The sequence below is a fragment of the Pelophylax lessonae genome (genome assembly GCF_965119305.1).
Source record: "Pelophylax lessonae genome assembly, chromosome: 3".
In the NCBI taxonomy this organism is placed as follows: Eukaryota; Metazoa; Chordata; class Amphibia; order Anura; family Ranidae; genus Pelophylax; species Pelophylax lessonae.
The window spans coordinates 241,844,470-241,988,648 of NC_138770.1; the positions used below are offsets into that span (position 1 = coordinate 241,844,470).

The following is a 144,179-nucleotide window of genomic DNA, read 5'->3' on the forward strand; positions in this document are numbered from 1 at the left end:
AACACATAAGTCCTTACATAGAGAGTGTCCCCAGCCGCCGGTGGGTCATTGCTATCATGACCAGGAGAATGGTGGGTGAAGGATTTACAGCCTGCCATTCATGCACATGCAGTGTGTTCTCCATGGGCTGTGGACTGTATATGTATATAGTACATTTAGTTAGAAAGTGGCTAAAGGGGCTGGAGGAGATCAGCAAAAATTGAAAAATATTTGCAATTGTATATGATAAACAGTGCTTTAGAAATTTAAAGAGTTTAGATCAATTTTTAGGAGACCTTGTCCCACCAAACCTCATTTTCTAGTTTAAATTCCTGTAGCATTACATCCTTTTCAATATTTACATATTTCCCCACTAGTTCATTTTTCTTACTTTTCTTATTCATGCTCTCATTACAAAAAGTTTTCACAAGTAGGAAACTGACACTTTACTGTTTCTGCTTCCTCCCTCCTACAGACAACACATCATTGTTGTTTATGTGCGCAACTCCCACATCAGTCTAGCTGGGCTAGGAGTAGCAGTGGGAGCATGCTCACGTGGCAGCCAACATTACCCAAAAGACCTGGAAAATGCTCATGTTTCTGTACCAGTGATGAAATCTTTGCTTACTTACTTTGTTGCACTTATATGACTATTAAAGGGGAAGAGAGGGCAAAAGATTTAAACCTAAGAATAAAAACTGAATATTTTGCCACTTGACAGTTCTTAAATATGGTGGGTGCATTACTTAAACTTTTTTAAAAAGTATAGAAAATACCTGTTGATGTTCCCAGAATTGCCTTTGTCACTTCCTGTGAGCCGAACGAAAAGAACAATTGTATCTTCTTGACTAGTGTGGCCACCCTGCCATAAGCAGAGGAAACTAGTAGATTTAGTTCACTAAGTGGTAATCTGCCTGGGCTAATATGTAGTATCTCGCTTGGCTTTCCCCTAAGTTCATTGTTGCTCCCACTAGGTGTCACTGGCACATTTGGCAATAGACAGGGAAGTTTCAGAAATGCTGATGTAGCCAAGCCAGGACTACTATCTATGTATATATGTATTCGAGTTATCGTTATAATGCATCTAGAGTGCTCCTTTAAGAGTTTTACATAAGGATCGACTTTCCCTAGAAATGGACAAATTGGATTGTGGGAGATATAGTTTGGTGTGGACGGCAGATTGTTACATAGATAGCAGAAGGGACTATACTCCCAGGGAGCCATGGGAGAGTGGAGGATCATGGGAGAGCTGATATGCCTCTCTGTGGGGCTGAGCACGCGCTCTCTTGCTTCTGGGACTAGTGGAGGACGGATCGGTCTGAGAGGTGCTAGAGGGCACAGTTGGTGACGGAGGCCTGAGTGTGCGGCCTAGAGAGAGCGGAGCCCATCCTCAGCAGTGCAGATGCTGGTAGTCACAGGGAGGTGACAGATTGAGTACAGAGCGGGTGAAGCTGAACTGACTGACCGGAACAGCGAGAGCCGAACATTCCCAGTGATGTCGTATTGTGAGGAGAAATTTTGCTTAGGTGACTGGATAGTTACACGTGGACACTGCGGTGTGAAAGAGTCCCTGGTGACATCTGAAATCGCAAGTATAAACCTGCATCCAACATACGCTGACTGCAGATAGGATTATATATACACCACTACATTGGGATTACAAATATCACACTGAAGAGTGATAAAGAGCTTCAACTGCCGGCGAAGATTCTGCAAGGCCTTGCTAGAGCAGGAACTTCATTGCTCACAATCCTTAAAGGAGACCCATTAAAATAGTGCTAGATTCTTATTAGTTGAACATGAGGGAGTGCTAGTTCTGATCTTAGAAGAGGTTAAGCAGTGTTCGTGGTTAATATATTTGGCAATAGTCCTGACAGTTAAAGCTGATAGTTCTTACAGTCACTCATATTCATTGAATATAACACTCTGTTGATTAAGCATTTATTTCCACAGTGTCTGTCTTTTGAGCTCCCTTGTAATAAGTGGGGTTTTAATGGACTGATACCGCAATATCTGTTATTACAGAACCTTACTTGTACTTGTTAAGTTGTTTAATTTACCTTTTGTCTCAGTAAACAGTCAGACTGGTATCTATTGTTTCAGCGTATTTTTAGAGATCATCTCTGAAATGTCTGAACCTAAAGTGTTGAATAATTCTCAGGGTCAGGTGAGTGCAGAGGAATTTTCATTAACCAGCAGCCCTCAAGGGGGTCGTGCTACACTGAGTTATAAATATTTTTGTTTCCCCCTCTTGCCAACCATTTTCCCATGCTGAGAAAAGATTTAAATATTTGGGGAGTGGTCCTGTGAGAGGTTTTTCTACCTGAACTGCAACTTGGGAAGATGTGTGCAGTAGTTCTGGCTTGTTAAGTCAGAAGCCTGTTTGGGCCTAGCATAGAATTCTCAAGCTGCCCTGCCTGGTCTTGGATGGTACAGCAATCCAAGGAGAAGAGCTAGGGGAAGAAGTCCTGCTGAAGGGGGAATGAGTCTGACCCTCAGATGATGCTGGTACTCCCTTGGAGGGGATGCATGGAGGTACCCACTGCCTTACTGTGGCACTCTGAAGGCAGTGATGCTGCTATTTGCCTGACGGTCCTTGTTTTTGCAATACACCCTGGTACATGATCTTTTTATGAACAGGAGAATGGTTGGAGTCTGGAAAACATGTTGCCAGAGGTTACCAGAGGTTACCATAGTTGACAGATATTGTGCCGCTCAAGGCCTCCTGCATACCAACCCACTGGCTCTCTCTCCACTCAAGGTGCTGATTTATCAAGAAGCCCATACTACTCTGTCCATCCACAATAATACAAAGCCCCAGGCCCTGATGTGATTCACTCAGATTGGGCCCTATTATAGAGCTTTACAATTATGCCCAATCAGGGTGAAGTGCATCACGGGTGTGGCCAACAGGTGGGGACTGAAGCTTGTATTTTCACTTTGAGACATGGTTGTTTCTCATACAGAGTGCCATCTAAGGCTTTGTATTCATGTTGCTAGAAGTATCTGAAGCGCTAACCCTATCTCCCTGTGAGCCTGGGGCAAAATAGAATATCTGGAAAAGACAAAAAGGGACTGGCACCTGGAATTATTTCAATCCTCTACTACAGCCATGGATTCATGATGAAGTAATGTCAGACCCCCTCGGTGCTTGGGGTTTTCTTTCCCGCTGTCATTTGTAAAATACATATTTTCCTCCCCAATTTAATGAAGATACACAGAGGTAGACCTGTTCGTAGTCCAAATAATGAGAGCAGCTTAGGGTGACAACCGTTACACCTTCCATCATTACAGTGGATATTGAACCAGGGACAGGAAGCATGCTAGTTGCAGGATTACCAGGTGAAAATAATGGAGATAAAAGCTTGGGAAAAAAAAAATGCAGCCAATAGTTATACTGTAAGAACTGGTAAACTGCAATATACAGTATATCATTTTCTATATATTGTTATATATTTTTGTAATATATAGTATACCACTTTAAGATTTCTTAAGGTTCAAGCAGATAAGAGAACAAAAAAGGGATATAAAGGAAGGAAAATGTTGCTTTATTCTGCACACAATGTGACGTGAGAATAACAAAGGGAGATATGAAGGGATAGCACTCACTTTTGCACCAGTCATGCCTAATGTACTTTTTGTAGTTATAGCCTGGAAATGCATGCTAAAATAGAGCTCACCTAGTATTTATTAGGATTTTCAGTAATTGTTGGCATAGTTAGTACGCAGCAGGCACTTGAACAGAAAAGTCATGCTTTAGAGATTACGTTTTAATCTTTAGCACACTAATTAACTTTTTATTGGATCTTTCAGGTCATTTTTCCCACTTGATTGGATAATTGGCTTTATAGGATATTTCTTCAAAGCAGATTTAATTTTAAGCTGCTTATACATGTAATATTGCACATTCCATGTTTTTGTTATTAGTTTATTATGAACATATATTTAATCAGGTTATGAGCTGTGCAAGCAATGAATAGATATTAATATATTCTATGGTATAGTGTTATTATGCTTAAGGTGTTTAGCGCCATTTTATACATCAGTGCCGGAGTGCTTATAAACCCGTTCCTCATTCCTCTGAGACATTGGATAAAATGTATGTTTTCTTATTAATTAGTAGCTAGGTAGAGATGAGCAAAGTTAATTGGATTTAATCATGTTCTCTGTGTTGTTTTGGGTGTTTATACATACTCCTGTATTATTTTCCCAATGACGTTGGTCAGGTTCCCCTATGCTGCTCTGACCCCCTTGTGTCAATGTGCCCATTACCAGTCCACAACCAAGTTAGGCAAATCAAGCAAAATTATGCCATAGTGAATTTCTTAGTGCTAACTTTTTGTTGATATACTGAACAAAATTATAAACGCAACACTTTTGTTTTTGCCCCCATTTGTCATGAGCTGAACTCAAAGATCTAAGACTTTTTCTATGAACACAAAAGGCCTATTTCTCTCAAATATTGTTCACAAATATGTCTAAACCTGTGTTAGTGAGCACTTCTCCTTTGCCAAGATAATCCATCCACCTCACAGGTGTGGCATATCAAGATGCTGATTAGACAGCATGATTATTGCACAGGTGTTCCTTAGGCTGGCCACAATGAAAGCCCACTCTAAAATGTGCAGTTTTATCACACAGCACAATGCCACAGATGTTGCAAGATTTTAGGGAGTGTGCAATTGGCATGCTGACTGCAGGAATGTCCCCCAGAGCTGTTGCCCATGCACTGAATGTTCATTTCTCTACCATAAGCCGTCTTCAAAAGGTGTTTCAGTGAATTTGGCAGTACATCCAGCCGGCCTCACAACCGCAGACGTAACCACACCAGCCCAGGACCTCCACATACAGCATCTTCAACTCCAAGATCGTCTGGAACCAGCCACCCGGACAGCTGCGGCAAAAATCAGTTTGCATAACCAAAGAGTTTCTGCACAAACCGTCAGAATGAAACAATCTCAGGGAAGCTCATCTGCATGCTCGTCGTCCTCATCGGGGTCTTGACCTGACTGCAGTTCATCGCCGTAACTGACTTGATTGGGCAAATGCTAACATTCAATGGCGTCTGGCACTTTGTAGAGGTGTTCTCTTCACGGATGAATCCTGGTTTTCTTACATCTTTGAGCTCAGCTTATGAAAAATGGGGGCAAAATCAAGTGTTGCATTTATAATTTTGTTCAGCATATATTCATGCTCAATGCTAAAAATGCCCCTTATACCAAAATTACAGTGCATTTTTTATTGGTCACTTGCTGTCAGTGTTTGCTTTGAGTCCAGTATTTGTTTGTTTCTTTAACAGTAAGAGCATTGTCACTTGTTATCAGACACAGCTGCAGACATTGCAGGGAGCAGTGTGATGGAAAGTGAGGGGCTGTCGGGGAGAGAAAAGTGGACAAATATTAGGGAGAGTTTGCTGCTTGTTCTTTTAATACTGTATGTACCACTATGCAGTGTCCAAAAAGTGAAACCAAAAGGATGTATTTTACAAAGAAGCACTAAGTGCATAAGCTGCAGCAGAAAGGAAGTGCAACACTCACAAAGTATACAAAGAGGCTTTGTATTTGTTATCAACTTTACAGATGAACTCCATGGATTATATTTTTGGCATACTTACATTGGGCAAACTTGGCTCAATGTAAGTATCCATAGCTGATATCAATAGGGCTGTAATTGACTGTAGTTCCCCAAGCTAAATGCAGTGGGAGCCAGGATCGTTCCTGGTTCTTTGCACACTGAACACAGGGGGTCACTTGCTTGGTACTGCCACTATAGAATGCCTTGTATTTTTCTCAATGAATGTTCTCTAAATGGATGAAGTGGAGCGCAGGGGCAGTGACATCACCTTGTCCAATCAGAGAATTGAAAAATATATTCGGCATTCTATAAATAGTGGAGGTGTCTAGAGAGTGACCCCCTGTGGTCAGTGTGCAGAGGTATGTAGTGTGGGCTTATATTGAGAGTACAGCTGTCCACCAGCTATCAGATGTGAATACTTACATCAAGCCTAGTTGGCCCAATGGAAGCATGCAAAAAAATATAAATCCTACAGTAATGTTTTAATCTCTGTTGAATACTTCTTGATGTTCTGTAAACTCCTACATATGTGACAAAGTTTTACACTTGGATGAGGGGTGATATAAGCAGAGACCTATAAGTAGAACCCGTGTTGTTAATGTTGGTGGTCATGGAACTGACACCTTTGGCTAGTCCAAGATAGGCAAAGGAATAGGAACACTTGGTGCCATGGTTTCTTTGTTATATCTCTAGTAATGCTTGAAGTGCAAAATAATTTTTGTATTGCAAACATGAAGCCAAGAGTGGGTAGGCATAAAGTTGGAAACATGATATTGAACAAGAGATACCATACCTTGCTGTCACAGAAGTATACTTGCCAACAACAGCAGGCCTATCATCCTCCTTCTTCTTATTAGTGCAGTACCTACTTAATCTGTCCATAGAATCTCATCATATACCTATTAAATACAATTGCAATTTGTTTTGCACATCACAATAACAATGATTTAAAAAAAAAAAAAAACAACACTGGGGCACACTTAGAAAGCACTGCATGTGACATTCACCAACAATCCTCTGCATGTGAATCTTCTTGGTTGAAGAATGCTTAGTAAATGTTGTATTCTATGCTTTATAAATGGTGCTATATTGGTACGGAAAATAAACTGTGCAATTATTATTTATTTTTTTCAAAGTAGCATGGTATCTTTCTATAACCAAATGTATTCTGCTTATGCCTTCCCAAACTTCTCATTTTCTCCTTCTTCAATACCCTAATGAAAATAAAACTTTCCATTTTCATTACATTCATTATTTTAGACCCATTTATGCCATCGCTGGCTGTCTGTGCTTCTCCACGCAATACAAGCAGACCATGGCTGGTGGGAGGTTCCAGGAGGGCGCTGTACACGTCTTCCTGAAAATATCACAGCACCCTCAGCCCTGAGACTCAGTTTGGGAAAGTGGAGGAGTGGACATTCCTAGGGAGACTTTTTTTGCATGCATGTGTAGTGATCTTCGGCCCTCTACTCTTTGTATATGTAAATAGCTGTACACATATCACAGAACTATGTATAACTTTTCCTGTCTATGGTTGCTGGATTGGAAACCCCCAGAAGGAGGACATGAGGAGAGAGGGAAAGTCTGAGACACATGCTGAGACACCTTGCTGCATGTTAGTAGTTGAACCTGTTTATTGCAATAGAGTTTATATGCAGCTCTTGTTATTTTAGTTAACCCCGTCTCTTCCGATTTGGGCTCAATAAGCAGCATAGGCTAGAACCAGGTTAGGCATTTGATATCCACTTGATAGTTAGAGGTCCGAACACAAAACACAGTAGAAGCTTCTAGAGACTAAGATGCAGAGTATAATGGCTGGAAGGTCTGCCCATCATTGCAGAACTTGTTTTCAGATCTCTGACACCACGACAGATGCTGCTTCGCAATCCTCAGGGCCTCCTGCAACTGGACTTTGCTGCAACATTCATCTGTTATTAACTACCGTATATACTCGTGTATAAGCCGACCCCCCTACTTTTACCACAAAAAGATGGGAAAAATCATTGACTCGAGTATAAGCCTAGGGTGAGAATGCAGGGTGGCGGGCATGGTACAGGAGAATGCAGGGTGACTGGCATGGTACAGGAGAATGCAGGGTGACTGGCATGGTACAGGAGAATGCAGGATGACTGGCATGGTGCAGGAGAATGCAGGGTACTGGCATGGTGCAGGAGAATGCAGGGTACTGGCATGGTGCAGGAGAATGCAGGGTACTGGCATGGTACAGGAGAATGCAGGGTACTGGCATGGTACAGGAGAATGCAGGGTACTGGCATGGTACAGGAGAATGCAGGGTACTGGCATGGTGCAGGAGAATGCAGGGTACTGGCATGGTGCAGGAGAATGCAGGGTACTGGCATGGTGCAGGAGAATGCAGGGTACTGGCATGGTACAGGAGAATGCAGGGTACTGGCATGGTGCAGGAGAATGCAGGGTACTGGCATGGTACAGGAGAATGCAGAGTACTGGCATGGTACAAGAGGATCCGGGGTTGTGGGCATACTACAGGAGATGCAGTGCTGTGGGCATGGTACAGGTGGACCATGCCCGCAGCACTGTATCCCTTGTAGTATGCCCGCAGCCCTGCATAATGGCAGGTAGTGCAGCTGTTTCACTTACTTGTTCCAGAGGCGCCTTAATTTTAAAAATGGCGCCGCCCGGCGCCGACACGTCATTGCGCACGCGCCGCCGCTGCTCATATACTTTTGGCTATTGCCGGCCTCTCCCGAGCGGTGGCGGCGCGTGCGCGGTGACATGTGTGCGCCGGGCGGCACCATTTTTAAAGCTTAAGCACGTCGGAGCGGCCAGGGACTTTTTTTTTTTGTGATCTATAAACTGTACAACTCAGTTGAACAACAAACTGAACTCTTTTAGGTGGAGGGAAGTAAACTTAAAAAACTAAAATAATATGGTTTCATGAGTATGCACACCCTTAAACTAATACTTTGTTGAAGCACCTTTTGATTTTAATACAGCACTCAGTCTTTTTAGGTATGAGTCTATAAGCATGGAACATCTTGAATTGAAGTTCCTCTTCATGTTCAGCTTTCTAGCAGAAGCCTGAAGGTTTTGTGGCAATATTGACTGGTATTTGAAACTCTGCATAATTCCCTCTACCAAGACTAATGGGCCATACACACTATACAATTTGCTTTAGATTTTTCCTTTAGATTTACCAAAACCATATAATATGAGGTCAAATCTAAACACTTTCAATATGTATGCAATCAGGCAGGCCCTTGCACTACATGTTTAAGGTAAATCTAAAGGAAATCTAACAACAAAAGTACTATAGTGTGTATCCAGCTTAAGGCCCCCTGTTCCAGCTAAAGAAAAACAGCCCCAAAGCATGATGCTTCCACCACCATGCTTTACTGTGGGCATGGTGTTCTTTTGGTTATGTGCAGTGTTTTTGTTTTGCACCAAACTTATCTTTTGTAATTATGGCCAAAAAGTTCAACCTTGGTTTCATCAGACCCTAACACATTTTCCCACATGCTTTTGGGAGACTTCAGATGTGTTTTTGCAAAATTTAGCTGGGCTTGGATGTTTTTCTTCATAAGAATAGGCTTTCGTCTTGCCTCTACCCCATAGCCCAGACATGTAAAGAATACGGGGGATTGTTGTCACATGTACAATACACCTAAGTACTTGCCAGATATTCCTGCAGATCCTTTAATGTTGCTGTAAGCCTCCTGGCAGCCTCCCTGACCAGTTTTCTTCTTGGTCTTCATGGTGATGCAGCTGTTGTGCCATATTTTCTCCACTTGATGATGACTACCTTAACCAGGGCTGGCCCAAGACATTGTGCTGCCTGGGTCCGAGAATGAAATGCTGCCCCCCCCCCCCCAAAAAGAAAAAAAATTCACGCCCTCCAAGAGGCCCCCACATTCTATAGGACTATGAAAACATTTAGCTAAGTGTGAGTATGTACGGAGTGACAGCAGGACAGAGCAGTAGACACTGGGCAGATGAGCGCACCAGGCTTTCTACTGTCTATAGTGCCACAGTGCCCTGCCGTGCAGAGGCTGCGGGCATGGTACAGGAGAATGCAGGGTGGCGGGCATGGCACAGGAGAATGCAGGGCTGCGGGCATGGTACAGGAGAATGTGGGGCTGCTGGCATGGCACAGGAGAATGCAGGGCTGCGGACATGGTACAGGAGAATGCGGGGCTGTGGACATGATACAGGAGAATGCGGGGCTGCAGGCAGGGTACAGGAGAATGCGGGGCTGTGGGCATGGTACAGGAGAATGTGGGGCTCAGGGCATGGTACAGGAGAATGCAGGGCTGCGGGCATGGTATTGGAGAATGCAGGGCTGCGGGCACGGTACAGGAGAATGCGGGGCTGCGGGCATGGTACAGGAGAATACAGTGCTGCAGGCATGGTACAGGAGAATGCGGGGCTGCGGGCATGGTACAGGAGAATGCGGGGCTGTGGGCATGGTACAGGGGAATGCAAGGTGTAGGCATGGTGCATGGGAATCCAGGGCTGTGGGCATGGTGCAAGAGAATGCAGTACTGCGGGCATGGTAGAGGAGAATGCGGGTCTGCGGGCATACTACAGGAGATGCAGTGTTGTGGGCATGTACCATGCCCGCAGCACTGCATCTTCTGTAGTATGCCTGCAGCCCTGCATAATGGCAGGTACTGTGGCTGTGTGTGGAGCAGTCTCACTTACCTGTACCAAAAGGGCGCCTTAGGATTTAAAAATGGCGCCGCCCGGCACAAAAAAAAAAAGGACCGCAGCCGGCCTGACATGCACACTGTTCATGCGCCGCCACAGCTCGGAAAAGCCCGTAAACGTGCGGCTATTCCCGGAATTAGCCAAACGTTTACGGGCTTTTCCCAGTGGCGGCGGTGCATGCACAGTGTGCATGTCAGGCCGGCCCCGGACCTTTTTTTTTTTTGGAAAAGCCAAAGAAGAGAAGAGGCGGCTGGGGGCCGCCCCTCTCTAAGTGCCGCCTAGGTCCCATGGTCCCACCGGGACCCATGGTAGGGCCGGCCCTGGGGGGAAGATGGATGGGAGTAGTAGTGTATGAGGAGATGTGAGTAGTGGGAGGGGGGAGACAAAGTGAGTAGTAGTGTGTGAGGGGGGGTGGAGAGATGAGGGGAGTAGTAATTGAGGGGGGCACGATGGGACTAGTAGTGGAACATGGGGGGCACAATGGGACTAGTAGTGGAACATGGGGGGCATGATGGGACTAGTAGTGGAATATGGGGGGGCACGATGGGACTAGTAGAGGGGGGTATGATGGGAGTAGTAGTGGGGGGTATGATGGGAGTAGTAGTGGGGGGTATGATGGGAGTAGTAGTGGGGGGTAGGATGGGAGTAGTAGTGGGGGGTATGATGGGAGTAGTGGTGGGGAGGTATGATGGGAGTAGTTGTGGGGGGTATGATGGGACTCGTGGTCGGTACCTCCTCCTCGCCCCCCGGTAGGCGGAGCCTCTTCCTCTTCCTGGCACTCCGGTCGTGTCGGGGGATCTCCGGGCGGCTCCTATTCTTCCCACTCGGTCCCCGGGGTGATGGGGGGAGGGGGTTCCAGTCTCGGTGGGTCTCTCCGGGGTCCTCAGCAGCTCTTCCAGCTTGTGGCTCCGGGTGACGGTTCGGACCTTCCCCCGCTTCCCCTCCAGGGGCGCCGCCCGCTGCCACTGCCCGAAGAACTGAGTGACCCGAGTCGGCTATTCCTGGAAATAGCCGAACGTTTGCTTTTCCGAGCGGCGGCGGCGGCAGGGCATGCGCACTTGCGCAATGTGCCTGTCATGCCGGCCACGGACCTTTTTTTTTTTTTGGGGAAAAGCCGAAGAAGAGAAGAGGCGGCCGGGGGCCGCCCCTCTCTAAGTGCCGCCTGGGTCCCATGGTCCCACCGGGACCCATGGTAGGGCCGGCCCTGACCTTAACTGTGTTCCATAGTATATCCAATGCCTTGGAAATTCTTTGGTACCCTCCTCCTGACTTATACCTTTTAACAGTGAGATCCCACTGATGCTTTGGAAGCTCTCTGCGGACCATGGCTTTTTCTGCAGGATGCGACTAAGAAAATGTCAGGCAAGACCTACTAGAACAACTGAACTTTATTTGGGATTAATCAGGGATGCTTGAAATGATGGCGGGTGAGTACTGACTCCTTTTTAACCTCCCTGGCGGTATTCCTGAGTGTGGCTTGGGGTGGAATTTTAGAGCCATCAGTGGTAACCCCCGAGCCACACTCGGGGTACCGCCAGGGAGCATCGCTGGATCCTGGTAGAGGTGGCAAATCTGAAAAGTGAAACACACAAACACACTGATATATTGTAATCCTATTGGAAAAATAAAAATAAAATAAATTGACATTAGTTTGCCCCCCAGTGCCCTTTCCTGCAGTTTTACTGTACTTATATATATATATATATATATATATATGTGTGTGTGTGTATATATATATATATATATATATATATATATATATATATATATATATATATATATATGTGTATATATATATGTATGTATAAACACATACATATATATAATATACATATATATATATATATATATATATATATATATATATGTGTGTGTGTGTGTGTATACATACACATATATATATATATATATATATATATATATATATATATATATATACATATATATGTATATACATATATATACACATATATATATATATATATATATATATATATATATATATATATATATATATATATATATATATATATATATACATGTATATATATATATACACACACATATGTATGTATATATATATATATATACATATATATATTTATATATTATATATATATATATACTTTAACTTATTTATAGTTATTTATTATATTATAATTTATGATTTTGTGTTTCAAACTTTATCATACCGGAGATGTTATAAAGAAGACCGCACAGTAAAAAAAAATCATATGTAAATATTCGGTTTGGGCTGCTTGTCCTTAAGAATTACTAGCAAAATAATGGTACCGCTTTCAGCACCTAAAATTGGAAACAATCATACCGCCAGGGAGGTTAACATGCATTTGAATGTGATTGCTTAATTCTGAACACAGCTACATCCCCAGTTATAAGAGGGTGTGCATACTTATGCAACCACATTATTTTTTGTTTTTTATTTTTTCTTCCCCCCTCTAAAATATTTTAGTTTGTTTTTCAATTGAGTTGTACAGTTTATAGGACACATTAAAGGTGGAAAAAGTTCTGAAATTATTTATCTTTGTCTCATTTTTTTACATCACAGAAACCTGACATTTTAACAGGTGTGTGTAGACTTTTTATATCCACTGTATATGTGAACAATTCCACCAGGACCCTTATTGGGCCCTTTGCCGATAATACCTGTTTGTATAACGAATGTATGTAGTATTAATAATCTTTTATAATCGTTTTCTATATACGTAGCTTGTATTATTTCCATACTGGTGTGCATCTATATATTTATGGTTAATGTTAAATGCTAATTGCAGTAATATCTTTGCTCCCCCGTATCAAATTTGATTTAATTACTGGTTAATTTCCAAGAAGGGAACCTGTCTGTTCACGGAGGTCCTGTCCTGGGTGGAGGCACTGCCAACTTTATTTTGAAACCCATTGTTCCACTTAGCGAAAGTTCTGGTTCTGTTATTTACCTACAGGTTTAGGGCAATATCCTGTTTGGGGAGGATCATTTCTCATAATCCCCCAAGAGAGGCCTACACATCTTTGCTGCCATTCCCTGACCCAACAGTAAATTTCGCACACACGCTTCTGCAGTCAGCTCTGATGAAGGATACTGGATCCTAGCAATATTTTATAACAAATATGTCTGTGAACTTCACATTAATATTACTGCTACTACAGATTGGTCTCAGGCTGGGCAGTTTGTGCAGTCAGATCCAAAATACAGCCAACAGGTGAGGTAAGGGCACTGAGCTATGTAATGTAGAACAACAGTAACATAAGGGAAATTGGGATCCATGCCTGGAGTCGCTGTGATGAGGATGATGATAATTTGCAGTGGTGGAGGGTCAGACAATCAACTGTATTTTTTCACCCAACAGTCAATTCATTAAAAACAGATTGCCAATACATTTCAAAGTAGTGCTGCTTGAAAAAAATACTTTTAGTTAGCTTTTGGTATTAAAGAAGTTCTATTAACACAGCGTGGATACATATTCGCCAGCACACCAAGGATCTTGCAAAAGCAGTCCAAGAACTTTATTCCAGAGAAGATCACATCAAAAATAAATAGTGCAACGTTTCAGAGCCACGCAGGACCCCTTTGTCAGGCATGTGATGACATCACATTGCGCTATTTATTTTTGATGTGATCTTCTCTGGAATAAAGTTCTTGGACTGCTTTTGCAAGATCCTTGGTGTGCTGGCGAATATGTATCTACTTGTAACTGATCCAGATGCAGCTGGTGATCGCTTCAGCACCCAGTATACAAGTGCCTACAAACCAGGAAGGTGTGCGATAGGAATAAGAACTGTACTACTGGCACGGCGTTCACTTTCATTTTAGAACATCTGCATTGTAATAACAATACAAACAAAAATTATTTTTGACATTCCAGCATAAGCTTACTTGAAAAATGTATTTTCTTGTTGTGAGTTCTACCTGTCTGCTGGTCGTCTCTTTCCACAACTTCCTGAATTCCATGCATGCTTTGCAGTTTCTCCTCTGTTGTTTACGTTCAATTTCTAAGGACTATATATCCCATGGTACCTTGCTGCCTGCAAGCAGTGATTCCTGTACTGACTCCACCTCCTGAAACACCTCATGGCAGCACCCCTGTAGCTCAGAAGGCAGGCTATGTGAAGTGTGTTACACAGCAGTGCCTACTCACAGGGCATAGTGAATATGTGGCCCAGAATTCAAGGAAGTAAATGTGTGGGGATCTTCACAAAGTAAGTTAACAAACTTCAACAATGTTCAGATTATTAGGAGTTCTGTGTGTTAATAAACATATGATTGTCCTTTATTTATAAATGTGACCATTACTTTATACTGAAGAAATAAAAGCTTACTAAAAGCTTTTGTGGGGGCTTGCGGAACAGCAAATTCTATAGCTTTCCACAACCACTAGTTACCAAGACTAAAGTTATGTGAAGAATGAAACTTTAATTTTTTATTTACAATAAACACCAGCATAAAAAAGGCATAAAAAATGCTACTTTAACAAAAGAAATACTGCCAATACTCAAATCTAAAAGCACAAACAACATACCACAGGTTTTACCAGGATATTTAATAAAAAAAAAAAAAAAAATGACATATAATCCAAACATTAATCAGAAACAGCAATAAAACATAGTAATGCAGTTCACACATAAAAAATAGATATTTAATTTGTCAATAAAAATTTGGTTACATTTATGTGATTTGCGCAATACTCCTATTTTGAAATCTTGGCAAAGTAAAAGTTATTGCACACACAGGTCCATGTTGGCCTATAATCAAAACATTTTAATGATCAAATTAAAAAGTAAAAACAATAGATCATAAGAAAATGATAGTCAGTATTCTCCACTTCCATTTTTCTGAGTACCTACTACAAAATCACAGATTACAGGATCAACAATAGCCAACAGCATAATTTGGGCTTTGAGCTGTACAAAATATACAATCTTTGCCCCCTTATAAACCAGGTTTAACTATTCTGCAGTGCAATTGTTGATAAATGAAACCTGTACTAAGCTAAATATATCATCTGCCACTTATATTTATTTTCTTATTCTGAAAATACAAGTTGCCTGCCTTTCATGCTCATCATTTGGATGCATACTTTGAACCCAGATTAGGTACTCTTGACTACAGTTAGGCCTAACTCACTTCATAGCAATGATACACCCAGGTCTCTCTACCTTTCATTCCACCAGACCAAAATGCCAGTCCACTACCCAATTTATCCTTTTATATGAATTCAGAATAACAGAATTGGGGGCTGCACGCTAGGCTCCAATCCCTTAGCTAAGGATCAATACAAAGCCTGCTTAGACTTCTCCTTCTAATGCTTTGCACTCTGCTGTACAGTTTAGACATGCTTCAAAATACTAAAGCCAGAAACAGCCAGGAAACTTACATTTTCAGAAGAAGGTGAGCAATTGCATTTAACCTTTACAAGCTGATGCCTAAGAATTGGTATTTTCTAGTGTCAGTTTGTTAGCTACTATATTATAATCTTGCGCTGGGTTACAGTGCTAGCAACAACTTTACCTTATGCTTTTTTCTTATGATTTAGTATTTAGTTTAGTGCAAACTGTAGTTTTTGTATAAATCTCAGTTATAATCAATTTGGATTTCTGCCCAGAATATATTGCCAGTAGGTACAACTGTTCATTCTTTCTCGTACCCTAAATATAAATCCGCAATCCCACTTAAAGACAAACAATATTAGGTGCCATTCACCTTCTGAAATAAGAATCCAACTTTTGTCTAGAGGTTCTGTTCTACTGTAAAGTGATTGAAGTCAAAACTAACAATACCATCAACTTGAAGACACCAGCCTGGGAATGGCAACAACTGAATAATGCAAATGGCTGTCTACAGGTTGCTTTGATTTTTATATTAGACAGAATTGTCAGCTTTAGTTACAAATAAGTGCCCCATCCACAGTTGAGGTGATCTGTTTATAGATTAGGAACAATTCTTCAAGCCATAGTGATCTCTCCATTTCTAGCAAAATTAAACTACTGTACTTCCTTATGAACACTGCCCCATACGAACTACAGCCTATGCAGGAGATCGGCCTTGTTAGGCTTTAAACAATTTTGATATTTTTCTGTGTTGGGGTGGTTAACCCCAAGCATCAACCTCCAGCCTAAAGAACAAGGGTACCCTTTCTTGTCTGCCTCATTTCTGGAGATCTTCCCAGCATAGCTGAACATAGTGATAGTTAAGCTAACTAGTATGGGTCTCAGGATCATTTTGACCGCAAATACCACACCACTACATCAAAGTAGGATTACCCTTTTAGCAAGAAATTTATAGCGGTTCTGAGCTGCCATATGGTGCTAGGAAATACAACATTTTATGTAAATACAGAAATATATTTAAGAATGTAGGTACAACTATACATAAACTCATGACTGCCCTAAACCATTATTAAAAACAAGAAGTGATTGTATACAGCTACATTAAACAATATTTACAGTAAGATATATAGGCATGCAATTCTATATATATATATATTTATATCAGTTATAAGTCTCACCATCTATGGTATTGACTGAAAGCATATAACAGTTATAGGTCTCACCATCTTTGGTATTGACTGAAAACATATAACTGTTATAGGTCTCACCATCTATGGTATTGGCTCAAAGCTTGCACATCTAAGTCAGAAGTCTGTCTGTTCAACAGGTATCCAGTAATATTTTGATAAGCCATTATAAAATAACCAAATTACTCAGCTAGTATGCTAAACACAAATTTGTTGGCAGGTGTTTATATAGTCAACATATTTATGTATGTTTTAAGGCCCGGTATCAGTGGGGTAGTTGGATGAGGTGGTGCATATGCTGAAGGGGAGGTCACTGCCCATTATGAAGGTATATAGGGAAGTGTTCTATGGGAAAGGAGGGAAGGCTACACTTCCTGCTATGTGATTGTTATTGGAGGAGGGAGTTCACCCATGAAAGGACCTGGAGTTGGGTAGTGTAAAGTTACCAGTCATATGTATGAGAAGTGATTGAGCCAAAGGTATGCACACCATTGTACAACCTGCACCATTGTACAGCCTAAAACAATGCTTAGTCTAAGCTACCTAAGTCAACTATGGTTATCAGTAATGCCTATACTACAGCGAAGTTGTGTGACCTACTGTATGTTCAACTAATGGGTTTGTTATTAACAAGTCAGTTGTATTGGGAATGACTGTAGACGGCATGTTTGATTGGGAGCAATGTAACAATCATGTGCTAATATTGTGAATTACACCTCAGTATACAAGTTAATTTATTCTGCAAAGTCTGGTCTGGTCACCTAATGAAGATAAGCTCATATGTGCTCTAACAGTATATGCAAAAAGGGGAATGAAGAGTGATTACGAGTTCTTTTGTAACATTGATGGGGGTGGTAGTGGCCTGTGGCAAAAGCTTCAGGTCAGAGGGGTTAGTCTAAATATGCGCTTCTCAGCTCTGGGTCCCTACCTTAAGACTGCTACAGTATGGAACTTTCCTAGGGACAGGGCCTGAAACACAAAAGAAGCAAAGCCCTACAAGTGAACGCTGTCCCCTTCAACACCTACGAGTTGGAGCAAGACAAGTGTACTGTGCTGAAGAAATGGTGGATAATAGTTAATGTTCTGTACTGTTAACCTGAAAGGACTCTGTAGTCTAGTGGCGGCACAGATATAAACAGACCAATGTCATAGAAAAGATGCTGTCCTGATGTGAGGCCTGGTGGGGAGGTCTAACAAATTGCTGTCAGAAGGTGTCAACTCACATTTATTATTTTTAATGTAGTGGGGCAGATGGCATAGTTACCCCTTGTCGCCGGGCAGTGGTGCTTATTCAGTATCTCCCTCCAACATGCCGATGAGTTAGCTAAATACTAATAGACATACAAATCTATTGTGAGCAACTTGTGTAATGTTAGTGAGCTTGACTTGCATCACCAAACGTGTTAAGTAAATACATTAGGCAGGAAAGAGAAATAGATACCCACCCAAACTTACCAATCATAGCAAAGCATTACTAGACTATTTACCAGTCTTCAATGCCTTGCTAAATTCGACTGAAATTTGGGAAATAACTATTAGCATAGCATGTCATGTAATTGACTGCTTGAAAGTCTTCTTCAGTATGGATATGTTTGCCATTTTTTGTTATTTTCCGACTTCCAAGTCTTCACCTGAATATGTGTGGTTTATGTGAATGTATTGAGTTTAGTCTTATCTATGACTGTAGAAAAAAGGATGACCCTCTAGATGAAAAGTACTTCTATAGGCTTAGAGTCTAGGCACCAAGTGATAAAATAGATTTTTTTTTCTTTTTTTTACTGCTGTTAATTAGTTTCCTATCTGAATAGTCTTTATATCCCTGTCAACAATACAAAGTATGAACATTTTGAATACAGGTAACAAAAGAAATAAAATATGTAAAAATATGCAGGAATCTAATAGGCTACTGACCCTTGTGGTATAGTAAGCCATGGTTACTGACTTGGGGATATGATGTTATCTCCGAACAAATACTTTTGCAAATGATCAGCGTGTGAAAAACATGCAGGAAAAATCACATAAAAATCAAATATTGTTTTGCTTATTTGCAGTGTTTTCCCCTTCAACAAATGTGTTTTGACTCACTGGCCTTTAAGCTTCCTAGAAAATTGACTAGTCAAGGAAGAGTCTATTCCCTAGCACAGCCCCTTCCCTCCTTGCATGTCCCAGCCCTTTCCTCTTCTGTAGGTGTCTATTTACTCTCTGTGCTGACTCAGCTCTTATGCCCCTTCTTTCATCTCCCTACACTATCTTTATGTAGCTGCTGGAGAAGGAGTAAAGTGGGCAGCTCTGAGTCTGCTGGGCTTTTAAATGTCTACAGGAATGTTTTACTTACAGGAATATTTTTGTTGAAATGAATGGTCTTGCAATAGGGTGCCTATACTTGCTAGTTATTATGCTAGCCTACATGTTAATGTATTGGCAGTATACAAATGCAGCCTTATCTGTTAATGTGACATATTCATCACTATTAAGTCAAAATCAGGTGCATCAGGTGACAATAATCTTATGTCTATGAATACTTAAAGCTTTTTATTGATTTTTTGTTCCCATACTGCACTAGGATGGAATGACATGGGAAAAAGGACATTTATCTCAATAATGTGTGTATAGTCTCACTCATGATATGTAGGAATAGTCTTGACTGGGTTCCCTGTGGCAACTGCCCTAGATGTAAATATATCACTTGCAATACAGAAATGCATGATAGCTAGATATACTATAATATTTTATGCATATTTAAACAACTGGCGAACTGGTAATGCTAATCAGATCATATTTTTTCAATATAACATGTGCCCACTAACCAACCAACCTATTGCCACTGTCACCATTAGTAGATAACTGTCTCAAGCCTGGAAAAAAATATAAATTTTAGATATGCCTACAAATGTAACCTTTTTTTTACTTTGTGGGCTCATTTGCACTGTGCTTTCATTCAATAGTAATCCATTAAATGGCATGTATGTTGTAGAGCTACAGCATATGTGGGTGGGGATAGCATTTCAATAAAAAAAAAATTAAAAATGAAGTGGTTTTGGAACCTTTGCTTGTCTTAGAATCTAGATTATCTTTTAGTAACCACATCAATAAATGAAGAGATCAACTTATAGGTTTCAAGTTTTAGCAACAACATGAATTGCTCATAACAAAAACGATTAAGGTAATCCTAAATTTGATGGCCATTAGGAAAGATATCTAAGCACTAAAAGATCATTTTCACCAGATGCACACATATTCCTATATGATTTTCAAAGCAGGCATGACCTGTATATGGCTACTATACAGATTTATCATCCATAGTGGTGTCACGGGGTTATATTTGTTTTTTTTTTAACATTCCTTACTGATAACCCATGTTGAAAAATTCCTAAATAATGACCATCTTATGTTTATAAGAAGAAGAACAAAGCACAGCACAGCAGTATGCATGTATAGGGTTCTCATATTTTAGACTCTGCTTGAAAAGATAGAACAACAAATCCCTGTTCTAATTGTCACACTTCTGGAGATGCATAAAAATGATAGTACATTTTTTTACTTTCCTGGTTTTGTATGCTTTTCACAGATTTTTATCAAGCCAGCCTAAGTATTTCGCTATTATGTGGTGGGCTATATCAAATTCAAAGGGAAATGACGTTAATAAAAGAATGCCATGGAAGGTACTATCATAGTGGTGGTGTATTACTTGAACCCCAGCTTGCCGTAGTCTTGATACATACATAAAGCCATCGTCCCTTAAGACATCATACATGCATGTTATGACATATGTTAATGGCAGACCTTTTAATTTGTCATCTTCTGATAACAATGGAGATGTTCTTGTGTTCAAAATTGCTGGGTATTTTTTAACAAAACTTGAGTCTCCATATTGAGGCTTGTGGTAAATGTGGTTGTTTTTCAGACTATCGGGCAATAAAGTACTCCAGTTTACAAACTTAAATAAATGAGCTTCTTGAGATGGTATATGCCTGTTAGAGAACATGGCTTCAAATAATTTTTGATCAGTGGTAAAATATTCACTCCAAAAACGCACCATGAGTGTCCTAGACAGTATAGGCATGTTGCCATTTTCTCGGTAAGATGGCGTGTTTAGATCAAGGCTCTGCATAACTGGGTAGATTAATGCCTGAATCTTCAGTTTCACTTTGACTTCAGGGTCACGCAACAGCTGTAAAAATCAAATCAATGTTATATTAAACAATTAAACCAGAGCTTGAATGTTTGCCCCTATTACACATAGTATGCTTATTTTTGTTGCCAGCATGAGGTGCATTTCATTTTAATGGGATACTACAAACTTCTTACTTAATCAACTAGTAGAAGAATTAAAGTGAAACTGTGTGTGGCAGAAATACTGTATGGGAGCTGCATTGACTGCTTTTATAAATAGCTTCCATCCTAACCTGACTTTATTATCTATTGTGTCACTGATGTATCCCCTTGATATGGTGCTATTTTTTGTGTACAGGACTCCAGTATATGCATGTCACACAATCATCACTTAAGGAAAAAAATCAGTTCAAGTGGACCTATCAGTAATCTGTACCAGTATCAGTACCTGTCATGATATGAAATAAATGATTCAAAAAAGATCTACATTTTATTGTTCAAATAGTGTTAGACTTAAATATTCTTACCTTACTTCTTATGATTTCTTAAATCACATTTTATGCTAACCTGCCCAATTTGTATTTTCTGAAATATCTTAAAGCTGAATTCCAAGATTTAAAAGACACAAATTATTGCAGCTATGCAGTTTATCATGAAATGTATTTTATTTAAATGCAAGCGATGTAAGTACCTGCATTTGACTTGGTATCAATCTCTTGGGGTCTACTTTACAGTCTTTACTGCAGCACTAAAAGGCATAGGTGAAAGGAGGAGAGTATACAGTAATCCAGATAAGAGGTCATTAACCTCCCTGGCGGTAAGATTATGTCAGGAATTACATACCAAAAGCGGTACAATTGTTTTCATGGAAATTTGGCGTTATGTATTATAGGCCTACAATTCTTAGTAATTACTGACTTAAACCTGACCAAAACAAGACTCTAGTAGACATCCCAGATGTGATAAATTTGAAACACAAACACGTGAATTATAATCGAATCAATAATATTATTTTATTATTTAATATATAATATATATAATAAAATTATATTATTGATTAGATTATAATTCATGCATTATATATTATAGATATATGTGTGTATATATATATATATATATATATATATATATATATATATAACGCATGAATTATAATTGAATCATATATATATATATATACACCGGTATATATATATATATATATATATATATATATATATATATATGCGCATATATATATATATATATATATGCATATATATATATATATATATATATATATATATATATATATATATATATATATATATATGCATATATATATATATATATATATATATATAATACAAAATGTGTTTTGTGTTTTGTGCAACGTTTTTTTTTTTTAATTTCCCTCCCTAGTTCCGCTCCCATGCAGCATTGCTGCTGCAGGGAACGGAACTAGGAAGTGATCAGACCGACGGAGGATGGAGGAGCGGCGGGACTCTCGGCTGGCGGTCACAGCAATGAGAGATCATCGCTGGATCGCCAGGATAAGGTAAGAGAACACCGCTGCGCTCTCTGCAATCCACCCAGAGCGTGACTCGGGGTTACCACTCCTGATATGAAAAACCAACCCCGAGTCACGCTCGGGATTACCGCCTAGGAGGTTAAAGTGTTGCCTTTATTTTCACTGTCCAGTCGCAAGGTGGAGGACCTGTAAATGAAACTGCCGCACATAAACAGCAGATCTCCACCTATGATAGACAGGGCTGTACTGTGTGTCAGAGATGCTTCAATTTCAGGATTTGATAGGCACAAGTACAAATTCTATGGCAGGTAAAATAGCTCCTTTAAATATATTTCATCTGTATACTTAGCTGTTTGCCTGGAGATCAACTTTAAATTTGAAGTTTAAATAAAAAAACACTTCTCTTCATCTTTGGTTACATTACTTGGCTTTAATGATGTATATTCCACAGTGTGCAGACTGCTGGACTCTGTAGAAATCTTCACTACAAGGCTGCCCTGTCCTCTTCCTGCTGCTGAAATTCCAGTGCAGCGTCTGTTAACATATTTGGTTCTCTGGACTCAGTTGCATTAAAGATAATCCAACTGGGACGCCCCCACCCTCTCCTCCATTGCAAAAAGTTATCTGACTGATTACACTACATGTACCATGACTAATGTCATGTTAATGAGGGAGAGAATCCTGTGACTGATCAGACTCTCCCCCATTTACAGATAGTTTCATGGAGATGACAAAGAGAGCTGTGAGCTTCAGATGTCATCCATCTATTCAGTGCTTCAGATTGGTGTCTTTCACCCATCTACACACTGGTGTTGATTTACCAAAACCAGAGAGTGCAAAATATGGTGCAGCTGTGCATGGTAGCCAGTCAGCATCTAACTTCAGCTTGTTCAATTATGCTTTGAAAAAAAAAAGACCTGGGAGCTGGTTGGTTTCTATGCACAGCTGCACCAAATTTTGCACTCTTCAGTTTTAGTAAATAAACCCCAGCATGGCATGGTGTGCGAATCAGAAGTGTGGCTGAACATAAGCACAATTATTCAGGAAAGTGAAACACAGTAATATATACATTTTACTTTTCATATGTCTGAAGGTGGGGTTTGGACCCAGGTTGACCTAGACTGGCCATTTGTTTAATTTATTATCTCCCACAGACATACAGTATATAGTAAAAAAAAGTATAAAAAAAAAGTAATTCTGTACTTTTACAGTATTTGTTTTCAATTCTAACAATGACATACAAAGGAAAAGGTTATCATTTGAAGATTAGATATTAGTGATCGATCAATATCGGATTTTAAATGACGATACCGATATTCTGGCCATTGAAAATCGGTATCGGCCGATATTTTTCTACATTTAAATTTTTTTTTATTATTTTATTTTTATACTTGACAGGTACTGTTGTGGAGGCATCTGGGGGTCTAAAAGACCCCAAACCCCTCCTCTGCACGTAAAAGCATTCAAAATAGCCAAGTTTGGCTGTTTAGAATGCTGTCATTTTTTTTAATCTGGTGCAGAATACTGGGAAGTAATGTCAAGATATCCCTTCCAGGTTTTTACATGGAGACCCAATCAGAGCCAAATGTGGTTTTGATCAGGTCTTCTCTTCAGCGGCCGTGCAGGTAGGATGCTCGGGTCTCCCAGTGGGATGGGAGACCTGGGTGAGCCACGGAAGGCGGCGGGAGGGGGGACGTCCCCTCCCGCTCCTTGTAATGACAGTCGAGCTGCTTCTTAGCCGCATCGGTTGTCATTACAAGACAGCCGACCGTCGGCTATGGACGCCGGTACCGGGGTGATGCCTCTAGCTGCAGGCATCACTCTGGTTCAGCACTTTACCGAAATATCGGCAATATCGGTAACCTCCGGGGCAGATCGGCCCTCGATATATTGGCTTTGCCGATAATCGGTCGATCCCTATTAGATATCTGTGCATCAGTGATAATAACACATATTTTGTAATCATTTTGAATGAATTCTTCCAGTAAGAATTGTTATTTTTTCCTTCATAAAAATGTAAATGATATAATTTATTAAACTAAAAGTCGTACCTCTTGTGTGACTGCGGTAGCTAAGTTTCCCCCCGCACTGTCACCAGACACAGCTATTCGATTTGCGTCAACTGAATATTTTTCAAGGATACTGTGCTGCAGAAAGAACTTCACTACAGTGTACACGTCATCAAACTGTGCTGGAAATTGGAATTTGGGAGCCAGCCGGTAGCTAAGAAAAAAAAATAAAGGAAATACAATGTGAGAAGCATTTTGAGGAAAAGACTGTAATATCTTGGAATACATGTTTTTTTTTTTTTTTTTTTTAAACAGAGAAGAAAGAAAGAGGACGCACCAGCCTAGCGCATTACCTCTATAAACTATTTTATTGTAGTGCTAAAAATAAGTATATTTACTAACAGCTGTATATCAAATATATACCTTCCAAATCAGTTGCACGTGTCTCAATCTCAGGAAGTAGCAATCTTGAGCTCAACAGCTTACGCATTTTAAGGGAAGAGCCTCCTCTTCATCAGAGCCAAAAAAGGCCGAAAAAAAAACATCTTTGTTTGGAGCGTGGATGAATGAAAGTCTATTGGAGCCTGAGCATCACATTTGAGTGCAGGTAGTTGTTTGTATCAGTCTAACTACATTTTTGTTTGTTTTTTTTGTATGACAGATTTGTGTACATAAAATTATCCAGAATGTGAAATTTGAACTAGTGCCAGAAGCAAAGCTGGTGTTCTCAGGGTACATACACACCAGATGCAGTAGGACTGTGTTGGCCAGCTATTTCAGCACAGCCCCACGGCAAGACAAGACAAATTGCAGTGCAATGTACCATGATTGGCACATCAGCACTGCTATTATCCCAATGCATTCCTCTGTACACCTGGGTGGATGCAACGTCACTCCGATGCATCTATTCCTCGCCAACTAGAAGACCAAGAAATGAGCGATCAAAGACCACTGATTACTCAGTTCTTGGTCTTCCGTGAGCAGAGAGCCTTGACTTTTAGACATGTGCTCTTTGCTCTGCCCCTTCCCAGCTCACTGGAGCACCCGGCTGCAGAGGGGATGGGAGCAGCTGGCTAAGTGTACCAGCAGTTTGCTGAGGGTCTAAGACAGCTGCCAGACCATTTTTTTGTTTTTAATGCTATGCAAATTGAGACATGTAATTTGATTGGTTTCCTTTTCCTTTATAAAAGTAAATGTTTGAAGATTAAGAGCTTTTTCCATTGTACTCAAATAGATTGTTGGACAGCCCATTCCCCAAGGCTTTACTATAGTTCCAAGCCTAGTTTTTATTTCTTTTGATGTTGATAGATGTTCAGTAAGAGTTTTTCTGAGAAGTAGTGATGAGAACATCAATTTGAAAGCCGGGAGAATCGCACAATCTGCATTTTTTTTACTCTTCCAAGTACATGCATGGAGATTTGTCCAATCTGTGTAGACTCATAGAACACATTAATCACAATTGCCTATTCCTGTGTAGCTCTTTGCAACTATTGCAAATGCAGATGTGCTCATAAGTTTACATACCCTGGCAGAATTTATGATCTCTTGGCTATTCTTCAGAGAATATGAATGATAACACAAAAACTTTTCTTTCACTCATGGTTAGTGTTTGGCTGAAGCCATTTATTATGAATCAACTGTGTTTACTCTTTTTAAATCATAATGACAACAGAAACTACCCAAATGACCCTGATCAAAAGTTTACATACCCTGGGGATTTTGGCCTGATTACATGCACACAAGTTGACACAAAGGGGTTTAAATGGCTATTAAAGGTAACCATCCTCACCTGTGATCTGTTTGCTTGTAATTAGTGTGTGTGTATAAAAGGTCGGTGAGTTTCTGGACTCCTGACAGACCCTTGCATCTTTCATCCAGTGCTGCACTGACATTTCTGGATTCTGAGTCATGGGGAAAGCAAAAGAATTGTCAAAGGATGTGTGGGAAAAGGTAGTTGAACTGTATAAAACAGGAAAGGGATATAAAAAGATATCCAAGGAATTTAGAATGCCAATCAGCAGTGTTCAAACTCTAATCAAGAAGTGGGAAATGAGGGGTTCTGTTGAAACCAAACCATGGTTAGGTAGACGAACTTAAATTTCAGCCACAACTGCCAGGAAAATTGTTTGGGATGCAAAGAAAAACCAACAAATAACTTCAAGTAAAATACAGGACTCTCTGAAAACATGTGGTGTGACTGTTTCAAGATGCACAATAAGGAGGCACTAGAAGAAAGATTGGCTGCATGGTCGAGTCGCCAGAAGAAAGCCATTACTATGCAAATGCCACAAAGTATCCCGCTTACAATACGCCAAACAGCATAGAGACAAGCCTCAAACCTTCTGACACAAAGTCATTTGGAGTGATGAGACCAAAATGTAGCTTTTTGGCCACAACCATAAACGCTACATTTGGAGAGGAGTCAACAAGGCCTATGATGAAAGGTACACCATTCCTACTGTGAAACACGGAGGTGGATCGCTGATGTTTTGGGGATGTGAGAGCTACAAAGACACAGGAAATTTGGTCAGAATTGATGGCAAGATGAATGCAGTATGTTATCAAAAAATACTGGAGGAAAGTTTGCATTACTCAGCCTGGAAGCTGCACAGGGAACGTTCTTGGACATTCCAATGTGACAATGATCCTAAACACAAGGCCAAGTCAACATGTCTTTGGCTACAGCAGAATAAAGTGAAAGTTCTGGAGTGGCCATCTCAGTCTCCTGACCTCAATATCATTGAGCCACTCTGGGGAGATCTCAAACGTGCAGTTCATGCAAGACAGCCCAAGAATTTACAGGAACTGAAGGCTTTTTGCCAGGAAGAATGAGCAGCTTTATCATCTGAGAAGATAAAGAGCATCATCCACAAATACCACAAAAGACTTCAAGCTGTCATTAATGTCAAAGGGGGCAATACACGGTATTAGGAACTGGGGTATGTAAACTTTTGATCACGGTCATTTGGGTAGTTTCTGTTGTCATTATGATTTTAAAAGAGTAAACACAGTTGACTGATAAAAAAAGGCTTCAGCCAAACACTAACCATGAGTGAAAGAAAAGGTTTTGTGTTATCATTCATATTCTTGAAAAGATTGGCCAAGAAATCATAAATTCTGCCAGGGTATGTAAACTTATGAGCACAACTGTAAAACAAGATGATTCAGTTTCTCCCTATTTGATTGTGTGGTCCATGACTGGTGAGTGGGGTAAGTGCTCTGTTGTAAGCAAACATTAGTGAAGACCAAATTTGGTACAATGCATCTTGCAATGTCACATAACCAGGTACCTGATTTTTTTTTATCTGTCATGCACTGATTGTCTTGAGAACTGTTTATATTACTGTACTTGTGAATATCACATAATATATAGTCAGCACTCTAGCTTTTATAATTAGAAATCTAAAAAGCAAAATCAAATTTACTTTAACTGGCTGCTAGGCTGGAATTAATTTCACACCTAGTGAAATCTTCATAGACCTGTAACAGTAGCACAGACTTCATGGAGTAGAAATAATAAAAGCTCGGAGGCCCAGAAATTGGTCTGTCTCTGAGGCATTATTGAGTTTTAATCCAGCTTCACCCTGCACAAATTGACACAGTGCTCCGACATTTAAATTGATGAAATTAGAAGCACAATAATTTTGTATTTTCCTATGGTTATCTTGATTGCGGTTATCATAGCCTTAGTTTAATTGCACATTTTTGACAATCTTGTTTATAATCTGCTCTAGGATTTAATTTAGTAAACAAGGTAATGCATAGCTGTTATGTGAAGAATAAACACAACCTACTTGATTGACACTACCAACGCGTTGACCTGCTGTGCTGTTTGCCTTGACAGATGATCATATGGCTTCATGGCTGTAATTAAAAGGATCAGACTGATATATGATATAAGTAATATTCTGCATTCCAATACATATGAAAGAAAAAATATGAATGGGCTCCTTGATTTTTTTGTTTTATGCAGGCACGCTAGCAAACATGCTCATATCCTGTGTAAATGTATTTCACAGCACATATACACTATAATACCAAATGTATTTGGGATGCCTGCCTTTAAGAGGAAGTAAACACTGCCTGTTTTTTTTTGGTCACCTGCAAAGTAAAGGCATAATGTGCTAGTATACATCCCATACTAGCACATTATGTGAAACTTACCTGAAAACGAAGCCCTCGTCATCCCCGCTGGAGGCTGCATCCATCTTCGCCCGTCTTCCTTCTGGGTCTGCGGACTCCGGCTGTGTGACTGGCCAAAGCCGCATGACGTCACTCCCGTGCATGCGCGTGGAAGCCGCCGGTAACAGCACAGGGCTCTGAAGAAATGGCACAGGCAGCCATTCCTTCAGAGCGCATGCGCTGATGACGTCATCGGCGCAGTATACAGTAAATATCTCCTAAACAGTGCACGTTTAGGAGATATTTACAATACCTATTGGTAAGCCTTATCTAAAGTTGAAGTTCAAGTTTTCAATTAAAGCTTTCCACAATCTGCAGGATCAAGTCACTTTCTGCCAAGCTACTAGACTGTAAGTTAAAGGGGAGTTCCGCCCCTCACCAAAAATGAAAAGTCAGCAGCTACAAATACTATAGCTGCTGACTTTTAATATTAGGGCTTACCTGTCCAGGGTTCCCGTGATGTCGGCACCCAAAGCCAATTATCAGGTCAGCTCTCGGGTGCTGCCGTCGCAATTCAAGGTAAGGGAAACTGGCAGTGAATCCTTTTGGCTTCACAGCCGGCTCCCTACTGTGCATGTGCAAAGTTTGCTGCGTTTGCTAATTGGCCCAGCAGTGGAGGAAGGAGGAGGGGGGCCAAACTGCCGATGGGATGGCGCCGTGGCACTGTCTCCCAGAAGTGGGAAAGGGTACCTGTCAAAAACAGGTACCCATTCCCCCTCCCCCCTGAAAGGTCCCAAATGAGGCACCTGGAGGGTTTTTGGGTGGAACTTAACTTTAAGCTATCTCACCACAACTGAATCAGTTATACAGATCATTCTTTCAGTGCTTGGATTAGTGAAGCAGACAGAGGGACCTGCCTCTTTTAGGACACAGAAGCAGAACAGTCAAAAAATCATATATAGCTCTGGAATATACTGTGAAATGTGATATCACCATGGATATACAGTAAAGCGGTTTAGGAAAGTGTAGCCATTGCCATACAAGCCTGTACATGCTTGCGAGCTCATCACAGCAGCCTACAGCCTTCAAGGGAGCAATAATCCAGTGTTTTTCTAATGGGCCTGGTATACAAGTGCATATGTGAATATACATGTCATTCTGATTTTTGCTTATAATACTTTCTGAAAAAAGTGAGACGGAAAGCAGTCTGTGGTCCACAAACACACAAAGAGCTAGGCAACTGATACATTTCTCAGAGACTGCCTGTTAACTACAGTATTTCATTGCCAACATATTGCCACAGCAGGAGGCTACAACACAGCAAGTTACATATGCATTACTGTTTGCCTTTAAATAATTGTGTCCTTTCCTCACTCCACAGCTAGACAAAGCTTGATGTAGTTAGTCCAACCCTTCTGTGGAGGCTGAAATATAGCAAGAGACAGAATTTTTTCCAGATCAGGAAGTAGGCAGACAAGGTAAATGCTTGGTTAAACAGAGCTGGAATGTTCAACAGAATTATGAAGCTAATAAAGAAGAACTGCTAGTTGATGTCAATCAGTCTAAAATGGTTGATTGCTCATCTTGCCTTTCTCAGTCTTTTTATGGGGTACTACAACAATTCATTGTTACCTATGAGAGTTAATAAAGTCTGTGTTTTAAATATATTATCCTCTTAAAGCAGTACAACACAGAAGAGTCACAAGAAGAATTAAAGGGATTTGATTAGCTTAATCTAGAGCAAATGTTCTCAACTCCTGTCCTCAGGACCCAGGCCAGGTTTGCAAGATAACTAAATTACATCACAGGTGATCTCATTTGCTGCTCAGTGATTGCAGTATTCTAGTCTGCATCTCCCCAAGGTAAAACGTAAAATCTGGCCTGTTAGTGGGTCCCGGGGACCCGAGTTGAGAACCACTGATCTAGAGAGAAACAGTTTAGGACTACAAACAGAGGCAGAGGTGGGAATCACACAACTTCATGAATCTAAATATAATCTATCTGCATCTATGAGACACTCCTCCAGATCCTCTAAAGCCTCGTAGATGTGATGAGATTATCAGACGACTAAACATCCTTTTTCATTGGATGCTAGTCTCCGTTTTCAAAGAGAATAGGTTGCTAAAGCATGAAAATTCTCATACGACAGAATAAAAATTCAGAAGTGATGTAATATATTTGTATTGTATTTTCAGACAAAAACTGTACTAATTAAACAAAAATCGTTCAATTTGGTATCGTACGAGAGAAATTTTCATGTTTATTCCCTCTGAAAATGTTGTATGTACTAACGATTAGAATATCATACAGTAGCTTTGAAAGTGGTATTTATTGTATGATATTCTGATCACGGGTACATGGTTTAAGTCTCTGCAATCAAAATCTTCCACTCCAACAACTAATTAAGCCTGTGCCAATGCTGAATCTTCTAAAATTCAGGCAGCCTTTGCATGAAAAAAAAAAATTAAGATGGAAGCAGAAGCCGCACACAAGAAAGAAGAGGTGGAAGCAGAAGCTGCACGCAAGAAAGCAGAGATGGAAGCTGAAGCAACAGAAACCACATGCCAGAAAGCACTGATGGAAGTAAAGGTGAAAGCAGAGGCAAAAGCTGTACCCAAAAAAAGCAGAGGCAGAAGGAGAAGCCTCATGCAAGAGAGCAGAGATAGAGGCTTTGGATTAACAATGTGAGCAAGCCACAGCTATGACAGGGTTAAAGGTTTTAGAGCAAGTTGCTTCAGAAAGCAGCAGACACTTGGTTGCATACTATTCCTCACATTCCTCAAATTCTCTCCCTAAACCTCAGCTACCAGCCACAGCAGCTGTATTCCTCAACCAGGGTCAGTACACCGTGCCTACCACCACTTAAGATAATCTGCCTACTCATCTCTCAATACACCAGGATAGATGTCAAAATTACAGAAGAACTAGATCTGCTTAGCAGGTGGCTAGGTCCTTAGTCTGCTGAAGGTATCAAATAACTCAAAGCTGTTCAAATTGATGACCCTACCACAGGTCTTACGGTGCTTAGGACAGACTTGAGTGTAGCTTTAGCAGCCCAGGAGTCATTGAGGATGCTTTTTTAAAAGGTTACAAACCTTCCCAAAAATATTTGGCAAAGACATTCTTACGTTTCAAGTGCTCAGTGGCCTTCTCTTTGGAGTTTCAACTCACCAAAGCTGATACCCACCCCAGTTACCTAGATACTGCCATGTGGTTAAGCCAATAGTCTCCAGGTTACCCTTTGGTATACAGAAAAATGTAACATCACTTGGTTTAAAATATAAATAAGAAAATCAATTTCCCTTTCCTCCCTTTTCATACTTTTGAGAGCTCATTAGGAGAATTACTAAGAATGATCCATGTTTCCCCTCTGGGCAGTCCAACCCTTTCTATCCACTTTCTCCAAGGACTGCAAGCTCACATATTTCACATAGAGTGGTCCAGTTTCTATGAAAAGGGCTACCTTAATCTAATCCAGTCCCTGAAAAAACTGATTAGAACAAGAAAATTGAGAACCCAAATTGCCAATGTCCAATGCATAACAAACCACACCCTCTTATGTATTGTATCGGCTTCATTAAGAAACCCTTGCAAGAATTGAAAGAGCTTTTAAAGAAATTCAGGGGTTGCTTCAAATGCTTTGCTTCCACAAAACACAATGCTAAAAACTGTAAGGCTACTATTAAGTGCATAGAATACAACAGTGATGATCATGTACAAGCTCTTCATCCATTTCAAGACAGTCAAGCTCAGTCTAAAGGTAATCCTCCCGAGGCAAAGCATGGTGTGGAGAGCACACACCAAACAGTGCCTCATACTACAGTTTTCTCCACATGCATGGATGTCTGTGGAGAAGGACTTTGTGACAAATCATGTGCCAAAATATTATTAGTTTATGTACACCCCCAAGGATCAGCCTGACAAAACTGTAAGGCTGTAAATTATTCTAGATGATCAGAGTACCGATCAAAGGTTTTTGACCAGTTAAACATAACAGAAGATGCCTCACCATATACCCTGGGTACCTGTGCTGGAATCACTGAAGTTTAAGACAGGAGAGACACTGCTCTTGAAGCAGTAGCTCTGAATGGCATCATAGAAATGAAAGGAAAAGGGGAACAGTAATAAGCCCCCTTTTCCTCATGGGAGAGTGGCTGGGGAAATAGGTAGAATAGTTCATAAGGTAATTTTCCCTCCTTTTTTCCTCAGGTAAAGAGGGAGGGACTCCTAAGGTATCCTGAGGGAATAGAAATAGTGGGCGTGGCGTTGCAGGGGTCAGAGCACCTATAGGAATAGGTATAGGGTAGAAGATTCTAGAGCCCTCTGAGCCCCTATATAAGGTAGAGCTCTCCTCAGAGGGGCTCATTCGCCTCAGAAGATTTAGCAGTGTGAATTCAGGAGCTGCCACTTTTGGAGTATAGGAGACTTCTGAGGCGAGAGGATGAGCCTATTGAGACAAATTATAGAAAGAGCAGGGGAGGACGGTGGGGAAGAGTGGTTAAGAATGTGCTTAAGCTTACCAAGGAATGCGAGGCAAGCAGCCGGTGGGAGTTCTGCTGCGGACGTGCGGGCTGAGGTGATTCCAACTTTGAATGCCCCGCCGACGGAAGAAGATATGGCTGAGATGGAAGAAGAAGCGGCGTCATTTCGGAGGGATGGACGAAGAGGAAGAGAACGCCTGCCAGACGGCACTCACAGTCACCAGCGAGACCTCCCGCGAGAAGGCCCGGGACCGGGACACAGCGCAGGCGCAGTGACCGGGAGATAGCGTCATCAAGCGGCGCCGGGAGCGGAAGAAATGAAGAAGGCTCTGGTCGTGGAAGACAAGCTCCGGTGCCGGAAGAGACTCCGAGGTAACGGCAAGAGACACAGGGCGGGAGCGGAAGGAGAGCTGAAGAGCCGGCGGTGGAAGGTCAAGCAATCCCGGTGGTCGGGGAGGAGCTAGAGGAGAGACTACAAACACAGCAGGATAATGAGAATGGTGAGTGGACAACGCTGCCAATTCTCTCCAATATATCCGAAATGTTATTTAAATTGTCTAGAGATGTTAGGGAGCTGCAGCAAAACAGTAGATTGGTTCAGAGTAGCCAGGTTGCAGAGCCAGCTTTGTCAGCAGCAGAAGTATGGGCGCCACCTTGTGGGGGCTTAGCTAAGGACAGGAGTATGCAGGAGAGTATAGTGGATTTAGTTGAACTAGATGGTAGACAGGTGGCAAGGTCACAAAATATTCCTGAAACATGTCTTAAGGAAGCTATACTTTGTGAGGTGTCACCGCTGGGCTTCCATCTATCACCAGGAATTAAAGAAAAGATTTGGAGAGGTGAGTTTATTGAGATACTATCTCTTCTTCCATCGGCTAGAGAATTTATTAATAAGAGTGACAAAAAAGATGATAAGTCAGAAGAGGATAGGAAAAGACCTGTTGCTAAGAATTTTAACAATTGGCTGCAATCCTTTTTTATTTTTGCTGCTGTTCTTTGTGAGAAGTCACCTGAAAAGAGTGTTGGACTTTTCCAACACTTGGATATTATTTTAGAAGCGTACAAGAGCTTCAGTGGTTTTGGATGGTATAGTTACGATGAGGCTTTTAGACAAAAACTGTCAGTTCACAGGAATTTAAGATGGGGGATTAAGGACGTAGGATTGTGGCTTAACCTTTTTCTACCCCAGAAATCAGGTTATGTCAAGAAAGCTGGTCCCTCCTCGCAGCAGTCCACCACTACATATAGAAAAGGGATCTGCTTTAACTATAATGATGGACAGTGTAAATGGCCCCATACATGCCGATATAGGCATGAATGTGCATTTTGCGGGGGAAGTCACCCGGTGTCAAAATGTTTTAAGAAGTTGTCCGCTAGCAACCAGCAGAACCTTCAAAAAGGCAACCTCCCCAGTGAAATTACAAAAAATGTTGCCCTACCTGTTAGTTTTCCCAGACAAGGTGAGGGCTCAACTACTGTTTGAGGGCTTTGAGGAAGGCTTCTTGTTGCCCTCCTTTTCAGGTTTAGGTTGTAGACAGTTTAATAATTTAAAATCAGTTGATCTCTTCCCTAGTGTGGTTCAAGATTAATTAGATAGAGAAATTTTAGAAGGAAGGATGGAAGGTCCTTTTGTTTCACCTCCTTTTAAAAATTTTAGAGTTTCCCCATTGGGCATTGTCCCAAAGAAGGAGAAAGGTTCTTTCAGATTAATTCACCACCTTTCATTTCCCAAAGGGGAATCCTTAAATGACCAGATAGACCCAAACTTAATATCAGTATCATATGCTTCATTTGAGGATGCTCTGGTAAAGCTAAGGGCTTTAGGTGTAGGGGCTTTAATGGCTAAAGCGGACATAAAATCCGCTTTCCGTCTACTCCCCATTAACCCGGTTTGTTTTAACTCTTTGGGAATTTACTTTAGGGACAAATTCTACTTCGACAAATGTCTTCCGATGGGGTGTTCAGTCTCATGTAAATATTTTGAAGATTTTGCTTGTTTTTTGGAATGGGTAGTGATGAAAGACGCATGTTCTAACTTTATGATTCACTACTTAGATGACTTTTTGTTCATGGGTAAAGCGGAATCGTTAGAATGTCTTCAATTATTAAATACTTTTTTCAGTATTTGTAGTAAGTTTGGAGTCCCATTGGCGGTTGAAAAGACGGTGTATCCCACCACATGTCTGGAGTTCCTAGGAATTACAATAGACACGGCGGCGCTGGAGTTCAGATTGCCGGAAGAAAAAATACAAAGGATTAAAGGTATGTTAATTAATCTGGTTAGGAGAAAGAAAGTGTGTTTGAAAGAGATTCAATCTCTTTTGGGCCTACTGGCTTTCGCCTCAAGAATCATGCCGGTAGGAAAGGCATTCTCCAGGAGAATGTACTTGGCAATCTCTGGGCTAAAATCCCCTTTTTCTCATATTAGGGTGACCAGCGATATTAGGGAAGACGTGTTGGTTTGGCTTCAGTTTTTAGAACATTTTAATGGGAGGAGTTTATGGCAGAAGGAATTCATTATTGATGAAGAATTTTTATTATTTACTGACTCTGCTGGTTCGGTAGGTTTTGCAGCGATCTGGCGAAACCATTGGTGCGCAGATCGCTGGAGCCAAAGCTGGAAAGTAAAAGGTCTATTGAAAAATATAGTTCTTCTGGAGCTTTTATCCCATAATAGTCGCTCTAGAAGTATGGGGAAAAGAGTTTAGTAATAGGAGGATATTGCTTAGTACGGATAACAAAGGAGTAATGTACGCTATCAATTGTTTAACATCCAAGTCTCCACCAGTCATTGCTCTTTTGAGATATATGATTTATTTATGTCTGAAATACAATATATGGCTTGAGGCTAGACATGTGGCTGGTAAGAGCAATGACATGGCAGATGCGCTATCTCGCCAACAGATGAGCAGATTTTTCCAACTATTACCAGAAGCGGATCCAGTGGGCACCAAATTCCCAAGGAAGTTATGGGAGTTGATATAAGTCTGGTTACAGAGAATATCAAACACTCCATAGCCCCTTCGACCATGGCAGGTTACCAGTCAGCTTGGCTGATGTGGATTTCTTTTCTTAAGGATCTAAAAGAAGATGAACATACTTTTTCTGAAGGACTTGTAATGTTGTTCTTAAATAGTTTATTCAAGAAAAATTACTCCTGGGCACACGTGAATAAAATCTTGGCCGGAGTTTCGTTTTTTCAAAAAATGAGAAATTTACCATCTTGTGTGTCGTTTTTTACAGTTAAGCAGGCGCTTAAAGAATATAGGAGGAGGAGTTATAGCAGTGATAAGCGCAGTCCAATTACACCAAAAATTCTTTTGGACCTATGTTTGGCCACAGGTGAGGTTTGTTTTTCTGTTCTCGAAGCTGCCCTGTTTAAAGCAGCCTTTTCTCTAGCATTTTTTGGAGCTTTGCGGATTTCAGAGTTATTAAATATTTTAAAAAAGGAGGTAAGTCTGGAGGGTAACTTAGTGAGGATTAAGATAAGAAGGTCAAAAACAGACCAGGTAGGTAAAGGATGTGTTATTTGTTTACATGCGCTCAGTGGTTCTCTCATATGCCCAGTTAAGTCATTGCAACAGTATCTTGAGTTAAGACCAAGTTTTGGTGAAAAGGCTCTTTTTATTCATGCCTCAGGTGCAAACTTATCTAAATATCAGTTTAATAGCGTTTTCAAGAAATGTGTGGTCAAGTTAAATTTACCAGGAATGCATTTGACATCACACTCTTTTCGGATAGGGGCAGCCACTGAGGCATCTAGATTAGGATTGGAAGATTCCATAATAAAAAAGGTTGGAAGGTGGAAGTCAGATTGCTATTAATCATACATCCAACCTAATTCATTTGTTTGATTCTTTTCAGATGGAAAAAGGATCATTTGGATTGTCGGGCATTCGTATATCTTTTGGGCGTTCAAGAGGGCAAGACAGAGGGTTTACTCTGAAAATTTGGGACTGGATCCGGAGAAATTCAAAGTGTACTGGTATGGTAGGAGGGGCATGGTTTGGGCTGATCTATTATTTGAGTTAAACAGGTTACAATCATTGTTTCCTCCTCCGGATGCACTTATCGTGCATTTAGGAGGAAACGATATTGGTCAAGAAAAAACTTTGGAATTGATCTTCAGAATCAGGGATGATCTTTTTAGTTTTGGGTTGTCGTCGCCAAATACTGTTATTATCTTTTCTGAAATCGTTCAAAGGCTGAGGTGGTTATTTTCACCTTATTTGAAGAGTTTGGAAAGGATTAGAAGAAGGATTAACAGGTCATTGGCTAAACTTTTGCCTAGGATAGGTGTTATGTCTTTCAGACATAGGGAATTGGAAGGGGGTATGGAAGGATTGTACAGGGATGATGGGGTACATCTTTCCGAGATAGGATTGGATGTTTTTAACGCAGACCTGTCGGATTGTGTTGATATGGCCGCGGTGCGGGGTCGTTGGTGACAGAAGGGGTTAGTTTTCCCCCTTCTGTCTTTTGGAAGTTGATGCTTGAAATGTGATGTTATTTATCCGGCCTGAGCTGTGGTGGCTAGGCTGTTGAGTGTGTTTAAATTTTTAATTATATATTTATTTATTGAAGTTATTTTAAAATCAATAATGAACGGCCGCGGCCTATATATTTTCCAAATAATACAGGTGTCTGCTTCTTAATTTATTTACTTAAGTAAAAGTGCTAAGTTGTTATTGAATCCTGCCTACTGTCCCATGAAAGGAAAAGGGGAACAGTAATAAGCCCCCTTTTCCTCATGGGAGAGTGGCTGGGGAAATAGGTAGAATAGTTCATAAGGTAATTTTCCCTCCTTTTTTCCTCAGGTAAAGAGGGAGGGACTCCTAAGGTATCCTGAGGGAATAGAAATAGTGGGCGTGGCGTTGCAGGGGTCAGAGCACCTATAGGAATAGGTATAGGGTAGAAGATTCTAGAGCCCTCTGAGCCCCTATATAAGGTAGAGCTCTCCTCAGAGGGGCTCATTCGCCTCAGAAGATTTAGCAGTGTGAATTCCCCATCCCCCCCCCCCTTTTTGTCGCGGCTGTTTAAAAAAAAAAAATATATATATATATATATATATATAATTGGTGGTGGTGTCGTTTTTGCTATAGCAAAAGGGCAATTTTATATGTTTATGAGTGGAAGTTGATGCTTGAAATGTGATGTTATTTATCCAGCCTGAGCTGTGGTGGCTAGGCTGTTGAGTGTGTTTAAATTTTTAATTATATATTTATTTATTGAAGTTATTTTAAAATCAATAATAAACGGCCGCGGCCTATATATTTTCCAAATAATACAGGTGTCTGCTTCTTAATTTATTTACTTAAGTAAAAGTGCTAAGTTGTTATTGAATCCTGCCTACTGTCCCATACAAATGCTCACTGTCATAAAGTGCAACCAGATTTTAACCAACAAAGAGGAGATTCAGCTGCCTCCCACCACTTTTACTTGAGGGGCACAGCTGACCACATACCAGCTTTTGACAGAAATGCCAATATTCTCCTGCTTCTCACCAGATACATCCCAAGGGTACACAAGGCTCGCCAACAAATTAACAGGCCACATGATGCACCATATGCCCAACACCTGGCCCTAAGCTGGGTCAGCATAGGCAACATCTGTCAGGGTAATGTCTGAAGATCTTCCACAGTTTATTATTTTAAGACTGGTGTCTTGACAACTGATCGCGTTATCTATTTTGAACAGTACCCACATGACTGTGCAGTAAAGGCATGCAACAGTTCTTCACACAAGGCGATAACAAGTTTCTTTATTTCTGGGATGATAATGTCGACACCACAGTATTTGATGTAATGGCTAAAGATAATGGGTTGGCAGCTACAATGGAAGACACGGAGTTCTATTAGGACAGTTCCAACAGCTATGTGACATCACTAGTACCATTTTGTGCCTCAGGAGAGAAACTACCAAATAATGTTCAGCAAGCAGAGGCTCGATTTACTTCTTTACAATACACCCTGAACAGAAAACCTGAGATGAAGAAGCACTTTGTTGACTTTATGCAGAAGGTTTTGACAAAAGATCATGCTGAGCCTGTACCACCTCCCAAGGAAGGAGAGGAATCTTGGTACCTCTAATACTTTGGCATGTACCATGCTCATAATCCAGATCTGATCAGAGTGGTCTCTGACTTAAATATGAAGGTGTTTCCCTCAATGATTTCCTTCTCACCAGGCCGAATCTTAACAACAAGCTTATAGGAGTTTTGGGCTGCTTCAGACAAGAATCGTTTGCTGTTATGGCCGACATTAAGCAAATGTTCTACTGTTTTATTGTTCGAGAAGACAACAGAAATGTCCTTAAGTTTCGATGGTGTTGCAACAACAATGTCAGCGATTAAGTCATAGACATCCAAATGAAATTACATGTTTTCAGTAACAACAGCCCTTTTCTTGCTGTAACAATTTATGGGCTGGGAAGAACAGCTCTACACGAACAAGAATTCAGATCTGATGCACGTGAATCATTTCTACGTAAACAAAAGACTCAATCTCTGCCTACAGAGGAAGAAAATTCATTTTCTTAATAGAACTCAGGATATGCTTGCGATTGCCAACCCCGGTCTTCACAACATTGTTTCTAACAGTGACAAGGTATTGAAAGCCTTTCCTTCTGATAAACATGCATTTATTGTAATAGGATTTAGGCTAGGAACAGATCTTTCCCTTATGCAACATGGCCTTGGATTGCTTTGGGATGTCAAACAAGACATATTTCAAGTATCAACTTGTAACAAACCCTGTACCAAACAAGAAGTTTTTTCTGCTGTGAACAGCATCTACTATCCTGTGGGTTTAATAGCACCCTTTACCGTTCAGGGTAAGAGACTTCTAAGACTACTGATATTACTCAGAGATTCTAGTGATAATGTGTGGGGTCACTCTATATGTAGTGATACCGATAATATTTTGTTCTGCTTTTACAATCTTGTTTACTTGCATTGATGTATACACCATAGATATTGGTTGGGAATCTACATGTTTTGTGTGACTGCATGTGAGAGTTATTGAATTCTCAATACAAACTATATGGAAAAAAGATACTTCGAAGACAGCTTACTTCTGAAAACAGATTGTGATACCCCATTACCAATAGGAAAACAAAAACGATGGGAACCACAGAAACAGTCCCTGAAAGCACAAGAATAATTTCAGATAAATGCGGATACATTTTTGCATCCCTAATAAATGCCTCCAGAAGAGAAGTCCATGTTTTCTCTGATACTTCCTTTAAAACAATAGCTGGGTTAGCCTACCTCAAAGTTATAGATCTAAGAAACAAAATAAGTGTGGGTTTTGTCCTCAATAAGGCCAAGCTAAACCCCAAAATCAGCACATACCATTCCAAGGCTTGAACTCTTTGCAGCCAATTAAATTGCTGAGCTTCTAAAATGTCAAATAGACATTAAATAAGACTCTTTCACTTTTACACAGAAAGCAGAGATACATACACAACCAATCAGAACAGTTTTATGTGTATGTCAGCAACAGAGTAAAACACATCAGAAGGTTTTCTAATCCCAATCAATGGCATATGTGCCTATGGACCTCAACCCAGCTGATCGTGAAACCTGTGCAGAACCAGCCGCTGCATTTCTTAAAATATTATGGTCATCCCCAATTGACTTCTTGAATGATGACCCTATCACAATTCACACAGATTCTACATTTGAACTAGTACTTATTTTGCCTAAGGAAGGGGATTCATCTTCTAAACCAATGACTTGATCAAAGGAAAGTAAGGAGGACTGGTGCATGTTGCTGCCTTCCCCTCTGAAGATACACTTACAAACTGTCTTATGTGCCATCTAACAAATGCCAGTAGTGACCTTCAAGTTTTACAGTATGTTATTGTTTGCATTATTCTTCTGTTATTCTTCCCTTTCTTCTTTTTCAGTTGTTCCTGAAATAGTCTTCACCTAATGTGTGAACTTGTTTTTAAACTGTTTAATATTTAAAATCATAGATTTTGACGGTGATTCTATGCATTGTTGTTCGTTTGCCTTTAAATAATTTTGCCCTTTTCTCACTCCGTAGCTAGGGGATGTAGTTAGTCCCTCCCCTCTTTCCAGCTTTAGTTTCCATTCATCACATGTGCTGTATTCTACTAGAGCTAGACATCTGATGTTCAATTGTGAAGAGTTGCACAAATTTAAAGCTTTCTACGATCTGCAGGATATCATTCGGATTAAGTCACTTTCTGCCAAGCTACTAGACTGTAATTTAAGCTATCTCACCACAACTGAATCAGTTATAGAGATCACACATTCAGTGCTTGGATTGCTTAAGCAGACCTGTCAAAAAATAATTTGGCTCCAGTCAAAAAATGATCTTTAGCTCTGGAATATTCTGTGAAATGTGATATTACCCTGGATATACAGCAGCTTATGGCAGTGCAGCCATTGTCATACAGGCCTGTACATGCCTACAACAAGCTCATCACAGCAGTCAAGTCAATATGTGCATTATACATGTATTTAGTAGAAGCTGTCTGCATTGCCACATGCCATTCTGATTTCTGCTTATAAGTCCCGGTTCACACTTGTGCGATGCGGGAAGGCTGCGAATTCGCAGCCTGTTCCCGCATCACAAACGCACATCTGGCAGTTCACACTGCCATATGTGATATGCAGGGGGTGTCAATTAAATGTTAACGACACCCCCAGTTTGATCGCATATCGCAGTGCGATCTGACAGTTCGCACAGGATCGGATCGCACAAGTGTGAACCACTGTGAAATCCGATCCTGATGCATCTGGAAAAAAGGGTCCTGTGCGTCTTTTGTGCGGGTGCAGTGCGAATTTCAGCCATACAAAGTGTATGGCTGAATTCGCATCCGCACATCCGATCGCATGTAATGAAGGAGCAGTGCGCTCCGAATTACATGCGATCGCCGCACTCGCAATAGTGTGAACCGGCCCTAATACCTTCTGAAACAATGCAGAAAGCAGTCTGTGGTCCACCAGCACACAAAGAGATAAGCAACTGATACATTTCTCAGAGACTGCCTGTTAACTCTTTCATTGTCAACATAATGTCACAGCAAAACATTATATATTCTGTGAAGGCTAAAACACAGCAAGTTACATATGTATTGCTGTTTGTTTGACTTTAAAAAATGTTGTCCTTTCCCCACTACGTAGCTAGGGGATGCTCTATGTAATTAGTCCAAACCTTCTTCTTATTTACAGTATGCTTTAGTCCACATTCATCGCATGTGCTTCTGCTGTGTGCTTTGACGTGTCTGATGTTCATCTGTGAAGATCTGCACAAGTATTTGATTAAAGCTTTCTACGATCTGCAGAATGACATTTGGATCGAGTCACTGTTTGCCAAGCTACTAGACTCTAAATTAAGCTATCTCACCACAACTGGATTAGTTATAGACAGGGCCGCTGATAGGGGGGGCCACCAGCCCTCTTGTAGGGGGCCCGAGCACACAGGGGGGCCCACACAGAGAGGGGGATTAGTGATGGACAACAAATACAGAAATCTTCCTCCAGCACCTGAATCTGATCTGTCTCTCTCCCTGCTATCAGCTTTTATCTGTTGAGAAAGAGACAGTTGTCCCTCACTAATCCTCCTCCCTTGTGTGGGCCCCCTCCCAGCACTTATCTCTGCTCAGGAGTTTATTTGTAAATTGTAACTTTGTTTCTCTCTCTCTCTGTCTCTCTGATCACTGAGCTCCAACGGCCAGCCTGTATATTTTTCTCATCTCATCTTTTTTATTTAACATAGTTTTTTTTTTAGATTTAGCAGAAATTATGCGAGTTATGTTATATTTGTGTCTGCTAATAGTGATTTTGTTGTAATTTTAGCTAAATATATCTTTAATATTTTCTTGGGGGGCCCTGCCAGGTAGTCTATACGGGGCCTCGCGATTTCTAACAGCAGCCCTGGTTATAGAGATCACACGTTCGGTGCCTAGACTGCTGACGCAGAACACTAACAGAGGGACCCACCTTTCAGAATACACTGACCTGCCAATCGGCTGCAGATGCTGTTTAAGAAGTTTTCCAGCATAACCCTTCAGGAGGAGTCAATCTTTTGATTGGTCAAACTCTGATTTGAGCGGCCACAGACTGATTGAAATTTGGTTGATCCCTACTCAACTGCCCGAATTTCAAGCAGTGTAGAGCCAGCTCTATCTGCTATGATAAATGCAAGTATACATCATGGTTTTGTGTATCTATCATTCCTTTATTTAAAGCACCAAAAAACATTAACCCCTTGCCGACCGCCTACCATACTTGTACTGGGGCAGGTCGGCTCTATAGTGCGAAACAACGTACCTGTACATCATTTCGTACAATAGACACTGGGGGGGTGGTGCGCACACGCTGCAGGAGGCATGATCGCACGCTGTTTAGACACAGGGGATGCCAATCAGTGGGTCCGGCAGACGGGATGCCCCCCAGCAACGATCGTTCATGAGACAGGCAGAACGGTGATGTAAACAAGGCAGATCACCGTTCTGACAGGGGAGAAGATAGAGATCTTGTGTCCCTGGGCAGGAACCCAGGTCTCTGTCTTCGCCTAGTCAGAGCAACCCCCCCCCCACATTTAGCAAGCACCAGCTAGGCACATAGTTTACTCTTTGATCACCCCTGATGTTAACCCCTTTCATGCTAATGTCATTAGTACAGTAACAGTGCATATTTTTAGCACCGATCACTGTAATAATGTCACTGGCTCCCAAAAAAGTGTCAAAAGTGTTAGTTAGGTGTCCAATTTCTGTGCTGCAATGTTGCAGTCCCGCTAAAAAATCACTGATCCCCACCATTACTAGTAAAATAAATAAATAAAAATGCCATAAAACTTTATTATAGTTTGTAGACATAACAACTTTTGCGCAAACCTATCAATATACACTTTTTGGGATTTTTCTACCAAAAATATGTAGCAGAATACATATTGGCCTAAATTGATGAAGAAATTTGATAATTTTTTTACATTTTTTTGGGATATGTTTTATAGCAGAAAGTAAAAAAATATTGTTTTTTTTTTTTTTCAAAATTGTCGCTCTTTTTGTTAAGAGCACAAAAAACAAAAACCGCAAAGGTGATCAAATACCACCAAAAGAAAGCTCTATTTGTGGGGAAAAAAGAACATAAATTTTATTTGCGTACAGTGTCGCACGACAATTGTCAGTTAAAATAACACAGTGCCGTATCGCAAAAAATGGCATGATCATCAAGGGGGTAAAAGCTTCCGGGGGCTGAAGTGGTTATTTGTTCCAAAACAAACATTTAACTTTCGGAGGAAAAGTGTTATTTTCCTGTGGGCAGAGATAAAATAAACAAGGACATTTCTGGGAATAAAAACAGAGTATAAGCAAGTATATACTAATAGAATTAGCAAGTACCGGAGGTATGTTCCATATCAAGTTTGGAGTGCTGTTTATAGGTCAAGCATTTATTAATGACTGTATAAAATGTACAGGCAATGGGTGTACACTACAAAAACATACTGTGTATTTGTTATCACATGCCAGGTATGAAAATGAGTGCTATGTTGCACCAGCAACAAAGGTTGAGCTGAGCAAAACAACACTTCGATCAAATCTTAATTAAAATCAAAATTATTTTCATGATTGATTGAAAAAGACCTGAGAACATGTTGCCTCATGTAGTTGAAGCTTTTCCAAAAGGTGTAGTAACCTTTAGTACCTAAAGGTCTGGCTCAGATAGCAGGGTGGACGCAGCCTTTGTTCGCAGGGCTCCAGAGTGCTGCTGTGCCTGGCTGGGGCTGCGCTTACTTGTGTAGGTTAAGCTGGTGGTGGGGAAGGAAGGTGACGATGGAGGAGAGAGAGAGGTGCTGGCTGCCTCTGAACACCTGACAATGAGTTGCACCAGAAGGACAAACTAAGTCTCTCTTGTCCCCTGTGACTTCTCAATTCCTGGCTGGTCCTTCTACTGCAGGCAGCATAACTAGTCATTTATTTCTGGCAGGCTATCCTCGGGGATAATGCTCACATTATGCTCTGTTAACCTTCATAGCTGTGTGTGCTCTGCAGTGCTCATTGCTAATAGCGAGTTCTGGGAGTTGGCGGGTCCCCTACCCTCCCCAGCTAATGGTGTGCAGGCAGTAAAGAAAGGATGTGCTGTAACCTCTAGCAACTAATAAGCAAGTGGTATTAATGCACAGTAACCTCTAGCAACCAATCAGTGAGTGCTAAGGATGTGCAGTAACCTCTAGCAACCAATCGGTAAACAGTAATGATGTGCAATACCTTCTAGCAACCAATTAGCAAGCAGAAATGATGTGCTATAACCTGTAGCAACTAACCAGTGAGTTGTAATCTGTGCTGCAACCTTTTGCACCCAGTCAGTGAGTGATAAATGTAATGATATCCCATACTGGACACAAGAAAAGCTGTAGCAAGCAGCCATGTTGTTCAGTCATTATAGGTCAGCCATGACAGTCTTGCAGAACAGATACACATTGCTGTAGTGATTACCCCCTCCCCCTTCCTCCTCTAATTCATGGAATGCATAGGTTTTAAACTTCAAAAGAGCCGTTATCTCAACTCAGAGACATCTATAACCAGCACTTAGGCCTGTGCAGAGCTGTAAACCGCTAATTGAGTCCTGGCAGGATGTCTGTTTCTTCTGGGCAAGCCTATCGTAAAATTTTGACCAAATCCATTAGGATAACCAGAACTAATGGGGATCGTAAAAGGCAATCCTAGAGCTCTGCCCAATTCAAAACTTAACAAATTTACACACGATTCATAAACTTAGACAGGAACATGACACAATAATATTAAGTATATATTTGAATGACAAATGTTGTACTCAATGAAATAATGTCATACATGACCATACTAGCACATATAGAAGGCAAGATAGATGTCAGATATTTCCTGGGTGACAAGTTTATCCGAGCTGGATGGGAAATTCAATGCTGAACAATAATCTATCAGTTTCAAGAATGCAACCAGTACATATTGGAAGATATGAATAGTGGTATAAAACTGTCTATAAGGGAGGGACTTGATATTGTCACAATCCCAGGACAGCCAATGGCCACTCCGTTTTATTGGTCAAGGGCATCTGTCAACACCCCTTTGATCCCAGAGAAAAAGGGAGATCCCTAACCAGTTGGGAGTTCTCCTTTACCATCAAATAAGGAACATCTGTAAAGCTGGAGAACCGATAACACCTGGCTCATCGAATTAACTCTGATAACACCCAGGACATTAACTGCAAGTATTCTTCCTCTTCAAGTGTACCTTATTTTTCTATTGCTGAATTATGTCTTTACTTCTTTGAAACACCTTTTTTCTGTAAATATTTTATTTGCACCAACTTTGACCTTTTCATTATTAAAACCTTATTTTGAAAAGTGTTAACCTTGTCCCTAAGCTCTTAATGCAAGCTAACGAAGAACCTGTCTCTTGAAGAGTGCTACTGCATGGGATAAATCCTATGAACATACCTGTCTGTGGTGACAGTGTGTGTTACAGACAATTATTCTAAAATCATAATTGGTATTGCTAAAATTACGAGTTTCCCCTAAGTGGGCGGTGGCAGTAAGGGTTAAATGCTCAATTACTCCAGTGACAATCGCTCTCAGCCTGCTGGCACCTAGATTGTGGTCCCGCAAGCTGGAAAATCTTTGTGCAGGGTGCAGCTGAGAGTGGCATTGTTACGTAATTGACAGAGTGGTGTGAGATTGGCCAGTCTTTTGTCACGAGTTAGTGAGGAAGGCAGGGATCTGATACCAGCGTCCGTCACAGTAATGATATACTGTAACCTCTGGCAGCCAATCACAATCGCTGCTTGATCTGCTGCAGTAAACTGATTTTGAATCTATTTATTTTTTCTCTCAGAGTGGGGGGAGCTGGGGGGGCTCAAAGAAAATGTTTACACAGGGTCCCAACAATATTACCCCTTCACACTGACCATACGCAAATGGTTTGAAGGGGTTGTACCGGGATGATGCAAGGCATCACCCCTGGACTGTTTTTTTAGAGCCGGCGGTTGGCTTTCTTGGGATAACAACGGATGCAGCTAAAAAGCCGCTCGGCTGTTATCCCAAGCAGTGGAAGAGGACGTCCCCCCCCCTCCTGCTGCCTTACGGGGCTCGCCTGGGCTCTCCTGTCCTATCGGGAGGCCCGGGCAACCAGCCAGCACATCTGCCGGCTGTTTGGAGACTTGAACAAAGCCAGAATCAGATTCGATCAGGTCTTGGCTCTAGTAACCTGGAAGTGATTTCATGACATCACTTCTGGTTTACAGAAGACTTCAATGCGGCAAATTAAAAAAAAAAATTAGAGCATTCAAAACAGCCAAACTTGGCGTTTTGAATGCTTTTAAGTGCAAAGGAGGGATTTGGGGTCTTTTAGACCGCAGATTCCTCCATAAAGAGTACCTGGCACTGCCTAATACTGTCACAAGGGATGTTTACATTCCTTCTGACAGAAATAAAAGTGATCAGAAATATTTTTTTTCAAAGGGACAGTGTAAAAATAAAAAAAATAAAATAAAATAGAAAAAAAAAAATGTAAGTGCCCCAGCCCTCTGTGCTCGCTCGCAGAAGTGAACACATACGTAAGTCGCGACTGCAAATGTAAACAGTAGTGTTCAAACCACACAGGTTGTCGCGATCATTAGAGCGAGAGAAATAATTCTAGCACAAGACCTCCTCTGTAACTCTAAACTGGTAATCTGTAGAAATTTTTAAAGCGTCGCCTATGGAGATTTTTAGGTACCGTAGTTTGTCGCCATTCCACGAGTGTGCACAATTTTAAAGCATGACATGTTAGGTATTTATTTACTCGGTATAACATCAAATTTCACATTATGCAAAAAATTACTGTTTTTTTTTTTTTTTTAATTCATGAAATTATATTTTTCTTAAAAAAAAAAAAAAACCTGCATTTGAAAGACCGCTGCACAAATACTGTGTGACATAAAATATTGCGACAATCGCCATTTTATTCTCTAGGGTCTAATTCTAAGTAATTTTCTAGCAAAACATACGGATTGTAACTTGTAGGCAACAAATGTCAGAAAAAGGCTTAGGCATGAAGGGATTAAAGATGGCCCTGTATACACGATATACAGGGTATCTTATAGGTTGACAATGCCACATAAAATGCTACTTACCTGCACTTCCTAAACACCATCCACCACCATGAATGAAGATAACAGCTCTCCTTTGTGCTTCTGATTGTCGTTTAGGCACATATAATCTTACAGGAACATTGTTGAACGATGTGTCTGTGACAGTAAGAAATTCATCTGAAATGGGTTCTGTGTGTTCCACCTTCGTTAAAAGCATCATGACATCCATGTAGTGTTTCATGCCAAGCAGCTCAGCCAAAGAACTCTGTAATTCAAATACAAACAGTACATAAATCATTTAAAAGATAGGAAAAATTGAGAACTTAGCCAAAGGAACCACTCAAGTTTCATCTTATATTATCTGTGAAAATTAAAGAAATCTAGTTGGCAACTATAAACAGTTTCCTAATGCAGTGTTAAACCCCAAACCAAAAATGTAATATATTGCAGCTTACCAATCATTAAATATGGTGGCTGCATTAATTTTCCTTATTTTAGGCTTTTTTCCCTCTGTTTTCTCTTGGTGATCTGGCTAGTAACACACCTCCGGTATGAGAGTGCTCCCATCCTGGATGAAGGCACACAGGGGGCACCTTTGGACAGCAGCCTTGTCAGTCTTGGGGGGTTAGATTTACTAGCAGATACACTAACAAACTGAAGCCAGGCTCCAGCTCTTACTGCAGTTACACAAGTATTTTTTTTTTCTTTTGTGATAAAGGTTTTACATGAATAAATAAAAGCTGATCATTGTAAGCACCCCGGTCTATGGTAAATGACTTGTCTCAATCCTCCAAATGCTACATTTGCAGGGGCGATTGTTCTGTTGAAAAAGAAAAAGACTTAAGCCTCGTACACACGCACCGATTGTTGGCCGACCGATCGGCCGACTTTTGTCCAGTGTTGTTGTGTTGGTTGAAATGTGCTCTAGACTGCACATGAAGTTTACTTTCCGTGTGTTTTTTCTTCTCTGAGCATGCCCAGTCTTGCTCATCTGATTTTTGTCGGCCGAAATCTGTACTGACTGACGAACAATCGGCCGTTCTGTTGACGGCACACAAAAATTTTATAGCATGCACACCAGATTTTGTTCGGCCGAAAAGTCGCAGTCGGTTGTCGGAAGCATCATACTAACAAGCCGACAATCGGCCAATCGGACGTTGGCCGAAAATTTACGGCCAACAATCGGTGCGTGTGTACGGGGCTTTACTGACTGGATTTCCAGGTGAAAATGTTGGAAAGAAAGCCTAAAAAATAAAAAATAAAACAGCCATTACATCTAAGACTTGGTAAACTGCAAAATAATAATTGTTTGCTTTTGAGTTAAACACTGCTTTAGCTATTATAAATAATGTTCTTACCAGTAGGAACTATATAATGTAATCAGAGACCTATCATTTGCATGCCAAATATTATCATGGACAAAATTCAGCAAGAAAAAGCAGTTAAAGCAGAACCCCAGCTAAAGATAACTAGATATAAATTATTAATTAAAAGAGAATTAAAACAAAAACAGCTTTTGCTGCAGTATTCATCTTCAGTCTAGAGTTCTCTCCCACAGGACTTCTGAAAGATGTCCTCAGCTGGATGTCCAGCATCATTCAACCAACTTCCTCTGAGCCCAGGTTGTACTGGACCCACCCCCAGCCTGTGACTGGACTGTGAAAGGAGAAACAGCACAATAATGAGCACATCTCTCTGTCCCTCTACTTTCTTCTGAACTGATTGCTTCTTGTATCATTATCTCCTTCTACACTCCAGCTCTGCTGTACACAATTTTCAAGAGGCAGATACCATTTCATATCATGTACTTATAATAATTATAAAATTAATGATGTACAAATGATTACTGAGCTGAAATTATGTGTGTCTTTTTTCTACCTTGAGTTCAGCTTTAAAGTGTTGTGAAAATGTAAATGTAAAATAAAGCTATCATGGATTAGGTCCGGTTCACACTTATGCGATGCGGGAAGGCTGCGAATCTGCAGCCTGTTCCCGCATCGCACACGCACCCCCGGCAGTTCACACTGCCATATGCGATACGCTGGGGGTGTCAATGTAATCTTAACGACACCCCCAGTTTGATCGCATATCGCAGTGCGATCGTGCAGTTCGCACAGGATCGGATCGCACAAGTGTGAACCGCTGTGCGATCCGATCCTGATGCGGCTTCCAAAAAGGGTCCTGTGCGTGTTTGCTGCGGCTGCGGTGCGAATTTAGCCATACAAAGTGTATGGCTAAACTCGCACCGCACAGCCGATCGCATGTAATGAAGGAGCAGTGCGCTCCGATATTACATGCGAACCCCGCACTCGCATAAGTGTGAACCGGGGCTAAATGTAACAAAAAGAATACATTAAACATGTTTAAAACAAAACTAACTAACAATCTAACACCCCGTTCACACTAAGGCGACCTGTGAGGCGACATGGTCGCCTCACAGGTCGCCTCCCATAGGGAAGCTGCGGACCCGTTCTAATAGGAGCGACACAAGTCGCTCCGACTTAGAAAAAGGGTCCGGAGCTTCTTTGGGGCGACCAGGAGGCGACCGACATAGACTTCAATGTTATGAAGTCCGTGGCGGCCGCTCCGAGGTCGCGGCGCGCTGCTCGCAACGCGATCTCGGAGGTCGCCCCGGGAAGTAGCGTCGCGGTAGTGTGAACCGGCGCTAAAAACACAGAAGATCATTTTTTTTTTTTATTATTAATTATTTATTTATTAATTGTCAATCCAATAGGTATCATACAGCTCCATTATATGAAAGCATAGTAGACACGGAAGAGAAATTTTATTGACTGCTATAAAAAAAGGAATACATGGTATCATTTATTTTAAATATACCCACTCCGCTACAAAAGTTAAATATTTAAAGCCCAGTTGAAGCCACAGAAAAATATATTCAACCAGATAATCATTGTACTAATAGCCTGCTTTGGGAATGGAAAGGAGAAAGGGGTCTGGGACATTGCCCATAGACCCTACGATATTGAGGGTCCCAGTTTACTGTCACCTTCTAAAATCAGGCTCAAAATCTAGTAGCTGAAACAGTAGACATGTTTGTAGGTTAAAAAAGACTTGGTTTGCCATACAAGTATTGGCAGAGCTAAAAAGTAGTATGCACAAAAAAAAATAGATGCAATAAACAGTAGTTGTTTCTGCAAATCTTTGATGTGCTCTGCTGAAACACCAAGCTATTGCCATTCTGCAATTTGATGCCTGGCAGGGGCCATAGCAGCTGCTACAGTGAACTCCATATTCAGGACAGATTATTATGTTGCAATCTGGGGTCAGGCTCAGAGTCCTGTAGCTGAGACAACAAACAAGTTCATGATTATTGAAAAACCAAAGCTCAAATTCTGCACTTAGTGAATTGAAACCAAAAATCCAAAACAAGAAGCAGCTTGTAGAAGTTTGTGAATATAAACAAGCTTGGCTTGGTACTCAAGTAGCAGTATAGGAGCAGCACATACTGACACCAATGACTGTGGCACAAGCTTCCCACTGGCACCACGTTGGGGTATTTTTCCTAACAATGACTACAACATGGCATTTTATTCTTCCACTTAACACAGATGCTGGAAATGTGTGCCTCCTATTTACCACCTTACCACCAATGCTAGGGCATATTGTCTGAACAGTGATGCTTTTTAATTGTCACCACCCACTGACCACTAACATCAGAGTTTTTTCTTTCTTCCAACTGTCCATTGACATTGGCCCATGTTTTCCTCTGACTCACCAGTAATGTAAGAGACAATACTTTACATACTCCTGATCACTGCACTCTGCACAACATGTTTTGGGTTACATACTCCCCCTGATGGATGATCTGTATATGCTACAGTGCCTTGAAAAAGTATTCAAACCCCTTGACATTTTCCATATTTTGTCATGTTACAACCAAAAACGTAAATGTATGTTATTGGAATTTTATGTGATAGACCAACACAAAGTAGCCCATAATTGTTAAGTGGATGGAAAAAAATAAATGGTTTTCAAAATGTTTTACAAATAAATATGTGAAAAGTGTGGCGTGCATTTGTATTCAGCCCCCCTGAGTCAATACTTTGTAGAACCACCTTTTTCTGCAATTACAGCTGAAAGTCTTTTTGGGGTATGTCTCTACCAGCTTTGCACATCTAAAGAGTGACATTTTTGCCCATTCTTCTTTGCAGAATAGCTCAAGCTCTGTCAGATTGGATGGAGAGCGTCTGTGAACAGCAATTTTCAAGTTTTACCAGAGATTCTCAATTGGATGTAGGTCTGGAGTTTGACTGGGCCATTCTAACACATGAATATGCTTTGATCAAAACCATTCCATTGTAGCTCTGGCTGTATGTTTAGGGCCGTTGTCCTGCTGGAAGGTGAACCTCCGCCCCAGTCTCAAGTATTTTGCAGTCTCTTACATGTTTTCTTCTAAGATTGCCCTGTATTTGGTTTCATCCGTCTTCCCATCAACTTTGACCAGCTTCCCTGTCCCTGTTGAAGAAAAGCATCCCCACAACATGATGCTGCCACCACCATGTTAAACGGTGGGGATGGTGTATTGTGTAGTGTTAGTTTTCTGCCTGCACATAGCGTTTTGCTTTTAGGCCAAAAAGTTCAATTTTGGTCTCATCTGAGCACCTTCTTCCACATCTTTGCTGTGTTCCCCACATGGCTTCTCGCAAACTGCAAATGGGACTTCTTATGGCTTTCTTTCAACAATGGCTTTCTTCTTGCCACTCTTCCATAAAGGCCAGATATGTGTAGTGCACGACTAATAGTTGTCTAGTGAACACAATCGTGAGCAGAAAACTGAATCAACATCCCTCACGGACTTAACACCGCATTCACATTGATCCGACTTGTCAGGCGACTTGTCAGCCTGACAAATCGCGGTCCGTCAGCCCCCATTGTGTAGTACAGGAGCCGTTCTAATAGGAGCGACACAAGTCGCTCCGACTTAGAAAAAGGGTCCTGTACTACTTCGGGGCGACCTGGAGGCGACTTGCATAGAAATTTGTTTTATGAAGTCCGTGCAAGTCGCCCTGAAGTCGCGCTGCACGCAACTTCACAGGTCACCCCCTAAGTCGGAGCGACCTAGTGTGAACGGAGTCTTAAGGATGGACCAATATAGTAAAAAAGGTATTTTTTTGTACAATTGTAAAAATAGAAGTAGAAAAATAAACAAATATTACATCCATTTAGAAGGAAGATACAGTACTCACTTTTGTTGCCAGCGGTGTAGACATTACTGGCTGTGTGTTGAGTTATTTTGAGGGGACAGCAAATTTACACTGTTACACAAGCTGTACACTCACTACTTTACATTGTAGCAAAGTGTCATTTCTTCAGGGTTGTCACATGAAAAGATAGAATAAAATATTTATAAAAATGTGAGGGGTATACTCACTTTTGTGAGATACTGTATAAATTTGTTTTTTCTATAGACGATACATCTGGCCGTTGGTCACACGGGTGGTTTTTCCGCTGTCGGGTCTCTGTGACTGTAGCGCTCCTCTTCCTTGGTAAAGCCAGTTCGCGCCTACATTGGGTCCCTAACCATGCAAATCCATTTGGCAATATCTATCCTGTATCCAGCTCTGATGTACAATGTAGTTGTTAAATGTTGTAAGTACAATACAGTCTGTTTAATGATTTGTACTAATGCCATATTATATCTCCATGACATATTTACTGTATAATAAGAATTAATTTTTTTATTATTTCATTACTAATAGCACATGTTTGTGTTCTAGAATATACCAGTGCTCACTGTGTCACCTCTGAAGAAGGACTTCACAGTTAGTCCCCGTTCACACTAAGGCGACCTGTGAGGCGACCTGGTCGCCTCACAGGTCGCCGTAGGTCGCCTTCCATAGGGAAGCTGCGGACCCGTTCTAATAGGAGCGACACAAGTCGCTCCGACTTAGAAAAAGGGTCCGGAGCTTCTTTGGGGCGACCCGGAGGTGACCGCCATAGACTTCAATGTTATGAAGTCCGTGGCGGCCGCTCCGAGGTCGCGGCGCGCTGCTCGCACTGCGACCTCGGAGGTCGCCCCCCCCAAGTCGGATCGCCCCTATGTGAACGGGGCCTAATAGTCTGAAACATGTTAGGTGTTTATACATACCATATGATGGCCAGCTCAGTGATGACTATAGGCGGCCACACAGCTTCCATACCTTTCTACTTATGTAATGGTAACTAGCTTATATTTTTATATGTATCTTCCTTCTAAATGGATGTAATTTTTGTTTATTTTTCTTCTTCTATTTTTACAATTGTACAAAAAAAATACTTTTTTACTATATTGGTCCATCCTTAAAGTCCATGAGGGGTGTTGATGTGTGTGGGGAAGAGAGGTCTGTCTAGTCCAAAAATAATTAGAGAACACAATTGTGAGCAGAAAACTGCATCAATACCTCATATATAATAGTTTAATAGTTGTCTAATGGACAGTTTTTCCCACCTAAGCTGTAGATCTCTGCAGCCCCTCCAGAGTTACCATGGACCTCTTGGCTGCTTCTCAGGTTAATGCTCTCTGGCCTGTCAGTTTAGGTGGATGGCCATGTCTTGGTAGGTTTGCAGTTGTGCCATTCTCTTTCCATTTTCAGATGATGGATTGAACAGTGCTCTCTGAGATGTTCAAAGCTAGGGATATTTTTATAACCTAACCCTGCTTTAAACTTCTCCACAACGTTATCCCTGACCTGTCTGGTGTGTTCCTTGGCCTTCATGATGGTGTTTGTTCCCTAGGATTCTCTAACATACCTCTGAAGGCTTCACAGAACAGCTGGATTTATACTGAGATTAAATTACACACAAGTGGACTCTATTTGCTAATTAGGTGACTTCTGAAGGTAATTGGTTCCAATAGATTTTAGTTAGGGGTATGAGAGTAAGGGCTCTTTCACACTAGGGAGTCTGTCGGCGGACTCCCTTTTTCTCAGCAGGGGATTGATCCGCCGATCCCCCGCTGAGCAGGAGGATGACAGCTGTGTCTCTGCGCTGTGTGCAGAGACAGAGCTGTCAGGTCCCATGCATCTCTATGGGGGAATCGGATGGGAACGGACCGTCGGTCCGTTCTCATCTGATCCGATCCACTGGACGGATGGAAAATAGGGTTTCCATCCGTCCAGATTTGACAGGTCAGATCAGATCGGATGTCAGCGGACATGTCTCCACTGACATCCGATGCCCCATAGAGATGCATGGGGTGACCGTTCAGATCTGCCAAAAAAACTGACAGGTGGATCTGAACGGTCCGCCTGTGTGAAAGGGGCCTAAAGGGGGCTGAATACAAATGCATGCCACACTTTATAGATATTTATTTGTAAAAAATGTTTAAAAATATAACAGTTTCCTTCCACTTCACAATTATGTGCGACTTTGTCTTGGTCTATCATGTAAAATCCCAATAAAATAATTTTGGCTGTAATATGACAAAAAGGTGAAAAATGTCAAGGGGTATGAATACTTTTTCAAGGCACTGTATGTGGTACACACTCCTGACTATTAGTACAGTCAGGAGTATCTAAAATACATACAGTGGGGATTGAAAGTTTGGGCACCCCAGGTAAAAATTTGTATTAATGTGCATAAAGAAGCCAAGGAAAGATGGAAAATCTCCAAAAGGCATCAAATTACAGATTAGACGTTCTTATAATATGTCAACAAAAGTTAGATTTTATTTCCATCATTTACACTTTCAAAATAACAGAAAACAAAAAAATGGCGTCTGCAAAAGTTTGGGCACCCTGCAGAGTTAATATCTTGTACTGCCCCTTTGGCAAGTATCACAGCTTGTAAACGCTTTTTGTAGCCAGCCAAGAGTCTTTCAATTCTTGTTTGAGGTATCTTTGCCCATTCTTCCTTACAAAAGTCTTCCAGTTCTTTGAGATTTCTGGGCTGTCTGTCATGCACTGCTCTTTTAAGGTCTATCTATAGATTTTAAATTATGTTGAGGTCAGGAGATTGTGAAGGCCATGGCAAAACCTTCAGTTTACGCCTCTTGATGCAATCCCCCGTAGATTTTGAGGTGTGTTTAGGATCATTATCCATTTGTAGAAGCCATCCTCTCTTTAACTTCAGCTTTTTCACAGATGGCATCAAGTTACCATCCAAAATTTGCTGAAATTTTATTGAATCCATTTTTCTTTCTACTCGTGAGATGTTCCCTGTGCCACTGGCTGCAATACAACCCCAAAGCATGATTGATCCACCCCCATGCTTAACAGTTGGACAGAGGTTCTTTTCATTAACCGCTTTACCACCGCCCACAGTAATATTACTGCGGCAGAGTGGCTCGTTATCGTCTGACGACGTAGTACTACGTCGTCAGACACTCCCCCTTCTGGGCGGCGCTTGCGCGCCGCCGGAGGCTCGCTCCCGCTGTTTTCATTCACAGCGGGAGTCGGGCCAGGGGAGGAGCAGCGGCGATCGCCGCTGCTCTGCCCCGATCGCCGGGGATCTAGTGTGCAGATCCGCCCGCCTGTGTAAACACAAGCGGGCGGATCTCCATAGTGACAGGGAGTGACAGATCGGAGTGTTCAGCATAGCTGGACATCCGATCTGTCCATGACTCACTCAGTCACCTCCCCCCCTACACGTCAGTAAGCACCAGGCATACATTAACCCCTCCCTCTCCAATAAAATTAACCCCTTCCCTGCCAGTGTCATTTTTACAGTAACAGTGCATATATATAGCACTGATTACTGCAGTAATGTCACTGGTACCCCCAAAAGTGTCAAAAATGTCAGTCAAGGGTCCGATCTGTCCGCCGCAATGTCGCAGTCCCGCAAAAAAAATCGCAGATCGCCGCCATTACGCGTTAAAAAAAAAAACACCAAAAATGACAGAAATCTTTCCCTTTGTTAGTAAACGCAATAACTTTTGCGCAAACCAATCAAAATACGCTTATTGCGATTTTTTTTACCAAACATAGGTAGCAGAAAACAAATTGGCCAAAAATTTTTAAAAAAATTGGTTTTTACATCTTTTTTGGGGGGAATTTCATATAAAAAAATGTTAAAAATATTGTTATTTTTTCAAAATAAACGCTCTTTTTTTGTTTATAGCGCAAAAAGTAAAAATCGCACAGGTGATCAAATACCACCAAAAGAAAGCTCTGTTTGTGGGAAAAAAAGGACGTAAATTTCGTTTGGGTACGGCGTTGCACGATCCCGCAATTGTCAGTTGAAGTCGCACAGCGCCGAATCGCAAAAAGTGGCCTGGACGGAAGACAGCAAAATCCTCCGGTGGTAAAGTGGTTAAATTCTGTGCCCCTTCTTCTCCAAACGTACCTTTGCTCATTCCGGCCAAAAAGTTCAATTTTAACCTCATCGGTCCACAGAACTTGTTTCCAAAATGCATCAGGCTTGTCTATATGTTCATTTGCAAAGTTTAAACACTGATTTTTATGGTGAGGACGTAGAAAAGAGGTTTTCTTCTGATGACTCTTCCATGAAGACCATATTTGTACAAGTATCTCTTTATAGTGGAATAGTGTACCACAACTCCAGTGTCTGCCAGATCTTTCTGGAGGGATCGTGCAGTCAAACGTGGGTTTTGAATTGTTTTTCTCACAATCCTGCGAGCTGTTCTGTCTGATATTTGTCTTCGTCTTCCAGATCTTGCTTTAACTTCCATCCTGATGACTGCCATTTCTTAATTACATTCCAAACAGAGGATATTGACATCTGAAAACGCTTTGCTATCTTCTTACAGCCTTCTCCAGCTTTGTGAGCGTCAACTATTTTCAGTTTCAGTTTTCTAGACAACTGCTTAGAAGATCCCATGGTGCTGATTGTTGGGGCAAGGTCAGATGAGTCTGGGCATTTAAAACCTTTCAGATTGACATCACCTGGTCTTCCCAGACGATGATTGAGAACAATCCATGACACGGGCAGGTCTCAGCCTTGCAAAGGGGGCAATGCATGCTATAAATTCTGCAGGGTGCCCAAACTTTTGCAGACGCCATTTTTTTGTTTTCTGTAATTTTGAAAGTGTCAATGATGGAAATAAAATCTAACTTTTGTTGACATATTATAAGAATGTCTAATCTGTAATTTGATGCCTTTTGGAGATTTTTCGATCTTTCCTTGGCTTCTTTATGCACATTATTACAATTTTTTACCTAGGGTGCCCAAACTTTTGATCCCCACTGTACGTAGGTACATAGTTAGTCAGGTTGAAAAAAGACACAAGTCCATCTGGCTCAAAATACATATTCTCCTCTCCTGACCCCTACACTTTGTGTGCTGTGTATAGCACATATCCCCAAAGGAACCACTGATGTTTGGATAACCCTGTTCCTAGTGTTAATGATCCACTAGGCAGCACCACACTCTGACACACCTAGGCTGAAAAACAAATGTTTATTTGAGCAACATGCCCAGCAGAGTAAGAGCCGGTTCACATAGGCGCGACCCGACTTGCCGGGGCGACCTGTGAAGTCGCGGTGCGCAGCTCGCACCGCGACCTCGGAGCGGCATGCACGGACTTCATATCATTGAAGTCAATGCAGGTCGCTCCAGGTCGCCCCAAAGTAGCTCAGGACCCTATTTCTAAGTCGGTCGCTCCTATTAGAACGGGTCCTGTGCTAATCTATGGCAGGCGACCCGCGGCGACTTGTCAGGCGACCAGATCACCTGACAAGTCGCCCCAGTGTGAACCGGCTCTAAGACTACAGCAACAATACCAATAAATACTGGCAAAACAGGAGCAAAAATAAATAAAACAAAGCAAATAAAACAGTAGTGCATACAGTATCACAACCTAAAATATATACAGTACAAAATCTGAATAACAGAAAATGGTCACCCAACAACCTGCTACAAGGGCCTTGTTCACATTTAGACCTCTAAGACCTCCCTGACTTTAGTGTTACTGAAGGTAGTTTTTTCATTAAAATAATAAACATGTTATACTATGTTATATATGGTATTGCACAGAGAGGCCCAGATGAATCAGCAGATATTCTGGATTCAGATGTTCTCCCTCACAGCACAATGAGCTGTATGGTCCCACAGCAACAAAGATCTGAATACTACAACTCCAACTGGACCCCACACCAGAGGCGTAACTAGAACCTTCAGGGCCCCGGTGCAAGAAACCATGAAGGAACCCCCCGATCCCTGGCCGGGGGCCCTTCCCTTCAAGCCTGGGGCTCTTCCCACTGATCCTGGGGCCCTTTTCTCTTGTTGAGGGGCCCTTTATTACGGTCCTGCAGTGGGGACCCTTTCACAAGTTGTGCGGTGGGCCCCCTTCCTGCCATCTTGGGGCCTCCCCACGGTGGTGGAATGCCAGGGCCCGGTCGCAAGTGTAACCGATTGTGTTATTTTTTATCATTTTATTTTTTATTTTTTTACTATGTGACTGACTATGACTCTGTCCATTCAGAAAAGGAAGGAGCTAGTAAATTACATATTTACCAACCCCTTCCATGTTCTCTATTGTGACAAATCCCCTGCAGCAGCCGGCAGGAGAGGGGAGGGAGCACAGTGGGGAGGGAGGGCAGCACAGTGGGGGGACCAGGGGAGCACACAGGGGCCCAGAGACAGCAGAACACAAGGAAACTGGATAGGAGGGGGAGGGGGCAGCATACAGAGGAACCAATCTCCTCCATTTTCCTCCTGCAGTTACAGGAGGAAAAAGGAAGACAGTGATTTCTCTACATGCTGCCCCTGCCGCCCCTCCTATCCAGGTGTACCCCTGGAGCATGGGGCCCGGTTGCAATTGCAACCCCTGTAGTTACGCCCCTGCCCCACATGCAAAGAAACGGAAACAGTCTCTCATAAACTGTGGGACACAGTTCACCTGCAGCCTTATGGGTCCCTCCACTCCAGGCCATGGTCCAGGGCATGGTGCGCACACAGCAGTCACTCCATCAGCAGCAGTCTCTGAGGGTTTAGCAGTTCAGACTCACTGTAGCAACACATGCAGCACCAGCATTCCTCTCTCTGTAGTAGCTGGAGCTCTCAGCAGCATCATGGGACTGTCCACAGTGTCCTGAGCTTACAAGTCCTCTATCTTGCTCCTCAACAGCACAGTTCCTGTAGGCTTGTAGTCCTACATAGTCTCTCTCTGCTCAGGCTTAAAGTTAAGCTTTACACTTAAAGCACCACAAACCAAAAATGCTATTTAATTCACTTTTAATATTCAAAGCAAACTCCCCCAATCATCAATGTCTCCATGCTTTATTTTACTGAGAATCCACTTTGAAAAACACCCCCTAGCATTTCTGGCCATGGCCATCTTCAGTAAGGGAAGATAATTAATGTAGCATTTACTTCTTGAAATCTGTCTGTCCTTAGTACAGACATGTAGACAAGAGGGTGTGCTTAGCTGAGAAAACCCCTCCTCCCCTAGGCATCATTTGCCTAGGCCTGGAAACCAGGAAGTAACTGAAGAAATGAAAAAAAAAAAAAAAACTTAAAATAAGTAAGTATGATATATTTTCCTATTCATTTACTATGCCAGCAGTATAGGATTAAAATGACTCAATGCTGATAAACCACTTAAGCCCCGGAAGATTTTACCCCCTTCCTGACCAGGGTTTTTTTTGCGATTCGGCACTGCGTGACTTCAACGGACAATTGCGCGGTCGTGCGACGATGTACCTAAACGAATTTGACGTCCTTTTTTTCCCACAAACAGAGCTTTCTTTTGGTGGTATTTGATCACCTGTGCGATTTTTACTTTTTGAGCTATAAACAAAAAAAGAGTGTCAATTTTGCAAAAATAACAATATTTTTCAAATTTTTTATATGAAATTCCCCCCAAAAAATGTAAAAATCAAAATTTTTTAACATTTTATGCCAATTTGTTTTCTGCTACATATGTTTGGTAAAAAAAATCGCAAAAAGCGTATTTTGATTGGTTTGCGCAAAAGTTATCGCGTTTACTAACAAAGGGAAAGATTTTTGTCATTTTTGGTGGGTTTTTTTTAACACGTAATGGCGGCGATCTGCGATTTTTTTTGCGGTACTGCGACATTGCGGCGGACAGATCGGACCCTTGACTGATATTTTTGACACTTTTGGGGTTACCAGTGACATTACTACAGTAATCAGTGCTATATATATGCACTTATACTGCAAAATGACACTGGCAGGGAAGGGGTTAACTTTATTGGGGAAGGAGGGGTTAAGTGTGTCCCTGGGGGCGTGCTTCTAACTGTGATTGGACATGGCTACTGGTGTAGGAACAGTGATCAACGGTCCTACATAGTAGAACCGTATGATCACTATTCCTACACAGGGGAGAATGACAGGTGGCTTGTTTACATTAGCCCCCTGCCTTTTTCCCTCTCCACCGACGATCGGGTCCGCCGGTCACACGCACGGACTTCCGAGGGAACGAGCTGGGACGGGCGCGCACCTCGGCGGGCGCACGCTCGCCCGCTATTGGCTCACAAACTAGTGACGGGCAAGTGACGTACCGATACATCACTTTACCTGGCCGGGGCTGACCGCCGCAGTATATGTACTTGCGGCGGTCGGCAACCGGTTAAGAGAGTGAAGTCCTGCTTTAACTCTCTGGGGACTATCCATCAGTCCATGCTCCTTCAGCTTCAAGTCTGGTGGGCAGGGCTTCCCTCAGAAGTTCCTACCACCACTCACAGCCCTCTTCTCCTATAGGGTAGTGCCCGTACTACAGGTGCAGCCTATAGAAAAATGAAGACTAGAAGTCTACAAGGAAGCCACATAGTGGATCAATTGGTTGAAAGTAAAAAACACAGCTTTATTGAAAATCGATAGTTATATAACCAAACAAAACAAAATTACCTTCACCTATTCAAATTTTTAAAAAATAGACAACGTCAAGCCTAGCAACTGCTCACACTATGCATTCACACTCGCAGACATTCTCCCACATGATAATTAAGTCTAATTAAGGCCAGTATATACTATAATGTAAACGGTAATTCCTCCCCTAGGAATTCTCAGGGGGGTATGTATATATGGTGAGAAGGTATATATTCAAATTGAAACCGTATTTCAATGGATGATGTTAGGCTTTATTCCTACCAAGTATGGAATGGTGGGGTGCTGCTGTGTGCAGTGGTGTATTTAGGTTTTGTGCTGCCCTAGGCCTGACTAAAAAGTACACCCCCTAATTTAAATATGACCCACCTCTTCCTGTAAAGGCCACACCCCTTCCTGTTTCTGACCCGTTCTGTCATCTGTAAACCACAGACCACAACCACAGTGTATCAGTGCCCATTAGTGCAGCCTCATCAGTTCCCATAAGTTCAGCCTCATTAGTGCCCATCAGTGCAGCCTTATCAGTGCCGCCTCATTACTGCCCATCAGTACAGCCCCGTCAGTGGCCACCAGTGCAGCCTATCAGTGCCCATTGGTGCACCCTAAGATATTTGAACTTGTGTTTGCTGCCACTGATTGTAATTATAGGAATATTTCACTTATTTGTATAATAAAAAGGAAGTCCAGAGTCATTATACAAATAAGTGAAATAATCCGTGGCAGCCAACACAAGTCCAAATATCCTAAAAGAAAGGAGTAATCTTACTAACCCAGTGACATATTCTGACAGCACATATGAGGTCAGCAGGTCCAAAATATTATTGCCATCATATACAATTAAAAGTATGCTCACTCAAGGACAAGGATGTTTAAAGAAATTAAATTATAATATTGACATGATGCCTGCCATACCTGGAGGTGGAGGAGGGCAGGCGGAGCATTAGGCTGCAGTGTCACAATTATTAGCATTGGGGGCCGTCGGGCCAGTTGTATTATGTGTAGTTGGTGGCCTGCGGTCTGTCCGCTTGTCCTCACCCGCCGGTAATATATACTGGCAGGTAGAAGTGTGAGTGCTTTATGTGGGTGCCAGACTTATTTGCCTCCTGGACCCTGCCCTCTGGTCCAATTCACCCCATAAGACTGGCACTATACTAAAAGTGTAGCGTGAGCCGGCGGGGACCCTTTTCGTGCGGGAACAGGGAGGAGGCTGTTTTTTTTTGTGAGGGTGCAGTTTTTTTGCTGCCCCCCTGCAAAGTGCCGCCCTAGGCCTGGGCCTTGTTGGCCTAGGCCAAGATAAAGCACTGGCTGTGTGGCTTTTGATGTTTGCAGATTTGCATATGTTGGCATATCTGTATGCACTTGTAGTGGGGATGTTCCGATTCAGTAGATACACAGCCTTTACTCTGGATTTGTTTGAGGGAGATATATTATATTATGGATTAATTTTTCACTATCTTGCTAAGCTCCCAGCATCCAGATATATCTACAGAGTTTGAGTCATATTGGTTCTTCCACTATAACAAGTGTAAGATGATATGATGCTACCGAATTACTGTGGGTGATTGCCGGTAGGCATGTGGATAGGAGCCTATGTATATTTGCAGTGGGGATAGTCCGGTATATACAGAATACAGTTAAAGTCACTGGAGTAGTGGGGGTGTAACGTGGATGGATTTTCTCACTAGCTCTGCATATTTCCCGAGGTCCAGTAGGTTTGCACAGTAAAAACGAATCCCGGTTCTCCCCTATGTGATCAGCAGCTCACTATACAGATCCCACGGCGTGGACATTACCCATCAGTTCAACTGCGCATGTTTGTGGTGGCACGTGCGTGATGACATCATGCTGACATGTTTTGTTTGCCAATCACATCTAACTTCCTCAGCGCAAACTATTTGCTGTTATACACACTGCTCAAAAAAAAAAATGAAAGGAACACTTTGAAACTATGTCAGATTCTAATGGGGAAAAATATCATACTGGTTATCCATACTGATATGGACTGGGTAATGTGTTAGGAATGAAAGAATGCCACATCATTTGATGGAAATGAAAATTATCAACCTACAGAAGGCTGAATTCAAAGACACCCCGAAAATCAAAGTGAAAACATAATGCAGCTGGCTAGTCCATTTTGCTGAAATTTCATTGTATCAACTCAAAATGGTACTCAGTAGTTTGTATGACCCATGTGCTTGTATGCATGCCTGACAATGTCAGAGCATGCTCCTATTAAGATGACGGATGGTGTCCTGGGGCATTTCCTCCCAGATCTGAATCAGGGTATCACTGAGCTCCTGAACAGACTGAGGTGCAACCTAGCGGCGTCAGATGGACCGAAACCTAATGTCCTAGAGGTGTTCTATTGGATTTAAGTCAGGCGAGTGTGGGGGCCATTTAATGGTGTCAATTCCTTCATCCTCCAGGAACTGGCTGCATATTCTTGCCACACGAGGCCAGGCATTGTCGTGCACCAGGAAGAACCCAGGACCCACTGCACCAGTGTGGGGTCTGAGAATGGGTCCAAGGATTTCATCCCGATACCTAATAACAGTCAGGGTGCCATTGTCTAGCCTGCAGAGGTCTGTGTGTCCCTCCATGGATATGCCTCCTCAGACCATCACTGATCCACCACTGAACCAGTCATTCTGAACGATGTTAAAGGCAGCATAACATTCTCCATGACTTCTCCAGACCATTTCACGTCTGTCACATGTGCTCAGAGTTAACCTGGTCTCATCTGTGAAAAGAACAGGGCACCAGTGGCAGACCTGCCATATTTGGTGTTCAATGGCAAATGGCAATTGAGCTCCATGGTGCCGGGCAGTGAGCACAGGGCCCACTAGAGGACATCGGACCCTCAGGCCACCCTCATGAAGTCTGTTTCTGATTGTTTGGTCAGAGACATTCACAACAGTGACCTGCTGGAGGCCATTTTGTAGGGCTCTGGCAATGCTCATCCTGTTCCTCCTTGCACAAAGGAGCAGATACTGGTCCTGCTGATGGGTTAAGGAGTTTCTAGGGCCCTGTCTAGCTCCCCTAGAGTAACTGCCTGTCTCCTGGAATCTCCTCCATGCTCTTAAGACTGTACTAGGAGACACAGCAAACCTTATGGCAATGTCATGTATTGATGTGCCATCCTGGAGAAGTTGAACTGCCTGTGCAATCTCTATATGGTCCAGGTAATGCCTTATGCTATCAGTAGTGACTTTGACCCTAGCCAAATGTTAAACTAGTTAAAAAACAGTCAGAAAAGATATGTTGGCCTCCACCTGTAAAACCATTCCTGTTTTGTAGGTCAACTCATTGTTGCCCATCTAGTGCACCTGTTGTTAAGTTCCCGACTGCCTCCTGTACATTTATGGCGACAGGATGGCTGCTACAGGCAAAGCGACGTAGGGCTACGTCACTCACCTAAAGGCAGCTAGGGGGCGCGCGCGCGTCGACGGCGGTGCGCTCCCGTCCCCGATTGCCGTCTGACACCTGCGATCGACCCCGCTGAGAGAGAAGGACGGTCGGCTGTTGTAAACACAGCCGACCGTCCTTCTCCCTGCAATGATCACAGAGCTCATGTGATCCTGCTATATAGGATCGCATGTCTCTGTGATCATTTCACAAGTCCAACCCCCTCACAGTTAGAATCACTCCCCTGGAATCACATTTAACCCCTTGATCACCTATACTGTTAACCCCTTCCCTGCCAGTGTTATTACTACAGTAACAGTGCATATTTTTAGCACTGATTACTGTAGTAATGTCACTGGTCCCCCCAAAAGTGTCAAAAGTGTCAGTTAGGGGTCCGATCTGTCCACCGCAATGTCACTGTCCTGCAAAAAATCGCAGGTCGCCGCCATTACTAGTAAAAAAAAAAACATTAAAAATGACATAAATCTTTCCCGTAGTTAGTAGACGCGATAACTTTTGTGCAAACCAATCAAGATACGCTTATTGCGATTTTTTTTACCAAAAAATATGTAGCAGAAAACAAATTGGCCTAAAATGTTAAAAAATTTTGATTTTTAAATTTTTATTTTGAGAATGTCATATAGCAGAATGTGAAAAATATATATATATTTTTTTCAAAATTGTCGCTATTTTTTTGTTTATAGCGCAAAAAAATAAAAATTGCACAGGTGATCAAATGCCACCAAAAGAAAGCTCTATTTGTGGGAAAAAAAGGATGTCAATTTCGTTTGGGTACAGCGTCGCACGTCCGCACAATTGTCCGCTAAAATAATGCAGTGCCGAATCTCAAAATAGGGCCTGGTCATTAAGGGGGCAAATCCTTCCAGTCCAGAACTGGTTAACACCAAAGCAGCTGAAACTGATTAACAACTCTCTCTGTTATTTAACTAACCAGATCAATATCCCAGGATTGACTTAATGCTTAAAGGCCCGTACACACGTGCCGATTGTCGGCCGAAAATGTTCGGTCGCCGAACGATCGGACGATTTTCGGCTTGTTAGTATGATGCTTCCAACAGCCGACAGCGCACAGAATCTGTCGTACAAGCATTAAAATTTTTGTATGCCGACACCAGAACGGCCGATTGTTCGCCAGTCAGTACAGATTTCGGCCGACAGACAGCAGATTTGCAAGACTGAGCATGCTCAGAAAAGAAAACACACACGGAAAGTTAACCATCACATGACATCACTTTTGCAGTCGGCTGTTGTTGGCCGACAAAATTCGTGTGCAGTCTTTTGCACTTTTCAACAGACAAGACAGCCCTCGGACAAATGACGGCCGATCGTTCGGCCGACGATCAGGACATGTGTACGGGGCTTTACTCTGATTAAAAATTGTTCCTTTAATTTTTTTTGAGCAGTGTATACAGGTGCAGCCTGTTACAGTCTCTCTTCCCACTCTACCGGTTCAGTCACTTGGTTTACTTGCAGTTTCTAAGAGTGCAACTGCATGGGTGGCCCTGTGTGACAACCCAGGCTGTGCAGCTGCAATGACAGGTGCCGATAGCCAGGCTACATATGCTTTATTTTTCATACTCCTAAACCACTTCTCTCTGTATGCTGTGCTGTAGATTGTATATGCCTGACCATTGCAAAGAAAAATTATACAAAATTGGTTAGTTAGGGCTCTTTCACACAGTCCGTCCATCAGATGGACTCCGTTTATCTCAGCGGGGGATCGATCCGCCGATCGCCCGCTGAGCAGGAGGATGACAGCTGTTCTCCGTGCTGAGTGCAGGTCCTCATGCATCACTATGGAGGAATCGGATGGGAACGGACCGTCGGTCCGTTCTCATCCGATCCCATCGGATCAGATCCGCTGGACTGATGGAAAATAGGGTTTCCATCCATCCAGATTTGACGGATCGGATGTCAGCAGACATGTCTCCGCTGACATCTGATGCCCCATAGACATGCATGGGGTGACCGTTCAGATCTGCCACAAAAACGGACAGGCGGATCTGAAAGGGCCTGTGTGAAATGGCCCTAAACGCACAAGTGCTTTTTTACCACTACTATTCCTTTATATTGGCTTTTCGAAATCTACAAATGCAACAAGTTAGAAATTGGATCAAAGTTTAGCACTGGGAAAACACTTTTTGAAAGATAAAAAGTGCATTTTATAAAAGTCTGACCAAAAAGGAAAAATGAGGAGAAATGAGGGACAGATGGACTTTGTTCCAGATAAGGGACAGCTCCTTAAAATCAAGGGCAGTTGGGAGCTATGCACTACAGTCTGTATGATATGCTGTACATTGCATATTCTTGAGTACTCAACACAGTAGAAGTCATACATATGTTACGTAGGACCCTGTCTACTGAGTGAAGGATTCAACATTACTCCCTCGTGACCTATTCAGCCACCCTCTTGCTCACTCCCCCATCCCACCCCATAAACAAAAAATCCCCCCACTTCCTTCCTTGAAATCAATAATCCCGCTCCCTTCCCCTCTAATCGTCAACTGACAAAAGAAGAGCAAATGTATTACTGTATATGTATCCTTACTGCATTACAGAAATAAATAGAGAGGCTTCAATTGGGCTTTGGAAGAAGCAGGATCAGTTTAATAAATACTGGTGGAATGGAAAAGTGCAGGTGTTGACAGGATAATAATTTCATCTGTCAGTTCTGTAGTTCAGATTAGTAATCGAAAACTAACATCTGAAGGTTTATATTAAGCATGCAAGTATTTCCCCTAAGCTGTTATGTTCTCTTTAACAAATTAGACTCATCTTCTGTGCAATAGGGAGCTGCGTAAATAATAGAGTACACATAAAATAAACTGTGTTTCTATTTTGTATGTTAACATTTTATTTAAATTTTAGTTGCACGGTATGCATCTGAATTTGTTTATCAAAAATTATTCTTTGTGCACCAAGGCAATGTTTTAGTCTTGCACAGGAACCACCCTGATACTTGTATTTTTGCCCAGTGCAATCTACAACCATGTAAATAATTCCATAATGCTGATTTATTTGCTAGGGAGATACTATTTGCCAAGATCTTTGTATCTAACCTAACCTTGAAAGACACTGTTCTGTATCATGACTGAGAGCTGTGTGCTTAGCCTCTTCCAAAACTTTGCTGGCTAGGTTTCAATTTTGCAAAGCAAAGTTTTGCTTAAGAACGAGAAAACCCTCATTAATTAATGTATGTTAGAATATCTGTTTGGGTCTCTTTGAATATTATTTTGCGCTGGATGTGCATCCCCCCCCCCCTGCAGAGAGGTTCGTGCGTTTATGTCGCAGAGAAACCTACTGGATTTATGCCCTTGACGGTTTGTCACCTGGGGGCAAAAATGAGGAATTAGAAATTAATACGCTATTACAGAATATTATTTTTGGGTCTGAATAATATTTTGCGCTGGATGTACGTTTTTTTTTTTATTATTCTTTTATTTTTATTGTGATATTTGTTCCTTTTTTAACTATTTCTGAACAATGTCCTGAGGGTGCATACTCTTTGAACTATGTCTTTATATACATTGTTTATATATATATATATATATATATATATATATATATATATATATATATATATATATATATATATATTTCTTTTTTATATATATTTTTATACATTTTTAAATATTTTCAACATGGTAATGTTGTATTCACATGTGCGATAATTGTGCAATAGTTACCAGCTTTCAGGGGTGTGCACATGCTGGTATCAATTTCCTATCCATTTCCTATCCATTTATCTTCTGCCTCAATGCACCTGTCCCATGTAATAACGATTTCTGTTGCCTATATAAATGTCCTTTTACCCCCAGCGGGTGGAGGTCTGACGAAGGAGCTGAGCTCCGAAACATGTAACCACCTACCACCCGCTCTATTGGACACCGGCCGCTGCGTCCCCACCCTGCCTTCAGGAAATCTGTAGCTGTAGCCTGAATAAATTAATGGCCATTGGCGATTTCTAGGATTCAGCTGTAATTAGCCTCGGTGAGGTTTAGATTTGTTATCTTCAGTAAAATTCAATAAAACTGCACCAAACTGAACCTAGGTACGTTTGCTCTTCACTAACTATCATTTGCCGAAGGCGCTACCATTCCACAAGTCAGATTCTGAATTATTAAAGATTTCTCAGTTATGTAAGCATAATTAATCTCCTAATTTGTTTATTTTATAGGCTTACAAACAAATCTTGCTCTTTTTAGATTTTTATGAGACATTTAGCATTAACAAAAGCATCCTGAGCCTAGGTTCACACTTATGCAATTCGGGAAATGCAGCGAATCCTGTGCGTTTTCCGCACTGTATTGTAATCGCACAGTATCCATGGAATCTGCTGCGGGTCAATGTTAGAATGACACCCCAAAATAGATCACAAAATGCAGTGCGATTGCCATGATCGCTTTGCTTAGGTGTGAACACTCATGCAATGCAATTCAGCTGCAGAAAAAAAAGGATCCTGCATTATTTTGGGGCAGATACGATGGATTTTAAGCCATACAAAAGTATTTAAAAGAAAGACAGCAACTCGATCTTCTGCAATTAATTTATTAATCCAGGTGTGGTACAAAACAATACAGAGCTGGAGGTACCAAACCCCAACTAGAATTCATTCGTCCCTACAGTGTCTCCCTTATGCTTTAGGGGTTGTCAAACTTCTGGCTCATTTCTACATTTATTCTGGGAATGCTCCCATATTGTCCTTATTCGGAAAAGATTTTCCACTTTCGCCTTTACAGTCACAGATGTTCAGTTTTGCCTTACCCCAACTCAGTGTCTACTATTTTTTCGCAATGTGGAAGCTACTTCTCTGCCGATGAGACTAAAGCCCCGTACACACGTACCGATTGTCGGCCGTAAATATTTGGCCGCCGACCGAACGGCCGATTGTAGACTTGTTAGTATGATGCTTCCAACAGCCGACAGCGCATTTTCGGCCGAACAGAATCGGGTGTGCAGGCATTAAAATTTTTGTTGGCCAACACCAGAACGGCCGATTGTTCGCCAGTCAGTACAGATTTCGGCCGACAGACAGCAGATTAGCAAGACTGGGCATGCTCAGAAAAGAAAAAAGACAAGGAAACTTAACCATCACATGACATCACTTCTGCAGTCGGCTGTTGTTGGCCGACAAAATTTGTGTGCAGTCTTTTGCAGTTTTCAACAGACACGACAGCCCTGGATAAAAGACGGCCGATCGTTCGGCCGACAATCAGTACGTGTGTACAGGGCTTTATTCACAAAATTAGTATGGCCATTCATTGGGTGGTTGCTGCACATTGGAGAACTCCCTTGGTTCCACTTTCACAAGTTAAACTCAGAGTTGATTCCATTAACAAAGTAGAAAAACTTTTTCACACCTCATATCACACTATACCATACTACAGCCAAAAATGGGCTCCTTGGTTTGATAATTGCAATATTTTTGAATAAAGAAATCCTGATGATCAACGTTATTTGTCTCTCATTATAATAATGTTGATGTGCATTCCACTACCTGTCCAAGAAGTATATGTATTATCAGTAGAGATGGGCTCGGGTGTGTTCGAGTTCCCACGTGCACGATCCCGCCAGGAAGCCGACACTGCACTCCGCTGATCACAGGCAGTGAGACATTTCCTGATCCGCAGCTGCACAGATTGGGAAATGTCTCACTGCCTGTGATTAGCGGAGTGCAGTGTTGGCTTCCTGGCGGGATCGGGCACGTGGGGACTTGAACACGCCCGAGCCCATCTCTAATTATCAGCACTGATATTTACTATTGTATCTTGTTACTTGCACATTTTATAATTCATGCAAGTTTGGTCATGATTTATTACTATTTGCTATTTCTTTTACAAAAGTCTTTTGATTTTCAAATGCCATTTTATTCTGTAACACTTTTTGAAAGCCTTTAATAAAAAAAGTTTGTAAACAAATTAACACAGAGCTTACACACTATGTTTAAGAGCCGGTTCACATTTGCGCGACTTGTCAGGCGACTTGTCAGCCTGACAAGTCGCGCTCCCTCACGGTCCATTGACCACAACAGGACCCGTTCTAATAGGAGCGACACAAGTCGCTCCGGCTTAGAAAAAGGGTCCTGTACTATTTTGGGGCGACCTCGGAGCGACTTGCATAGACTTCCATTATGTGAAGTCCCTGCAAGTCGCTCCGAAGTCGTGGTGCAATGTAATGCACAAGTCGCCCCCGAAGTAGTACAGAGTCGTGTCGCCTCAGTGTGAACCGGCTCTAAAGCTACACACTGAAAAGCATAAGCCCTGTATTATTTTGTACCACACCTGGATTAATACATTTATTCAAGATCGAGCTGTCGGCTTTCTTTTATCTAAATGTTTGCTCAGGTGCTAGGATGGACACTACAAGCCAGTGCACAGGGGGAATTACTACAGGTCTTTTCTACTGTATTTAATACAAAATGTATGACTCAAATTGCACCACACAGACATTACATGTGATGTGCACAGGAATGTGGTGTGATTGTGTAAATTTTAATTTAAAGTGATACTAAACACACACACTGCTTAATTTACATCATCCCTTCTCTCTGTATGTGGGTGATGGCACTGTAATTGTTAAAAAAATAAAAAATAAAAACATCTAAGTACTCTTTTTACCTAATTTATATACAGATGTCATATGGCTCAGCTCTTTCCCAGCCTGTCTGCAGGGAAACATAAGCAGGAGGAGCTACTAGTCCTCTGCTACTGAATTAATAAAAATATTTAAAAAAAACAGTCTTTGGGATACAGAGTAAAAATAAATAATTAATATCACTAAACTGTTTTAATGGTCATACAGATATATTTAAAAAAATTTGATTGATTATTGTTGGCAATAACATAGTGTGGGCAGATATCTGCCAGTCACAGTTTGTATCACTCCTCTCCAGCCTGTGTCTTAGAATAACAGGGAGGTTAAACTTCCATCAATGTGTAATAGCTCACCCCATTGTGTTTAGCTGGTTAGTGGGCATTGAGGAGGAGAGAGGAAGTGGGCTGTCTTTTACCACTCTGTTTACGCCCACATGTGTGACTCTATATTCACATGGGCTGCTCAGATATGTTAGGAAGAGAATGCTCATCACAGAAATATACTGAAAACTGAGCATGTGCACTAGCTGCCAACATTGCTCTGCAAAATACCTAACTGCAGTGGGGACATGAACAAAAGGGGAGATAGAGAGCAGCAGGATCAAGCAGGTTTTTTTGTAGAATACAAAAAACTAATTCAATAGTGACTGAGTATGGTCAGCATGTAATACAGGATTTATTGATAGTTTTTAATTATGTGGGTTTAAAGACACTTTAATATGCTGCAATAAAAATTTACTTTTGACCTGCGTTAGAGCTAATGTGCCCCAAACGTCCTGGTTTACCAGACAATATAGTGTAGGCAACCTGTGAGAGTTGTCGATCTACCAGAACATCATGAAAGAGATCAAAGATCACCAGGGTTCGGCTTCCTTTTTAAGAAATGAACTAGCAAAGCTTAACCAAATTTTAAGGAAAACTTAAAAAAATATAAGAAAACCGTCACTGTAAAAATATAAACTTAGCCTGCCTTAAAATTGGACAGTGTCAGTCAGTAGAACAGTGGACAGTGTTAGTAGGGCAGTGGATGATGTGTGGACAGTGTCAGTAGGGCAGTGGATGGTGTCAGTAGGGCAGAGGGCTTTGTCAGTAGGGCAGAGGTTAGTGTCAGTAGTTTTTTTTTTTTTTCATTATTATTATTTTATTATTTTTTGCAATTGTATATTTTTATTATTTTTTTAATTATATTTTTTATTACCCACTTCCAGACCGCCTACTGCACATGCGGCAGGGCGGGCCAGCTGTGCGAACCTACATACCTGTACGTCCTATCATCTTCCTGGTCTGAGATGCGCACGTTCGCCGCCAGGGACACATTCCCTCTGTGATTGGACACAGCAGGAGCCAATCAGCGGGTCTGACAGGTTTGATGTCCGCCGGGACCCGCCAATCTTTCCCAAGAGAGGCAGAGTGGCAGTCTGTCAGGGTAAAAGATAGAAATCTTGTCTTCCTGCTAAACAGGAACATGGATCACTGTCTTCCCCAGTCAGACCATCCCCCACACAGTTAGCAAGCACCCTCCTACCCCCCTAAGGGACACATTTATCCCTTTGTTTGCCCCTGATGTAAACTCCTTCCCTGCTTGTGTCATTAGTACAGTAACAGTGCATACTTTTAGTACTACTGATCACTGTAATAATGTCACTGGTCTCCAAAAAAAGTGTCATAATTGTCAGTTAGGTGTTCAAATTTTCTGCCGCAATGTCGCAGTCCAGCTAAAAACCACCACCATTACTAGTAAAAAAAAAAAAAGAATAAATAAAAATGCTATAAAAATATTCTATGGTTTGTAGACACAATAACGTTTGCACAAACCAATATATGCCTTTTGGGATTTTTTTCCCCCAAAAATATGTATTAGAATACATATTGTCCTAAATTGATTAAGAAATTTGTTTTTTTTATTGGATATGTTTTCATGTTTTAGAGCAAAAAGAAAAAATATATTATTTTTTTCAAAACTGTCGCTCTTTTTTTGTTTATAGCGCAAAAAATAAAAACCTCAGAGGTGAAAAAATACCACTTAAAGAAAGCTCTATTTGTGGGGGAAAAAAAGGACATACAATTTATTTGGGTACAGTGTTGCAGGATTGTGCAATTGTCTTTTTTTTTTTTTTTGCAATTGTCAATTAAAATAACGCAGTGCTATATCGCAAAAACTGGCCTGGTCATTAAGGGGGTAATACCTTCCGGGACTGAAGTCGGTAATCTTAACTTTTTTTTTAAATTATTTTTCACAATTTGTTTAGCAGCCCTGTTGGGTTGCTTTGGTGAAATATCAAGGGTCTGAACAGATCTCTGATGCCTTAATTTTGAGACAGAGAAAGGAAATTGCAGGGCAGCATTTACTGGAACCCATCCCCTGTATTTTCCTCTTGTGGAAGCTGAATGCTGGCGGGAGGGAGAGGAGGAGAAGTGACCTTTCAGTTGCCAGTGGAGGAAATTACAGGGGATTGGTTCCAGTAAATGCCACCCACGCCGCCCATCCTGTCCAGGTTCTGGGGTTGGCAAGAAAGGAACCCAATCTACCTGTCCCCTTCCCAGAATCAACAGGTTGATTGCGATTGATGGGTTGCCAAACCCCCTGATGTAGTGTCTTTTCTACTCTAAAAATCCTGAGCAATGTTGTCTACCCTACATGCTGGACTACATGATTTTGCCTAACTCCAACCCTATTTGTCCCACTCCACATGAATATAATAATTTATTTCTTAAGAAAATAGTGCTACTGCATTGACTCAAAAGAGTCTGCCAACAGAATGTGTGTAGGAAAAAGGACTCTTGGGAGATGTAGTTCTGGGTGCATTCTGAGGTCAGTAGGAACTGAGCTCCCAGCAGCTGCTGAGACATTTCAAAGCTTGATGATGTCACAGTGAGTAATACAAGCTGTTACTTGCTGCAGGAATATGGTTAAAGAAAAGGAATTCTGGGATATGATCTAGGGGGAAGAGGAGATTATATACATAGCCTTTAAAGAATAATTCCACCTTAGCTCCTTTATATATCTACGTTAATTACAAATAATTGGTACAGTAGTTATAGAGCCTACGTAAGTCCATTGAGAGTAAGCATGCCTGCAAGAATTAAGTGCCTCACTGCTGGAAGACTATCTCAGTTTTCCACTGGCCATTTGTTGAAAGCAGTAGATAGACCATGCTGATTGTTGCCTGTCACAGAGTTCCCCTTATAGCTATTTGGTTATTGTATCAGTTGATATTGCTTGGGTCAGTGTATAGTATTATATTTTACAATGTTACTGTTGCTATTGCATTTCTTCACCTTTCAAAGCCCATTGTATGCTACTGGTGTGTAGATGAGTGTTAAGTTCATTTTTGGGCAGGTCAGCACTAAGGTATAGCAGAATGATCCATCTATCCAGCACTGCAGCTCCCTAGGGTAAAATCCTAGTTTAGTCTGAATAAATGCAACAATGCCACATCCCTAATAGTAAATAGATAAGTTTTTGTGTCACTGGACGAGATTTTTTAGTTATTGAATATACATAATTCCATACAGTTACATTATATCAAAATGAAGCACCATTTATTAAAATATTTATCTCCACTTCAATACTGAGCACTTTCACCCCCCTTCCTGCCCAGGCCAGTTTTCAGCGTTGTCGCGATGTGAATGACAATTGCGCAGTCATGTAAACCCTGTACCTATATGACATTCTTATCATTTTTACAGATAGTGCTTTCTTTTGGTGGTATTTAATCATCACTGGGTTTTTTATATTTCACTAAACAAACGAAAAAAGGCCAAGCATTGGGGGGAAAAAATGTTTTTCTTAGTTTCTGTTATAACATTTTGCAAATGAGTAATTTTTCTTCTTCACTGATGTGCGCTGATGAGGCTGCACTGATGGGCACTGATAGGCAGGACTGATGGGCACTGATAAGCTGCACTGGTGATGCTGCACTGATGGGCACTGATAGGCAGCACTAATAAGCTGCAGTGATGGGTACTGATAAGCTGCACTGATGGGCACTGATTAGCACTGATCATCAGGGCATCGATGATTAGTCCCCTGATTATCAGGGTAAATGTGCCCTGTCATCCTTGGTTATTGGTTCTCCTTTCCTCAAACAGTGACAGCACATTTTTTTTTTTTACAACAAAGTATAATAATGTTATACTTGCCTGTTCTGTGCAATGGTTTTGCACAGAGCTGCCTGATCCTCTTCTTTTTGGGTCCCCTGTTGGCGGTCCTTCCCCCTGCTGAGTGCCCCCTCACTCCTGAGCCATGCTCCTGTGAATGGACATTGTCCATTTAAACACAGAATGCAGCTTGGCCTTGCCCCTTGCTCATTGGCTCACTGGCTGTGATTGATCAGTTTTGGGTAGCCAATGGCTCCTGCTGCTGTGTGAGCCAATGAGGGGAGAGAGAAACCCCCGGAGAGCTACTATTCTCATGCACATCGCTGGATCGAGATGGGGAATGCAAAAGGAGGAATAAACTTAACTGTTTTCTGATCCCAAAGTAAGTGCCAATATTTATTGATATATCTTTTAACCATATCATGACTTTTGTATGTGGTAATGATACGTAAAGGCCCATCAATCTTCTGCTTTATTGGTGTCCCTTTTTACTCTTTTACACAACAATTATGACATACGTACACTTGCGTTTTAGATTTTACCACGGTGCTTACACACGGTGCAACTACACTTGTTTTTTTCATTTTTTTTTAGATGATTTAATAAATGGTATTTAATTTTACCATGATGTAACTGAATAGAATTCTTCATTTTCAATGCTTAAAAAATCTCATTCAGTGACACAAAAACTTCTCCAGCTCCCTAGGGTGTCAGCACTACAAATGATCATGTTGAGATTGCTGACATTGAATCCAACATGAATACAGAGCAATATAATAGTTCATTTTTATCACAAAATTGCACTTATCCCTTAGATATTTCATAAAGCAAACAGCCTCTGCACACTCGCTTTCTTTTCCTCATTGTCAGTTATCATCAAATAACAGAGAGTTGGGGAAATTAAATGGCAAAGCAAGACTCTTGTTGGCTTTATACCATACTTTATGCCCAAATGCAGTCTGCACCAAACAACATTGGAAAACATTTTCTGATATCTGCTTGTGGCAGGCTGTTTGTATAAAGTAAATATGTCACTCTCTATTTTTCATCTGACAAAACAGGACACAAATGATTAGAGCAGAATAAGATCATGTGAACATATACAGATATCTAGCATCTGTATATGTGACAATGTATGCGACAAACGTTTTGCAATCATGTAATGTAATTTTTTTTTAAAAAAACATAATTTTTAACAAAAGAGGGAACCATGCATAAAGTAAAATGTGCATTTTTGAAAAATCGGTGTGCCCAACGTTTTTAAAAGTGGTCTACTATACCCAATAATTACCAGCATCCTGTTGAAATATTTTTTTTTTAGCCAGGAACTTGGCAACTGACTATTATCTGACCTGGAACAAGCATGCAAGAGGAAAGATAAGCATTTCCAGCCTTTATTGGCCTCATGCTAGTTCCAGGTTAGTAAAAATGCCTACAGTGCCTTGCGAAAGTATTCGGCCCCCTTGAACTTTGCAACCTTTTGCCACATTTCAGGCTTCAAACATAAAGATATAAAACTGTAATTTTTTTGTGAAGAATCAACAACAAGTGGGACACAATCATGAAGTGGAACGAAATTTATTGGATATTTCAAACTTTGTTAACAAATAAAAAACTGATAAATTGGGCGTGCAAAATTATTCAGCCCCTTTACTTTCAGTGCAGCAAACTCTCTCCAGAAGTTCAGTGAGGATCTCTGAATGAACCAATGTTGACCTAAATGACTAATGATGATAAATAGAATCCACCTGTGTGTAATCAAGTCTCCGTATAAATGCACCTGCACTGTGATAGTCTCAGAGGTCCGTTTAAAGCGCAGAGAGCATCATGAAGAACAAGGAACACACCAGGCAGGTCCGAGATACTGTTGTGGAGAAGTTTAAAGCCGGATTTGGATACAAAAATATTTACCAAGCTTTAAACATCCCAAGGAGCACTGTGCAAGCGATAATATTGAAATGGAAGGAGTATCAGACCACTGCAAATCTACGAAGACCTGGCCGTCCCTCTAAACTTTCAGCTCATACAAGGAGAAGACTGATCAGAGATGCAGCCAAGAGGCCCATGATCACTCTGGATGAACTGCAGAGATCTACAGGTGAGGTGGGAGACTCTGTCCATATGACAACAATCAGTCGTATACTGCACAAATCTGGCCTTTATGGAAGAGTGGCAAGCAGAAAGCCATTTCTTAAAGATATCCATAAAAAGTGTAGTTTTTACCACTTAAGCCCCTGAAGATTTTACCCCCTTCCTGACCAGGGCCTATTTTGCGATTCGGCACTGCGTGACTTTAACGGACAATTGCGCGGTCGTGCAACACTGTACCTTAACGAATTTGACATCCTTTTTTTCCCACAAACAGAGCTTTCTTTTGGTGGTATTTGATCACCTGTGCGATTTTTTGATCATGCGCTATAAACAAAAAAAGAGCGTCAATTTTGCAAAAATAACAATATTTTTCACATTTTTTTATATGAAATTCCCCCCCAAAAAAATGTAAAAATCAAAATTTTTAACATTTTAGGCCAATTTGTTTTAAGCTACATATGTTTGGTAAAAAAAAAAATCGCAAAAAGCGTATTTTGATTGGTTTGCTCAAAAGTTATTGCGTTTACTAACTAAGGGAAAGATTTTTGTCATTTTTGTTGTTTTTTTTTTTTTAACAAGTAATGGCGGCGATCTGCGATTTTTTTTGCGGGACTGCGACATTGCGACGGACAGATCGGACCCCTGACTGACATTTTTGACACTTTTGGGGTTACCAGTGACATTACTACAGTAATCAGTGCTATACATATGCACTGTTACTGTAAAAATGACACTGGCAGGGAAGGGGTTAACTTTTTTGAGAGGGAGGGGTTAAGTGTGTCCCTAGGGGCGTGTTTCTAACTGTGGTTGTTGTGGCTTGAGGTGTAAGAACAGTGATCAACGGTCCTACATAACAGAACCGTATGATCACTATTCTTACACAGGGGAGAATGACAGGCGGCTTTGTTTACACTAGCCGCCTGCCTTTCTCCCGCTCTAACAGACAATCGCGAGTGCCCGGCGGACATCGGGTCCGCCGGGCACACGCGCGGGGGGTCCGTGAGCGACCGCGGCACTCGTTTGCTCCCTAGAGCCCCACAGGCTAGCGACGTAGACCTACGTCGCTTTGCCTGTGAGGGGCTGACTGCCGACGTAAATCGTCGTTAGGCAGTCGGCAAGTGGTTAAAGTTTGCCACAAGCCACCTGGGAGACACACCAAACATGTGGAAGAAGGTGCTCTGGACAGATGAAACCAAAATCGAACTTTTTGGCAACAATGCAAAACTTTATGTTTGGCGTAAAAGCAACACAGCTCATCACCGTGAACACACCATCCCCACTGTCAAACATGTTGGTGGCAGCATCATGGTTTGGGCCTGCTTTTCTTCAGCAGGGACAGGGAAGATGGTTAAAATTGATGGGAAGATGGATGGAGCCAAATACAGGACCATTCTGGAAGAAAACCTGATGGAGTTTGCAAAAGACCTGAGACTGGGACGGAGATTTGTCTTCCAACAAGACAATGATCCAAAACATAAAGCAAAATCTACAATGGAATGGTTCACAAATAAACATATCCAGGTGTTAGAATGACCAAGTCAAAGTCCAGACCTGAATCCAATCGAGAATCTGTGGAAAGAACTGAAAACTGCTGTTCACAAACGCTCTCCATCCAACCTCACTGAGCTCGAGCTGTTTTGCAAGGAGGAATGGGCAAAAATTTCAGTCTCTCGATGTGCAAAACTGATAGAGACTTAACCCAAGTGACTTACAGCTATAATCGCAGCAAAAGGTGGCGCTACAAAGTATTAACTTAAGGGGGCTGAATAATATTGCACGCCCAATTTTTCAGTTTTTTATTTGTTAAAAAAGTTTGAAATATCCAATAAATTTCGTTCCACTTCATGATTGTGTCCCACTTGTTGTTGATTCTTCACAAAAAATTACATTTTTATATCTTTATGTTTGAAGCCTGAAATGTGGCAAAAGGTCGAAAAGTTCAAGGGGGCCGAATACTTTCGCAAGGCACTGTAGGTCTAGAGTCAGCAGTGATATCTTCCATATTTCTGTCATCACGTGTTTCTTTTAATTAACATCCTATTGGCTTCAATATCAGTTACAGACACTTATAAAAAAAAAAAATTTCACAGTGCATCTGTATTGAGGCTATGGATATTCAAATATTAACATATTTTTAACATGTAGCAAATAAGCTTTTTGTCAGGCAAATATGAAAAATTGCATATTCGTTTTTTTTTATCTAGCCAGCAGGTGTCACTATAGCCTGAAAAAAATGTTTGTGTACAGAGCTCAATAGCTCAAGCTGAAGTCTGAAGAGCGACCTATCCCACCTCAATAAAATACAATTGATCTCAAAACATTATAGTTTTCCTTTAAAATCCAACTTAAGTAACAGAAATAAATATTCCATTTAACAAGAACTATTAAAGTAACAACCTCCATTTTCAAAGTCTTTCCTCCAATTTTCTATTATAGCAGTGTAGTTTGCTGACTATGTCATTTAATGGGCACCAGATTTTAATGTACTGCCGATTACACTTTACAATAAAACAAGACTAGACAGATATAAGCCCTTTCTTCTTCAGCAATACATTTACAGTATGTGTGAGGGAGCTTGCATAAGGGATGTGGTTGTTACTTTTCAATGAGCAGCTGATCGTTAGGTCCAAACTACTGTATGAGGGCAGGGAGCAGGTCTTTAAAGTGGAGTTCCGGCCTATTTTGCAACTTTAGTGATTCCTGGAGTGCTCACTAAGCTGATCAACAATTGGGCATTTTCAATTTTTTTTCGGGGGTACCTTACCTTATTTTCAGGGCATTTTTGATTGTACTTCCTCCTTCTCCCCCCTCTGTGGCCACGGCCACCGACATCACTTCCGCCTTTGCATTGCATCCTGGGAGCTGTTTGTCATCACTCCCAGGAGGCTGGAATCAGGAAGAACTCCCAGAACACTCACTGGAATCAGGAAGAAGGACACAGCAGATTACACTGCGGCTTCAGATGCCCACGTCTAAGATGGCCGTACCCAGACAGCATTTTTAAAAGTAAGATTTTTACTAAAATCCAATACTGTACACCTTGTAAGTATGAGAATAGCGGTTCTGTAAAGGGAGATGGATTAGTATTATAGGGGTATTTTTAGTTAAAAATGGTATTTGGGGCCGGAACTCCGCTTTAACCCCCGTGTAAGAATCGACACTGATAGACTTGGAGACCACAAAGGGATTAGACTCAGGGCTCTGACAAAGTGGTGGAAGAGAGTGTAAAAAGTGAATATCATTGCATGTGGAAAAGGGGGTTTCTAAGAGGACCTGTCATCATGTCCTGAATTTGCACAGTAACAGATTATCTATTAGCTGTCATTTGGCTCCTGGCAAATAATGTCTGCCTACTCATGTGATGTGTTTTGCTAAGTAAACTGGGATTCAAAAACATAATTTCTGAGTTCCACTCACAAACCAGAAGTACGTGTAAACTGCCACCCTTTTGTATCCATATTCTGCTACACTTTGGTGTCTAGAAAAACACTTAATGCCAGCCCCTGGTGTTGTAAAGTTGGATAAGCACACACTTTGTATATATACCATCAGTGTTCTCACCTCAGAACTTCCTGAATTTGACTTGATACCAACCTATTGCAGTCCCCTGTTCAGCAAGACTTAGGGGAAAGGGCATGACCGGAAGCCAACCATGTGTGTCGCATGAAAATTTGCTGACAAAGAACAAGATGATAGGAGAGAGCGGACTTATGACCCCCATCACACTGTAACTACACTTTTACTTTCTAAACAGGCTGAGGGTAGAGCGAGGACACTACTGTATTCCTTAACTGTAAGTAGTGTCTTTTACTTGGCTGTGTGATGGAGCTGTGTGTATCTAAGGAGTGGATGGACAGCAATACAAATTCTTTGGCAGGTAAACAGCTCCCTTATATGTATTTTTTATACGTATTTAGCCGTTTGCATGGAGTTCTGGTTTAGGCATATAGTCCTCACCCATAACAGCTGGGGCTAACATTTTTGTACATACCAGACTTCATTGTTAACATTATGAATGTTCCTTATAGCATCCCATTTTTGGCAAATTCAAAGGCAACCAGAAGCTCTTATTGACCTTTTTAATACTGCATTGTATTGCATGATTTTTTACCCAATTTATTTCTGATTTAAGCCCATTTAATTTATTTTGTCTTCATTTAAGTTGTTTTAAGTTTTAACCTTTGTCATCAAAAAGCAAAGCTTTCTGTGCTGGGCAGTTTGTTGCTTAGAGGCATTTTAAGATAAAAGGTCACAAAGTCCAAACTCAAAGTCAGCAGATAATCTGTTTGTTGTGAACTGTGCATATTTTCTCTGTGCAGCATCACCCAAGCTTATTCTCATATAACTGAATTCTTCCTGGAGCTAAAACAGAACTTTATAAAAAAAAAAGTTTGTATTGGTAAAAAAGATCCGACCTGCAAACTCTAACATGTAGTTTCTTCATTCCATACAAAAAGAAAACCTGTTTGGTGACCATTAAACATTTTGTAACCCATCTCACAATATTTAGAGGCCTTGTGCCACTTCTCCAGTTACGGTATACAGGGTTGTTTTGAGGAAATTGCGCTGAAAGAAATGACTGTGTAGGTTATATTGTCTCGGATATTTTAATGCCTAAAAAAACAGGTGATGCAAGACCTGTAACCACAAACTTTCTAAAACAAGGGTGTCTATAGTGAATGTTCTTCCTTTTTTAGATGATATGTTGAAAATTAGTTTTGGGAAGTTGATCAGAGTTTAATTTACCTACTTGCTTACTAAAAGAATACTATACCTGATATATAACAAGTTAATGGTACATATCCATATTCCCTTATATATGTACAGTATAGAACATTTAAATAAAGCATAATCCTAACACTTACTATAGCTTCTAGGAACACCACAGGCACCCAAGTTTCAAACTTCAACCAATCTGCCAATGTGAAAGGGCATAGTACATTACAGAAAATGCTTCCATGCTGAGTTGAAAGGTTAAGATCTGGGGAAGAGAAGGGGTGCTGTGCTACATAGGGTTCACCTTGCTGCAGCATTTAATTGAAGAAAAAGGCCAGTAACTGATCTAGGTCATTGGAATCCTTCTCTGACTTATGTGACTGGTGTATCAGTTTTATTCTGACCAACTTTTTCATTTCTAAATTAAAATGTTAAAGAGGAGCTCCAGTCTCCCCCTCACAAAATTAAATGTCAGCAGCTACAAATGCTATAGCTGCTGATATTTAATATAAGGACGCCTACCTGCCCCTGGATCCAGCGCTACCCTCACCTAAGCCGATTTTTCAATTGGCTTTGCGGGCAGGTGCTGGCATCTTCACTAAGGGAAACCAGCAGTGAAGTCTTGCGTCTAACAGCCGGCTTCCAACTGCTCATGCGGGAGCCATGCTGCACTTTGTGGTTGGTCCCACAGTCTTCTGGGACCTGTGATGTGTCACAGAAGGCTGCATGGAGAAGGAAGGGGGGGGCCAAACTTCCTGACCAGAATTGGGGAAACGGGTACCCCAAAAATAAATTGCCAAATATAAAGGAGGAGGCGGAGAGAAGGAGGAGAGGAACTTCCACTTTTGGGTGAAGTTCCACTTCATGTCAATGGTAAGGTAAAGTATGAGTACCTACAGAGCCCTGTTGGGAAGTTCTGAGGTTGTAGTTTAGGTGTAGGAAGGACTTCAGAATAAGGTAGAGCCAAACTGTGGATAATAAACACAAATTATTTGAGGTGGTTGTAAAGGCTAAATATGTTTTACCTTAATACATTCTTTACATTAAGGTAAAAAAAATCTTTAGGTTAAATTATCGCTCCCTCACCCCCCCCCCCCCCTTATAATTTAATAGAGTCCTCACTCAATCCAGAAGTGTAAAAATAAAAAATAGTGTCAACGCTTAATTGGTTTAAAGCTGCTAGCAATGTGAAGATATACAAAACACTGTGAGGACAATGACAAAGAAAAATTGCAGCGCTCAGCACAATATCAAAAAACCCAAAACACCTGAAGTATTATGATAGTGAGTCCAACATTGAAAATAATCAAAAGAATCCAACATAGAATAGCTCCAATAAAGAAGTATCAAGTTATATGATTCAGGGGATCTCCCTCCTTTAGTGCTTCAATCACCCAGTGTGACCTCCACCAATGTCAGAAAATGCACTCACCAGATATAGTTGCTGTCTAATGAATAGAACAGAAAAAATCCCCACATCATTAGCTTACACTTATCCCCTCTATCTGAATCACAGGATCCTCTTCAGAATGTATTCAAGTGCATGAATCATGCCTAGAAAGTTTATTTTTCTCATGGTAAAAGCAGCTTGGGATATACCATCCATAGTAATAAGTCACCAATAACAAAGAGAAAAAACTCATTGTGCAGTATTTATTGGTGAACCAACTTAAAAACAAACATATAAAACAATTGTGCCTATAGCACTTACATAAAAAAAACAAAACAAAAAAACAATCCAACCAGGGATAATGGCGGCAGGACCTCAAATACAAAACATCATGTGTGAAATAGTAACCTTGCACTTACATAAAGGGCCACCAATCTGAAACAGAGTGGCAGCAAGGACCTCAAGCGTTGTATAATAATAAACCAGAAGTGTGCCCATTGGCAGCGGCTCTCTCCCCTTCTCCCCATTCTCAAAGGCTTTACCAAGAGAAACGGGAGTCATTGGTTCCTGCTGCTGTTAGTCAAATCCTGTGATGGGGGAGGGGAACATCCCACATAGACACAGCAAGAGTGGCTCGGGATCGAGCACACAGCTGTGCCATTGCTGTGCCATGATAGGAAGCCGCTTCCAATGAGAAGGAGCCAGGAGCGCCAGTGGGGAAACACAAGAAGAGGAGGATTGAAGCTACTACAGAGGAGATTAATTTAAACCTGTTTGTTATTAAAAAATAAAATAAAATGTAAGACTTTACAATCACTTGAAGTCCAAACTTGTGCGAGAGATAAGAAAGGGAATGTGTAACAGTATTTACAATTAGGTAACCCATTTAACTCTGTAAAGCAATAGGTATTCAGTGAAGAGTGAAAAGAACCTAATTTGAGAAAGTTGTGGCGGCTGACACTTAGTAGCCAACACATTCTCACAACACTCCTGAACCAGGGCTGGATTGACAGAAGGGGCCCCCGTATACAAAAATTAAATGTCATTTCTCCTGCTTTGTGTCTGCTGGGCAGGAGAAGAGTGAACGGCAGTAGAGGTGAAGCGGGACAATGCTTAGCTGAGCGGGACTGCGGGACACATGTCAGAATCCGGGGCTGTCCCGCACAATCCAGGACTGTTGGGAGGTATGAATGTTTTCAGGAAAGGTCAGTTTGCACAAACAATAATAATTATTAGGCTATAGATAAAGAAGGAGAAGATTTTGCTGAACACACTTACGGGTTATTGAGGTGGGTGCAAAGGATATAATACCAGGTTTTATATTCTGAGATCAGTGTAGGTGGGATTTTCTGCAGCCAACCTTTAGACGTGCCAGTGGCATCTAATCTGGCAGAAACTGTCTGAACGAGGAGTGTGTCTAATCTCATGTCCTTGGGCACCCTAACTCTGATAAGAAATATTTCTTAATTCTCATGATGATCAAACGGCTTTTGCAATCCAGCTCTGGAAATGAATAATGGAGTTGAACTGATTGCTATAAGTAACAAGGATGTTTGTATTTGTACACTTCCAATACATTAGCCCCAATGAGACTTTGCAGATAAGACTTTGTAGATAAGTATATTTTTCCTATGATCCTTAATAATTGTAAACGAAACTGACATAAAGTATTTGCAGATGGCACTGATAATGCTTGGTAATTATACACAGTACATAGTTCATGTGTGCAAGGATGCATTTGCTGTCAATATAGTCATCACTGCTGAGTTTAGCAGAAATTACCCAGTGAAGGTAACTGACAGCCACATATATATTGAGATGTATACATTTACATTTTTCTTTGTGATTTGTTGTTAGATGATATTGCAGTGATATTTTTTTTCATTATTCATTAAGCGCATAAGGATCCTGTTTGCCCATTTACCCTTGTGTTTGTGAAAAGCAAACATATTCTAGTTCCTGAGTAAACATAAAAGTATACTTAAGACTTGGCATAAAACTTCATCAGTAAAATCATCTACATACGAGTCAGCTACAAATTTTTTTCCCCCGATTTGCAATTATAAACATTGACTTTATATCGATCCTAAAAGCCCAGCATGCTGGAAGATCTCTGATGTTGTACTTGCTCTTGGCTGCTGTTAATTATTATTCAGAAATAATGCTGGGAGTTTATGCAGTGTGTTAGATGTTGAACACAATAGAAACAATAGACAATTGAACACTGACCTAAGAAGCAGAGCTTCTCACCCTGCTAAGCTCACAAATAATAGAACAGTTAACCCCAAAACTACCACTACTCAGAACTGTGTCATTGCTAACAGAAACTTGGTAAGGATTAGCCAATTAAAGATTATATTCCGTGAGTATTAGCAAACTCAACTTCCATGCAAATGCAGCTATAAGTCTAGTTAGTAAAATCCTGTAGTCATCTTTTACTGGACTGACTTCAGAAACAGATCTCTTTAGCACCTATCCATACTACAATTCAGCAGGATTTTCTAAATCCTGATTACAGAATTACATTGCTCGTGTGCAGTTTGTCTTTAATGCGTATTTAAAAGCTGTTGAAAATGATAAAAGGATTAAGTCATTAGAAAAGCAAGCCAGGATTTCAGAGAACAGTATACCTATAATACAATAAGGCTAAACTTACCGCATGTCCTAGAGTTCTAAAAGTTGCATCCAACAACATCACTTTGAATTTCTCATCCACATTGTCTGGCAGAGGTTTGTAAATGTAGTATGCTAGCAGCACAGTCAAAAGCATAAAGCACACTGATTTTGATGCCATGTCCAACTCCAGAGCCCACGTCTGTTAAGTGAATAAAGCCTCTTCTCACCGCCTGTGTTGCAAGTCAGCAGCAGAACTGATGGGGCAAGTTAATCTGCTGGACCTAAGCCCACGTCATCTGATCTCCATTGCAGCCTACAGGAATGCTGTAGCAGGCAATTGGGTAGATCATTACTAGGAGGCTCTGTCACAGTAGTAGCACAGATCATATTGCTCAGGTTACACACCCAAATAAATGCATTATGCCTTAAATGATTTTTATTTATTTTTTGTCCACTATAGATAAATAGGCATGAGCACTCCAGCTGAGCATACAGGTTTTGACCTGTACAGGTAACTCAAGCTTTAAAGTAAACCTGGTATAAACCTTGGCAATTCAAACCTACCATATGCAGTAAAAATTTATAAAGAGAGGCTACCGTGAGCAAATTCCGCATGTTAAAATGAGTAGATTCAGAAAAAAAACAAAGGTGAATTGACATGAATAGCTCGACTTTTCTTCAAGTCGAGCTTGGCCCCACACCTTCCTCTCTTTCAGGATTGGTTGACATAGTGCTGAGCATTTGCTGACCACTGAGGTGAGAGGGGTGGGGCAAAGGTCAGCCTTTTTTTTTTTATAAAAAAAAAAAAAAAGTGAATTATGTTCATCTGCCTATAACTCTGCTCCAGATGTACATGTGCATTTTTTAATAAAGTTAGTCTTACGCATTTTTTAATCATATGTACAGTTTGAATTATATTTTGTCAGATTAACATTGATGAGTGACAATAACACTTCTTATCCCTAAACTGAGAAAAATAATACACATCACATAAACATGTCCATTACATAGGTGCCTTTAATTGTGCCTTCTCCAAAGTGATGAAAAATACTTATTCTTTATTCTTCATTCAGAAGCATCAACAGCACAAATGAGTCCCACCACCATTCACCATGTGCTCTCACCTGAACTTGTGGACCTATTAGTGTAAGCAATAGGTAAAATGCGCCTTCCTCTTTAAGGGGTCTATTCCCATTTCCCAAAGCTTCACCACTTTCTCCCTCCTGGGGATCTCTCCACTGGCTCCTGTGTGAATCACCACCAAGATACAGCCTCCACTTGCTCATCTGTTTAAATAGGAAGGAAAAAGGATTTGTCCACATTGGACCTATTGCTTACACTAGTATCTCACAAAAAAGAGTACACCCCTCATATTTTTGTAAATATTGTACTATACCTTATCATGTGACAACACTAAAGAAATGTCACTTTGCTACAATGTAAAGTAGTGAGTGTACAGCGTGTATAACAGTGTAAATTTGCTATCCCCTCAAAATAAATCAACACACAGCCATTAATGTCTAAACCACTGGAAACAAAATTGAGTATACCCCTTGACATTGTCCAAATTGTAAATATTTTGTGTGGCCACCATTATTTTCCAGCACTGCCTTAACCCTCCTGGGCATGGAGTTCACCAGAGCTTCACAGGTTGCCACTGGAGTCCTCTTCCACCCCTCCATGATGACACCACTGAGCTGGTGGATGTTAGAGACCATGCGCTCTTCCACTCTCCATTTGAGGATGCCCCACTGATGCTCAATAGGGTTTAGGTCTGGAAACATGCTTGGCCAGTCCATCACCCTTACCCTCATCTTCTTTAGCAAAGCAGTGGTCACCTTGGAGGTGTGTTTGGGGTCGTTATCTTGTTGGCATACTGCCCTACTGCCAAGTCTCTGAAGGGAGGGGATCGTGTTCTGCTTCAGTATGTCCCAGTACATGTTGGCATTAATGGTTCCCTCAATGAACTGTATCTCCCCAGTGCCGGCAGCACTCATGCAGCCCCAGACCATGACACTCCCACCACCTTGCTTGACTCTAGGCAAAACACACTTGTCTTTGTACTCCTCATTAGAGATGGCCTTGCAGTTCGCGGCAAATTTTGCTTGTTCGCTACCCGGCAAATTTGCGGACACATGGCGTCGTTCACGGTGGCCATATTTGTTTACATTGGGGAGAACTTTGACCCGTGACACAGCCGTCAGGTGGAACGGGACAGCCAATTGAAGCATTCCAGCACATGGACAGTCCCCCTACCCTATAAATAGACCCGATCTGGCGGCCATTTCACATTCCGCTTTCTGCCAGTGTAGGGAGTGGTCTGCTGTGCTCGTCAGGGAGAGTTTGCTAGAAACATATAGCGTTGTGAAGATCCACAAAAGTCCTTTCCAGGGCTGGTATTTTTCGGTATAGGTCTACTAGTATCTTTTGAGCTTAGGGAGAGGTATCCAGTGGTTGCTTTAGGGGCAGTTAGAGATCGGCTGCAGTCACAAATCGCTCTGTCAATGTCCACAAAAGTCCTTTTCAGGACTGGTATTTCGGTATAGGTCTAGTATCTTTTGAGCTTAGGGAGAGGTATCCTGTGGTTGCTTTAGGGGCAGTTAGAGATCGGCTTCAGTCACACACAAATCGCTCTGTCAATGTCCACCAAAGTCATTTAAAATGCTCCAATGTCGTTTTAGGGTCTATTACAGTCTCTTTACTATAGGGCCAGGTATCCTGTGGTTGCTATAGGGGCAGTTAGAGATCGGCTGCAGTCACACAGAAATCGCTTTGTCAATGTCCACAAAAGTCATTTAAAATGCTCCAATGTCGTTTTAGGGTCTATTACAGTCTCTTTACTATAGGGCCAGGTATCCTGTGGTTGCTTTAGGGGTAGTTAGAGATCGGCTGCAGTCACACAGAAATCGCTTTCTCAATGTCCACCAAAGTTATTTAAAATGCTCCAATGTTGTTATAGGGTCTGTTACAGTCTCTTTACTATAGGGCCAGGTATCCTGTGGTTGCTTTAGGGGCAGTTAGAGATCGGCTGCAGTCACACAGAAATCGCTTTGTCAATGTCCACAAAAGTCATTTAAAATGCTCCAATATCGTTTTAGGGTCTATTACAGTCTCTTTACTATAGGGCCAGGTATCCTGTGGTTGCTTTAGGGGCAGTTAGAGATCGGCTGCAGTCACACAGAAATCGCTTTGTCAATGTCCACAAAAATCATTTAAAATGCTCCAATGTTGTTATAGGGTCTATTACAGTCTCTTTACTATAGGGGCAGGTATCCAGTGGTTGCTTCAGGGGCAGTTAGAGATCGGCTGCAGTCACACACAAATTGCTCTGTTAATGTCCACAAAAGTCATGTAAAGGGCTGCAATTTTTTTGGTATTGCTGTGCAGTGCACTAAAAAGGGGGGGGGGGGGGGTTAATCCACAGTATAATATAATTTGTAGAAAGCATATTATAGTGGATTAGTACTATTATTGTGCATTGTGACAGGTGTGGTGGTGAGACTGAGCGTTTCTGCAGCAACACTACACACAGTGACAAAAGCACTTATGATGTATCATAGCTGGTGTGATAGACCAATTGCCCCCCCCCCCCCCAATGCCACATATTGAAGTGGGGTGTTATCTGAGTAAACTTTTTCAAGTGTATTTGTGTCATGCAACAATATTGCCTAGTTTGCTGAGTGAAGTCTGGTACACACAGCGCCAAACTCACTGGCCAATTTTTTGAACTGGTGTGCTACACCAATGCCACATACTGAAGTGGGGTGTTATTTAACAGTATAATTTTCTAAGAGTGTATTTTAGTCCTGCAAAAATTTGGCCTCTTGCTGTGTAAATAGTGCTACACACAGTGACAACAGTTACTGGCCAATTATTTGTAGGAACTGGTGTAATAAACCCGTGCCCCCCCCCCCCAATGCCACATATTGAAGTGGGGTGTTATCTGAGCAAACTTTTTCAAGTGTACTTGAGTCAAGCAACAATATTGCCTAGTTTGCTGAGTGAAGTCTGGTACACATAGCGCCTAACTCACTGGCCAATTTTTTGAACTGGTGTGCTACACCAATAACCCCCCCCCCCATGCCACATATTGAAGTGGGGTGTTATCTGAGTAAACTTTTTCAAATGTATTTGTGTCATGCAACAATATTCCCTAGTTTGCTGAGTGAAGTCTGGTACACACAGCGCCTAACTCACTGGCCAATTTTTTGAACTGGTGTGCTACACCAATGCTCCCCCCCCCAATGCCACATATTGAAGTGGGGTGTTGTTTAACAGTATAATTTTCTAAGAATGTATTTTAGTCCTGCAAAAATGTGGCCTCTTGCTGTGTAAACAGTGCTACACACAGTGACAACAGTTACTGGCCAATTATTTGTAGAACTGGTGTAATAAACCTGTGCCCCCCCCCCCCCAATGCCACATATTGAATTGAGGTGTTATTTAACAGTATACTTTTCTAAGATTGTATTTTAGTCCTGCAAACATTTGGCCTCTTTTGCTGTGTTAACTCTGCTACACACAGTGACAACAGTTACTGGCCAATTATTTGTAGAACTGGCGGACTGACGGACCGGCAGATAGGGAGGAGAGGCAGGCAGAACTTGCATTGCAGAAGAGGTAGAAAGCAGACTGCAAATGTATCAGGAGCGAGCCATCAACCATGTACAGTCACATCTGGTGCTCCCAGGACGCCGGCACATGGCTCCGCAGTGTGGGCTTTTATTAATGTGTCTGTTGCTAACACCAGTGTAGCCATCTGCAGCCTTTGCAGTCAACGCATAAGTCGCGGTAAGCCCAACACTCACCTAGGGACAACCGCCTTAAGAAGGTACCTGAAATCCCATCACCAAGCCCAGTGGGAGCAAAACTGTCAGAACCCACAAAGCCACACTCCATGCTCTCACCGCCCAGCCTCTTCTCCTTCTCCTCCCCCTTCTCCTTCTCCTGTCTCCTCACAGTTGTCCAACACTCCACCTTCCATGATGCCGTCGTCACCTTTTTGTGGAAAAAGGCAGGCTTCTGTGGCTCAAATGTTGGAGCATAAAAAAAGGTGTCCGACAGGTGTCCGACTAAATTGGGTTAACGGCTGATGTGGATGCTCTGAGGAGTGATGAACCCCTGGACTACTGGGTGGAAAGGCTTGACCTCTGGCCAGAGCTTGAACAATTTGCAATGGAACTGTTGGCTTGCCCCCCGTCCAGTGTCCTGTCCGAAAGGACGTTCCGCGCAGCAGGGGGGATCGTGACCGATAAGCGCACTCGCCTAGCTCATGACAGTGTAGACTAGTACTACCTCACATTTATAAAAATGAATGAGGCATGGATCTCTGAGGAATTCAACACATGTAACCAATAGACCAGGTTTCATCGAAATTCCTCATGCCAGGCCACAAATATCCGAAAGACCGCCATCCACCCACAACAATTCCTGGTCCTTGGCTTCGCTAAATACAGCGGCATAAAAGGCATTTCGTGTCCATTGAATGGCTAATTTTTTCAGCCTATACAGGCTGACACTTGCTGTTCTGTCTACTGTGAATGCCTACTGTACCTCTAGCCATCATATACTACGTTCTTTGCTGTCAGTTCAACCCATGTGAGCTAATTTTTGCGGCCTAAACAGCCCGCCACCTACTTGTGTATACTGTGAACGCCTACTGTACCTCTAGCCATCATATACTACGTTCTTTGCTGTCAGTTCAACCCATGTGAGCTGATTTTTGCTGCCTATACAGCCCGCCACCAACTTGTGTATACTGTGAACGCCTACTGTACCTCTAGCCATTATATACTACGTTCTTTGCTTTCAGTTCAAACCATGTGAGCTAATTTTTGGAGCCTTTACAGCCCGACACTTACGGTTCTGTGAACTGTGAACACCTACCATACCTTTAGCCATCAAAAACTAAGTTTTTTGCTGTCAGTTCAAACCATGTGAGCTAATTTTTGCAGCCTATACAGGCCGACACTTACTTCTGTATACTGTGTGAATGCCTAATGTACCCTCAGCCACAGAATACTACGTATTTAGCTGTTAGGTAAACCCATGTGGGCTAATGTTTGGGGCCTGGAATTGGCGACACTTACTTCTGTATCCTGTGAATGCCTAATGTACCTTCAGCCACAGAATACTACATTCTTAGCTGTCAGGTAAACCCATGTGGGCTATTTTTTGGTGCCTTTTATGGCCGACACTTACTTCTATTACCTGTGAATGCCTAATGTACCTTCAGCCACAGAATACTACGTTCTTAGCTGTCAGGTAAACGCATGTGGGTTATTTTTTGGGGCCTGGAATGGCCGACACTTACTGCTTTATCCTGTGAATGCCTAATTTTTCAGACTGGAAATGAAAAACAAAGGTTCCGCCAAATTGTGGAATGGATGCGAACCCATTTTACAGATGTGTGAATGGACCCTATATGTATTAGACAATGTATTTACCTGCTGCTGTCAGTTCTGGCTGATTTATGAAAAAAAATATATATATTTTTTGCTGTAAAAAAAAAAATAAAAAAATTTAGGGCAACTTTTTCAATTGCAATACTTCTGTTATGACATTGTCCATGTGCTGGGACTATTTGTGCACAGCTAGTATGTCTTTTGTTGCTGCAAATATGACCTAAAGGTTTTTAAAGTTCGCCTCCCATTAAAGTCAATGGGGCCCGCCGCAAACTCGCAGTTCGCTGACTTTTGAGAAAATTTGCGGCTGGCGTTCGCGAACTGCCCCGGCCGATGTTCGTCCATCACTACTCCTCATCTGGTTGCCACCACACACGCTTGACACACCATCTGAACCAAATAAGTTTATCTTGTCTCATCAGACCACAGGACATGGTTCCAGTAATCCATGTCCTTAGTCTGCTTGTCTTCAGCAAACTGTTTCCAAGCTTTCTTGTGCATCATTTTTAGAAGAGGCTTCCTTCTGGGACAACAGCCATGCAGAACAATTTGATGCAGTGTGTGGCGTATGGTCTGAGCACTGACAGGCTGACCCCCCATACCTTTACCTCTGTAGCAATGCTGGCAGAACTCATACATCTATTTCCCAAAGACAACCTCTGGATATAACGCTGAGCACGTGCACCCAACTGCTTTGGTGGACCATGGCGAGACCTGTTCTGAGTGGAACCTGTCCTGTTAAACCGATGTATGGTCTTGGCCCCTGTGCTACAGCTAAGTTTCAGGGTCTTGGCAATCTTCTTATAGCCTAGGCCATTTTTATGTAGAGCAAAAGTTCTTTTTTTTCAGATCCTCAGAGAGTTCTTTGCCATGAAGTGCCATGTTGAACTTCCAGTGACCAGTATGAGAGAGTGAGAGCGATGACACCAACTCTAACACACCTGCTCCCCATTCACACCTGAGACCTTGTAACACTAACGAGTCACATGACACCGGGGAGGGAAAATGGCTAATTGGGCTCAATTTGGACATTGTCACTTAGGGGTGTACTCACTTTTGTTGCCAGCGGTTTGGTCATTAACAACTATGTGTTGAGTTATTTTGAGGGGACAGCAAAGTTACACTGTTATACAAGCTGTACACTCACTACTTTACATTATAGCAAAGTGTCATTTCTTCAGTGTTATCACATGAAAAGATATAATAAAAATTTACAAAAATGTGAGGGGCTTACTCACTTTCATGAGATACTGTAGGTCCACAAGTTCAGGTTAGAGCACCTGATGAATGGTGGTGGGACTCATTTGTGCTAATGATGCATGTGAAGGACTAAATAAGAAGTATTTTCATGACTTTGGAGAAGGCACAATTGAAGTGGCTTATGTGATGGACATGTTTGTGTTATATGTATTATTTTTGTCATTTTAAAGTGGTAGTAAACTCTCAAAGTTTATTTTTTCCTACAGGTATGCTTTTAATGAAGCTTACCTGTCGGTAAAATTAATATCTCCTAAAGGAGCACCAGATAGGAGATATTCTAGGGAGCAGCAGTTGGTGACGTCACCGGCGCATGCGCTCTGAAGGAACGGTATACCTGTGAGTTCCTTCGGAACCTTGTGTCGCAGTCGTGACTCCCACGCACATGTGCAGGAGTGACAAAAGCACAGCTCAGCCATTCAAGCAGCCGCAGCCCATGAACCCAGAAAGAAGACCGGGAAAAGATGGAATCCTCTGCAGCAGTGACAGCGTGCCGCTGGATGGCTTCGTTTCAGGGTAAGTCTTTCATAATGTGCTAGTATGCAATGCATACTAGTACATTATGCCTTTTTTTTTTTAAAGCCTTTACTACTATATTAGGCATGATAAATGTTATTGTCACTCATCAATGTAAATCTGTCAAAATATAATTCAAACTGTACATTTGATTAAAAAATTATTAAGAATAACTTCATTAAAAAATGCACATAAAATCTATCAGTACACCTGGAGCAGAGTTATAGGCAGATGAACATAAGTCCCTTTTCCTAATAAAAAAAATTGCTGACCTTGGCTCTACCCATGTAAGTTTTATTATCAAGTCCTAATAAAGTTTTTGTCACTTATCATTGTAAATGGGTGCACGTATCATTAGTTGATGAATGCAAGTGTGATTGGTTGTTTTGAGCATTTTTATTGATTTATAGTAGTGTTGTTTGCTTAATATTTAATTTATGGTTGGTGCACTCATAATAGCCAAGTAAGGGTAATAACTTTGAGAGGTATTGCACAGCATTTTTTATTTTTTGTTTAGTTTCATATTGATGTGGGAACACATTATAGTGTGATCAGCAACAACTTAACAGAGGTCAAGTTTATACTAGCAGGTGTGCGCAGAGAATAATTCCACTTATTGAAGCCCTGGATTGACCTGGAACAATCTTGCTTCCCATTGCTTCGAGGACCTTACCTGGGCAGAGATCCCACCACACTCTCCAGTGAAATATCTGGTAATTAATTTACAGGTGCTAACATCTCTAGAATTAGGACCCTTTTTAAAACTGCAAGTCTCTTTCCAGCTCCCAGCCCTTTGATACCAGTCTTGGGCACTCTACAATTCCCCAACACTGTAACCGACCTTCAGTTTCACACCCTAATTACATGTGACCCATGTTGAGCTACACACTTCTTCTATCAAAATAAGATGATGTCAGAAGTGGCCATTCAGATCAATTTTCTACCCCAACCAGACCCTACGTCCACTCATTCCTCCTGAGCATCTATGTCTAGACAAAAACCCTTTGAGGCATACTCTGTTTTTGTCCTGCTCTATGCTGACCTCAATCAAGACCATTCGTTCTTACGCAGGGATGTACTTATCAATAGAATGGATACAAAATTATGAAGCGTTGGTACAAGACCCCACAAATCCTACATTAACTAATCCACTAATCCACTAGTCCACTAATATCATCTCTTTGTTGGAGATGTCACTAAGCAGAAGGCACACTACTCTACATATTCTGGGAATGCCCTTATCTACAGAATTTCTGGACTGCAGTAATCCCCATGATCCATAGTGTGATGGGAAGGTCCCTTGCAGATGATCTGACAGCTTGCCTTCTGCACGCTACCCTGATGTCAATAAAGCACTACCAACCCTGTCTTTAAACACCTTCTAAACACCTGCAGCTAAGGTCTGTATACCAGCTATATGCAAGAGATCCTCTCCAACTAGTTTAGAGCAATGGCTGGGCAGAGTAGCTGACATACAGTTGATGAAGCAATTAATGGCTGATTTGAGAGAACAAATAGAAAAACATTTCAAAATCTGGATTCCTTAGTTCATTTACAGAGACTCTGAAACCATGGAAGGTGCCGCATAGATTAAATCTCTAGGTAATGGAGTGTGAGAGCTCTGCCTGGATTTTCCAGTAAGGAAACAGATGGCAATAAAACCCTGATGAAGGTTCTACCGATTTCCCATGCTGATAAAACAAGAATAAATGTTTTGGCTATAAATGTGACATTAAATTGATGTTATTTAGGTGGTAATATTACTGTAGCAGGTGCCTTAAGGTTCAAAAATGTGTTTTGACTATCTACCAAAGCCCCCCAAATCCCAGAAGGATTTGTAATGCCAGTTGTGGAAGCCATCTTGAACCCACCCCCTTCCATACCTCATTATGCCTCTATGATGTTGTTTATGTAGTGCCCCCCCCCCCCAACCTTAAGAGGCCTGGTGGTAAACCCCCAGAGAAAGGGAGGGCCGTCATTCCTCCTCAGGGTGCAGATTACTAGGCATGGTGGGTGGTGTACAAGATAGAAAGGTGGGTGCCAATCACTTTTATGCTTGAACAGAGAGAAGTTTCTGTACTTTGTTGCACAAGCTGTCTCCTATAGCAATAGTATGCAACTCACGGAAGGTACAGGAACTCTGTGGATGATTCCATCTTTTCGCTTTCCCAGGCTCTCCATGGATCCCCGGTTCGAGTCACCTCTGGTACTTCATCTCAGGTCTCCATCCTTTCCTTCATGCTTCCAGACAGTGTGCAGACTCTCCCTTACAGAGCCCTGAGCACATGGTTAGGCCTCAGGCTTCAGGCCTACCCAGCAGCAGCTGTTCCTCACACACCCACCCAGACAGGGGTCTGGGTGGAAAAGGACACAGATCACCTGACCTCCTCCAAAAAAATAGCTTCTCCCAGCATATTCAGCTACCAGTGTGATTGGCTGAGAGAAACATATATACAGTAAAACCTTGGTTTGAGAGTAACTTGGTTTAAGAGCGCTTTGGAAGACAAGCAAAATTTTCAAATAAATTTTGACTTGATATACAAGCGATGTCTTGATATACAAGTAGCCTCAAGTCACAGCTGAGTATAAAAGAGAAGAGAGGCGCCTCAAAGTGTAGCAATATGGTTAAATTTAATGAAGGTACAACATTTAGCAACTCACATGGTTGATGATTGGAACAGGCACATCTAAGGATGCAGGCATCAGGGGTAAAGCTGTCCACATAGGACCATCCTCCGCACCATCATCTACGTCATCCTTTCCATACTGCCCCTCGCTTTCAGATCGCTTTACTGCAGGGTGGTCTTCCCGGTCAGGATTACAGACTGGCACCCGGCGGTGCAGAAGATGGTCTATGTGGACAGCTTTACCCCGGATGCCTGCATACTTAGATGTGCCTGTTTTATTCATCAACCATGTGAGTTTCTAAATGTTGTACCTTCATTAAATGGAACCATATTGCTACACTTAGAGGCGCCTCTCTTCTCTTTGATACCCTATAACTCCTGCTGGATTTTGCTTCCAATCCCCTTGTGGATGCGGCTATTTGTGGATGGACATTTTATGGTTACACAACCTATCGCAATGCTATAATCTTTTTATATGGACTATAAATTGAAGGATTTATGAATAAATGGTTGTGGAACGAATCATCTGAGTTTCCATTATTTCTTATGGGGAAATTCGCTTTGATATAAGAGTGCTTTGGATTACAAGCATGTTTCTGGAACGAATTAAGCTCGCAATCCAAGGTTTTACTGTATTCATAACCTGACTCACTGTAATTCATCACACTAATGCCAAAGGTAACAGTGCCACCTACTGACAGAAGGGGGAAATACAGCCAAACCAGGATTAAGAGGGAAATCCAATGACCACAGATTACAAATCAGCCAGGCTAGCTGCCACCTAATTCTAAAAATAAAGTGCAGTGCATGATAAAATAAATAGTATAAATAAATTAAAATAAAACCTACCACCCAGCACAACTAAATTAACTAGCAACCCTGCTTAGGACAAGGGTGCTACATTTATTATACTGCAGACTGGAGAGGGAAGTGAGTTGGAAGGGGGTTGACCTATAATCTATTTTATAAACTACAGCTGAGATCTGTTGACTCACGCAGTTGGGGGATATTTAGCCCAGACCGAAGCTAGCATTCGGTCTGGAGCTCTTCGAGGTCACGGCCGTTCCAGCCGGCGCTCTCCCCGGATACATATGAACCCGTTGAACACTATTACAGGTCAGTACTGAGCACTCTATTGGTATGGTGCCAATTCCGATCTCCTTTTTTCTTTGGACCCTTTTGAAATATGGCTGTACCCTCTCCCCGTTTTTTGTGCATATTCATATATCTTGCCTAAAGATCTTTTCCATACATTGTACCCTCAGGAACTGATGCCTTACTTACCAGTAAGGGTCTCCCTGCCACACAGCAGAACATCCGCATACAAGCTACCTAGTTATCCGGGGTGGTTGCGTTTTACTATATACTTTGAGGTACGTTTTGGTTTACACCCCTACTTCCCCCTTTTTCTCCCTCCTGCCCTTTTTATACTGAATAAGCAGGCTTGATTATGGTACATTCTGATATATGTACATTGCACAAGCTGGTCTTTGTTGCACACTGCTCCCCTTTTGCTTTGCTGTGTTCTGTATAATTATTATTTTTTCATATTCTCTGGTATGATTTTTCAGAGCTGTATACTATTTTTGCGATATTACTCTGGCGCATTGGCTCTGTTTACAGGGAATACTGAACTACCTTTTCTGGGACTTGTCTGTGACTGCATCTATGCAAAACAGTATCCAGTTATATACCTCGTGACCTCATCTATACTGTCTAGCTTGAATGGGTAAGAGATTGGATACTAATATCCCTGTTTCCATACATGTCTATCAATATACCTTCTAATAATTATCAGGAATCTCCTTTCCTTCCCCTTTTTCTCAATTACCAGTAATTATTACATTTGTGTTTTTTTCATTAGATCAAGGACCGTGTTCCTAAATATCCCCCCACCTCCTTTATACATACCCCTCTCCTTTGTGTCTGGGGTGTGTTTTTGTGGCATTTTTCGGACAGCTGCTCCTTTTTGTCTGCTTTGCAGGCACAGGCATTTGTACCTTCTTAATAGAAAACAGTGCCTTTGTGCACTATGCTACCAACATTGTTATATTGGTAAGTTAAAAATACAACTAATTCATCCAGTCAGGTCCACTTTTTTTTTTTTCCCCCTTTCCCCTCCTTATTCCTTCCCCCCCCCTCTTCCCTTCCCCTGTCCCCTTTTTCTTCCTTTCCCCTCTCCTTGGAAGGCGACATAACATAGATATGTATGTGCACATTTGTTTAATGGCGTATGTATATAATCCTAAAACTTGCTCTTTCTATTTTGCTGTAGAATTGTTCAGCTAATACTTAAACTCCTGAAGAAGCGCTAACCGCGCGAAACATGTAGAGTTTGTTTCTGACCGAATTCAATACCCAAATACCAAGCCTCCCTATCTCTACCGTCGATGGATTTGCTCACAAGCTTTATACTACTATATCAGAAATAGCCTTAGGGCTGTTCCACAACTTCCAGTTTGTATAGCTCCATCACGGTATATTTGGTCCATGTAGATGGTTTTAGAGGCTATGGTTATTGAGGTTATATATGCCTTTTAAATAATTTGTGTCTTCTGAATTGAATGTGACTGTCTTTTGATTTGTTTTTCATGTTCTGCACCTGTGGTGGTACACATACGCATATATGTTTTTTAATGATTTCTCAATAAAATATTTTTATTTTTACAACGTAACTGTCTGGTTGTCAGTGCCAATAAAGTCCATTGTTCTTATTCCTTCTATAAAGCTGAGATCTACCAAACAGTAAACTCATAATTTGGGGTTTAGGGAAGATTTGGCAATATCCAAAGATAATTTTAGGCACTTCATTACAATGTGATTGAATGTTACTACTATTTGTCTGAAACATCATTCTTCTTAAAGATTATTCTCTGAATATGTATGCTTTGATAATCCATAGATGCAAGTTAAAAGAGAGAGGGGAGAGAATGTTATGTTAGTGCAATTATAATACTAGTATCTGGAGAGGAAAAATTAAGACCGACTGATAAATTATTTGTCCATTGGAGTCATAGTAGAGTGCCCACAAAAATAATATTTTTTCCAATGTGATGATCTCTGAGCATCTTTATTCTCACAGCAGTGGTGGAGATGGGGTAAGGATGATTCTCTCCAGTTCAGTTCACTTATGAAGCTGCAGGACATATTTACTTTATTTTAAACAACACTAAAATCTTAATTTGCACAATCCACATACTTATAAGTATTGCAAGTTATGTAAGGTAATGGAAAAGTGCATGGCAAGTGGCCAGGAACTATTTGGGTGCCCTCTTCTCTTAGAGCAGAAGACCAGCTGCAGCTAAGCCTGGGGTTTCTACTTTGATGTGTTTCAGTTGAAGGAAAAAAACTTTTGACTTCAGCTGTGGGCAAGCTGTAATAATTAATTATAGACATGAAATATAGTACAATATTGATGCAGACAGAGAAGCTGACCATTCACTCCCAGGGGTATGTACCTTGCTAAAACAGCTGTCTATTCTCATACTGCACTTACAAACTTTCAATATATCTCCTTAATAACTGGAATCATCCCAAAACAGAATATTTGTCACAGTTGTGTACGTTTTGTATTAAAGTTATAAGTTAATAGTCAAACACAACCTTGTGTGCAGGACTTTAATCTTTCTATGCTTCATTTTGCCCTGGAAAACAGCCAGGGCATGCCAAGCCACTTCAGTAATTACCCAGTTTTATGCCAAAGTGCCCCACACATGTTTGAGCTAGTGGATAGCTCGAGTACAGAAGCACCATTAATCACTCCTCACAGCAACATGTTCTTCTACTAAGTGGCACCTCCTTCCAGAGTCAACACTCTTTTTAAGCATATAATTGACCCTGTTCTGACCCTGCAAAAATGCATGCGTTCAAAATAGTTCCTTCTTTCTGAGTGATTTTTTGCAAGGCCGGATATGCACCACTCTAAACAGGCTGCTCTGAAATATGTGCAAGGCTTGCTAAAGCTGGAGTGACCACAATGGTATCTTTTAATTAGCAAAAAAGGTCTGCACACCACTCTTAAAGCAGATCTTCACTGCATCTGAGCACCACAAACCAAAAACACTGTTTGATTAATTTTTTTTGTATTCAAAGCAAACTTCCCCATCTATCCATGTCTCCATGCTTTATTTTGGTGAGAAATCTCTTTGAAAAACCACCCCTAGGATTTCTGTCCGTGGCCATCTTAACCACTTAAGCCCCGGAAGATTTTACCCCCATTCCGACCAGGGAGTATTTTGCGATTCGGCACTGCGTGATTTTAACGGACAATTGCACGGTCGTGCGACGCTGTACCTAAACGAATTTGACGTCCTTTTTTTCCCCACAAACAGAGCTTTCTTTTGGTGGTATTTGATCTGTGCGATTTTTTTGATCATGCGCTATAAACAAAAAAAGAGAGAAAATTTTGCAAAAATAACAATATTTTTTTATATGAAATTCCCCAAAAAAAATGTAAAAATCTAATTTCTTTAACATTTTTGGCCAATTTGTTTTCTGCTACCTATGCTTGGTAAAACAAATCACAATAAGCGTATTTTGATTGGTTTGCGCAAACGTTATTGCGTTTACTAACTAAGGGAAAGATTTTTGTCATTTTTGCTGGGTTTTTTTTAACGAGTAATGGCGGCGGTCTGCGATTTTTTTTTTTGCGACTGCGACATTGCGGTGGACAGATCAGACCCTTGTCTGACATTTTTGACACTTTTGGGGGTACCAGTGACATTACTACAGTAATCAGTGCTGTAAATATGCACTGTTACTGTAAAAATGACACTGGCAGGGAAGGGGTTAACTTTATTGGGGAAGGAGGGGTTAAGTGTGTCCCTAGGGGCATGTTTCTAACTGTCATTGGACATGGCTACTGGTGTAAGAACAGAGATCAACGGTCCTACATAGTAGAACCATGTGATCTCCATTTTTACACAGGGGAGACTGACAGGCGGCTTTGTTTACATTAGCCGCCTGCCTTTCTCCCTTCACGGCGCACGATTGCGAGTGACCGGCGGACATCGGGTCCGCCGGTCACACGCACTGACTTCTTAGGGAACGAGCCGGGGCGGGCGCGCACCTCCGCGGGCACGTGCTCGCCCGCTATTGGCTCACAAGCCAGTGACAGGCTAGTGACGTACCCATACGTCACTTTGCCTGGCTGGGGCTGACCGCTGCAGTATATGTACTTGCGGCGGTCGGCAACCGGTTAAGTAAGGGCAAATGATTAATGTAGCATTTACTTCCTGCCGTTAACTCAAGTATGCATGCTGGAGAGTGTGTTAGCTGAGAAAACCCCTCTTCTCCTCCCTTCCTGAACACTCCCGGGATGTATGACATCATTTGCCTAGGCATAGAAACCAGGAAGTAACTGAAGAAATGTAAAAAAAAAAGTTTAAAAAAGTAAATATGTTATACTTTCCTATGTATTTATTAATGCTAGAAGCATGAGGATTAATAATAATCAATGTTGATTGGGAGAGTTAGGTTCCACTTTGAAGATGAAAGGGAGAGTGGGTATTGGCGCGGCTCTGTACTACCTCAGAGTGTTAAACTGAATTTATAATGCATCATGTCTAATTAGATTAATATGTAATACACCATATCTACACCATATATAATTAGTTGAACATGCAAATACCAAAACTGCATATATTATAAATTGTGAAATAAGTGCAAACACAAGACATTTTGTGCAAAAAAAACAAGTGCCCAGGTGAAAGAAGTCAATATTGCTAAAATTGCCAGTACCTAATGAAATCAATTACTCTAAATAAGTTCCCAGTGAAAATGTCAACATTAAAATAAATGCAAACTCATAGTGAAATCAACTGTGCCTGAAAAAGTATAAATTTTGCTTATAAGATATAAAGTGACCAATAATATATAAAGTGGCCAGTGCTATCAATTGCATTATATTCCACCAAAAATTATGTGTATAGTCCACTGTCCACTGCACTATATATTAGTATAGTAGAACCTCATCTGCGGGCAGGGGATGATGATGTTGCGGCAGGATAGAATATCTCAGAAGCATGTACAGTGCCCGGTGTCTCCACACATGCCCCTCTCCTGTTGCTTCACTCACCAGAGATATCTCCCCTTAAGGGGGTATCAGGCCTCCATAACGCCCACCACCTGGTTGTATAGAGATATCCAGGGCCACCCTCAGGGTATTCCTCCTTGTTGTGTCTTAAGCCCCGTACACACGTACCGATCGTCGTCATACAAACGTCGGCGGACGAAAGATCTGCCGATTGTACGCTTGTTAGTATGGTGCCTCCGACAGCTGTCTGCGCACATTCTGCGGACAAGAGTCTTTCTTGCAAACATGAAAATTTTTGTATGCCGACACCAGAACGGACGATTGTTCGCCAGTCAGTACAGAATTCTGCCGACAGACCGCAGATTTGCAAGACTGGGCATGCTCAGAAAAGAAAAAACACAGGGAAAGTTAACCATTACATGACATCACTTCTGCAGTCAGCTGAAGTCGGCGGACAACATTCTTGTGCTGTCTTTGCACTTTTCAACAGACATCGACATCCCGGGGAGAAAAGACGAACGTTTGTATGACGACGATCGGTACGTGTGTACGGGGCTTTACTCTCCACACCAGTTGCAAACATACATGAATATGTCAACAGACAAGTTCCATAGGGTGATACCATAAAATAAAGCTTTTATTTTGAAAAGAATAACACTTACATTTGGTATAAAAACATTCAGCGTTGTGAATCAAGTATTCAGCTTTCAGCATTGTGAATCAGGAAGCCCAGGGCGCGATGTGCTTCATGGACCAGAAACGGAAAAGGGCGCAATGACGCTGTTGCTCCGCCCTATGCGTTTCATCACACTGACATCAGCAGCGCCAATATCCACTCTCCCTTTCATCCTAATTTATAGGACACTATCAGGGTAGTTAGTCTTAGTGGGGCCAGCAGCTATATATATATTATTTACATCCATATCATGTAAACATACAAAAAACACTATGAAGTTCCACTTTAACCACACCATTCAGCAACCAACAATATATTATGCTATATATGGATGCTTAAACCTCTTCACAGTGTATCAATCTGTTAGTACAATAGTTTTAAATATATAGAGTAAGCACACAACATAGCCAAACTGCTTTAGCCATAAGTTTGTATTAGACATATACATTAAATGATAAAAGAAAAAATACCACGCTGGTGTCCCAATGTGGTGATTAACGCTGCACTTATTATTTTTATATACACAAAATTATACAACAGGTACAGAGAACCAAGAATGTCATTTAACATCAAGCATAATACAACAAATATATACACTCCATGATTGAATCTTACCAAAAAAACATGCATACATTTGGGTGCAATGAGTTACACTTAAAGCGGAGTTCCACCCTGGGACATTTTTTTTTTAATAAAAATACCCCTGGGACAGTCAGGGCTAGTGCATTCCACAATGGCTAGCCTCTGATCTGTCCCGAGTCGCACTTACCTGCAAGAAGAAATACTTACCTTGAAAATGTATTGTCCAGCGCTGCCATCTCAGGTGTGGGCAGCTTGAAGCCAGCGCGATCCTCTTCTGTGTCCTCTTCCGTCTTCTTCGGTCCCACGATGCACTGCACCGGCCCTGCCGTCACTTCCGGTGCTGCAGCGTCATCCCTGCACAGCTTCTGGGCATGCCCAGAAGCTGTTTAGCAAGGTATGACGGCGCTCGCACCGGAACTGACATCGGGGCCGGTGCAGGCGCATTGATTCCTGGGAGCGATGACGTTCAGCTCCCAGGAATCATTGCAAAGCCAGGAAGTGACGAATCGCCATGGCTGCCGAGGGGAGGAAGAGGAAGTAAGGTAAGTATATTTTCTTCTAAACCAGGTAGGTAAAAAAAAATAAAAAATTGCAATTATCCATTTGTTTTTCAGGTGACCCGGAGCGAGAAGATGGAGGTAAGTTTAATTTTAGGGTGGAACTCCGCTTTAATGTGTTTGTAACCCTAAAAAATGAAAACTAAGATCCTGTTCCTTTAAGGCATGAATACAAGCACAGTGCTTGTGCTGTGCAATTCTTCTCTTCCTAACTTGTAATAAACCTGGTTCTTCCTGCCAGTTCCTGTGTCCCCCTGCCTCTGCTGACCACGATAATCATGGGTGCTGAGCCCTGATTACTGGGGTCAGTTTAGGTCATCCGCAGCTCTCATCTCTCTGACAGTCTCTCCCCCCTCCCTCCCTGCCAGCATGAGATCTCGTTCCTCCACTCCCCCCACCCCCCGCTGCTATTCATCATATCAATGTACTGTATGCCATGCAGATATGCTGCCATTAATGAATGTGTAAGTGTTTGTTAAAACAAAAAAAAAAGCCGAAATACCATTTCTGACACCGCAGCTGTGCGGTCACTTGGAATACATGGAATACATGTAAAGTCACATAGTGACTTTACAAACACTTTAAAACATATAAGAGCCGATGTTCAGAAACATCCTATCTGGGTAGAAGGTTCTTGAGAAAGGGGTTTTTTACATCCTCGAATTGTTTGTTTTTCCTCCTCATTTTCATCAGGGTCTGGCCCAGCTTTCCTTTTCATTACACTATGAAGGGTACTGAATTCCTGTATGTATTTCTGAACATCAGCTCTTATACGTTTTAAGTGTAGCTTATTGCACCCATATACATACATGCATTTGTTGTATTATGCTTGATGTTAGATAATATTGTATACGTGTTTTCTGTACCTGTCGTATAATATTATGTATATGCCTAATACAAACTTATTGCTAAAGCAGTTTGGCTATGTGGAGTGCCTACTCTATATATTCAACACAATGGTATCTTTTATCAATTTAAAAAAAAAATGGCAAAAAAAAAAAAAATGACTGTTCCACAAAGCAAATGAAAGATGAATAGTAAAGCATATATGATCACAACATATACTTTAAACAATACAAACAAAAGCTATGTTTGACAGTTTCCTTTCTTGTTGTGAGTTCTGCCTGTCTGCTGGCCATCTCTTTCCACAACCTCCTGGACTCCCTACATGTCCCATGGTACCTTGATACCTGCCAGTAGTAATTCCTGTACTGACTCCACCTCCTGACACTCCTCTCTCAGCACCTCTGTAGTTCAGAAGACCGGTTCTGTGAAATGTTTGACACAGCAGTGTCAATTCACAGAGCATAGTAAATATTTAGCACTGCTCCTGTAAGAGTTACTAGAAATTCACTTTGCGGGTCCCCCTAGTTACCATCACACAGCCATAAGCAAATGCAATTTCTTATTTCCTCTTGGCTCATACTTCAATAATCAATCCAGGGGTATTTGGTTGTTATTTTATAATGGGGATAGGAGAAGGAAATAGTGGTATACTCCAATTAACTATTCACAGTATTTGAGGACTTCTATCTTCTCTACTTTGCTTTTAGATGTGGAACAGCCAGGCTGTCAATCCATCCTGCCACTTTGGATGAATAGGAATTAAGTCTCTCGATTCCTTCAAGACGACTTGGTGTACAAACTCTTATCTTCAGGACACTCTCCCTAGTATCATCTCTCTCTCTCTCTCTCTCTGCTGACACCTGTCCACTGACTATCCTATGAGCAGGGATGGCCCCCCTAAGGTCAGGCCTCTTGACGCGAGTCCCTGTACCCACTATACTGCAGCCACAGGGTCTCCAGTGTCTCCCCTCTCAGTCAGCTTCCCTGGACCTATGGGTTCAGCTCCTCTCAACCGCTCCTCTGGTCCTCAGGATGACTTCCAGCGTCCACATGGCACCTCTACAGAGGAGGAGGCAGCCGCCCCCTCCCTCCAGGACTCCGCTCTCCAACGAAAGACCCCTCAGCACATGTGCTCCTGGCTTTTATACAGTATCCCAGGATGCACTGAGGCAACCTGCCCTATGCCAATCATCAGGACTTTATCAAAAGCCTATGCACCCATTTGTCAGGTTTCCTCCCATTGTCCAATATGCCTCCCTTTTGGACAAGCGTGAAACACTATCCAGACTGAATGAATCGTATACTGTATAATGATCAGATCTCACTAACAGATCCTGCTCTCTGGTAGGCAGAGAAATATATAGATTTACCTTCAGCCCGTCTGGTAAGAAGACAGAGCTCAAAACGATACTTTCTAACTAGAACTTGCCTAGGAGGGTGCTACATTCACAAAGAAAGTTTACACATTTCAAGATCATTCAGATTAATAGGGGTAACTTTGAAATAAATGAAAAACAATGTAGAAATAATATTTCTTATTAATTAAAGACATTCTAAAGGTAAATTATTTTTTACCTTAATGAATTCTATGTATTAAGGTAAAAACCTTCTTTGTGCAGGTTAACACCCCCCCCCCACCCATACTTACCTGAGCCTGATCTTGATCCAGCGATGTGCATGATAGCAGCGGCTATCTCAGCTGTCCCTCTCCACACTGGACAGAGAGGTAGCAGCAGGAACCACTGGCTCCTGCTGCTGTCATACACAGCCAGTGATGAGGGAATGGGGGCAGGGCTAAGCCACACTCTGTGTGTTAATAGACTGAGCCTGCACAAGTGCCCCTCCTAGCAAGTAGCTTGTTTTGAAGGCACTTGGCAGGAGGGAGGAGCGGAGAGCACAGGTGGGGACCCCAGAAGAGAAAAGTTGGGGCTGCTCTGTGCAACACCATGGCACAGACCAGGTAAGTAAAACATGTTTGTTTGTTTTTTTGTTTTTAATTATCCTTTAGAATCACTATATGATTATATTATTTTACATTTTGACCAAATATTTTGCAGCAGCTGCAAAGTATCTTGTGTAGCACCCTACAAGTAGGTGCTAGGTAACAGTATAGTAGGCCTTGTCTGCCTAACAGCAGGGCCATGTTTCCTTTTGTCAGGTAGGTTGTCATGACTCCCAAGTGTGTCTTCTGAGGAGGGGAGTCTCCCCACTGGCTCTAAAGGAGGCTTCTGATAGGGCAGTGGAGGAAACCCAATCAGAGATACATTCAGGCTTGTATCTACCCCAGGAGGCAGATTCTGCCGCAGAGGATTCTGGGGGAGTATATAAGTCTGAAGGGGGTGCATGGCTGGGCATCTTTGGTGGGAGCAGAGTCCCAGGAGGGAGAGAACAGCTGTCTCTCCTCCTGTCTGAGGAAGTGGATGTCTCGGGGTGTTGTCTGAGGATCCAGAGAGAGTGCTGAGTTGAGCTGAGGGGATCCGGTGTGCCGAGAACCAGCGGAGAGCAAGAGGGGTCCAGTCCCAGCAAAGCCTACACAGGTCATGAGTACTGAGGATTGCCCCTGGGGGTCTGCCTGAAATGTTAGAGGGGACCACTCCAGAGGAGGTTCTGGGATCCAGTGTCAGCTAGCTGTAAAGGGGGTACCTAGGTTGAGGACCCTGAAGTGACAGAGGGAGTACATAGTCAGTGGACCCTGAAGAGCTAAAAGTGTAAAGGGGGCACTTAAAGTTTGGGCCCTGAATTGTACAGAGTACCAGTTGAGAGTTGCAGCCATACGTGAATTCACAACAAGCTACCTCTAGCCGGTGCCAGGCTGGAGGGAGTAGTCAGTGACTTTGCAGTGCAGCAGTGTCATGCAGCAGTTCTATGCTCTACAGTCCTGAGTCTTCTGGACCTAGAGTTGAGGATTCAGCACTTCTTTCAAGTTACAGTGTGTTCTAAGCGTCAGTGAGCGTTGGCTAGCGTCGGCTGGCATCAAGGCAGCGTTGACAGACATTTTCTGGATAAAGTCCCAAGTTGTACTTAGATGAGCTTAATGAAGTATCCCACTCATTCCCTTCTCCCATTCCCTTATCTACAATAAAACTACAGAACAAAGATGCCAGAGTTGTCGATGTCTCAGTTCTCACACCCAGGGTCGCAGCTCACATGGGCTGGAGAGGTAGCCGGTAACAATGGCAGACCCACATCAGGCCACAGGCCTGGAAATCTTGCTACACTTGTTTTTCTTCTGGCAGATAATTCAGAGCTTCAAAGTATAAGTTGTAAACCACTATAGTGAAATTCATCCAATATATTAGTGGACCTCAAGTTTATGTCAAGTACAACCTTTCACTGTAGCAGCTATATTACATGACGTTGCTATATACATCAGACAGAGGACCACTATAATAAATAATTAGCAGCAAGAAGAACCTATGCAGCTGCTGTGGAACAAATGTAGCCAAATTAAGCTATTTAATTAATTCAATATGAAGAACAAAGTGGAGGCTTAGTAAACACATTCCCTCCATTTATGTAAATCACACTAGGACCTGAATAAATCCAGCATGGCCAACTCCCTCTTCTTGTCTTTCCCTCTCTGGTTATCTTTGCTCTCCTGTCCCCCAGCCCTTGTATGTCTCCATAGGAGTGAGGAGAGAGAAGTACCAGGCATGGTTGTGCTCTTCTCCTCCAGCCTTCTTCCTCTCTCTTCCTTCTATGTCATGAGGGGAAAAAAAATGAGAGCAGAATCCAGCACCTTCCCGCTCTCTTTTTCTCCAGCACTCCTCCTCCCACTCCTTGTATGCCTCCATAGGAGGGGGGAGAGAGAAGAACCCAACAACCTCCCACTCTCTTCTTCTCCAGCACTTCTCCTTCCACTGATTGAATGCCTTTGTAAGGAGTGAGAGCAGTACCTCACAAGTCCCTTCTGTGTTATTCTTAAGCATCCTTTCCTTATTTGATGTTACTATAAGAGAGTGAAGATAGTAGAACCCAAAACCTCCCTGCTCTTTTCTCTTCCAGTTCTCCTTCTATAACCACCCTATTTCACTATAGGAGAGAGAAGATAGCAGAATTTGCTGTCCTTCTCACTTTTTCTCTTCCTCCTGTCTTCACAGTCCTTGTCAGGGGCGTAACTACAGGGGTTGCAATTGCAACCGGGCCCCATGCTCCAGGGGGGCCTGTGTGGCTCCCCTGTACACCTGGATAGGAGGGGTGGCGGGGGCAGCATGGAGAGAAATCATTGTCCTCCTTTTTCCTCCTGTAGCTGCAGGAGGAAAATGGAGGAGATTGTTTCCCCTGTATGCTGCCCCGTCACTCCTCCTATCCAATTCACTTGTGTTCTGCTGTCTCTGGGCCCCTGGTTGGTCCCCTGGTCCCCTCCCCCCACCCCCCCACCACTGTGCTCCCTTTCCTCTCCTTCCGGCTGCTGCAGGGTATGTGTCACAATAGAGAACCAGGAAGGGGTCGGTAAATATGTAATTTACCAGCTCCTTCCTTTTCTGAATGGACAGAGTCATAGTCAGTGGCATTGTAAAAAAATAAAATAAAATGATAAAAAATAATACAATTAAAATACTAAAAAATAAAAACTACTGACACCAGTGGGTGAACTTCCAGGATCACAAAGGTCACACTTGCGACTGGGCCCTGGCATTCCACCACCGTGGGGAGGCCCCAAGATGGCAGGAAGGGAGCCCACTGCAGAACTTGTGAAAGGATCCTGCTGCAGGACCGTAATAAAGGGCCCGCAATGAGAGTAAAGGGCCCCAGGATCAGTGGGAAGAGCCCCAGGCTTGAAGGGAAGGGCCCCCTTGACAGGGGTCCGGGGGGCCCTTTATGGTTTCTTGCACCGGGGGGCCGTGAAGGTTCTAGTTACGCCTCTGGTCCTTGTTATCAATTCAGAGAGTGATACTTATGCCACACCTATCAGTCAGCAGATAAGCCAGGGATTCAAGCCAAGGACCTAAATTTTCTGTAATCATCTTGATTACCTAAAAACTCAAGATGCCAATGACAGCAGTCAGTGATTCAAGCACTACAGGGACACCGACAATACAAACACATGTTGGGGGAGTGGGGAACAGGTAATACCTTATCTCTTTAAGGTTTTTACTGCTTAATGCATACCCACTAGGGACATTGCCCTCACTTACTATCCCAGTGACTGTGGTCAGCAATTAAAACCTAACAGACGTACTAACCCATCTTTATTCACTTAAAAAAAAAAAAATCCAAGTTTTGGTTAGGATTACAACTGAAAGCATCACATGCAGAGCTCTCACAGCTGCATTTCATTTCTTAAGGGTCAACAACAACAGGTGCACAATGGCTTAAAAATCGCTGCTTCCACAAGAGTTTTGTGTTTTTCCTGTAGAAGCAGCTAAATGTTATCCTCTGTGTCCATGCACATTAGACGTATAGAGGCATATTTCAGGATCAGCATTTAGAGGCAGAAAAAAAATCCTTCTGGTTTGCGTTTTTCATTATAGCTTTCTGGCAGAAAAAAACGTGAAACCCTCCAAAACATGTCAAATAAAATTGATGTCCTTTTTTCCCCCCACAAATAGACCTTTCTTTTGGTGGTATTTGATCACCTGTGCGATTTTTATTTTTTGCGCTATAAACAAAAAAAAAAAAAAAAAAAAGCAACATTTCTGAAATATATTTTTCACATACTGCTATATAACATTCCCAAAAAAATTTGTCATCCTTTTAGGCCAATTTGTATTCTGCTACTTATTTTTTGTTAAAAAATTGCAATAAGCGTATTTTGATTGGTTTGCGCAAAAGTTATCGCATCTACAAACTAGGGGAAATATTTATATAATTTTTATTTTATTTTTTTACTAGTAATGGTGGCGATCTGCGATTTTTAGCGATTTTTTTTGCGGACAGATCGGACCCCTAACTGACATTTTTGGGGGGACCAGTGACATTACTACAGTAATCAGTGCTAAAAATAAGCACTGTTACTGTAATAATAACATTGGCAGTAATAGAGGGGTGATCAAAGTGTTAAGTGTGAGCCTAGGGGAGTGTTTAATAACTGTATGGGGGAGGGGCTTGTGAAAAGATCATAGAGACCTGTGATCCTATGGAAAAGGGGGGAATGTGGGACTTTAAATGAGTTTTGCAACCAGGCATGTAAGGGAGGGGAACCCATCAAGAGCTGACATAATTGTACAGATTTAATAAACCATATTTATTAATCACATATATAATTATTACAAAATGGGGATAATGCACTCATTTCATATACAATAAAATCCATAAAATTGAGAGGTTACATCTGACATCAATTTCTCTATAGATACATGATCTGGAAACATAAGATACTTGAATACGGCTGATTAAATATAGGCTCTACGCATTTCGTGGACCTCCGTCCACTCATCAGGAGCTTGAAGAAAAACAGTATCTAAAAATACATAAGAAATCTCAATTATACCAAAGTAATATTGAGAGAAAAAAGGGGAAAAGGAAAAAGGAAAAAGGGAAACAAAAAAAAAAAAAAAAGGGGGAATACATTTGTAATGGAATGGGCACTACCTGAGATGGTGTCACATATCCAGAAATATTCCAATTAGGGAAAATGAAAACGAAGGCTGATCCGAGAAATGCCTGACCCGGGGCTGAGGCATGGACATCATCCAACACACGGGGGAGAAAAAGCAGCAAAGAGGTGGAGAGCCAGTGGGTGGTTGATAATAGGGCAGATGTATTGGAATCAAAAGAATCTACAAATATATAATGCTTAATTTAATTGTTATATATTCCTTTCAAAATAAGGAAACTAATTGATCTCAAAACCACCACCAGATCTGTTAGGACATAATGAAAACCAGGGAATCTGGGAAACATTACCAGAAAAAGTGAACATCCAGATAAAGAAGAGTGCAAAGAGAGCGGTGAAACCAGGCTGCATGTCTCCAAGTGGGGAGACAAATGAAAAAGTGTTAGAAACGTCAGTGGTGCATTTAGGTTTTGTGCTGCCCTAGGCCTGACTAAACTTGGGCACCCCCTAATTTAAATATGACCCACCCCTTCCTGTAAAGGCCACACCGTTTCCTGTTAATAACCCACCCTGTCATCTGTAAACCACAACTAGACTATCAGTGCCCATCAGTGCAGCCTCATCAGTGCCCATTAGTGCAGTCTCATTACTGCCCATCAGTGCGGCCTCATCAGTGGCCATCAGTACAGCCCCATGAGGAACCGCCACAGACGCAGATGAAAAAAGCGTAACCATGGAAATGTGACGCCGGAAGGCGCCAACCCCATGGTGAGCAAATTATGGCGCCCATGGTTGTAGCACAGCCCGACCCCCCACCTGGATGCGGAAGGCAGAGGCAGGTACAGGGGAGGAGCGGCTAACAACCATCGAAGCCCAAGAACCGGAAACCCGGACCAGCTTCCGTAATTCAGGTCCACTCTGAATTAGGGACAAAAAATAGGGAAGCTAAAATAGCTAACAAAAGAATATAAAATGATGATAGGAAACAATATTGGTAAAAAATAAAAAGTGGACTAAAAAGGTTTAGCAAGGTTATAGCAAGATCACAGGCGCTCTGTGATCATTTCAGAGAGAAGAACAGCAACAGCTGACAGCTGACAATCCTCTCTCGGCGGGGAGCAATCGCAGGTGCCCAGCGGCATTCGTGGCTGCCTGCCCCGTGCATCGGCATCCCCACTGCCTAGGCAGGAGCATGCTGACGGCGCTGTGCGCTCGCCCCTCAGCACCACACGCTTGACCGACATAGGGCTACGTTGGTTTGCGCAGGAGAGGCAGCCTGCCACAGTAAATCTTAAAGGTGATAATAAATATCATTGTAACAAATACAGTAGGCACAGTTTTAGTAAATTATTTTCATTTTCATTTGAGGTATCTGCTCCCTCTTTATTCATATTTACATCTTCTCTTTTCAAAACTTGCCCTGGAAGTTTGCAAAGCCTGTTGTGGCAGGTTGAGCCTGTGCCACTGTTTAACCACTTGCCGACCGCTCACTCGAGCTCTACTGCGGCAAAGTGGTTAGTTCCCGTCCAGCGACGTAGACCTACGTCGCTGGACTCCTCCCCTTGTGGGCGGCGCACGCGCGCCCCCGGAGGCTCACTCCCGCTGTATTCAGTCACAGCGGGAGTCGGGCCAGGGGAGGAGCGGCGGCGATCGCCGCTGCTCTTCCCCGATCGTCGGGGAATCGAGTGTGGAGATCCGCCCGCTTGTGTAAACAAAGCAGGCGGATCTCCTAAGTGACAGACAGAGACAGATTGCAGGGTTCAGCATAGCTGAACCTGCGATCTGTCCCTGTGTCACTCAGTCACCTCTCCCCACACACGTTAGTAAGCACCAGGCATACATTAACCCCCCCTCTCTCCAATAAAATTAACCCCTTCCCTGCCAGTGTCATTTTTACAGTAACAGTGCATATTTATAGCACTGATTACTGTAGTAATGTCACTGGTACCCCCAAAAGTGTCAAAAATGTCAGTCAAGGGTCCGATCTGTCCGCCGCAATGCCCCAGTCCCGCAAAAAAAATCATAGATCGCCGCCATTACACGTTAAAAAAAAAACACCAAAAATGACAGAAATCTTTCCCTTAGTTAGTAAACGCAATAAATTTTGCGCAAACCAATCAAAATACGCTTATTGTGATTTTTTTTACCAAACATAGGTAGCAGAAAACAAATTGGCCAAAAAATTTAAAAAAATTTTGATTTTTACATTTTTTGGGTGGGGGGAATTTCATATAAAAAAATTTGAAAAATATTGTTATTTTTTAAAAATTTACGCTATTTTTGTGTTTATAGCGCAAAAAGTAAAAATCGCACAGGTGGTCAAATACCACCAAAAGTAAGCTCTGTTTGTGGGAAAAAAAGGACGTAAATTTCGTTTGGGTACGGCGTTGCATGACCACGCAATTGTCAGTTAAAGTCGTACAGTGCCGAATCGCAAAAAGTGGCCTGGACGTAAGACAGCAAAATCCTCCGGTGGTAAAGTGGTTAATATGGCAGTCTGGGGAAGGTTTTCCAGGAAACAAGCACACTAATGCCTCGTACACACGTTCAGATAATCGGAGGACTTATCGTTCGCATTTTGTTGCATGATACTAATATCGAATTCAACAATGCATATAAACGTAGGATTTTTTTCGTACGATTCCGGAAAAGCTTCCTGGTTGCTTAGCTACATATCAGATGGTGCAAAACAAAAACAATGACAGCCAGGCTTTTTCCGTGCTATTTTAGTGTTTCTGATCATGCGTGTTCTTTGTCGATCGATTTTTAGCGGACGCATACTGTACTAAATAAACGATTGTCGTTTGCTAGGCTATCGTACTACAGAAGTTTTCGTGTTTGTCCCTTCGGATTTTGTTGGATGAACTGTCGTGATCGGCTGGCGAAAGCTGCGCACTAATGATCAGATTATTGTGCGATCAAGTCGAAAGCGATTATTTTCGCCCGATTATCTGAACTTGTGTACGAGGCATAAAGGCACAGATGAGACCTAGCTTTATGTTAGAAGCAGAAGTAGAGGTCAGTGCCCCACCCTCCCCAGGGGGTCAATGTGTAAAAGGAGCTGAAAAAAGGTGCACGTCTGCACTTTACTGTCCAGGTTAGGACAGACAAAGGCCTGAGCCTGACAGAGAGAGAGAGACACAGACATAGGCAGTCTATGAGAGACGGAGTAGCTGGTAAAAGCAAAGATGAGAGTGGTACAGCACACTAGGAAGCGTGTTTGATAGTCAGGAGGACTGAAGCCCGAGGCCTGAGCTGCAGAGCTAATAAAGAGCCAGGAGAATGAATCCTTTGCTTTGTTGCATTGATAGTGAGAACCCCCTGAGTGGGAAGATATTTATCTGTGAACTTTTGCTTTGTTTTAAATAAAAGTTGGCAGAAAAAGCCTTGCAAAACGTACTTCTGGTGTGGAGTAAACTCACTGTTTAGCACTACCAATGAGCTAGAAAACCCCCAAATTGTCACACTATATATAAAAATGATATGGTTTTATTTACTAGTTGCTTAAACTAATATAAGGTTCAGTAGCGAGGGTTACAGGGATAAGGGGTTAAAAAAAAAAAAAAAAAAACCTTTGCACAAGGAACTATATAACCGAAGATTGACCCTTTCTCCCAAAAATTCCCATGCTTGCTCAGGTCAAACAATCAACAGCATTAAAACAGACTGATTCATACAAAGCTAGTCAGCTGCTAGTCATGTTTTACTGCATTTGCTGGCTCTGTAGGTTAAATGAAAAATGAAGCCAAGAGAAGACAATAATCATTAACCACTTCAATACTGGGCACTTTTATCCTGCCCAGGCTCATTTTCAGCTGTCGCACTTTGAATGACAATTGTACTGTCATGCAACACTGTACCCATTCTAAACTTTTCATCATTTTGTTCACACAAATTGGGATTTTTTTGGTTGTATTTAATTACAACTGGGTTTTTTTATTTTTTGCTAAATGAACGGGAAAAGAAGGAAAATTTAAAAAATGTGTTTTTCTTCGTTTCTCTTATATAATTTTCCAAATAAAATGTTCTTCATAAAATGTATGGGACTGTAGACAGAACCAATCAGAAGAAAAACCTATATCTAATATATAAATAAGAGACATAAATAAAAAAGACCAGACCTAGAATATGGATTGAAAATTGGCCACGGCCCTTTATTGATATAACAATTAAAACTTGTATATATATATTATACACAAATATATATATATATTTAATAACATATATAACATATAATAAACAGTATATATATTAACTCAGCAATAATCGCTCAAGTTAATTCACTTAAACTTACAATATCCACAACCACAATATATATCATTAACTCAGCTATAACCACTCAAGTTAACATTAAAATATCCAAAATTTTTAGTATCAAGTACAAAGATATCCAAAAAAGGACCGTGACATAGGGTAAATAGAGGGGTGGGGAGGGCGGGACAACCTTCTTCTTCTGTCCCCGCCGTTAGATTAACTGCTGACGCAGTTATTACTTTACATAAGCTCAATCCTGCAAATAACCGTTATTACAGTTGCCATATAAAAAAGGACCAATCAGATTTAAATATGCAAATGAGCACATACTAACAAATTATTCTGTTATTGATTGGTCTGTCACAATCCCATAGGTATAGGTGGAGCAATGAATGCCCCCCCTAACCTTTATGGGACTGTAGACAGAACCAATCAGAAGAAAAACCTATATCTAATATATAAATAAGAGACATAAATAAAAAAGACCAGACCTAGAATATGGATTGAAAATTGGCCACGGCCCTTTATTGATATAACAATTAAAACTTGTATATATATATATATTATACACAAATATATATATATTTAATAACATATATAACATATAATAAACAGTATATATATTAACTCAGCATTAATCGCTCAAGTTAATTCACTTAAACTTACAATATCCACCAGCCAGGCTCAAACAACAAGAGCCTGGCACCCCACCAATTTAACCGTGGCCATTTCAATACTATTCTGAAGCCCTAAGTTAAAAATATCCAATGCAATATTCGATAAATGAACATTGTCTGGACGATAGAAACCAGGCAAGTAACCTTCCAGGTCAATGTGTCTGTACGAAAAACCATTAATCGAACGCAAACATTTTTCAAAAGTTCTATTAATACGTTTACGGATATTTTTACAGAATTTTAGCTCAGGAATTAAATGCCAACTGAGTCTGGGGACAATTTCCGAAAAAATTAAAACCGAATCTGGAAATAAAGAATGTAGTCTCAAAAATTGCAATCTAAGAGCAGAAATGATATCTAAAGTCGTACGAGACCCAATATCATTACCGCCTAGATGTAAAATAATAACAGAAGGGGTTGGCCAATGTGACAATAAAAATGGCAAAGAATTATCCAAATCCACACACATCATGCCCCTTCTACCCAACCACCAAACTTGAAATTCATCCATATCCAGACCAAGGTTCGAACCATAGCATCTCAGAGCTGCCCTACGAGAGGCCCAGAATATGAAGGAATGACCGAGAATCCAAATATGTTTCCGACAACCTGTAAGTTAAATGACAAAATTAGGTCTCACATAACTACGAAAACAGTTTGAATCCCACCTCCCAATACGTTTAATCACTGGAGCAGGGAAACCTAATAATGCAGCTTCAGTGGCAGCACCGATATGAAAGGAGTGAGATGTAATGCGAAGATGTTGAAGATTCGCATGTGCTAAACAACGTTTCAAAACTGAATTAAATTGATAAATGGTAAGAGGAAGACCAGATATATGTAGAAGCAGAAAGGAGCCAGCAGGGCGTACCTTTAAATATTCGGACAGAAGAGAAACAATGCAAACTAAAGAACCACTTAAAGGACGAAGCGTGATCCAGCGGCCACGTCCAATTTGATCTGTCTTGCTGCGTTTTAAATAAATCTGTATAAAATCAGGACCAATCTTTAAGTCTGTGAACAAGATGCCATAAACACAAGAAGAATTTTTTGGCAAAACTTCAGAAATTCGAAATGCACCAAAAAAACAAAGGCTAAACGCAACTTTAAATAATAAAGCTTCAAAAGGTGAAAAGCAAACAGAATCCGTGGCCTTGCAAATGGTTAGTAGTATGGAAGAAGATATGGGAAACCTAGAATCCGCTTTAACAAATTTTCTTCTGTATCCTTTCAACGCTTGTTGGACCGAAAAGAAGGACATACATGAAGGCATACCCGATAATTTAAAGAAAAAGGAAACACCACTAAGCATTTTTTGTATATGCGAATAAGAATATTCCTTAGACATTAAAAAATTAAGAAAATCCAGAACGAGGTCTTCCAAAGAAATCTCCGGATTATTTCCCAGAGAATTTATATAACAGTCCCACATACGCCACGCGGCTAAATAGTGTGCCCACGCGGAGGGTGCCAACAAATTACAAACTGCTTGTTGCACAGGAGTCAAAGCAGATCCCACAAATGCTGAGGGCATAAATTGCCGTGAATGTCTGCATATGGAACTAATTCCCGAAACCGGTCCAGCTGTAGGCGAGAGAGAGAGAGTCAGCGATTGAATTCGATTTACCCGGTATATATTTTGCCTTAATCCAAATATTCAGTTCCAAACATATAAAAACCAAGTGACGCAATACCGCCAAGACTGGCAAAGATTTTGAAGTCAAACAATTAATGGCGTAGACAACACCCATATTATCCGAATGAAACAACAAATTACGGTTACGGAAATTAGAACCCCACAACTCCAAGGAAACCAGTAAAGGAAAAATTTCCAAGAAAACTATATTCTTAGTCAAACCTGACAACTTCCAAGATTCAGGCCATAAGCCTACTGACCAGTGGCCTTGCCAGAAAGCCCCATATCCAATGGAACCTGAAGCATCAGTATATAAATCCAAGGCCGACAAGGCGCAAAACGGCTGTCTCCATAAATAACATCCATTATAATTTTTTAAAAATTTTTTCCATACAAGCAAATCATCGCGTAAACTGTGGGTGAGACGAACAAAATGAAAGGGGGATGAAACACCAGAAATAGCTTTATATAAACGTCTCGAAAAAATTCTTCCAATGGGAATAACTCGAGACGCGAAGGCCAACAAACCCAAAACTGATTGTAAAGTTCTTAAAGTGACCTTCTTTTTAGACAAGACAAAATCAATTAGGGTATATAGCCTACAAATTTTTTCAGGTGGCAAACGAAATTCCATTGCAGAGGTGTCAATAGTGATGCCCAGAAATTCCAAACACCTAGTAGGCAACACTGATTTTTCGTGAGCCAAGGGAACTCCAAATTGACGACATACAACAACAAATTCCGAAAAAAGAGATAAATAGTCCGAAGTGCCAGCCTTTCCTACAAATAGGAAGTCGTCTAAATAATGAATAATATTGAGAGACTTCGTGCGATAACAAACCACCCATTCCAAGAACGAAGAAAACATCTCAAAATATTTGCAGGATAAAGAACAGCCCATGGGGAGGCATTTGTCGTAGAAATAAAAACCATCAAATCTAAAACCTAACGAATTGAAGGCACTAGGGTGAATGGAAAGTAGCCTAAACGCCGACTTAACATCAGCTTTAGCCAATAGGGCCGAGTCACCAACATTGCGAATTATGCGCAAGGCATCGTCAAAAGAAGCATAGGAAACAGCACAAATGTCTTGATCCAACTCGTCATTCAACGGTAAGCCCTTTGGAAATGATAAGTGGTGTATAAGACGAAAAGCGCCTTTTTCTTTTTTTGGAATAATTCCCAATGGTGAAACCCGAAAATCAACAAATGGAGGCGCAACAAAAGGGCCCGCAATTCTGCCATCACAAAGCTCTTTCAAAATTTTTTCAGCAACTACAGCTTCATATTTGGACACTGACTTCAAATTATCATGCACTATATATCCCGAACCTGAAAAGGAAGGCAGTAGAAAACCCACAGAGAAACCATCAAATAGGATGCGTGCTATCAGCCGGTTTGGCCATAATTGAAGCCACGGTTGCATTTCTGCTACCTTCACTGGTGTGACCACTTTTACGAAAAATTTCAGGCTGAGGATTAGAAGATTGAGAAGCCAGCTTCTTAAAACATCTCGAGGCAAAATGAGCGCCTACGCAGAAAGAACACTCATGTTTATATCTACACGTGCCTGGCCACTTGCATTGGCCTTCATTGAAGCTAAAGCACAAACCTTTTTTAAAGGGAGCAGATGGGATAACAGATACTGGTTTTGCAAAAGTACGCTGAGGTAAAAGAAGGTTTAGCCAAAGCCCAACATCTTTTGTCCCCCAACGCACAGATTTATGTATCGCAAGTTTTTGACGAAAAGATTCGTCATAAAGAACCAGGCCAGACCATTAAAATTTTTATAGGCTTCTAGAATTATTTCAACATGTTGAAATAAACCACTACAACGTTCAGGATGTTTTTCACCCATCACACTGGCGTATATACAGAAGCCTTGAAGCCAATTGTTAAAAGATCTGGCCGGTGTTTTGCGCTTATCCTCATCAGATTTCTCAGTATCCTTCTTATCAAACCTGTTATCCCTAGAAGAAGGTAGTAAAGACAATATATCAACAAATTCTTCTTTCCAGATTTTTTCTTTCAATACTAAACTCAAATGGTAGCCTAACGGCGAAAGTTCGCACGTCATAGCCTCCTTGTAACAGGTCTCAGGTATAGACGCAGAGGATACCGGTGGAGGCACATGTAAATTGGAGACAGGTGCAGAAGTAACAAAAGAAGTGACATTAGATACAGGCAAATCAGTAACAGCACCTACATGATCACTCCAAACAGGTGCAACAGTATTGGTAGGTCATTTTTGTACATTAACAACCTGATTTACCAAAACATTAAATGACCTTGCCAAATCCAATAACATTTGCAAATTGTCAGACTCACCACTTGGCACAGGAGCTGACACATTTGCAGGCAAATCTTGGACATGCAGTACTTCATCTGTACCAGAAGGTGGCTCCAAAGCAGCAACCTGTAATGAATCAGAGCAAATAGGGGAGGGGGAGACAGAACCCTCAGGAGGAGGATCCACAGCTTGTACATTTTTATTAATATGACGTCTGTCCATTGAACGTCCGCTTCTGCCCTTTTTAGAAGCAGCAGAGCAGCGAGGTGGCGACGGGGATCCGAATCATCGAGGCCGTCTTCTCGGCCTGTTGTCCCTGACGGAGCTGCGGGGTGCGCAAGCGCCGGGGGGGCCCGGCAATGGCACTGGAAACTGCCGATCGTCGGCCATGTCAGAAGGCGGAGACCGGGAGGGGCGGGCAGTCGAAGGGAGGTGGGGCGGCTTACAACACGGATCTCTGGGGGAGGAGGAAGTCCGCCATGGAGCTCAGCAGAGGAGGCGGGGGCCGAAAACATCTGGGAGTCCGCACCCGAAGGGAAAGGACAGTCTTGCAGGGATAGACAATGGCGGATCCAGGCTTCTCCACCGGAGGAACTGGCTCTCTCTAGCACAGTCTGAAGTAAGGACTGCATTGTTGATTGTAGTCGGTAACCGGGCTCACAATGACAGGAGTCTATCGCCGTGGTTAGAGGGCAAAACAGGCAGCTCCTACACAACCTTCTTCTTCTGTCCCCGCCGTTAGATTAACTGCTGATGCAGTTATTACTTTACATAAGCTCAATCCTGCAAATAACCGTTATTACAGTTGCCATATAAAAAAGGATCAGATTTAAATATGCAAATGAGCACATACTAACAAATTATTCTGTTATTGATTGGTCTGTCACAATCCCATAGGTATAGGTGGAGCAATGAATGCCCCCCCTAACCTTTATTCTGCTACATTTCTTTGGTAAAAATAACCAAAATCATTGTATATTATTTAGTCTGTAGAAAGGTTATAGAGTTCACAAGCGATGTTATATATCTGAAAATTGATCAATCCTGATATACTGACGACTTATCTCATTTCTTGAGGCCCAAAAATGCCAGGACAGTAGAAACAACCCCCAAACTATCCTTTTTTTGGAAAATAAACAGTCCAAGGTATTTAGTAGGAGGCATGGTGGGTTTTTTTTTGTTTTGGAAAATGAAGAAACATTTTTTTTTTCTTTTTTTTTACATACTGTCACCAGCGCAGTACAGCATCATTATATAACTGTTGTGGCGATGATCAGGGACACTGACTGGTGAAATTACGAAAAAAAAAAAAAAATTAAATTTTTTTTTATAACACGCTGTGACCAGGGCAATATAATGTTACCATAGTAACCATGGTGAAGTGATCAGGATTTTTTTACATATTATGTTTGCTTATAACAGCTTATTACATTTCTGTAAGCAAGCATTTTACGGAATAAAACTGATTCATTCAGCGTATTTTGTTATGATCAGCTGTGATTGTCCAAAACGATTTACGATACAGATGGGCTGTGATTTGCCCTGTCTGTACCATGTGATCGAAATGACCAATCACAAGCAACACAATGTACACACTGGATGGCTTGAAAGGAAGCCACCCATCGTGTACAACTGTCATGTGACCTGCTGTGATTCGTCACGGCGGTCATGTGGTACCAGCAGCAAGCCAGTACTGTGATCAGTCATCAGCCATGTCCCGTGGACACGGTCAGTGACAGATTGCGCCACTGTGCAGCCCTGCGATTGGTGCATCATGACAGGATGACATATGACAAAACAAAACCGCCACCAGGCCGTCAATCTGCTATTTGCCAGACAGCAACTGGTTAATGTTTGCGAATTTCACATATTTTTAACATTAACACCGCAAGCTAATATTGTGTTCACCCTAAATTAGCTTTCTTCAAAGTAGGGATCATTTGACCATTATAGCAATGGAACCACAACATTTCCTTAAATGAACCAAGTCATTGCAAGGTTCAAACTAAATTAAAGCGGAGTTCCGGCCACAAAATCGACATAATCGATTTTGGGCCATCCGCTTGCTTTTGGTCACCTGAAAAAGAAATGGATAGTTACGATTTTTTTTTTTTGTTTCCTTCCCTTGTTATTGAAGAAAAATATACTAACCTTTCTTCCACTTCCTCCCTCTGCGGCCCGCGCCGTCACTTCCTCTTTGCATTGATTCCTGGGAGCTGAACGTCATTGCTCCCAGGAATCAATGCCGCTCGTAACTTCCGGTGCGGCACCTCATTCCCTGCTAAACAGCTTCTGGTGTGGAGGGATGACGCGCCCGCACCGGAAGTGATGAGCGGGGCCGGTGCAGGCGCATTCTGGGAGAAGAGGACATGGAAGAGGACGCAGAAGAGGACGCGCTGGCTTCAGCTGTCCACGTCCAAGATGGCAGCGCTGGAGAAGAAATTTTCAAGGTAAGTATTTCTTCTAAAAGGTAAGTGCGACCCGGGAGGCTATCCATTGTGGAATGTACTAGCCCTGACTGTCCCGGGGGTATTTTGTTAAAAAAAAAAAATTTAGTGGCCGGAACTCCGCTTTAAGTTCACACTTTGTCCTGCAGTGATGCAAGAGGAACCATAGGAGAATGCACTGTGGAAATTCCCATGTGCCATTACTGTACCAAACATGCGCTGAACCAATAAACTTTTAATGGAAAAATTTATTATTGTTTTGAATTCTTTTACAGATCTAAACACTCAGGCCTTTGTAGTTTTATGTAAATAAGTGAGTACATTTCAGTAAGCTACAGGAACCAATGAGATTCTTCTTTTCAACAACTGAAAGCATCCATAACCATCTGTATTTTTGTAGATAACTGCACATTTCATGGTTTAATTAGCAATAACGGTCAATCCATCCAGAGCTGATATTTCCATTTTGCGTAGAATGGCTTATATGACTTACTGGTTTCCTCTATCTTTCAGGGGAAAATAAAGTAAGGTTCTGGCACTACAAATTTAAATGTCTCTGACCGACCGAACAGTTTGCAGAATAAATGTTTACATTTTAATATTACACTTTGCTTTGCTTTATCTATCAGGGACTCAGGCAGGGAGGGATAACGCAGCAGTCAAACTCTTGTTTTTGCCTCCTGTAGTCTGCATTGGGGGAAGGGAGGCTGTCTGTTGGTCACTGTAAATTTTTCTCTTTTGATGTTTTATTTTATGGAAAATGCAGTAGGGGAAGCTAGACTGCTAGCAATAACCAAAAATGCATAAGCAATTCTAGTGGGAAGATGTCACTGCCTGCATTTGTGGTAGATATTGTCAGGGAATTCCGGTGAGACGTCTGGCTAATAGAAATGCGCATGCACACATACAGTAAATCTCTGTCCAATGGCATTCAGTGCAGGAATAAGCTCACAGGCACACACAGTGCATGTTGGCACCAGACAAACTATTTAGGGATGCTCCTGCCTGTGCTCAAATGCTGACTTGGGCTTTAGCTGTTCCCTGTGTCCTGTGTACCTCCAGTGCGTTTTTTTGGTTGCTGACCTGGCTTACTCGGATCCGGCTTTTGTCTTGTCGCTAGTTCCCTTACTCAGCTTGTTCCTGACTTCAGCCCTGCTCTTGATTTGGTACCTTGCTGCCTGCCTGTTGATGACTCTGGCTAATCCTGTGATTGCACTTCTGTCTCTGATCCTGGCTTCCCGACCCGCTCAAGTGTTCCTGCTGCAAGTCTGCTAAGAGTTCTAACCAGTGGCGGCCCGTGCATAGGGGGCGCCGGGGCGCCGCCCCCCTTAAAAGAAGGAAAAAAAAAAAAGACAAAAAAGAACAATAAAGTTCTAGAAAAAAAAAATCGGTTCGCCGGACTATGTGGTGGCTAAAGGGGGGGGGGGTTTACAACCCAGAAAGGCGCCGATTGGCTGCCTTCTGGGGGCGTAACCTGGGCACAGGAAAGAGCGCTTAGCCACCCCCACCTTCGTGATATCCTGGCTGTGATTGGTCCAGTCTCCAGCCTGGACCAATCATCATCCAGGACATCCGATCATGACGTCACAATAGGGGCGGTGCCGCTGCGTGTGTCCGTCACTCACCGTCACTGCCGCTCGGAGGACCGCCGCCGCAGAAGAGGACGAACTGGATCGAGGAGGGGAGAACCCACCGCCGCCAGGTAAGTGTAAATTGAAGGGAGCACGCACGCTGGTCTCTGCATTGATTGGGGGACAATGCTGTGGGCACTCTGCAATCATTGGGGTACGATGCTGTGGGCACTCTGCAATCATTGGGGTACAATGCTGTGGGCACTCTGCAATCATTGGGGTACAATGCTGTGGCACTCTGCAATTATTGGGGTACAATTCTGTGGCACTCTGCAATCATTGGGGTACAATGCTGTGGGCACTCTGCAATCATTGGGGTACAATGCTGTGGGCACTCTGCAATCATTGGGGTACAATTCTGTGGCACTCTGCAATCATTAGGGTACAATTCTGTGGGCACTCTGCAATCATTGGGGTACAATGCTGTGGGCACTCTGCAATCATTGGGGTACAATGCTGTGGCACTCTGCAATTATTGGGGTACAATTCTGTGGCACTCTGCAATCATTGGGGTACAATGCTGTGGGCACTCTGCAATCATTGGGGTACAATGCTGTGGGCACTCTGCAATCATTGGGGTACAATTCTGTGGCACTCTGCAATCATTAGGGTACAATTCTGTGGGCACTCTGCAATCATTGGGGTACAATGCTGTGGGCACTCTGCAATCATTGGGGTACAATTCTGTGGCACTCTGCAATCATTGGGGTACAATGCTGTGGCACTCTGCAATCATTGGGGTACAATTCTGTGGGCACTCTGCAATCATTGGGGTACAATGCTGTGGGCACTCTGCAATCATTGGGGTACAATTCTGTGGGCACTCTGCAATCATTGGGGTACAATGCTGTGGGCACTCTGCAATCATTAGGGTACAATGCTGTGGGCACTCTGCAATCATTGGGGGACAATGCTGTGGGCACTCTGCAATCATTGGGGTACAATGCTGTGGCACTCTGCAATCATTGGGGTACAATGCTGTGGGCACTCTGCAATCATTGGGGTACAATTCTGTGGCACTCTGCAATCATTGGGGTACAATGCTGTGGCACTCTGCAATCAATGGGGTACAATGCTGTGGCACTCTGCAATCATTGGGGTACAATGCTGTGGGCACTCTGCAATCATTGGGGGACAATGCTGTGGGCACTCTGCAATCATTGGGGTACAATGTTGTGGCACTCTGCAATCATTGGGGTACAATTCTGTGGCACTCTGCAATCATTGGGGTACAATGCTGTGGGCACTCTGCAATTATTGGGGTACAATGCTGTGGGCACTCTGCAATCATTGGGGACAATGCTGTGGCGCTCTGCAGTGATTGGGGACAATGCTGTGGCGCTCTGTATTGAAAGGGGCACGCACGCTGAACTCTGCATTGATGGGGGCACAGCACATTGTTCATTGCATTGAAGGGGGCACGCACGCTGAACTCTGCATTGTGGGGGCACAGCAAAGTGTTTATTGCATTGAAGGGGGCACAGCACAGTGTTTATTGCATTGAAGGGGGCACAGCACAGTGTTTATTGCATTAAAGGTGGCACAGCACAGTGTTTATTGCATTGAAGGGGGCACAGCACAGTGTTTATTGCATTGAAGGGGGCACAGCACAGTGTTCATTGCATTGAAGGGGTCACAGCACATTGTTCATTGCATTGAAGGGGGCACAGCACAGTGTTTATTGCATTGAAGGGGTCACAGCACAGTGTTTATTGCATTGAAGGGGTCACAGCACAGTGTTCATTGCATTGAAGGGGTCACAGCACAGTGTTCGTTGCATTGAAGGGGTCACAGCACATTGTTCGTTGCATTGAAGGGGGCACAGCACAGTGTTTATTGCATTGAAGGGGGCACAGCACGGTGTTTATTGCATTGAAGGGGGCACAGCACAGTGTTTATTGCATTGAAGGGGGCACAGCACAGTGTTCATTGCATTGAAGGGGTCACAGCACATTGTTCATTGCATTGAAGGGGGCACAGCACAGTGTTTATTGCATTGAAGGGGGCACAGCACAGTGTTTATTGCATTGAAGGGGGCACAGCACAGTGTTTATTGCATTGAAGGGGTCACAGCACATTGTTCATTGCATTGAAGGGTTCACAGCACAGTGTTTATTGGATTGAAGGGGGCACAGCACAGTGTTTATTGCATTGAAGGGAGCACAGCACAGTGTTTATTGCATTGAAGGGGTCACAGCACAGTGTTTATTGCATTGAAGGGGGCACAGCACAGTGTTTATTGCATTGAAGGGGGCACAGCACAGTGTTAATTGCATTGAAGGGGTCACAGCACATTGTTCATTGCATTGAAGGGGTCACAGCACAGTGTTTATTGCATTGAAGGGGGCACAGCACAGTGTTTATTGCATTGAAGGGGGCACAGCACAGTGTTTATTGCATTGAAGGGGGCACAGCACAGTGTTCATTGCATTGAAGGGGTACGCACGCTGGTCTCAGCATTGAAAGGGGGCACAGCACAGTGTTCATTGCATTGAAGGGGGCACAGCACAGTGTTCATTGCATTGAAGGGGGCACGCACGCTGATCTCTGCATTAAAGGGGGCACGCAGGCTGGTCTCTGCATTGAAAGGGGGCATGTACGCTGGTCACTGCATTGAAAGGGGGCATGTACCATCTCCTGTACCATGACCTGTGACATGCCTATACCATATCTGTGCCATGCCTATACCATCACCTATGCCATGCCTATACCATCACCTGTGCCATGCCTGTACCATGACTTCAAAGTCACGCAATTTTTTACTGCGTTTTTTGGCGCGAAGCAATACCTATTACATTTTTCTTTTTGCGCCCCCCCAAAAATTTTGAGCACCAGCCGCCACTGTTTCTAACCAGCCACACATCCCAGCCCTGCAGCACAAGTGGAGTGCTTCCTTAACCTCTGCTGAACTACTGTGCATGGCTACCACTCCTGACTTGATGGTTCTCCTGTTTCCTTGGAACTGCATCTCCTGCTGTAAGTCCCTAAATCTACATCTGCAGGCACTTGTGTTTCTCCTGTCCCTCAGCACCCTCTGTTTCAAATCCAGTGGGGCCTGGACTGGAGATACAAGAGGGGCCGACCTCGTCATTTCAGTCTCCTCTCAGGTATGTGACAGATATAAAGCTTGTGACGGATTCATTTCACTGCCGCAAACAAACAGTTCGATTTAAGAAGTTGGACTTGTATTATGTAATGTTTCTACCTGTTGGGGTGACAGATGCCATGACAATCAGTGGCGGCTGGTGCTCAAAAATTTTGGGGGGGTGCAAACAGAAAGGCAGAGTGACCACAGTGTGCCCCCTTCAATGTAGAGTGACTACAGCATGCCCCCATCAATGTAGAGTGACCACAGCGTGCCCCCTTCAATGCAGAGTGACCACAGCGTGCCCCCTTCATGCAGAGTGACCACAGCGTGCCCCCTTCAATGTAGAGTGACCACAGCGTGCCCCCTTCAATGTAGAGTGACCACAGCGTGCCCCCTTCAATGTAGAGTGACAATAGCATGCCCCCTTCAATGTAGAGTGACCACAGCGTGCCCCCATCAATGCAGAGTGACCAGCGTGCAGAGAGACCAGTGCACTTACCTGATGCAATGGCGGCTTCTCCTCAGTCCTCTGTGTCTCCCGAGTCCTCCTCCTCCTGCTTGGCCAATGGCAAGGTTCGCCTTTCGGCCAATCAGGAAATGGGTCTTGGACCCGCTTCCTGATTGGCCAGGAGGAGGATCCATGTGACAAAAGGGAATATTCATTCGCTATTGTCACACAATGGGTGAGCTCAGGGCGCACTTCTCTGCGCCCCGGGCCCACCCTTTTCTGAAGCCTATTAGAGCCTCTGGCTCTAATCACGTGCATCAGAAGAAAAAAAAAACCCATTGCGTCTGGCACCCCACATGTAGATAAGGGGGCCGGACGCATGGATAGGGGGGCGGCGCCCCTGCGGCCCCAACGCACCGGCCGCCACTGATGACAATAATGACACAAATGATGACCATTTATCTCCTGTGTGTGTTATTTTTAACAAAAAGTGAATTTCGGGTGAAACCAGGGCAAATAGCTCATGTGAAGAAGCCTATAGTGCTCTATAAAAGATAGACCCACTTTTAAACTTTCCATGTTGCTTTTCATTCATCGCTAGTCACCTGTCATTTCAGAGAAGACTAAACGCATATGTGAAATGAAATCAATGGTTCACAGCAATATGTAGCTGCTGTCTGATCAGTCCAAGAAAGCCACCCCAATCTAATCAGTAAGAATACAATTTGCAAAGTGCTTTTAATTATCTTAAATTTTAACTAGTATACTAAACTGTCTACCTTCAAGAAGATCATTTTAATTAAATAGTTCATCATGTTTTTCTCCTAATGGAGCAGCAGCTGCTGACATCTATACCTCTGAAATCCCATTATATCAGATAAGGATACAGCATCTGTTCCAGCTTCCCTCCACCTGCATGCAGCGTTCCCTGCTACAGTTTGATGTGTCAGAGATTAGCACAGCAGCCCTGTAATAAATACTAACGTTTGATGCAGAATCCAAAGAAGTGCCTTACCAGGACAATTGATATTTTAATACTGGAAAGCCTCTGTACTTTCAGATAATTGTTAACCAAAAAAAAAAAAAAAAAAATCTTTGATTTGCTTTTTACCAGACATTAGAAAAGTATCTTCCAGAACAACTGAGGGGATGGTTTTATTTTTTGCAGCTGTGCTAGCCATTGCTGTGCATTGATCATGTTTAAAGCATTATCATTTTGCTGTGCATTGACAGTGAAAGCCAGATGTAAAACAAATCATGGATTGAATATCTAAAGATGAACTCCTATTTGAAAAAAATTACTTTACTGTTTTTATTATTATCAAAACCACTTCTATTGAGGATCAATGATTAATGACTGGTTGGATTTATATAATATAATCTCATGTGTTTTTGCTCTTACTTTTTTTTTTTTTTTTTTTTTTTTTTTTTTTTAGGGTAATTTAAAATGATTGACAATGTTGGGGTAGTTACTCAAAAAATGTAACTAGTTACTTCTGTAAATTGTAATGAGATTACTTTACTAGTTACTGCATTTGAAAAGTAACTTCACTACTTATTACTTTACTTTCCTCTTTCTTAATTGACCGTGTAGAAGAAGATACATGACACTCTTTCTGCATAGAGTTTACTGTATAAACACAGGCTTTGGGAAACATGAGAACAAAACCTGAAAAAACTGAATAAAACATAAAGTGCAACAAAAAGTCATAAACTTCATCCCTCTCTATTCTTCGAAATAACGATTGCATCGCACGGCTTGGGTAACGCAGGAAAGCGCGTTCCTATAGCCTAGTAAAGTAGTGTAGTTACTTCCTATAGGCTAGTAAAGTAGTGTAGTTACCAATATTAGTATTGTAACTAGTTACTTTACTTAGTTACCAAAAAAGTAATGTAGTTACTGTAATCAGTTACTTTGTAACTAGTTACCCCCAACACTGATGATTGATGTTAGAGGATTCATTGATTGAGAGAGCTGTAATGCTTATAATGAGTGTGTAGCCCTTTTTTTTTTTTTTTTTTTAGGGGGTTTGTGAGAAACAGGCTATTGGGCTAAACCTGTAGGTGAATAAGAGAACCAGAACCTTTGTTAAGTGGAAGAGTGGGTTTGATAATAAAGTTGGCAGTGTCTCTACCCAGGTCAGGGCAGAGGGGATTTCATTCCTGGAAAAATAATCAGAATTCTAATCAAAGTAATTGGGAGCAGAGGAACTACTGTAACCAACATAAAACTATAACCATGAGTATATAGATGCACACAATTTTGGACATAATACAAACTTTATATAAGAAAAGATTAATAATAGTACATACTTGCAATGTAGAAAAAGGTATTATCAGCAAAGGTCCCAACAAGCATCCTGCAGGAATACTACACATACAGCCGGGTATATACACTGCTCAAAAAAATTAAAGGAACACTAAGAAAACACATCAGATCGCAATGGGGAAAAGTATCATGCTGAATATCTATACTGATATGGACTGGGTAATGTGTAGGAATGAAATGATGCCACATCGTTTGATGGAAATGAAAATTATCAACCTACAGAGGGCTGAATTATACCCTAAAAAAAGATACCCTAAAAATCAAAGTGAAAAAATGATGCAGCAGGTTAGTCCATTTTGCTGAAATGTCATTGCAGCAACCTAAATTGGTACTCAGTAGTTTGTATGGCCCCCACATGCTTGTATGCCCGCCTGACAACGTCGGGGCATGCTCCTAATGTGACGTGGAATGGTGTCCTGGACCCAGGGCCGTCGCGTCAAGGCAGGCAAACCAAGCAATTGCTTGGGGCCCCGAGCTGGCCTGGGGCCCCAAGACCCGACACAGACTGGCATTATCATCCAGGGCTCGAGTCCAGCTGCGGGAACGCAGGGGAACGCAGAGGAACGATGACGTCGGTTCCTGAACTCTTTCCATTGCAGGAATGCAGTTCCCATTACCTCCTGTAGGGGGCCCGGCTGGCAGCTGTGTTTCACAGAGCATCCGACAAAATTTTACAACACAGGCACTTTTTTTTTTTTTGCTTCTGAAGTTCTGCCTGTTTGCCGAGTTCCCTGCTGCTCCCATGTGGTCTGAGTGACCAATGACCATATATCCTGGGCCCCAAGTTCCAGTCCTGGTGGAGTGATATCTGTGTCACAGGGAGCAGAGGCTGTCAGCAAACAGCAGCTTCTTCACTGTCTCGTCTCTCCTTCAGCAAGTAAGTGCTGAGCTGAGGAGAGGGCAGGCTCAGGGGAAATCAGCAGCAGCCAAAAGCCACCAAAGCACAGAGGGACAGACAGTATGAGGAAAGTGGGGACCAGCAAGTCTGCAGTGAATGTTGCTTAAATAAGGTATTGTCATTGTCACTAAAAAAAACAGCTTCTTTCTTCACCTATGCCATGCCTCTGTTGCACATGATTGATGATACAGCAGCTAAATGTGATCATTATCATCATGTTAATCACACAGTGCAGTTGCATTGAACCACAGCATCTGTATTGTGTGATTATTATAATGATGATAATGATGATGATCACAGGACGGACAGTGAAAAGCATTCTTAGGCCTCATTTAGGGCCCTTTTAGGGACACCGGACACTTGGCGTTGCAGATATGTGTCTCCTGTGCAGGGCCATCTTTTACCAGCATGGGATGCACAAAGTGTAGTGGGCGCATCCGCCTCGCCTGCCAGTGTCCTATTCATTTCTACTGGGAAACGCAGTTGCATGGGTACAACCACTGGGTCCTATTCTAACATGCAGGTAGGTGTGGGTGCAGGTCCAAATAGAAATGAATGGGAAGCTGGCATGTGGACGCCCACAATACTTTGTGCATCCCCATGCTGGTAAAATACAGCTCTGAACAGGAGACACAACCTACACTTTCTTCATGTGAATGAGCCCCTTACACTTGTGTTTAGGGTGTAGAATTTTTTTTTTTTTTTTTTTTACCATCCCCAAACATTTACCCTTATACTGCAAAACAGCAGAGGATGGATACTATATGATGTGGCCATGATGCTTTTTGTGTAGCAAAAATGATCCCCATGGTTGTGTTCAGCCGCCACTTGCACCTGTTTTCCTGGGCTCTCCCATTCCAACAGGTTGGGTTGGCATTGCTCAAAGAAGAAGAAGGAACACATGTTTCTTTCTCTCCTCTGTGAAAAATAAAGCTGGAGGCTTTGCGTGTGTGCGGGGGGGCCTCCATGTCCATTTTGCTTGGGGCCCCCAAATTCCTTCAAACGGCCCTGCCTGGACCACTGAACTCTTGAATAGACTGAGGTGCAACCTGGCAGCGTCGGATGGACCGAAACATAATGTCCCAGAGGTGATCTATTAGATTTAGGTCAGATGAGCGTGGGGGCCATTTAGTGGAATCAATTCCTTCATCCTCCAGAAACTGGCTGCCAAATCTCGCCACATGAGGCTGGGCATTTTCCTGCACAAGGAGAAACCCAGGACCCACTGCACCAGTGTAGGGTCTGACACGGGTCCAAGGATTTCATCCCAATACCTAATGGCAGTCAGGGTGCCATTGTCTAGCTTGTAGAGATCTGTGCGTCCCTCCATGGATATGCCTCCCCAGACCATAACTGACCCACCACTAAACTGGTCATGCTGAACAATGTTACAGGCAGCATAATGTTCTACACGGCTTCTACAGACCCTTTCACGTTTGTCACATTTACATAGGGTGAACTTGCTCTCATCTGCGAAAACTACAGGGTGCTAGTGGAGGAAGTGCCAATTCTGGCAAATGGTAATCAAGCTCCACGGTGTTGAGCAGTAAGCACAGGGCCCACTAGAGAATGTGGGGCCCTCAGGCTAACCTCAAAGTCTGTTTCTGACTGTTTGGTCAGAGATATTCACTCCAGTGGCCTGCTGAAGGTCATTTTGTAGGGCTCTGGCAGTGCTCATCCTGTTCCTCCTTGTACAAAGGAGCAGATACTAGTCCTGTTGATAAGTTAAGGCGCTTCTACGGCCCTGTCCAGCTCCCCTAGAGTAACTACCTGTCTCCTGGACTCTCCTCCATGCACTTGAGACTGTGCTGGGAGACACATCAAAACTTCTGGCAATGGCACATATTGTGAAGTGCCATCCTGGAGGAGTTGGACTACCTGTGCAATCTCGTTGGACTACCTGTGCAATCTCTATAGGGTCCAGGTATTGCCTCATGCTACCAGTAGTGACACTAGCCAAATGCAAAACTAGTAAAAAAAAAAAAAACAGAAAAGATTAGTAGAGAAAAAAAATGTCAGTGGCCTATACCTGTAAAACCATTCCTGTTTTGGAGGTTGTCTCATTGTTGCCCATCTAGAGCACCTGTTGTTAAAGCGGTGTTCCATCTGGGGAAAAATAATTAAAAGTCAGCAGCTACAAATACTGTAGCTGCTGACTTTTAATATATAGACCATTATCTGTCCAGGGAGCCTGCGATGTCAGCACCCCAGCCGATTTTCGAATCAGCTGCTGGGTGCTTCTGCCGCCATTCGTATAAGGGAAACCAGCAGTGAAGCCTTTCGGCTTCACAGCTGGTTCCCTACTGCGCATGCAGGAAGCGTGCTGTGCATCCTAATTGGCACGGCAGTGGGAGAAAGAGGAGGGGGGGCCGAACTTTGAGGGACGGCGTCGCGGCGCTGTCTCCCAGAAGTGGGGAAGGGTACCTGTCAAAAACAGGTACCCGTTCCCCACCTCCCCCCTAAAAGGTGCCAAATGTGGCACTGGAGGGGAGAAGAAGCAGATGAGCGGAAGTTCCACTTTTGGGTGGAACTCCGCTTTAATTTCATTAACACCAAAACCGGAAGTGACGCCATGTGTGTTTAGGAAGACGGACAGTGTAGTGGCTGCGGAGGAGAGCTGGCTGCAGAAGGGGCCAGCCTGAAGTGATAAAGTAGGACTTCACTTTTTGACTAAAGTTCTACTTCCGTTGTGGGCTGTGTCCTCCGCATCTGCCTTAACAGGAAAGCCACCGATGACCGCTCAGTGTGGGACCGGACCAGCTTCAAAATAGGGGACTCGGGATATGCTCAAAGGACCACCAATAAGGATCTCTCCTATATGATTGAGGATTCCAGGCTGCCAGGGAATGCTGTGACTACACTGCAGGATATTATTGAATGCCTTATACCAAGCACATTGTGGTAAGTAGACAACCACAAGGGGATCACCCCAACCCATGCACACAGTGAAGCACAGAAGCACTTTACCTGCACCTGGTGGACACTTTATATGGACTATATGATTTATTATTTCTGATTTATTATTTATGAATTTGATACTATATTTATGAACTTGGAGTATATTTATTGCATGATCTTGCGAGATTTGCTTAGCATATACTTTGCACATGTTTGCACATTTGCACAAGGTCACATATTTGCACAATTTTTCTATCTTTTCAGTTTTTTTTAATTTATATATATAGTAGCAGCGCTGCAATATCGGGTTTACAACCTGCTATATGGGCCCACTCCTGGCCTCTAGATAGGGTTCTCCCAGCACCCCAGGCTCTCCTACCTCTCAGGAAAACAGGACTTCCTCCACCCCCTTGTGTGGACTTACTAGTCACCTCATCTTTCTCAGTCTCTGTAGACCCATGTAGCTGTCTTGATTCTCCCAGTCCTATGGGCAAGAAGTCCCTTCAACATAAGGTCTTGTCCCCAGAGAACACCACCCCCCTCCTGGCTGGAGCCCACTGCTATGTTCACATACTGGCTGTGTGTCCGAATAGCAGAAACTGCAACTCCCCCTGGTTTTTACAATCCTGCACAACTGCGTACTCAACCAGTTTTCTCCACTCACAATAAACACGCCGGAGCCTCTCAAATGGTAACTTTGACAATCCTGTGTCCTTGTTTACTTAAACTCACCTAGTAGCAGGACTGTCACAATAGTTATTAATAAAGATACCTCCAGATGAATGTGCAGCAAAATCCAGTTGCAGGGGCCCCTAGGGATGATCACAGTGTGGCATTTGGTAAATAAATATATACAGTGCTATATAAAACCCAAGGTGCTACATAAGCAATAAAGTGACAATGTGCCTAATAAAATATGCAAAAAATTATCTCATAATGGTGCATTATAAAGTGTCCAAAAAGTGCATTCCAAAAGGAGTGTGCATAAACAGTCCAATCCACGAATCGACCAAGCCATGAAAATAAATATAAGGTGTTTGATAGGTGTCTCAATATTACAAAGTGCTCATAGCACCACCACCATCTAGCCACAAGGTGGCCTCTCACCTCACTGAGATGATATAAAAGCAATGAATCCTCAATCAGGGTGAACTCAGATCAATGGATACCTCTTGCTGGACCAATATTTCTCATGGATTCATGGACTCGGTATGCAGATGAAATATAAAAGGATACAGGATCTAGGGTAAGCGCTCACTGCTAAAATCACTTTATTGTAAAATAATTAAAATGCACTCACATATAAGGCACAATCGGGCTTGTGCGGACCGTACAAACTTGTCAATAATAGCTGTGAGGAGCCATGCTGGATAGTCGCCGCTCGTCCGTCAGAGTCTCCGCGTGGCGTCATACGCTTGCGCTTTACGACTTCGTCAATAGGGGACCCCACCTTAGGTACTCTTCTTCCTCTGCCCACAGGGAGTCCCGGGTCAGAAGCCGACAGGATAAGAGTGACTCCATTCTCCCACCACACATTCATTCTTCTGGGCTGACCGTCACTCTTTTCTGCCCGCAGCAGCAAATTGCCACAGTGCCCGCACTGGCCCCACACTTTCAGCCGCATGGTAACATTCAGACACTGACTACATACCAGGCCCAGATGCTCCATGCCAGCTCCAGTACACAACGCCAGTCATCCATCAGGCACAAGTCGCACCCCGGTGACCCACAGAGTCGACACCGGCATTCCAGTCTGTTCCGCAAGATCTCCGCCAACACGTGGGATAGTCTCCATGTTCCAGCTCACTCCGGCACCCGCCATCTTGCTCCTCCACACACGTGTCTCCCTCTCAGCTACTCCCAAAAGCAGAAGTAATTTGTAGGCTCCCTTCCTCTTTCTGAATTGGCTGTTCGTGGGCGGCGACTCCGCCCACAACCCTAGATTAGCCGATTCTCGGGCGGTGGCTCCTCCTGCTAGGCAGATCTCTTCAACGCACGCTTTCCCGTGTGGTACAGTAACCTCTTCACTGCCGCTTCAACTCAGCTCAGCCAGCATGAAGATCACTGTACAGCAGATCGTGCTCCTCAATCTACATGCATCCGTCATCCTTGTCGGTACCTGGGCCTCAGTTGCACATCCATCTCACCAGGCTAACTGATCTCCCTTGCTATTTTGGAAAATTGTGCCACTGTCAGGCATTGCACAGCCGACATTTTTCTTGATAGCACATGTACAGACAATACTCGCCATACTGTCTTGGAAAACTGTCCGGCTTTCAAAAATTCCACGGTCAACATTTTTCTTTACAGCATCTCCTCCGATATCACTCTCCACACTAATTGGGAAAATTGTTACGTTGACATAGATTGCACGGTCAATATTTTTCTTTATAGTGCATGTCCAGACATGACCCCCCTGACACACCGGTTACCACTTTCTCCATCCACTCTTGCACCGATCACTGTAAAGCAGACACAGTCCTTTTGTACAGTATGATGCATCTCCTCTTCACTAACTCTCCTGCACATTTCTTGAAAGAACAGATTACATTTCTGACAAAAGTCCATCCGTTGCTGTTGGCAACCATCACTGTGAACTTGATTCTTCATCCCACTCTCCCTAATCCCTGTAGAGCAGACATCACTCTCTTCGCTGACATTCCAGCACATTTCTTGAGAAAGCATGTTGTTATTTTGCAAGATTTCTCAGCCGTTAGCAGCTGTTGCGGTAACCTAGAGCGAATCCCAGAAAAGCCCACAAATGTAGCACTGCCCCCTTAAGGGTTTCTGGATTTCGCACCTTTTCGGATCCCTCTGAGTTACAGGTAGCAACTGCATGCAGAATCTTAACACTTTACTTTCCAACTCAGTAAATGAACAGTCTAGGGGTTGTTGTTTTTGTTGTTTAATTTTATATGGGGATGGGAGAAGGGACGAGTGGGATACTCCAAAAGTTGAACTATTCACAATGCTGAAGACTTCTATCTGAGAATGAGGGGAGGCTGCAGCTTCATCCTACCACTAGATGAATCTGAGCTAATGTTCCTGAACACTTATCTTCAGGGTACTCACCTAGCACCCCCTTTCTATCTACCAGCTGACACCCGTCCTCTGACTACTCTACTCTGGAGTGGCCCCCTTAATGGTCAGGCCCTTAGACACGATCTCCTGTACTCACAAAATTGCTTTTCAGGTTCTCAACTCCTCCTAGTCCGCTCTTCTGGACCTGTGTTCAGCTCCTCACTTCTGGCTCACCAGGCCGACTGCCTATGACCATACACCACCCGCTGCAGAAGAGGCGGCAGCCGCCACCCTCCTTTTGGGTCTCTGCTCACCAGCCAAAGGCCCCCGAGCACATGGGCTCCTGGCTTTTATACCCCACCCCACAATGCACCGAGACAACCAGTCTGTGCCAATCACTGGGGCTCTATCAAAGCCTGTGTGCCCATTGGCCAGGTTTCCTCCACTGTCCAATGTGCCTCCCCATTGGACCAGTGGGGGACAATCCCCCAGGCCACATGAATCACACACTGAGCACATTGAGCAGACCTAACTCACAGATCCTGCTCCCTGTTAAGCAGAGAGCAATATAGAATTTACCTGCTGCTCCTCTGATAGGCAGACAGAGCCAAAAACTATACTCACTCGCTAGCACCTACTCAGGAGGGTGCTACATTTAGATTCCAGGGTCTGTGCCCTCAGCTTAATTAGGCAAATGCTAAGATCAATGCAAAACGTACCAGTAAAAATATATAATAGATAAGGAGATTGTAAGCCAATGTGGGGGTGTCCTTAAACTAATTGCTGTGTAGCAGCTGGAGCTATGTATTTACTTTCGGTTTTCTTTTTTATATGGAAATAGTTAATTTCATGGCTTCAGTCTGACTCAGAAACAGGAACACTTTCTACTATCCCAAGACTTCAACATTCGTCAGCTGGAATCAGACCCATGCCGTCTCCTCCAACTGTTTGCACATAGGCAAATATGTACTGTAAATAAATATTTGGATTCCTTCCTGCAAATCTCATTGCACTTTTTGTTCTTAGTTTGAAAGTACTGCTCACAGTAGTGCATATATTAAGTTTACGAAAGCAAAAAAAGATGTGTAAAAGCAATCAAATGACAGGAACATGTAATTTTTTGACAATGTCCCAGCAAATATGCATCTATTCATGAACAGATTAGTGGAGCTGATGGTGGACTGGAGGTAGGAGAGAGGGGACAGAGTAGAAGCTAGGATACTGCAGACAGGGAAAGAGGAGTGAAAGCTGATGATAGACAGCTGAGAGATGAAGTAGAGTGGAAGATGAACATGGCCAGAGGGTACAGTGATTTTGGCCGGGGACAGAAAGGCAGAGCAGGAACAGATTTTGACTGAGGGGTGCAGGTGCGACAAGATCAGCGTCCTACTAAGTTGCTGACCAGCAATGGCATCCCCCATACTGATTTCAGCTCAGTTTTCTTTTAAATGAAGATTAAAGTGTTTTCTTGTCAGCTGTCTCTTGTTTTCCTTTCCTTAGATGCCAAGCCCAGTGGTACACCCCTCACTTTGGAAAAAACTGCTTTAAATAAAAGTAAGTTCACAGCTGCTAAAATAACTAGGCTTCACTGATCTAGGCTTGGATATCTGGTGAGCCCAGGACCTGGATCAAACATTAAGCTAATAAAGTGGTAAAAGTCTGAGCCCCATTACTACATGGTCTCAGGGTGCCAGGAATCCAGACCACATGGGGATGCAGGTAAAATAAAGAAGGTTATTGGAGAAAACAACAATAAATGTACAGCAAGATTAAGGAAGTGAGAGCAGGAACCAGCTGGGGTCAAGTCCAGAAGCGGGTAGTCATCCAAGCCGGGGGTCAAGTTCAGAAGCAAATAGACTGCCGATGCTGGATCTTTTTCCGATGCAGGGTTGAGAATCAGGAGAGTCCTCAGCCAAGCCAGGTCATACACTGCCAGGTCAAAAATCGGCACCAGCTGGAGAAGTGGACTTGGGAATTTTCCCCCGAGAAAGCGCATCTGCCACATATTCCTCCATGGCCTTATTCTCCACAACCGAGAGGGGATAAACCCTGCTACAAGGGGGGATGGCACCAGGTTGCAAGTCTATGGCACAATTGTACAGACAATGGGGAGGAAGAGTACCAGCGCACAGCTTGTCAAATGCATCTTGATACACACGATATTCAGTGGGCAACACTGAATCCGAGGAGGTACAAAGTACCTCAACAGGCCCATGGATACAAAGAGTGCCACATTGTGGAGACCAAGAGAGTACCTCGACCGACTGCTAATCAAAGGTCGGATTGTGTTTCTGAAGCCAATGGTACCCCAAAACAACGGAGTAGTGTGGAGACGATATAACCTGGAAACAGGTTGACTCCCTGTGAACAGCCCCTATCGCCATATCAATCAAAACAGTCTCGTGGGTAACCTGTGACGGTTGCAGGGGTCTGCCATCAATCGCCTCGATAACTAGTGGAGAAACACGAGACTGCAAGGGAATGGAATTAGCAGCAGCAAACTTACTGTCAAAGTATCTGACGGCACCGGAGTCTAACAACGCCTGAGTAACCACCGAACCCGCTGCCCAGGAGAGGACAACTGTGATTAGCAGTTTATCTTTACGGGAAACTGGAGATGAGGAAATTCCACCTAAGGTCTGCGCTGTGCGTGCAAGCATCAAGCCTGGTAACCAGCACTGGGAGCGTAGAAACACCTGCATTGTTAGAATTCATGGCTCTTGTGTATTGTCAGGGTGCCAGGAAACCAGACCACACAGGGATGCAGGTAGAATAAAGCAGTTTATTGGAGAAAACAACAAACGCACAGAGAGATTGAGGAAGTGAGAGCAGGAACAAGCCGGGTTCAAGTCCAGAAGCGGGTAGTCATCCAAGCCGGGGGTCGAGTTCAGAAGCTGATAGTCTGCCGATGCCGGGTCTTCTTCTGATGCAGGGTTAACAATCAAGAGAGTCCTCAGCCAAGCCAGGTCATACACTGGGGAACACAGAGAGCAGAAGACTGCTAGAAGAGATGCACTTTGGAGCACAAACACAAGGGCAAGGACTGCAACCCATCAGGTGATAAATATAGTCAGGTGTGCAGCATCATCACTGTGCGACGCCCAGGCAGCAGGCAAGTGATGGTGCAATCAGAGTCTATAAGAGGCAGCAGTCTGCACATGACCAAGATGGCTGCCAACAGGAGGGCAAGGTAAGACCTTGACACATGGTCCAGATCAGTGACTGAGTAGGTAAAGACCGCAAATACAAGTCAGCAGTAGCAGCTTCCATATTTTTGTTGAGCATTATTTTTCTTAAAGACAGTGTCCTAACTTGGACTAGATGTATATTATATTCTTTACCCAATTTAGCTATTTTTCTGCTTTAAAAGGGACATTGTTACTGCTAGCAAGAATGTGCCCAAAGGGACTGGGACAATGAATGCATTGAGCAGTTTGTTGGGGTAGGACAGTGGCAGGGTATTACCAGAGTAGGATTAAATCTAAGCAAGACCCCAGGCAAGAAAGCAACTTTAGGCACCCAAACTCAAAGCTAATTAAAGTTTACACATTTCACTCCTACAGTTTATGTTTTAATTTGTTTATATGTTGACAGAACACTTTACAATTCTGTACTGTTCACTTATACACTTAATAGGTTAGGTTGTAAACTCCATTTAGGCTGGCCAGAGATTATGCAATTTTCTTTCCTTCAACTCAGTCATTGTTGATGGGGGAATCCTCTTACTGCGCTATATTTTTCTGACAGCAGGAAGTTTCCCCACCGTCAGAATATGAGTACTACCGCGGCTATCATATGAAAAAAATCTTACATGCTGGTTGTACTGAAGTTAATCAGTAGATCAACTTCAGAACAATCAGCCTGCCCTTATATGGATCAAAATTTGGCTGGTTCCAGCTGAGCTGTCTGAATTTCAATCTGTCTATGGCTGGCTTTACTGTTTACTGATGCTCTTCTGCCCTGTGACATTCGTCATAGCTTCTAAGCAACAAGGGACCGCACAAAACCAAAAGGAAATATGAAGGAGGCACTGGCTGCCAGGGAGCTGTGCGGGAGCACTAGTAGGCAAAGTGTACCTCGTATTTATTCCCACATATTTAATTCAATCTATGCCAGATAAAGATGATGGACTAGAGATACACCACTATCTGATTTTTCCTTAATAAGTATTTCACCCCCTTAACGCCAATGTAACACAAATATGCGTCATTCAGCATGAAGGGGTTGTACCAGGGTGATGCCTGCAGCTGCAAGCATCACCCTGGTACTGTTTTTTAGAGCAGACAGTCAGCTTCATTGTGAAAACAGCTGATGCCGCAAAGCACCCACTCGGCCGTTATCACAAGCAGCAGAATTAGACGTCCCTTCCCCTGCTCCCCCCGGGTCTCCTGTCCCACCGAGAGACCCAAAACGACCAGCCGGCACGTCCGTTGGCTAGCCAGAGACCCGAACAAAACCTGAATTGGCTTTGATCGTGTCTCCTGAAGTGGCTTTGATCGTGATCTAGTAACCCGAAAGCAATGTCATGACATCACTTCCAGTTACTGAAGCCTTAAAGGCGCAAGATTTAAAAAAAAAAAAAAAAAGACAGTATTCAAAACAGCCAAACATGGGGCGTGGCTTGCGTGTGGACAAGATGGCTGCTTGAGCTCAGAGCACTGCAGAGCCGATTGTAGAAAGACAGCAATACAGATGACCAGGGCTCGCACCTCTCCTCCTCATACACCGACCTCCCGGATAAGAATTCTGCTGAATGGGGCACATCATCAGCGCTCTATCCCGGGGAATCACCTCCTGCAAGCCCGATACTCAACAGCCCTGCTAAGATCAGGATGCGACTCGATCCTCATCACCAGGCCACAGACACAGTGAGTACTGCGCTGCAACCTGCTAACACTGGCCTAAACATTCAGTCACCCATCGCAGCTTTCCCAACCACAGGACAACCAGTCCTTGACACCACCATGAAGGACATGCTTCTATCCCTCCATTCCTCCTTGATGGCTAGCTTTACTTCTATTGTTCAGGGGTTCACATCTGACATGCAAGCATTGGGAGGGAGGGTACAACACATTGAGACCAGAATGGAAGAGTGCACTACCACAGCCAACTATTTAATTGACACATACAGGGAGCAATCTGCTGAAAATCGTTGGATTAAGGAAAAATTGTCAGACCTGGAGGATCGCTCCCGCCGCAATAATGTTAAAATATGCAGGATCCCTGAATCCATACCTTCGCCAGACCGTCACAAATATGCTAGTGACCTCATCTCCGCCTTAGTCCCAGGGGCATCCTAGATCTACAAAACAATTGATCAGGATCCCCAAACCCAAGCATTTTGATGATTCATTCCCTAGGGATGTTTTAATGAAAGTGCACTTTTTCCAAACAAAAGAACAGTTTCTGTTTAAAACAAGAGCACTTCAAACTCTTCCCACTCCTTACAACAAATTACACCTCTATGCTAACCTCTCTCGGTACACCCTAAACCTGCGCAGGCAACTGAAAACAGTTACCAAGGCTCTTAACAACCATAAAACACCGTATAAGTGGCGCCACCCAGCCATCCAGATAACCCACAAAGGATCAACCTTCACGATCACTAACCCCAACGAGGGCATTAGGTTATTGAAATCCTGGGATATCATACCAGAATTGCCTTCAATGCAACCAAACCACCGCAATACAACCAATATCATCGCAGGAATAGCTCCGACAACCACAGATACAGCTGATCAATGTCCCTGAATACTACAGCATCCATTCCAGCATTAAACTCCATTCTAGCCTCAAGCA

General features: G+C 42.3%; 1 protein-coding gene across 1 annotated transcript; it reads right to left on the minus strand.

Annotated features, from left to right (window-relative positions):
* Positions 1-20,318: 20,318 nt before the first annotated feature.
* AADAC (arylacetamide deacetylase) lies at positions 20,319-87,113 on the minus strand. The gene is made up of 5 exons (XM_082252156.1): positions 86,806-87,113; positions 48,129-48,351; positions 28,196-28,265; positions 24,444-24,615; positions 20,319-20,940 (listed from the first exon to the last, which is right to left on the minus strand). Exons 1-5 carry the CDS (start codon positions 86,941-86,943, stop codon positions 20,332-20,334), a joined length of 1,212 nt encoding a protein of 403 aa, XP_082108282.1. The 5' UTR covers positions 86,944-87,113; the 3' UTR covers positions 20,319-20,331.
* Between the last annotated feature and the right edge of the window lie 57,066 nt (positions 87,114-144,179).

What these genes read in the sequence shown, in the direction of transcription:
- AADAC (XM_082252156.1), bottom strand. Translation starts at nt 86,943, where the DNA reads ATGGCATCAAAATCAGTGTGCTTTATGCTTTTGACTGTGCTGCTAGCA. An exon ending in ATGGTGTTTAGGAAGTGCAG is followed by an intron (nt 28,266 to 48,128) that starts GTAAGTAGCATT and finishes TTTTAATTACAG; the next exon opens with CCATGAAGCCATATGATCAT. An exon ending in GCGTTGGTAGTGTCAATCAA is followed by an intron (nt 24,616 to 28,195) that starts GTAGGTTGTGTT and finishes TTTTTTTCTTAG; the next exon opens with CTACCGGCTGGCTCCCAAAT.